Below are 144,179 nucleotides of genomic sequence, written 5' to 3'. Positions count from 1 at the left end.
GAGAGCTAAAAATCAATAAGAAATCATAAGACTGAGATCTGAAAGAAGATGGAAACCAACAGAGTTAAGTTCAACAACTGGACCTCTTTACCCTTCGTGTATCTGCTGATTCCAGGAGAGGTTAATGAGAGTCTGAGTTACTAAACAGAAATTTTAACAGATTAGTTGAAGTTAGAGAGAAATTGGAGTCTAGAGTCACCAAAGGGACACTGATAAACTTGTGTAACTCTACAGGCTCAAGATTCTATGAGTAAGGGTAAAATAGAAGAAGAATAACCCTTAAAGAAATTGAAGCCAAAATTCAAACCATTTCAGTCCCTGACATTGGATTAACATGACCCTAGGCTGCAAGTGCACTTAGTTGTCCTCCATAAGCAAACATAAATCATTTTTGGAGAAAGAGAACATCATGATAAGCTTTTTTCCTCTAATTTTTATCTAACAATGTCCAGCACATAATCAAAAGAAACAAGGCACAACAAGAAGACAAGATACACAAGAACAAAGAAAACAGAAAAAGATCCAAGTAGTTCTAGATAGTAAAATTATTAGTCATAGATTTTAGAATAATAATGCTTCTGAGGAGATAAAAGACAAGATTCAGAATTTTGGCAGATAATTGGAAATTACAAAAAATAATGAAATGGAAATAATAGGACTAAACAATACAATAAGCAAAAGCAAGAACTCCATGGATGTGTTTAGCAGCAGTTAGGTACAACTTAAAACAGGAAGAAAGAAGAAAACATCCAGAATTATGCAAGAGGGAACAAAATACGGCAGAGACTTAAGTGCAGATGAAATACACTAAAAAAGCTTAACATGTATAATAAATCTCAGAGAGAAAATACAGAAAAAATTGGGAAGAAGAAATATTTGAAACAATTAGCTGAACTTTTCCCAAAACTGATGAAAGGTTTTAAGTCATAAATTCAAGAATTCTTACAAATCCCAAGCAAGATAAATACAAAGAAATCCACATCTAGACACATCATAGTCAAACTGCTGATAACCAAAGACAAAAACAAAACACTAAAAATTGAAAGGAAAAAGACACATTACCACCTCAACAGGAATAGTGAAATAAGACAACAGTTATTTTGACAAAGTATTCAAGGAAAAAATGTCTTGTCAACTTAGAATTCAATATCCAGCAATAATAGCCTTCAAGAATAAAGATGAAATAAAAATATTTTCAGACAAAAATAGAATTCAGCAGACCCATTATAAATGAAGTTTTTTTGGGAAAAAATAATTAGCCCAGATGGAAGCTTAGAGGTGAAGGAAGGAATAAACATCAACAAAAAGAGTAAATTTGTGATTAATGCTCGGTGAATATTGACTGTGAAAAGCAATCATTATTATCTGTGATAGGATTTAAAATATCTGTAAACTTATTGATATGCAGCAATAATAGTAAATAAGTTAAAAGATAGAGATCAATTATTCTAAGATCCTTGTACTGAACATAAAGAGGGTTAAAAGTACCAAATAACACTAGCCTTTGATAGGTTATGGATGCATGTAGTAATCTCTAGAGTAACCACTTGTAGACTGGATGTTTGTGTCCCTCCAAAATTCATATGCTGAAACTCTACACCTCAGTGTGATTATATCAGGAGATAGGGCTTTGGGAGGGAATTAGGATCTGATGAGGTCATGAGGGTGGAGCCATCATAAGTGAGATTAGTGCCTTTCTAAGTGTCATGAGAAAGCTTGTTTCCTTTCTCTGTTTCCACCATGTAAGTATACAAGGAGAAATTTGCTATCTGCAACTCAGAAGAGGGCTCTCATCAGAACCCAACTATGCTGGCACCATGATCTCAGACATAGAACCTCCAGAAATGTGAGAAATAGATTTCTGTTTTGATAAGCCACCTAGTTTTGTTATACAGCCCAAACTGAGTAAGACACCATCAAAACTCCAGTAAAGGTATATAATTATTAAGCAAACAAAAGAGGGAAAATGATGAAAAAATTCAAACAATCTAAATTATTTTATATTCTTGTCTTCTGACAAGAAACAAGAAATACAAGAATATATGTTGTTTGGCATAAATAGAAAGCTAACAGTAAAGTGGGAGATTCAAACCAAATATATCAGTAATAAATTAAATGTAAATAGACCAAATTTTCTAATTAAAGGCAAAGAATGCCAGGCTTTATAATTTAAAAAAAGCTCAACTATCAACTATTCACAAGAGTAATCTAAAATATGGAGATATTATAAAAGTATGTAAAAAGTAAAAGAATGAAAAAGATACACCATGTAAAGAATAACTGAAAAAATAAAAGCTAGTGTTGCTAAATTAATATCAGAAAAATGTACTTTAAGGTGAAAGTATTACAAATGAATAAAAAATAAACTTTATAATTTAAAAAGATTTTACTTACTAGGTAGGTATGGCAATTATACATTTATATGCACCAAATAGCATAGGCCAAAATATACAAGACAAAAACTGATAGAACTGAAAGGAGAAATAGACAAATCCAATATCTTAGTGAATGTTTTAGCATACTTCTTTCAGTAATAGTATATGTAGTCAAAACAATTAATGAAGATAAAGATAATCTGAACAACACATTGGTAAATATAACCTAATTACCATATATGAATATTCTACTCAATAACTGTAGCATACACATTTTTTCCAAATATACATGAAGTAGTTATAGAGCTTAACAATACCCTTGATCATAAAACAAACCTTAACCAATGTCAAAGGACTAAAATCATACAGAATATATTTTTAAACACAGTGCAATTAAGCTAAGAATCAATGACCCCAAAACTATGAATTCCCATGTGTTTTAAAACTAAAGAATATCCTTCTAAATAACACATCATTCAAAGGAAATAAAAAATAAAAATTAGAAAATATTTTAAATAAAATATTTAAAAGATCAAGGAAACAGTACATAAAAACACTTATAGGATGCATCTTACAGAAAATTTCTACCTTTAAATGTATGCATTATAAAAGAATAAAGACTAAAAAGTTATGAACTAAGTAATCATCTCAAGAAACTAGCAATAGTTATAACCAAAGAAAATTGGAATAAAAAAGAAAAATAGTAGAAGCAGAAATTAAGGAAAGAGAGAATAAATTTACAATAGAGAGGAATCAACAAAGACCAAAGTTGGTTATTTGGACAGAGTAGTAATATTAATAACTATCTAACAAGATTAATCAAGAAAAGAGAAAAAGAAAAAAAACCAATGTTAGGTAAGAAAAAAGGAAAATCATTAAAGATCTTATAGATATTAAAAAGATCACAAGAGAATACTATAATACAATTTTAGGTCATTAAAGTTTAAAGTTTGATAAAAATAGAAAAACTTACATTAAAAATACACTTTGTAAAACTAACACAAGAAAAAATAGAATATCTGAATCATTCTATAACATCAAAGAAATTGAGTCCATAATCTTAAACTCTCAAAAAAGAAAAGCCAGTACCAAATAGTTTACCAGTGTATTCTACCAAACATTTAAGGAAGGCATAGCCAATTATACACAAACTGTTTCAGAGAACAGCATAAAATGGAACACTCTCAAAACTTACTTATGAGGCCAGCAAAATCTTTATGCCAAAATCTGACAAGGACATTACAAGAAGTGAAAATTACAGGATGATTTCAGCCATGAAGATGCAAAACATATAAACAAACAAAATCCAGCAATGTTTAAAATGGTTAATACATTATGACTGAGAAAGATTTATTCCAAGGAAGCAAGATTGGTTTAACTGTCAAAAAATATGGAACAATTAACTCACCACATTAACAAAATAAAGGCTAATTATCATATTGTCTTCTCAGTGCAGAAAAAGCTTTTAACAGAAGTCGTCTCCATTTTATGATTTAAGAATCTCATAGGCAGGAGACAGATGGGGCCCCCAGGGTAAACAGCTGGAATTCATTCCCTGTGGACAGAAACTCTAAAATATCAATAGCAGGACAATCAAGAGAGGATGCTGGGCCTTGCCCAGATAAGAGATAAAAGACCACATATTCCTCATTCTCGATGTCAAGGAGACCTTCCTGAGTATACATGTGCAGAAAGGCTCCTTGGAGGCCAAAAGGGTGGGGCACCACCCCATAGTAAGTGATGTCAACCACCTATAGGCCTCTTCGTTAGAATCTGTCTTGGCTAAGAGATGCGCACGCACACAGGGGAGGACCCTGAGAAATACTAAATACGGACTCAGAACCAAGCAAAGCAAGATGATTGGTCGAAGGAAACCTGGAAGAAATGTCCCGTAAAAGTGATTCAAACTACCACAAGGGTGCAACTCTCTTTCTGAGCCCACCCATGTGTCTATCCACACATATTGTACTCTTTTTCCTCCTAATAAACACTTTAATTGCTTCACTACTTTCTGTCTCTATGTGGAAATTCATTTTTATACAGCTGATGGGCCAGGGCCTTGTCACTGGCCACTGGTCCCTGGTGGTCTAGTGGCTAATATTTAGCACTCTTACTGCCATGGCCCTGATCTCTGAGAGGCAGCAGTGAGTGGTGGCGTGAAGTTAGGTCTTAGTTCTCTGCCCAGGAATTGGACCTGGGAAGCCTGGATGAAAACCAGGAATCCTAGCCACTAGTCCAGCAGTGGCTACAGGATAGAAGCAGAGTTCCCTGGGCTCTTGACCCCACTGAAAAATGCATTTCTCAAGGAGACAAAAATTGTAAAAACTGGTACAAAGTTTATTATAGAGACACAGTATAACAAGTGGGAGAGCACACAGATTTTGTTAAGCAGAACCAAGGCAGAGATGCACACCCAGAGAGAAAGGGTGTGGGCGTCCTCCCTAATGAGGAGGAGTGCAGTGAATGGGCGGTTAGGTCATTGATATAGGGCAGGTCTTCCGGGTCTTTGTTTACCTTTGGCCAATCATCTGGTTTCTTTTTCCACACATGACCTGCCCTAGGACCCTCTCCAACAGGCGTGTGCAACTTTTTTCCAAGGTGGATTCCAGCCCAGAGACCTATGGGACGGCCTTGGCATCACATATTGTGGGGTGGTGCCCCCTTCTTTTTGACCTCCAAGGAGCCTTTCTGCGCATATGCAATGTCTCCCTTGCCCCAAGGATGGAAAATATGTGACCTCTTGACCCTATACTCAAACAAGGTTTAGCCTCTCTCTGTTCCTCCCATGACTGTTATATTAAGGTATCCACAGGAGACAAAGCCTGGCTATTTACCCTCTTTCTGCTGTTATTTCTATTTTGAAGTGCAAACAGGAGGCTGACTGTAAATATCTAACCTGGAGCCCACCTATCTCCTGTCTCAGGAAATGCAAACAGGAGGCTAGTTGTAAGTGTCCAGCCTAAAGCCCATCTTTTTCTCACCCCAAGAACTGTAAACAGGAGGCCAGTTGTAAATGCCTAAAATGGAGCCCATCTATCTTCTGCCTCCGCCTGACCTCAGTCTCTAGCCAGGAACCAAAATCTTGCTTCAAGCCACTGCAGGCCGAGGCCACCCGAAATCAATAGCAATCTCAAAATAGAAAGGAAATTTCTTGATATTATAAAGGGTATCTATAAAAAAATTCACAGCAAAAATCATACGTAGGGGTGAAACATCCTATGATGCACCATCATCACCTTCAGGATAAGTCCAGGCTGCTTTGTGGTCTGCTGGCTCCACACATGAAACCTGGGTCCCAGCCATGGTCAACCATTGCAGCTTCCCAAACTGCAAAATGATGTAGGCCAACTTCATTCCACACATTTCTTATTAAACAGAGATCCTACTTCCATTATACAATTACTTGTCTACAAGTATCTCTCACATTGTTGCTAACACTAAAATCAATGAACAAAAATATAAATTAAGCAGTTAGTTTGGAATAAATGCCTTGAAACACTGAATGCCATGGATAGGAATTTTCAGGATTAAAAATGATATGTGGAAAGAAAAGCTCTAGCTGTTAACATAAATAAGAAAAGTTTTAAGAATTAATAGCTCTGCTACATATTAATACTTCTAACAATAATAACATTAGAATAAACTTGGGTGGTTTTGCTTAGTAAACCAAAGCATGTAGTGTTGTAAAAAAAATAAGTATGTAAGGAAATAAGTATTGGAATCCAAATGGGAAAAACATGCAGTGCCCCAGATCCTACAGGATGCATGAGGTTTCGATCAAAAGAACACAGAAGTGTAAGAAGGAGGCAAATTTCAGAATAAAAAAAAAATGAACTGGAGAAGAGGTAGTAGAATGACAAAATCGTTTTATCTGTGTCGTATGCATGGTCTGTGGAGGCAGACAAACCTGGGGAGAAATAAACAAGGTCCTTGTAATCTTCTACCAATCAATTAACCTCTCTGAGGACCAGTTGCCATGAAGGTTAAATGACACATGGGTGTACTGTCATGTAAGTCCTCCCCCCCATAAAAAAGTCTCCATTAATTCCTCTTGCCCCACTTCAAAGCTACATCTTCTTCATTTTCACAGGTGACAAAAAAAGAGCAAGACAAGATTCTCCAAAATTCCCTTATGATATCCAAAATATAAAGAGCTCATTCCTCAAATCAAAAGGAACAAGGAAACTACAAAAGGTTACAATTCAAATGAGCCTCAGAGACTGAGGGTCTAAGGAATGCACTGAAGGCTAGAACTGTCTGATGCAAATAGAGTATTTTAAAAATCTTTTCCAGACCTCTCCTGAAGCTTCTGCCTCCCTCCAGAATGTATTGCCTTCATAAATGCATGTTGAATTGCCAGCTTTCCTCCCAACTAGCTGTGCGCAAAAGTAGACTGCATACTCACTCATAGGGAGGATGATTTGCAAAAGGAGAGCAGAGAAGTAAGGTGTTCGTGCATCTGCAAAAACCTGGCCCAGAACATGACTTATTACATTAGAAGTGATCAAACTTCAGAAGGAACCAAGAAAGCTCCATTATGCTGTTAGAAACATACATAGCCAGATATGTGCTTAACTGCTCCTCCCTTGCTTCTTGCCAAAAGGGCTGATGTACTGTCCAGCTTATTAGGTTGGGGGTTTTTGTGTTTTGTTTCAACTCCAGGGCTCTATGTAACCCATTCTTAGAATGCCAAAGATTTTGACAAGTCCCAAATCTTGTGAGCCAACCTAAACCTGGCTGGGCTCAGAGATGGATGACACGCCATCCAGGAGCTGGCCCCTGTTCCCCTCTGAATCGATCAGGAGATGCAGGCACACCACTGATGAAGCTCCCTCCCAAGGTTGAGGCTCTAATGGAACACATCTGAATTCCCTCCAGGGGAAGCTGCCAAGAACCTGGAGGAGGGGAAAGAGGATCTAGAGAGAGGGGATGACTGTGAGAGAGACAAGCTCCAGCCCTCCAGACTTGTCAATCAGGGATTTAGAGGGACCTAGAGAGAATGAAAGCACTCAAAGGAAATAAACCTTTCATAATCATCTTTAGGGCAGGCAGACATAAGAACTACAGAGTAAAGATTTGTGCTCTGATAGAAAGCCCAGAAAGATTAAATCCTAGCAAGCTGGGTATTAAGTGTGCCAGATGCTGTTCTGAGCTCTACGTGCATTATCTCATTTAATCTTCATGATGTGCTTGCAACGAGGACTCTTACCTCCTCCATTTTACAGATAGAAAACTGAGGCTTAGCGAGACTGGGCAACTAGCCCCAGATGCAACAGCAGTGAGCACTGAACTCATAACTGGATGTTGCCTCTCCATTGAAAATAATCCATGACAAAAATAATCCTAACAAAGCATTTATCACACCATTGAAGTGGAGCAGGACCCTCTGGGGCCCTCCTGGGTACAAATCCTTTCCCTGTTCCCCATTTCTTATTTATAGGAAATGGGCTTCATTCAGCCCCCTTGACCTTCCCTAAATTCCCAAAGGCAGATTCAAACAGCTGCTAATCAGAGAAGTGAAGGAATGCAGAAACAAAGGAGGAGCAGTCAAGAAAATATAGTGCAGCCTAGGGGCAGGGTCCAGGTTCCTCCTCAGGGAATATACATAACACTATCTTTGAGTTCTTCTGCAAAAACTAAGGCTGGCACCCAGCTGGAGGATGGTAACTTCAGGCTGAGCACAAGATTCCAGGAACTCCGCTCTGTTACCTCACCAGCAACCAATCAGAAGAAAGTCTTCACACAGTGGAAGAAAACAAACACTCTGTGTCCCTTCCTAAATGATTCTCCCTTTAAAAACTTTCGTGGTTGAGCAGAATCTTTGGAGTTGATTGTTGGACATGAGGCCATCTTCTCCCCAGGTTGCCAGCCTCTTGAAAAAAGCAAACTTTCTTTTCCAACAAACATACATCTCTCAAGTATTTGCTTTCAAGTTGAACCTGAGTTCGGTAACACCATAAGTATTCAGTAAATAGTTATTAATAAAATAACTAATTAACGAAATAACAAATGTTATTATAAGGTCAGCACTGGATTAATACAGAACTGGCACTAATCAGCTTTGTGTCTTTGTGGAAATTGCTTGTCTTCTCTGGGTTGCATTTTCCTCATCTAAAAAGAAGTTTAGACTAGATGCTCCCTGGGTTATATGATATGATTAATGAGTCATATGGTGAGCCCAGCATTTAAACAAAACTATCCGTCTAGTCTAAACCAGAGCTCTCAATGTAACTTTGACCCAAGTCCCTTCAGCTGTGTGAAATTGTGTCTCTTTTCCAAGAGAAAAAATGTGTCTAGGCTGGGAAAATACACACATCTTTCTAGAGCACCCTGTGGCTTGGTTGGAGAGGACACTGCCATTAACAAAAGGGCCCTTTATCACAGTTGCCACTTCATTCTCAGTGACCAGGTTGTCCCATTTGTCTCAGTCAAGATTTTAAATGACCCCATGAAGCGCTTCTCTTTTGGCTCAGCCGATGGCTCTTTCCCGGCAATTGAAATGCAGGGTTCTTTTCCACCAAAACGACAACATAAGGGCAGGAAAAACCTCTTAGAATGTACTCAGAGCAAAACTATAATCTTGAATATTTTCAATAGCTCCTTTTCTCTCCTTTAAAATTCTTTTTTTGTCTTTAAGGCATTAAACAATATTTCATGGACAGACCTTATTGGACTAAAAAGTTGGTTGTTTTATGCTTGTCCTTATGTGCCCTGAACTTACTACAACACATCCTTTTCTCAGCTACCACTTGACTGCTCCCAGACACGTTCATTCTTCTCTATCCAGTCTCCATTAAGGTCTCCTCCTCTAGAAAGTCTTTCTTGAGTCTATCAGGTAGACATGGGCATTTTTCATAGGAATAAATTATACTTGAGGCCAGGGCCCTTGATATCTCTGGTTGGCATTCTCACCTAGCAAAGCACCTGATGTAAGGTAGGCATCCACACAGTCAGGTAGGCACAGTCAGCCCTCCCTCCATATTTGCTGGGTCCACATCCATGATTCAACTAACCATTGATCAAAAATATTTGGAATAAAAAGTTCTAGAAAGTTCCAAAAAGCAAAACTTTAATTTGGTGTGCATCAGTAACTATTTACAAAGCATTTACCTTGTATTTACAACTATTTACATAGCATTTACATTGTATACGTAATCTCAGGATGGTTTAAGGTATATGGAAGTATGTGCGTAGTTTATATGCAAATAGTACGCCATTTTATATAAGAGACTTGAGTGGATTTAGGGACCCACATGGGTGTCCTGGAACCCATTCCTTGCTGATGTCAAGGGGCTACTGTACAGTTGACCCTTGAGCAATGTGGGAGGTTGGGATGCCAGCCCTCCTGTATTTGGTGAATGAATGTTGAAAGGATGCTTCAAAAAAATCAATTAAAACATTAAGTAATAGATAAAACAAAATATAAATTACAAGAATATGTGATATGAGAATATGATATGAATATTGTTAAGAACATGATGACGCTTATCAGTGGGTCTACAGCCCAACAGTAATTATACTGATGATCATTTTTGCTCTTTAGGCTTTACGAACTATGTGACTTGAATAGGCCCTGTGTAAGTAGAAACCAAGGACAGATCGTTTATCTGGGAGAGAGGAAGATGTACTTCTTAAAAATCCAAATACATTTGCATCAGAGCTTACTTTGAACCTTAACCCAGCTCCTACCACTGGATGAAAGAAACACCAACAAGCGTCTATGAGAAACAGGCTGACCATCACTGCCCTAGATCTGAGAAAGATGGAACAAGGCCACGGTCAAGTTACAGGCGCCAGCTGGAAGGAGATGACTTAATGTGGAAGAGTGAAGGTTGAGTTATGAAGTGGTTCTTCTTGAAGATAAATCTATACACGGAATTAAATTCAGAATATCTCTGTTCTCAAACATTGACCGGATCTGTGGCCCCTATTCAGAGAAAGTTGCTACCTTGAAGCAACTCTGCACAAGAAGTGTGATTCAGCAAAAGAGTGACTGTAAATTCAGTTAGATCTGGGTTGAAATCCTGCCTCTTAGTAACTCTATGACCTTGGTCATGCCTCTTGAGCACCATTTTTGTCAGTAGAAAAGTAGAGATAATAACACTTGTTACTACATATTGTTGAAAGTAGGCATTCAATAAATGTTACTTTCCTTCTCTCCAGGTAGTCAGCCACTAGCGAAAAAGAACTGAGAGGGAAACTTCCTAAACTGGGAAGAAATTGCCCAGATTTCCAACTGGGGAACGTTTACTGTTGAAATAAACTGGTTGTGGAAAGGAACAGCAAAAGTAGGAATCCTCAAAAATTGGAATCTATATCAAATCACTCACTTTAATTCTACAGATATTTATTGAATACCTACTATGTGGCAGACATGAGCCTTGAGAATATGGGCAAGAATAAGACACACAATCCTTCCTGTCAGAGAGCTCACAAGCTATTAGGAAAGACATTCATTCAAGAGGTACATGTGTGATGAGTGTTTTGAAACAGTGCTATGGGAGCACAGGGTCTAGTCTAAACTGTCAAATGTAGCTTATCTGAAAGTCCCATTTATGCTGAGAAAAAATGGATGAATAGGACAAATTGGTAGATTTTGTATTTTCCTCCACCACTCAAATTACACAGATATTTCTTGCATTCCTACTATGTGCTAAGCCCTGAGGAGACAGAAATAAAAAAGAAACTATGAACAGTCTCTGCTCCCCTCAAACCTCAAAATCCATCAAAAAAAAAAAAACCCACAAAATAAATGGCAGAGATGCCAGATGATATCACGAATAAAAGGCTTTGGAAACAAAGGAGGGAATGGTGGATCTGCTCCCAAGGGGAGATTAAAAGCACACCAAGAAGGAGAGCCAGCATTGGGCTTTGGATGGCAATTTCCATTCTACCCTCTGAGCTTTTACACAGTGAGGATAAGTGATGCCTGCAGTGCCAGCTGGTACCGTTAACAACTTGAGGCATTAATGTAATACAGTGATGCCCTCAGAAAATAGAGCTGATAAAGAAATTAATGTGTTCAAAAATAAATGAATCATCTGCTGACTTGTTCACATCTCCTTCACACAGGGTGAAGTTTACTCGGGGCTAGAAAGAAAGAATACAGCAGTCAAGTACAACCCACAAGTGATAGCCAGGGGAAAGGTCAGTGTTTCCTCCCCAGCCTCATGTACTAAGTGACTGAAGAGCTTCCATTTCCAGGGCGCTTTTCAGTTTTCAAAATACCTTTACATTCAAATTTTATTGGTTCTGCCCCACAAGTCCTGAAAACAAGGAGTGGGGATATGTCATTCCCACTATACAGATGGGAAAGCTGACTCAGGGAATAATCCATTTCTAGAGTCACATGCTAGAGAGGGGTGAAGGGAATATTTGCGCCCAAGTCTTCTGATTTTCCCTCTAATGAGCTTTGGATACCCTCAGGCAGTTCTCAAACTCTAATGTGCACATGAGCCACCTGGGAGTCAAAAATGCAGAGTTGGAGTCATAAGTGTGGGGTGATGCCTGAGATTCTGCATTTCCAGCTGGCTCCATGATGCTGATGTTGCTGGAGATAGTGAGGAATCTGGAGCCTGTCTCTTGTCCCCCACTGTTTCCACGGACATTGGGTTGTCCGTGGAAACCCAATCAGAACACAATTGCAGTGCAAAGCAGCTCATTACTTGTCCCTCCTGCTCTTCTAAGAATGTACACAAGGAAAAGCACAGATTGAAATATCAACTTTATTGATGGGCCTCTGCTAATGGCTAGATTGGAAAAAGCTGTGGAGTCTTCCAGCTTCCTCTTTGAACTAAATCAGTCTACTGATGCAGATACAGACAGAAGGTACAATCACCCATCATAGGTTCAGACGGGTCAAAGGTCAAGAGAACCAGAGACAAGAAGCTTAGCTGTTCATGAAACCTGTGTCCGGAGGAGAAATGTCAGGCTTTCCCTCTTCTACTCCACCTTACACATAGCTGGTGGAGGCAGGTAGAAGCAGAGTGAGCTGCACAATTCTAGGGGCACTTGAGAGACGTCCTTGGGTGGAAGGGTCAGGGGTATATCCGCAATATGTAATGACTTGGACAGCTCAAGTATCAACCAATCAAAATGGGACCTGGACATTAAGTAGTCATACCTTTAAACCAACCAGGAGGGGAAAATGGGTGAGAAAAGTTAAAATCTAGTGGAAAGCACAAGAGAAGAGCATTTTTGCTAGACCACCTTCTGGGCCAACAGTCAGTCTGTACACTGGTGATTGGGTGCTCACCCCTGGTCCAATAAGCAAAGTCCAAATTGGCCAGTACTCACATGGCAACCTACACAGAAGGAGCACCTTAGATGGGACGGTGGAGATGAGGGGTATTCTGAACATGTCTTTACAGTTCATGCATCCAGAACCTCTACAAGGCCCAGTACAAAAGCCTCTTCACCCCTATGAAGACTTCTCTGCTTACTCTAAATTGTTTCCCTTCTATATAAGCCCTCATAACAGTTTGTATCTCGTTTATACTTTTACCCTGAACTACGCTTTTTAAACGCACATCTCTTTTTTGCTGGATTGGATGCCTTATTCATCCCTGTATCCCAATGATTCTCAACCAGTGGCAATTTTTGATCGTCACAAGTTGGGTTGGGGAGGGTGCTATAGGCACCTAGTAGAGGCCAAAGATACTGTTAAACATCCTACAGTGCACAGGACAGCCACCACCACCCCCAACATACACACACAAATGTCCTGTAGGGCCAAAATGTCAACAGTGCCAAGGTTGAGAAATCTTGCTGTATCCCTAGTGCTTGGCAGATAGTAGGTGTTCAATAAATGTTTGTTCAGTGAATAAATGGATGAATGAATGGTTTGTATTTTTTAAGTAGCTCATCTCTTGCTTGAAGCCCCTCAGTAAGGGTTGGCTCACAGATAATTTAACTGGTTGTTTTTGGAGGAATGGTCAGTCATAGTGACTTGCATTTTGTAAGATAGTACATGACTTGTCTGCATCTTTCTTCTCTTCAATGGTGCTCCATTGCTTATAAATTAAAATGCATACTCCTAAGGATGGCAGACAAGGCCCTCCATGATCAATCCCTGCCTACCATGTACCATTCCCCACCACATACCCCATACTCCAGCCAGCTCCATTAAATTATATTTAGCTCACATACATACACTGCTGTTGAGAAGTTTCATGGCTTTGCAAAATGTCTTCCCTTTGCCTAGAATTTTCTATACAACCCTATACCATAGCTACTTCTTGAGCTTCCATTCACCTGGTTCAACTTGTCCTATTTTACTTTTATGTATGGTTGACCCTTGAAGGACAGGGGTTTGAACTGCACGGGTTCATTTATACATGGATTTTTTTCCCGCATAAATATATGATTGTCCCTCGGTATCTGCAGGGGATTGGTTCCAGGACCCTCCACGAATACCAAGATCTGAGGATGTTCAAGTCCTATAGTCAGCCTTCTTCTGTATCTGCAAATTTGTGTATGTGTTTTAAATTTGTATCTGCTGTTGATTGAATCCTCAGATGGGGAACTCGCCAATAAGAAGGTATGATTGTATTCCCTTATTTACCTTAGAGAATTGATCAGGCATTCTTTTGTGATAAGCTTTCCCAAACACTTTGATTTCCTCCCACCTCTTTCTTCAGTATAGGAACTATACCACATGTGTGTGGTGTGATTGATCATAGACACTGCACTGAGCTAATGACTAAGCTCTTGAAACTAGTTTTCAAGTGCTATTTTGATGAGAGATTCTCAGCTAGGGGTGTATATCAGAATCATCAAAAAAGAATTTTGAAATAAAAATCTCTGGAGATAGAATCCATTTTGTTTTTTCATTTGTTTATTGTCAGTTCCATGGGTGATTTCCAGGGTTCCCTCCTGGTTAAATATAAGCACTTTAAATGAACCAGCATCTGGTATAAAATCAATTCACCAGCATATCAAACTGAAAAGCAAAAAGAAAGATCAATATCACCTTCTGAATGTACTGAATTCCTGCTTTTTCCAAAGGCATATTTATTTCTAAATAAAATAAAGAGCATTACTTGGAGACCAAGTGGCATACAACTCCATCCAGGACATGAACTGCAAGTAGGCAATGTTCTGTTAATAATGCCAGCATCTGTTCTGCATTTTCAACTGGAAAGCAAGCATTTCCCATCTAACTCTGCTGATTCACTCTTTGGAGTACTATACATGCTATGACAGATTCTCTCTTTCCATGCCAATGAACCGGGTTGGCCTCTTAGAATTACAAAGATTCATTTATAGAAATATGTAATAAAAATCTTTCAAGGAAAAAAAGGACTTTGAGATACTTGTGGATTGGAGCACAGACACATGCAGCTAACATCACATCTATACCAATGGCCTTTTGCCATGCTGTTTCAGGTCTACATCTGCTGCTGGTTAGCAAAAATTCCATTCACAGCTGTCCAGATGAATCAAATGTCCAATTAGCATTTCTTGCTCAGTGACAGGATTCTGCCCAGAACAACAATTTTAAAACCGAAAGCACAATAGAACAGAAAGTTTGATTGGTATTCTTCCTGAAAACAGTACTCTGTGAATTCTTGAATGTCTTCTTAGGGAAAAAACAAAACAAAACAAAAACCTATAGGAAGCTAACAAAGTTTTCTAACAATGTTTCTTCCCTGAAAGCAGTTAAGTTCAAAGAATTTCAGGTCATCATATGCACGTCTTCCTGATGAAAAGCCTCGATCGTTCTTTCCCGCTCCTGAGTTCCAAAAGACCATCAACATCCTAAGTTTGCCATCACTACAAATGGAAGATGGTTCCACTAATAAAATCATCTCTTGTTTTCAGTTTAAACTTCTAAGGTGAGGAAAATGAACTCAACCTAATTTTCAGATTTCCCTTAATGGTGGTAACCAGAATTCACTTTATACTTATATGTTCAAGTATGCCAAGGTACTCAGCAAAATATCTAGAATTCTAACTCAAAAAGGCTCAACAGTAGAATAGCCCAAGAAGCTATTTGTGTTCCTCCACTGCTTAAAGCATTTTCAATGGTTTTCCACTTCACAGAGAATAAAATGACCAAGGCCCAGCATGATTTAGCTTTTAGCTGTGTCTCCACTCTCCAACTGTGCCTGTCTCCCCTTGGCCCATATGCCCCAGACACACTGGCCTAATTTCAGTTCTGTCTCCCATTAAGCCATCATCTCCTCTACCCAAGGGCCTTTGCACATGCTGCTTCTCATGAATACTTTTCCTACCTCTCTGTCTTTTAGAGCTTTACTTCCTCTGATAGTCCTTCCTGATCATATCTATCTGGCTCCACCTTCCTCCTGTTGTAAAGCCCTTCTAATTTCCTTTTCTGTTTCTTGTACCACTCATCACAGTTTGTAATTCTTTTTTTTTTTTTTTTTTTTTTGCAGTATTCGGGCCTCTCGCTGTTGTGGCCTCTCCCGTTGCGGAGCACAGGCTCGGAACGCGCAGGCTCAGCGGCCATGGCTCACGGGCCCAGCCGCTCCGCGGCATGTAGGATCTTCCCAGACCGGGGCACGAACCCGTGTCCCCTGCATCGGCAGGCGGACTCTCAACCACTGCGCCACCAGGGAAGCCCTGTAATTCATTTTTTGTGTGTACTTTTCTTTGGTCTTTTTCTCTTAGTGGAAGGAAATCTCTAGAAAGACAGAGCTTAAGTTATTCTTGTTCATCATATAATAGTATGTCCACTGCCTAGCACAGTGCTTTTACTTACTAGCATCTCAAAACATTTCAGATATCTATTATAAGAAATGAATGAATGCATGAGTACATGAATGTTAACATTTTAATTAACAATGTGATCAAACCATGTTTTACAATGGAACATGTATCTTTCTTTTCTCTGTCACAGCTAATGAAACTGAGAAGGTCTTCCTAAATAAGGATTTTTCTCTGTAACAAGGAAGTGAAAATTTTCAAAGCAACTTAAAACCCATAGTAATAACTGCCATTTGTAGAGCAGTTTATAACTCACAAAGCTTCCTTGTACTTTTTCCATTATCTTCCCTACGTTATAGAAAAAAAAAGAAACACTAAGTACAGAATTTCTGTACCTCCTTAGTTGCCCAAGATTACAAATTAATAAAAGACAGAAGTAGGATTCAAACCCAGGTCAATAGGTACTTAATTTTACTGGTCTTTCTTCCCTGCCTCATTGGTCTCTCTGTCTTGCAGTCAAGTTACTCCTGCCAAAGTCTGGAGATGATTTTCGGAAGAATCTACCCTGAAGGAGAAATATAGTTTGATTTCAAATCTGATTGAATGTACAGCTAAATTAAGTTGCTGGAGAAAATTCATTTCTAGGAGCAGTTTCAGCATACATTTTAAGCAATTAACAAACACAGTGCATATGTTAAAAACAAAACCAAACCATAAAAAATGGACAGTGGAAGAGACCGAGTAAACAGAGACCACACTCTCTCTCTAACCCAGTGGGGAATCCACTGCTATCTGTATTAAGGATAGTCAAAGGAGAAGACTCATCCATATTTTTTTCTCTGGAGACAGTTGTGCACATGCTTTGCTTAAGTACCCCCATAATCAAAATTGTTCCATTCATTGTTATTTACCCACACCAAAGTTGATTTTTATGACAAGCTTCACTGTTAACCCAGAAGCTTCCATGGCAGCATGTAAGCTGTGACTGCAGAAATAAGCTTCCCCTCCACAGTCACACTGATGTTTAAAGCAGTAATTACAAGAGCAATTTTAAAAGTCAGCTAAGCTTTATTTTTTTTCACATAATGATTGTACTGTTTTTATTTAAATAATAAATGTTCATTTAGAAATTATTTTTATTATTATTATGTCTTATTCAAACAATAAAGATCAAAATTAAGAAAGAGTAAGGAAGATGAAAGAGGGAAGGGGAAAGGGGAAAGGGGAAAATGAGAGGGTGGGAGGGGGTAGGAGAGGAGGGGGGAGGGGGGCTATGTTCCAGAATGCCACTGTCTTGTGCTATTAATGAAAATAAATTTAAAGATCCAATTTCTTTTCCAGTATGAAGATGCTTTGTAATTATAGCATTTCTCATTGCCATCAACTTCCAATTCTCTTCTCAGTATGCCTAGGAAACCTAAACATATTCTGGGGAAGAAAGAGTCTAATCAAGATGCAACTGCTAAGGTCATAGTGAAGGAAATGTTCACAGCAAAGACAGGGAAGACCAGGAAAGTAGAACTAGGATATCTGCTCTATCAGTATTTGCTTCCTCAGCAGTCTTCTTTCTCTTTCAAAATTTTGAGCAGAGAGCCAGCTGCAAGGCTGAGCATGCATAAACACAGTTGACTGTTGTCACCAAATGCAACTTGCAATGAATTTAATCTGAAGCATATATCATACTGTTCCGAGTTATTATGCTACAGAGTTGTTAGCATAAATGGTAAACAATTCACATGAAGGGTGGAATTACATTTACATTGTTAAATCAAGATGTTTCTTTTTTTCTCTTGTTCTTTATTCTTCAGCATCATTTGTATTTATATCAATAATTTACATTTGACTTGATCAATGTAATCAAGACATAAATATAGACACACACACACACACACACACACAAATGGTGACAGAGTTTACTCATAAATTAAGACACCCAGTTCTTCAGACCCGAATCCTCTTCACCATGACTCAACTCTCTGGTCCTCTCCCACCACCTCAGCCCTTTCCACAGTCTGTTTCTGACGTTCTTCAACCTTGGGAATACCTGATCTGTATATATACAATTCTCACCTCCAGGCCTGATCTCTTAGATGCCTAAGAGTCCAAGGGAAAAACAAAGGAAATCTATGTAGGTACTGAGTATCAGAACTTGTGTCAGGTGGATGATCTGATATGAATTTTTCAAGAGTTTAGCCAGTTTGATATTGCACATATTTTTATAAACACAGAAGTTGAAGTTTAAAGAAAGACTTGTTCAGGGTGACAAAGGTAGTAAGTGATGAAACAGTCCAGGAGTTCAGACTCCACATTTAATGCTCTTTCCATGGCAACACAGAAGAACTCTCAAGAATGGGATTGCAGAGAGCCCTTGCTGTTTAGGCTGAGAAAGTGTAATGGCCATTGCTTATTTCTGACCAACATCTTATGCCTTGGGATTCTAACCTCTCTTCCTCCATGTGATTCCACTGGAGATGGAAATTATTGATCCTTCTCTAATCTTACCCTCTTATCTTCCAAAGGCTGGGTACATGTTTCAAGACTGTCCAATCCTGGTACTACATTCCTCTATTAAACCAAATGGTTCAGGGAGTGGACACAAGAGCCAAGCAAGGTCAATTAACTTCCATTTCTGGAAAATGATAAATGGACTCTAGGTAAAAGCTTCTTTCCAATGAGTTTGCTAAGCTGGAACAATGCAATTCTGGAGCTGCTGGAACTTATATTTCCTAACTACAGGAAGGAGCTCCTCTGTTGTAGTTGAGAATAAGTCAGAAAGAACAGATGGCATGCTCTTTCCCTGCTCTATGCGTATTCAAGCCACCTAGTTTATGGTATTTTTGTTATAGCAGCCCAAATGGACTAAGACAGACAAAGCACATCACATTAGTGTTGTCTTGTAGGACATGTCATGCACTGAAATGACAGCTACAGCTTGCTGAGAATATGGCTTCCATCCCACAATTTATGCCCATTTTCTGAGAGGATGCCCATCGTAAGGTCAGTAGGGTCATTGAATTTTCATTCTGTGGGTTTCAGTGCTTTCTCAAGAGGCAGGCTGACTATATAAGGTCTAACACCCCTGGCGGTGGGTAGGTCCACAAAATAAGTCAGGGTAAGCATGTGTGTGTGTGTGTGTGTGTGTGCATGCAGACATGTTTAACTGTGTGTGCATGTGTGTTTTGTGAGAAGAAAAAAGTGAGATGAAAAGGATTGAGGTCACTGATGAACCACAGATTATCTCCCAAACATCCCAAACCCCTGCATCTAGAATATCCACTTGTTCTAAACATCAGGGAGAAGAAAGCTGCATCACTGACATCTTATATAAATCTAAATTTTCGAATGGCATTTTACATTATTAAAACTTAATGAGAAAAGACTGAGTAGGGGAGAAGTCTAGCTTATTAAGCTCATTTTTTGGTCTATTTTTCATTTTATAAAGAGATTCAAATTCAAAGCCTACACAACAAAGAAGCACTCACTCCCCTTTTTGGAGTAATATGTTTGGTTTTTTTTCTTTAAATTGGGCTTAAATTAAACCTCAGAAGGAGGGAATTCATTAAAATCCTGATCTGTGATGTTAGCAAGTTGCCACCTGAAAGGCCTGTATTACTTCCTTTGATAGGGTTCAAAGGAGAAATAACAAATGCCAAAAATAAGATTATGGTTTTGCTTGATGTGCCAATATTATAATGTATTCATCAGATTACAAAATCACAAAATTAGATAAAGAAGAAAAAGATTAATTCTCGATAGGTAGTTGTTTTATCCCCAGTTAAAATATACATAGACCTTGTGTGCATTATGTGTGTTTTCTTCTAGCATTTTTCTATGAAGAGATACGCATGCAAATCCATGGACATTCATGTATGTGGTAAAATTGATATCACACATCATATATAAATTGTATCCTGCTCTTTTCCACTTAATCCTATATTATTATCATTGCTTCTGACTGAATGTTGTTTGAAAATAATTTTTTAACTGTAGATAAGGCATAGATTATTATTAATTGAAGAGGCCTCTGTCATTGTCTGTAGGGACCATTTCTAGTTGATCATCATTGTCAGTAATGTATGAGAAGTAACCATGTTTAAATATAAATTTGGAATCTGATATTGCTTTAGATTCTTAGAAATGGAACTTTTATATTCAAAGAAGTGCTCATTTTAAAGCTTTTGCGATATTTCTTACAAAATGTCTCCCCGTGAAATTTGTTACTGTGTGACTGCCAAGAGAAGGGATACAGGCCAAGCACTCCCCCCTACCCTCACCAGCCTTGAGCACCATCCAATTATGCCGATTCGTGTGTGTACTTTTCACATTTTTATACCAGTGTTAGTGTTTGTATAATTCAAATGTTTTAAAATTTAAATTTAAGGCTATTAGCCCTTCTTTGTGTTTGTTTGCAAATGGATTTTCCAATTTGTCATTTACCTTTTAATTTTGTTTTTTGTGCTGGTGACAAACTACTTACATTATTAGGTAGCCACATATAACAATCTTTTTTTAAAGATCTCTCCTGATGCTTTTATGCTTGTAAGTCCTCATCTATCCCTAATTAGTTTACTACCTGCCAATAATTTCTTCCTGTTTTTAAATTTAAAAATATATATATAATCCAGGGATTTCCTGGTGGTGCAGTGGTTAAGAATCCGCCTGTCAATGCAGGGGACACATCCCTGGTCCGGGAAGATCCCACATGCTGCAGAGCAACTAAGCCCGCGTGTCACAACTACTGAAGTCATGCACCTTGAGCCCATGCTCCGCAACAAGAGAAGCCCCCACTCACCGCAACTAAAGAAAACCCGTTGTGCAGCAACGAAGACCCAGCATAGCAAATTTTAAGTTCCTAACATAGTGGCTGATACACACTTTATGTTCAATACTTGGTTAGTATTGTCATATTATATTTATGATCGTTAGTCCTTTATCTAGGAATTTGGAATGTTTCTTGTTAAAATACTTTTTGTATTTCTCAGTAAATTTTTAAGATTGATACCATTCATTTTTACTTATGCTTACTCCTAGGTATTTGGTGTACTGTTAAAAAAAAAGACATTTTGTACTACATCTTTTAATTGTTATTTGTTAAAATGCCTGAAGCCTCAGAACGATAGGTGTCAACTGCATCTGTATTCCAAAGTGAGATCACCTTCACCTTCAAGGACTAGCAGAGGAGACAATGAAAATCGGTTTTATGATCCTTGTCTTTTTACCTTCTCAAACATCACAAGGGTTAAATTGGAGAGGTGAGGAGAATTTGGAAATGGAGACTTTTAAAAAGAGAATAGTCTGAAAGATGCATCCCATTCCACTCCCCTCCCTCTTACACACAACACACATGGTCCCATGGGTAGAAGGTGTAGGATGCTTTTCTCTCTACACAAGTCAAGTGAAAGTGGATGCATTGGGACCACTCAGAGAACTGGTCGAGAGTGCCCTGGAGCTGGCGGCATGATGGTGTGGCGACCGAGTCAGGCCTCAGGGATCTAAAGGATGAGAGTCTGAAGCAGCTTCAGGCAGAAAGTAGAGAGCTATGGTAGAATAAAACTGCATCCACCAACAGCAGATCTAAGAAACCTGTTTCTCCTGGAGCGCAGATAGAATCAGTGGAGCTATCTGGTGGCACAAGAGGACTTGATCAGGGACTTCCTTGGTGGCGCAGTGGTTAAGAATCTGCCTGCCAATGCAGGGGACATGGGTTTGATCCCTTGTGCGGGAAGATCCCACATGCCACAGCAACTAAGCCCGTGTGCCACAACTACTGAGCCTGCGCTCTAGAGCCTGCAAGCCACAACTACTGAGTCCACGTGCTGCAACTACTGAAGCCCACATGCCTAGAGCCCATGCTCCACAAAAAGAGAAGCCACCACAATGCAAGGCCTGCACACTGCAACGAAGAGCAGCCCCTGCTCACCCCAACTAGAGAAAGCCCACATGCATCAATGAAGACCCAACGCAGCCAAAAATAAATTAATTAAAAAAAAGAAAGAATCATGGAGTCGTTTTTTTTTTTTTAAAAAGAAGACTTGATCAGCAAGATGCTGGAAGTGGGCAGCCAAGGGAAGAGTTGGGATGACTGTGCGAGTGTACATCCTCCATGTCAGTACACGGTAGTAGACATGACATCCTCAGGGGTAGGGGCTTTTCAAAGAAGCCACAAAGCGCTCCAAAGAAAGTCCCCTTGAAGTATCTGAGCCCAGAGAGTGACAATGCACAATATGAAGCAAATAAGACATTTTCTGCCCTTTTTCCTCTCCTCCTTTTTTCCCACCCCTTCCCCCCACCCATTTTGACTTTAGAAGGGTGAGAACTGGTATCAGCAAGTAGAGTGGTGGAGGAATGGAAACACACACCCAAAGCCGGGAAATGAGAAAAGCTTTAACTTCAATGGGAGTTTGGACTTTGAATTGGAATGAGAATGTTTTAAGGATTATAGTGACCGAAGCCTTATTAATTATCTCAGAGAGGCCAGAACATCACGGTTTCTGCCCTGGATTTTATCCAAGAGATTAGGAAAGAATTAGCCCTCCAAAATCAGTATGCAGGAGCAGTGCTAAGAACAGAAGCAAGTCATTTTCTGTTGTATCCTTCAAATGCTGATGTTCAACATGACAGTTACATTTGTTCAAATTTCAATATTATTTTAATAATAAGCATAAAATGTAATGAAGAGTATCAAGCAAATTAGGAAAGTGACATTCAATTATTTATCTTAGGGAGTTTACATAGCAGCAGATATGTTTTTAAGTGCTCAAAGATCAAACCAGTAAACCCTAGGGACGAACAGTCCAGGCCATCTAGTCCACTGCTCTTTCTACAGACCAACGACAACTAAACCATCTGTGTCATATGCAAATTCCCTCTATTTAAGAAACTTGTAAGGGAGATTTAATTAAATAAAATCAAACCATTTCTGAGCAGGCCCTTTGCCACCAAGAGCCCTAATGTAAATAGTGGATATTAATTTTCAGGCCATAAAACTCATGGACACAAAGAACATAATTTTGTAAAATTTTTCTCTAACTCATCCAGTATAACTCATCAAGGGCCTTCATTCTATCTGATGTAAAAAACATAATCTAGGGGCCTCCCTGGTGGCGCAGTGGTTGAGAGTCCGCCTGCCGATGCAGGGGATACGGGTTCGTGCCCCGGTCTGGGAGGATCCCATATGCCGTGGAGCGGCTGGGCCCGTGAGCCATGGCCGCTGGGCCTGCGCATCCGGAGCCTGTGCTCCGCAACGGGAGAGGCCACAACAGTGAGAGGCCCGCATACCGCAAAAAGAAAAAAAAAAAAAAAAAAAACAAACATAATCTATTCAATCCAGATAAACTGTCAATTAATTAAGTGATTTTCTCGAGGCACCTTAAGCTAAGACTTATTCTACTCCTAAAGTAGCATCGAACTTTGAGAGGAGCTTCAGTGGAATGGGTGTCTGGTCTGCAGATTTCCTCCTGTATCTGATAGAGTTTGCTGGGATACAAAGCACCCTGTGTAAACTCTGTCATTACTTGGGTCCCTTCTGTGTCTTCCAGCATATGCTCCATCCTGACTTGCCTCCAGCTGACAGGGTCACAGAGGTCATTCTCCTCATTCTGATGACCAGGGTCCTCTGGGTGAGCCATCCTCTGTCAGCCACTCTGTGTAGCTCTAAGGAGCATGTGGAACTTTTGGCCATTATTTCGTGCTTCTCCAGTGTCGTAAGAGCCACTGAGTTGGGGGGGCGGTGCTATCTCAAGCTCTCTTTACCTAGACCTGCCCTATCTCCATTTACATGGTACAGCCACTTTCAAAAGCAGATGTAAAAGACTTCGCTAAAGCACTGTCACCCCCTCACACTTATCTGGGAAGCAGGATACAGATCTTCTCTACTTTGGATATTGCCGCCCCCACCCTCTGTCCCTGGGTTGTGTCCTGCTGTCATCTAGCTTTTCCAGGCTTATTCAGGGCAGGGGTAAAGGGCCAGGCTCATCTCGGGTACTGCCTGGCAGCTAAGCTTCCTCTTCCTTCTCAGAAACTCCTCCTCACACAGGCTGTCACCTTTTTCTATAGAAAGCTATAGAAGGAATTAACTCTATACTTGCCTTACTTCAGCGTTTCAGCATAGAAACAGAAAAACAAAAAAACCCACCAACAACTTCATCCCTTGCCTCAAAAATAAAAGGCCTTAGATTTCAAGACTAATGCCTCTGCTCTGAGTTTCAAGAATCTGTTTGGAATTTTAAAAAGGAAGAAAAGTGTTTCCCTGGTGACGCAGTGGTTGAGAGTCTGCCTGCCGATGCAGGGGACACGGGTTCGTGCCCGTCCGGGAAGATCCCACATGCCTGCGGAGTGGCTGGGCCCGTGAGCCATGGCTGCTGAGCCTGCGCGTTCGGAGCCTGTGCTCCGCAACGGGAGAGGCCACAACAGTGAGAGGCCCGTGTACCGCAAAAAAAAAAAAAAGGGAAAGAAAGAATTTGCACCTATTCTCTCTAAGATCTTTGTGGCTCCTTTCAGTGAGTGCTCTCTGAGCTGTTAATGCCGCTAAGTCAACGGAGAGAGGGTCATGGTGTAAAGGAAGGAGCCAAACGTCACTTAACATTTCTACATTTTAATCTGTAATACATGTGTTTCAAATCTGCAGTTATCTAACAAAAGTCACCACACGTACACCCACTTCTTCTGTACCCCTAGCCAACAGGGAGGAAACATATAGTTCTACAGTTTCCTGGGCCTAAGGGCAGGGAAAGAAACTCGGCAGCAGGTATATATATGCCCATTACTTACCAAAAAGTGCACTTCAAAGCAAGCTGAATCTATGGAGGTCAGCCGGGAGAGGTTCTAGCAGATCTGTGCTCTCCTACATCAGAAGTATCCCTGGAAACAAAAGGTAGAAAGAAAGGCAATCATACCCAGAGAGGATTATTATTGAGATCAGGATCAGCTTTAAGCATTCAGAAAATTATTTGTTTACCTGCCGTTTTAATTTTATGAATTTGACAACGCGAAATGAATGACAAAGAAAGTCTATCCACCTAGGTCCTATACGTTGGCCAGTGAACACATTTTTAACTTTGTAACAAACAAAACCAGATTAATATGTCTCCAACCTGAAATGCCTTTGGAATGGTCAGAAAAGTGAACTGGGGAGTGTGACGTCCCACCTCTATTTACTAATCAATTTGCAATGTCTTAATTAAGTTCTCTTCTGAGCCTCGAGAAGGTATGGTGAGACTGGAAGGTGTAACTTGAACCAAATTCTCCAACAACCACAATATAATACAAGTGGGAGAAATAATCCCTGGACTTTTCCAAGATAAAAGGAAAGTGGAATTCTTTCCTATCACATATTCTCTGTTAGAAGGGCTAACAGGTGGAAAAAAATTAGATTTATTTGGGGTTCTTGGTCCACAAGGCAGAATTATACTTCAGTTTCAAGGAGGAAGACTTTAAAATATAAACTTACTCTCATTTCTCCCAAGTCATGCTAGTGTGGAGGGAGCAGAGTGGGAACCAAGGAGAACATAGAGGAAAGAGGCTGATCACTGCTCAGGGTGCAAGCGATAATCCACAGTGGCTTGAAATCACATTTCCAGTAGAATCATCAGCCCTTGAATTCTCTGGTCTCCTGCTTTCCCATGGCAGGTGCTGGGAGAGGAAGGATTCATTCATTTGCTTCTTGCTGTTAGCTTGACATTCTGTCACGTTGTCAGGTGAGCTCAATTTTCCCTGTAGTGGCCTTGACCATCAGATCTTCTTTTCCACCTCTGCCGCATTCTTAACATTGGGCTGTCACTGCCTAGCTTGACCTTCCCACTGCCAGTGAAATGGGAGAAGGTTCTCTCTTCAGCAATAATGTAACTTTTTTACAAGCAACCCCAAAGGATAGCTTGGCTCTCACCATTTTCATTTATTCATTCAACATGTATTCAACAAATATTTAATCAGCAGCTTCCACATACCAGGCACTGGGGTTGGGACTGGCAGCACAGTGGAGAACAAGACAATGATGGTCACTGACTTTGTGGAGCACAGAATCTAACATTGCACTTTTCTTCCTTTTCTAGTAACTTCAGGAAACAGCCTCAAGTGCCAAGGAACATCTGGGTGGCACTCTCCAGGCTGGCATTCAAAAGCATTTGTTCTGGGACTTCTCTGGTGGTGCAGTGGTTAAGAATCTGCCTGCCAATGCAGGGGACATGGGTTCAAGCCCTGGTCCAGGAAGATCCCACATGCCACAGAGCAACTAAGCCTGTGTGCCACAACTACTGAGCCTGCGTTCTAGAGCCCGTGAGCCACAACTACTGAGCCCACATGCTGCAACTACTGAAGCCCACGTGCCTAGAGCCCGTGCTCCACAACAAGAGAAGCCACCACAATGAGAAGCCTGCCCACCACAACAAAGACCCAACGCAGCCAAAAATTAAAAAAAAAAAAAAAAAAAAAAAAAAGACATTGGTTGCCCAGCATCTCAGAACCTTCTCACTTCTCCACATTGGAACAAACTTTCTGCTCACGCAGGTACTTCTCCCAAATGCCTTTTTCTACTTACCTTTCTCAAAAGTTTAAAAAATATATTTATTTATTTGGCTGCACTGGGTCTTAGTTGCGGCATGCAGGATCTTCATTGCCGCAGGTGGGACCCTTCCGTTGCGGCATGCATATGGGATCTAGTTCCCTGACCAGGGATCAAACTCAGTCCCCCTGCATTGGGAGCTCAGAGTCTTAACCACTGGACCACTCTCAAATATTTTAATCACCATGTCACAGAAGCCAACTCTCCAGTCCATTTCTTGCCATTTTTCCCAAGAGGTGTAGAGGGCCATATGAAAGTGATATTTCTTCAGCCCTAGTGGGCCAGAGCTATATTGATTATATGTGAGAAGATAGGAAGGAGTATACAACCTTAAGAGTTGAATATTCATATTATAAAAAACTTTATAGCAATGGACAGTTGAAGTTCTTGGTTGAAATAATAAATAGAGGATGCATTTTTTATACTTTGCACGCTTTTCCTCATAACTGAATGGTAAGGAACCCATTAGGAATTTTAGAAGAGTAACAAGATCAGGTTTGTACTTCCCATCGTATACAATTTATTTACTATCTAGGGAGCTTTGAAAGTGGGAATATTTAGACGGAATTGGGATGAACTATAGTGACTCTCCAGCTTAAAGAGAAAAGGTATCCAATTAATTTCTTTACCTTTTTCTCTTCAGGATAGTGCTTTTATCCTTCCTAAAATCCTGCATTGCAGGGACAACCAGCATTCCCTTTCTTCTTAAAGGGTTTTCTGGTCAAAAAATAGTTCTATAGTCAGAGCTATAATTTTCCTTTGTCCATAGTTGTAGACTCTATTCATGCTGGAAAAGACATCTGTGGTTCTGAGCATCATTCTCTGGAATGCAGAGGCTGATATGTTTGGTCTCAAGGAGGTCAGAAGGGGAGGAAGTTGAGGAAGGAGCTGGTTTTCAGTCAATGGTCAACCAGTCCGCATCACAGACCACCCTGCCACCAATTGAGGACCTGAGGACAAACACCTCTGAACTGGGGTCAAAAGTCAGGCTCATTCCTCCTCTTTATCTTGAAAATAGTCCTTTTATGTATTATGGGCTGTAGGTTTTATGGTTGGCGGGGCATGTGTGAAGAACTGAGAAGGAACTGAGAAAGACATTGCAATGTGGACAGGGCAGGGTGTGAACAATTGTAAACCTTTGTGAAAGTGTTATCCTCTGAGCTGTCATTCACCTGCTTTCTCCCACGCTGAGAGTGTGCTCAGGAGGTCAGTAAAATTGACTGAAGACAGACAGACAGAACCATGTTTTCCAGGGATCTCAGAGGAGTAACAGCTGCAAATAAGACTTCCTGGCAATGATCACAAAAGAGAGAGCTGGCTTGACAGCCTTGAATGCACAGGTTACACCTAGATGCCTAGAAAGTATCCTGATTCTCTACAGTGACTATTGACTAAAGGCAGAATCATCTAAGTAGAAGAAACAATGAAATGCACTTGAGAATTCTGACATTTTGTCAACAAAATCAATGCAGAAATTTGATATGGAAAATTCTCCAGGGCAAAGGGAAAAGGCAAGTTGATCCCAGCCTAATTGATATTAACCTATCTAAAGGAAGACTACGGCTAGAAAAGAGAGTTGGTTAGCCAGAAAAGCGTAGAAAAATGGGGATCAGAGAGGCAAAATTCGGCCTTGTGTGCACAGTACCCAGGGGAGAGAGATTGTAGGTCTGGAAGATTCGCCACAACCTGCGAATATTTCAAGAGGCCACAGAGTGCATTGTTTAGGATGTCTCTGGAGTCAGACTAACCTAATTCAAACACTAGGACCATAGCTTATTACTTACTTACTTACTAATTGCCGTCTTGAACGAGATACTTAAGTTCTGTGAGCCTTGGTTTCTTCATATGTAAAACCAAGATAATATTAATAGTTCCTTGTTGCCCCTTCTTCCTGGGCACACAGTGAGACTACATTTCCCAACCTCTCCTGAAGTTTTAGGAGTGGTCATGTGACCGATTTCTACCCAGTGGAATAGGAGCCAAAGTGGCATGCGACTCCTCCAGGCCCAACCCATTAAAAACTTCCTATATTCAATCTTCTATCCTCTTTACTTTCCCACTGGCTGGATGTGGCAGAGCCTCCAACACTTTGGGGACCTGAATGACTGTGTGGAGCAGAACCCCTTTACCAATCTGGAACCACGTTAGACTATTTGTAAGAGAAAAAATTAAATTCTATGGGGTAAACTATTATTCTTTGGGGACTTATTTGTTACAGCAGTTAGCCATCTTAACTAATATACTACTAATTGTTTTGTTGCATAAAAAGAGATGAGTCCATGTAAAACCTGTAGGATGCTACCTGCTATATAGAAAGTGCTTAAAATGTATAGCTATCATTTTTATTCTGAGCTAAACCAGACACCTTTGAGGCTGGTGCAAGTTTGAAGATGACAAAATTGATGTCAGACTCAGCTGAAGTTTCTTCGATTTTTCTTTGCTGTATTAGCCAAAAAACACTACACAAGGTATAAATGAGATGATGAATATATGCCAGCATGACTGAGCAGGTCTCCAATACCTCTCTTGCTTTCTAAGTGATAGATGGGGTGGGCTCAACAACCCACACAGAGCAAGGGGGTTGCCAAGTCAGAAGAGCCCAGAACTGTAGACTAATAGCCTTCATACACTTTAGCTTGGGTTAGTAGGTGAAGAGGAGAGAGGGGGTCTCAGATTATTTCTCTAAGATGTCATTTGAGTTTAGGTATATATTTTTTGCTGAACCATATTTATATAATATTCTTACTTCCATATTTCTTTTCTTATTGCTCCCCTGGGTCTACTAGAGGTATCAGTGCAACACAACAAGCTATAACCTACCGCATCCTACTATCCTTCTTCCTTCGTACAAATTCCTAGATTTCCAAACTAACATATATTCCGATTAGCTTTCCTGCCCTCTATAACTGAAAACTAAAGCCCAGGAATGAGGACACAAGCATTGACCACAGAAAAGGAAATCCATATTACCAATGCATATATAGATCAATTATCTACCAGTCCCACTCCAGTCACTCTTTATCCTCCATCCTGCATTATTTTTTCATGGCATTTACAGCTATCTGAAATTTCGTCTTTTATTTATTTTCTAACTTATTTATTATCTGCCTCTTCCGTCTGATGTAAGCTTATGAGGATGGAGACCATCCTGCTGCTGCTATATTCCAACATTCAGAACAGTGCCACTCACAAAGTAGGTACAAAGAAGCACATTTTTTTTCAAATAAATAAATGAATCTGTTGAACGAATGGATGTTTGTCATAGGTTGGGTTCCCTGAATCTCTTCATTTATGGGGAACAGATGAAAGAGTTTCTAGACCAAAAAAGCTAATTACTGGGGCCTTGACAAGATCTGGTACCAAGATCAGGTTACTTTGTGGATACTTGTTTGGGTATCCAGACAGCTGGGATCTTTAGGTAAAGTGACTCTACACAACCACAAAACATTTGGGAATGGAAATTTGTACATTACTTCTGGGGAGGTGAATCTAGCTTATTGTCACTCAATTATATTACAATCCATTATTCCCTGTTCTGGTGTCAGGAAAAGATTTGAGCCCTTGGGATTACTTAGCCTAGAGGAGAAAATGCTGAGATGAGGTACAATCTGCTCACTAAAATAAGCCTTGTCAAATTCATCTCATGTCTTTTTTGGTGAGGGTCATTAAGCTGATGGATCTGGGGGAATGTTCTACAATAAAGGATTTTGTGGGATCTCTCAGGTTATTCTCACAGACAAGAAGGGAAAAGACAGGTGAATTGGCATATGGTTGAATGTTGAATGACCACCCCTGAAGGATGCAAGAGGGGGTCTTGGTGATGGATTTTATTGGATTTTGTACAAGTACCTGGAATGCATTCTGATCAAATCTGTGGATCACAGACATACCTAGGAATAAGAACTAACACATGGGTGACAGAATCAGGTCCCATAAATCTCTTATTGAGCTGTAACAATGAATGTAATATAGCAAGACTGAATTTAACAGATAAAGATCAAGTCATGGACCTGGGTTCAACAAATCAATCACACATCTGACCCAGCTGAGTTCTTTTAAATCATCCAAGCCACTCTCAAGCTGCACAGCCAATATCCTGGAAAACTCAGTCCCTGACACCTTACGGAGCCCAAGTCTAGAGCCCTATTGCCCACGGTCACAGCTAATTCATTTCTTGACCCGGTCTGGTACCTCAGCTCCTGACCTCTTACTCCATTTCCTGGCTCTGGCTGAACACTTGTCCTTTGGCTCTGACCATAGGCTCCCCTCTGTTGCTATGATCCCATTTCCCCTGCTTTGACCTCTCCAGCCCCTTTGAGTCTGGTCTCTGGGACCCATACCAGCACCTTCTCTGAGAATAGATAGCTTAAGGACAGAACGATCCAAGCATTGACCAGTCTTGGCACCCACAAAGACATATACCTGTGAAGAAGACAGATAAGCACAAAAGTAGATAGATAGATACATATATGTACATATACATATCTATAGATACATATAGATACGTATATATATCTTCATTTTTTCTTTCATTCTATACATATATATGTTTATAAAAATTCATCCATACTTTATTGTTACCTTTTTGTACTTTATAATATATTAAGATGTTTTGACCATGAAAATAAATATTTTTCTATGGCAGGTTCATTGAAGATGCATGCTAGAACTTTTTAAAAAGTATAGAGAGGGTTTTTTTATTTCTAAACTTTAAAAAAAAATCAAACATCATTCCATGCTAATTTCAATGATTTTTTTGCAGGAAAACATAAATGATCAAAATTGGTTCAAAAGGATGTCCACTTAGCTGGGTCTCTCTAGCTTGAGGCTCTCTGAATGGTGACCCTTGTCCACCTGGTCACACATCCATAGTGGGACTGCAATTATTTTGTTTGTATGCTTTGTCAGGGGCAACCAGATATCTTGGAGGGCATTTCATTATCTCCAAGTTTTCTTTGGTAATGACTTAATTTTCTAAGAAATGAAATGCGTCAGAATCCAGCCATGCTGGATTCAAGGGCTGCTTGAATGTCTCCCCGCCCCCATTTTTGGCCCTTTTCCACCTGCTCTCCAGGGGAGAGGAAGGTGCCCCCCCCTTCCCTCTCTCCTCTGCGAGTTATGTCAGGTGGCTTGCTTGGGGAGGTGCCAAAGAATAATAAACGCTGTTTTCAAACTGGCTCAGGAGCTGGTAATTCCTGGTGATTTCAGGCTGGTTTCCAAGCTGTTTGCTGAAGTAGGAGGGAGAACAGAGTTCTTAGTGAATGCCATCCACACACCGCCCTTCCAGACTCACTGTTGGGCCCTTCAGACCATCTCCGCTTCTCCCTCCAGGAAGAAGGCAAAGAATAGTGAATAGTGATGTCACTTGGGACACTTCTACTGTTTCTATCTGATGCCAGCTTCCTCTCATGAGGAGCAAAACCAAGTCCCCCAAAGCTACCCGTGTAGGCCGTGGCCCACTTAGTCTTCCCAGGCACAGGGCCCCCTGAGGCACCCCCTCAGGTTCTGGGAAGAAAACAACCTTCCACAGTGCGCCCCCGAGACTAAAGCACTCCTACTCCCCGTTCAGAGCCAGTGAGGACTGCTTCGGTACGGGCCTCCTGCTGTGGCCTCTGGATGGAGCCCCTTTCCCAGCTCCTGAGGGCTTAGCTTGCTTCAAGTGCCAGCTCGAAGCAACCCTCCCCCAAGAAGCATCAACCATGTCCCCTTCACCAGTGCCTAGCTCGCTTGGCACCCATTGCCTTAGTGCGTGTGGCCCTCTCTCTTTCACCCTCGTGTTACACTTATCATTGTAGATACCTTGACTCCCTCACTGGACTGTAGTCTTCTTTATGGCACAGAAAATGACCGATTCACCTTTATTTCCCCCATACACACTCAGCAAATCAATGAAGAATGGGTCATTATCCTAAAAGCTGCCTGAGTTCCTGGTGCCCTGGGTAAAGCTGCTGACTTCTGTTTCTTCTGGGACACATTGTAAACGATGCCTGTTTCCAAACACACTGCCACCTTCCAACTCTCTAGCTCCCAGGAACCCCTGACTGAGTTCTCTTTCTCAGAATCAGGAAAAGACCTCTGGATTCTTTCCCAGCACACGCCCACATTCCACACGCTTACCTAATGCCACCTTGACCTGCAGTAAAGACAGAGCTGTCCTGATTGAAATAGAAAGGGATGTGGTTTAATGTCTTTTGCTTGATTTCTCTTTCCCCAGTTTCCTCACCTCCAGCTGCCCCTGTGAGAGCCCCTGGGAACCTCCGATGGCCCCACAGGACAGTCTGAATCCATTGCACAGATGGTCACTGAGGACCCCTCTTAATCTGCGTTTCTGATTCATAGCATGGACAGCAGCAGCAGCGGGACATGGAGGGGAGTTGAGGGGAGCAAAGCTCGTTACTGAGGACAACCTGACTGAGATCTACCCAGGCAAGTGGTCACTGGGTGCACACGGGCCACGTACCAATGTCCCAGGCCTCGCAGGGTGTGTGGCTGGATTTTACCAACCTCTGCATTCTCACCAGTTAGCATGTGGCTGGATCAAAGCTGCCATTTCTCTATCACATTCAAGGACTCAATAAATATGAGTTGCTTTCCACACCTCCTCTGGCAAAGCATTCGATTCTCCCCTGCTTTGCATCTAAGCTAGTTGGTCAAACATCAGTCCCGTCACTATGCTGTAAGCTACTTGAGGGCATGGATAGTATACGCTATTCACCTCTGCACCCCAACCAGGCACAGCAGACAGAATGAGCCAAGGGTGGAAAGTCAGGTGAATCAACCTGGAGGTGTTCAGAAAGCAGCCAAAGAGCCGCAGCAGGAAGTTTAAATGGGTAGAGGATGATCAGTTTCAGCTGTGGGTCAGGGTTAGAACACAGTGCCAAACCTCAGGTGGGCAAAAGGAAGCCTCCCGAGGGCAGAACAGTGTTGAGGTCCTAAGTGTGGGTCCTGGAGCTCTAGTGAGCAGCAGTGTAACTTCTCTGTGCCTCAACTCATCATTTGCCAACTTGGGTGGATAATATTACTCACCTCCTAGGGTTCTTTTGAGGATGAACAACATAATGCGTGTAGAGTAGTTAGCACGGTGCTGGGCACATAATAAGCTCTCAAGCGTTAGCCATTACGTCATTATTTTTTGTGTGCAATTCATAAAACATTTTCCCGAATGAGCAGCAATTTCTCAGAAATATTTGATAGCTAGTGCCCTTTGGGGGCTCTGAAAATAGCTATGAAGGAAAGACTCTCAATAAACTACTTCTAAAGGGTTGGGCAGAGTCTTAGTCAGTTCGAGAGTTCTGGAGGCTGGAAGTCCAAGATCAAGGTGACAGCATGGTTGCCTTTGCCGAGAGTCCCCTACCTGTTCATAGCCCATGCCTTCTTGCTGTGTCCTCACATGATGCCTGGGGCTAGGGTGCTCTCTGGAGGCTCTCTTATGGACAGCTAATCCCATTCATGAGAGCTCCACCCTCATAACCTACGCACCTTCCAAAGGCCCACCTCCTAATACAATCATCTTTGGGGATAGGATTTCAACATATGAATTTTGGGGGGAAACAAACATTCAAACTGTAGCAGGGAAGGTGTGCAGACATAAAAGGAAGAACACACCCAGGGATACACAGGCATGCCTGATTCGCTGTCTCTGTCTCTCTGTCTCTCTCTCTCACTCTCTCTCTCTCTCTCTCTCACACACACACACACACACACACACACTCCCCTTTCCGGGTGTCCCTTGGATAGAATTCTGCAAACGACATATCGTAGCAAGCACTCTGGCTCTGCCCCTCCAGGGATGATTCCTGAGCCAATGCGGAGGAAGTCATTCTCATCACCGTTTCCCTTGAGAAGCCTGTGTGGTTCCTTGGGATGAGGAAAGCCTGTAATGAAACGCTGTGCATGCACTGATAAAGTAACTAGTATTACTGTGGACAACGGAGTACAAGAAATGATTTACTCAGGCCTTTGAGTGTATACTTCCCTCGTTCTGTTACACACCGAATCGATCTTTTACAAAGCGAAAATGGATATATATGTGAAATCTATACATCCCACGTCATAAACCGGGTTTGTGAAATAAGTTCATTTTTCTGTTAATAATAAAATCTATGACTCTAAGTTTACACTTGCTGCTGAGAGACTATTCCTTCCTGCCCTATGATTACTTTTTCTGTGATTCCCGGTTGTTGGGAGAATTAAATAAGTTATTATTGGGAATAATTTACATTAGTTTACATTAGTTTACATTAGTGTCCAGCTCAATTCTAATAGAATAGCAAGCACTCAGTAAATATTCTTTGTTATTATTCCCACCATCAGTATCATTCCCAGTGTTTCAGTCTGCCATCGGAGTCTGAATTTGGTGAGCAAGCTAGAGGGAAAGGATGTCACGGGCACAGTGGTTGTTGAAACTGCTCCTAAGTATTCCAGCTCCCTGGTCTTCCTGGCACCAGGTAGAACTGGACTCACTCAATGGCTTGTGGTTGGGTGGGGGTCACATGACTAGTTCTGGCCGCTGGTTGTGAGTGGAAGCAACGCATGTCACCTCTGGGCTGGAGCTTTTAATTGCTGATGTGGAACCTGCCAGAAGACCAGCAACGTTTCAGAGGAGGGCTGCTCCCTCTACCTCTGTCCTCAGCTGAGAATGACAAGATGGAGCAGAATTGCTGCCAGCCTGCAGTGGATGTATAGGCTGAGCGAGAAATAATTCTTCACTCTTTTAGCCACTGGGATTTGGATTTGCCTGTTACTGTGACCCACCCTAGCCTATACTGACTGACACACCAGTAACTCGATTATCCCAACACAAGTTATTGCATTGCAAGTATATCTCCAGAGAAGGGGGCCATGGCTTATCAATAATTCAAAAAGGTTCTTTACCAGTGGCTGTTTCTGCCACAGCATTTCCCTGGGGTGGCGGGGTGCTGGGTGGTTTCTGGGAAAATATGGGGGAAGGGAAAATAAGGCTGCCCCTTCCAGTATTTTGCTCAACTATCAGCTCCCGATGTTATGGTCGTTCCTTGCTAATGTTCACTTGGTGATACTTTGGCCCAGCCTCAAACACATGCTTCGTCCTTGGTTTGACAAATGCCCTGTCTCCAACCAAGTCACCCCTCCATCACTGTGACATTCTGGTACCCTTTTCTACTCTGGCTTCAGTCAGTACCATCTACATCACCAGAATTTTTCCAACAGTGTTGAACATAAAAAGGGAAAGTAAAAGGGAGTTTCCAGCCCTTTCAAAACGTGTCTCCTGATGTAAATATGCTCAACCCCATCGGGTAATCTTTTAGTTCTCTATACTGGGAGAATGTGTAGCTTTGTCACACACCCAACGTGGCTCCCAGTTCCCACATATCAGGCATCTGGTTCTTTCTCCTGGCTCTTCATAGCACTGGGCAGAAATCTCTGTTGACCACTTCTCAGGACCTCTGCAATTTTCTGTTTTCAGGTCTGTCCCCAAGAGGACTGTGAGGCTTTCAATAGCTGAGATTTAAATACACTTCCTTTCTCTAACCGAATTGCTTAATGCGATGCCTGGCTTATGCAGGGGTGGGGGGTGGGGGGGTGGGGTCTTCAGAGAAGATGCAGCTCAGGTGTCACATCCTATGGAAAGCCCTTCTTGACCTCCTCTACCTCCCACCCGCTGCCTACTGTGGTAGAGGGAGCTGTTCACTCTCTTGTATCCCTATGACCCTGGCAAAATTTTACACTTGCTTATTGCCCTTATTTGTTTACACACTTGTCTCCTCCTTATAAGATGGGATTTCCTGGAAAGCAAGTATTTCGTTGATTTTTGTTTATTTTCATCATAGTCCTAACAACGAATGCATCCCTAGTCTATCCTTGCAGACCATTAATGCATGTATGTTTAATCATCAGGTGGACAGACAGCTTATATATCCACATAAATTCACACACCAAGTTAATAATCCAAAGTAGCATATGATTTGGGTTGTAGGAGAAAAGGATGGATGAGAAAGATTTTCAAAAGAAATAGAAAGAGGAAAAAAACAGACAAATAAATACATGGATGTGAGCCAAAATCAACATCTACCACAGCCGGCTATTGACTTCCTTGATATTTTGTGAGTCTTAATGTCTCAGATGGACACTTTGAGGTTTCTAGTTTGGGCCTGTCCCGATTACAAGACAAAGACGGGGGCACACCATTCCCGTAAAGTTGCAAGATCCCAAGTGAGGTCCTCCTTAGCAGCTTCATTTGCCTCAGTTTAGTCCTGGCCCTGCCCTTGAGAGTGTGCCTTGATCTTGAATTGATAGTTGTTGAATATCTGAACATTCGGTTGGCTGGAGGAGAAGCTTCCCCTTACGGCGTGAACATGCCAATTATATGGGCATGTTCTCCGTGTAATGTAACGTTCTCTATGTGATGACATAGCATGCCACAAACACAGTGGATACATTTGGAATCATGCCTGACTCCTTCCTCTCCTTCCCATATACACAGTCAAGTGGTGGTGAGACATCTTTCATCCTGCTTCCTAGGAAAGGGTGATATGAAGGGGAAGAGAGCAGGACAGGACGTGCATGGCAGTTGCTGTGGGGTGACGATAATTGGCTGACTGACCTCTGAGCACGTGTGAAAGACCCTTGAGTACTCTCTGATATAACTGGATGAGATTTGGAAAGGATGAGCAGGTAAGAGCAGGAGCCAGTGCAATTTAAATAATTACTGTGCGACTTTATCCGCAAGGGATATAAACCTGGGGAACCTGGTTTCTTACACTCCGTCATCTCTCACTCCTCTCCAACACAACCGTTTTCCATGCCAATAAGTCTGGTCGCTAATCTTGAGAATACTAGATTCATCTGTACCTCCACTCCTTTGCTCCTATGGCGTACAACCGTCTATATAGCCCTTCCTTTCTCCCCTGTTTATCTGACCCCATCTGAGCCATCCTTCAAGACCCTCTTCTATTTGTTATCTCTTTAAACTAATATCTACCTATGTGGTCTCTCTCTGCTGTGAATACCTGCCACACTGCATTATCATCCACTTAGGCACTTAATTGCATGCTGTCTCATATCATTATTTTAAAGTTTTCCAAGTGTCTATCTTGTTTGCCTAAGTTGACTATATTTCCTTTGAGTTTAGGGGTCATAAATGTCTTCCATTTTTCTCCAAGAGCCCTTGTGCTTCCACATATAGTAGGAGTCTAGTACCTATTGGATGTGTGGATGAAGAAATAGCACATAAATGTGGTGTTTGTGTACTTCCTTTATATGATTCTGCCAAAATGACACCACTTAATCTCTCACCATAACTTGTTTCTGTAGTAGTGGAGACAGATTTTCCCTGATGTACTGAGCTCTTACTCATACCCTCACTGGGAAGATGTACATTGCAGGAAAAACTGCAAATGCGCTGGTTGCATAATTTGGGGCAAACCAAGATCTGTCACCCAATCCACACCTGGAAAAGGGGACAATAATAGCAATAGTAGGTAATAAAAGTGATGTGAGGGGCACTGTGTTTGCCTCCTCAAGATCTACATCCAGTATGGTCGCTTGTTCTCTGTAGCTCCCCTCAAAGCAAGTGGGATAATGGATTAACCCAAATGAATGACAATAATCCGATCTCCTGCTACCATTGTTGATTCAGTTGTGGGCACTTTCCCCAACTCAGGCCAAGGAGTATGGGGAAGACATTTGCTCGCTGACTCTGGAAGAGAAGCATTTTCATTAAGTAAGACCTTCCCAAACCTTTAGAGGAAGCTGACATCATAGAAGGCATGGCAGACAGAAAGAAACCAGCTTCTGGTGACATTGTTTAGCTGCTGAATCAGACTATCCCTGAAGTCCATCCTATCCTGGACTTCAGTTAAATGAGGTACCTGTTCAAGTTCAACTCAATCCACTTAGAGCTGGATTTTCTGTTCCTTGCAACCAAAGATATTATAACCGGTATACATATAATGACAATAATAGCTGCATTACAAACTCACAGAGTAGTCCGGAGAGTAAAAGTTAATCACAGATGCGTAACTGCTTGTGTAGGCTTTATCATGCAAATGTTTGTTGCTAAGAGTCCCTCTGTTAAGATGTCTTCTCTTAGGAGATAGAGCATGGAGAGGATCTTAAAGATGCAGAAGTCTTGTTGGGTGGCTATCTTGGGAGTTAAAATTTTTTCTGAACAGAATTTATCAGAAAGCTTGAAACATTAAAATACAAGCTGAACAGAATAAAAAGCACTGCACATGACGAACTTTCTAGAAGGAAATGAGTTACATAAAACCTGGTGCCCAGCACACAGTGCTAAATAACTCTTTGTTTTTAAATTTTATTTTTATTTTTAAAGACAAACTTATCATACAGGGTACGTGAAGTTACCGAAGTGTGTAAGTGTAGTTAGTCTCTCTCCTCCCCTAGCCCTCAGTAGCCGATAAACCTTCCTTTGCATTTCCTGTGCATATTTCTAGAGCTATTCTGTACGCACCAGTAGCATCCCATATACACTGCCGTGCTCCATTTTATTTTTTTTAGATCACATAATGTATTTTGGAGGCCTCTCCATATCAGTGTCTGTAGGGCTGTCCATTTCTTTTTAACCACTTCAGAGAATTCCAAACATAGCCCAACGAAATTTCTCCTTCCATGAATTTGACCATGTTTACCGTTGGACACTTAGAGCGTTTCCCATCGTTTGCGGAAACGATAATGGGATGTAAAACAGTGATGTCATGATTATCCTTCTAGGGAGACATTTCACAGAAGTGGGAACCCATCTGTAGGATAAATTCCGAGTCGTGGAATTGCTGTTTCAAAGGGCTTATGTACAGTAACTTTTTCATTTTCGAATTCGTGAATGTTAAATTCGATGAATTCGCGGGCAGCCCCGTGGGGCGCCTGATCACTTCTCTAAAGCTGCCGGTTAGATACCGGGTTGAGGACTTAGAGACCCGCAGAGCGAGCTCTGCCTCCGGCAGCGCAGGGCGGAGCCACGCCCCGCCCGGCCCACTCGCCCGCCGCCCCACCCCGCACGCGACCAGCCCGCAGCCCCCGGCGGAGGAGCGGCACGTGCGATTCCACGTGAGGCTCCTAGCGGCACGCAGAGGAGGAGTGCGCCTGCGCCGGCCGCAGGAAAAGTAGGTCAGACTCCTCCTGTCACGTGACTCGCTCCCCTCAGCTACCCCGGCGCCTGCCGCCCGGGCACAGCCGGCAGGCGCTCCGCACCCAACGTGACGGCCGGGCGCGGCGGGGCGGGCGGGGTCCGCGAGCGCCCGGCGCCCGCGAGGATTCGCCGGTTCTCCTCCCTTTGGGGCGCTCCGCTCCGAAGTCGGGCGGGCAAGTGGAGCGCCGCACTGAGCCTCCCAGAACGGGGTGGAAACACACGGCAAAGGAAAGCGGCCTCGCGTCCCTGACACCCGCACGCGGCTTTTTGAAGCATTGCAGCCTGGAAGGAGGGGAAGTGCGTCGCGTTTCGGTGTCAGACGAGTCCCACCGATCCTTTGCGGTCCCCGTGTTATAAGGGAACTCAGGCATTCAAGGAAACAAACTTCGTCAAAGGAAATAGAAAAGAATGTGAATGGTTCCTGAACATTTGCAGGAATGTTCTACAGGCCCCATTTCTAATCTCCTGCCCACCGCCCCCCAAATATACCCCCCTGCAAGGATTTTAGGCACACTTCTCACCTTCTACAAGAGACTTCAGAGGTGATGGCGGTGCCGATGGGGCTGGGAGTGTGTGAAGGCAGCCCCGAATCAACTGAAGCCTGACTTTTATGCATTAGGAATCATTTTATTTCGTGCCTGCATCCTCTCTGATTTTAAACTTGTTGCACAAAGGACAGGCTCTGCCTAAGTGGGTTGCAATCCAGTGGAAGAGACTGACAAGTAAAGTCAATGGTCTACACCGTGGTGGGCTGTAAATCCTTCGATAGAGGTGTGCCCAGGTGTTACATAAGCCCAGAGGAGGAGGGGCACCCGAGCGCAGGGGTGGGTACCCTGAGCCTTGAAGGCTAAGTGGGAGTTAGCTGGCAGAAAAGTAAGGCAGAGGGGGTGGAAAAGTGTTCCAAACAAAGGGAGCTACTAATAGTTACATAATGTTTCCCTCACGGAGTTCTTTACTATAATTGTTTTAGCCGTGCATGTAGTTGGAATGTATATAGTTTCCATTTATGTTATTCTAAACCAGTCTTTAATGAACATCATTATGCACGATACTTTCCCCCCTCCACTTCTAACTAAACTCCAGGAACAGGATGGCTGCATAGAAGACACAAATATTTTGTATCTTTTGTAAAGCATTGTCAAATTATTTTCCAAAAAAGTTGTAGTAAATTTGTACCAAGGTGGCATGTAAGTATTTAGCATTCAGGCAGTAAGTTGCCCGTTAATTATTTCAAGTCAACGTAGCCTGATGAGATTAACACTTGATTTACTAGAATGCCATAAATCATAATACATGCATTTCTAGTTTTCGTGATAAAATTCTGAATGAATTCAAGTTTGAAAAATGGAAAATAGCAGATCAATGCATTTCACCCTTACAGGAAACCAGGTAGCATGTACGAGGGGGACAGTAGGGGAGGATATACTAACTAAAGCAGCACAAATACCTGATTACTCTGATTACTCCTTTCTTGCTGTGAATCAAGAGGAAGAGGAAGTAGCTCCACACAAGCCAGAACAAGACAAGAAGTTTCCACGCCTCTCTGCAAATGTCAGAACAGCAGCAGAATCCAAGAGGCCCTGAGTTTGACCCAAAAGGCCACTATAACTTACAGGAGGAAGGCTGGTCATGTGTTTGGGAACGAAGTTCCAGAAACCAACATGCTTCCGCTTGGTCTCTGTTGGCATCTGTACCTGCAAGGAGAAAACAATACTGTGACACTGAAAAGGACATTTAGGAGAAAAGTAATTTAGGTAATACGGACTATGAAAGCAGAACATTTCTTACTTTTTGCCTGTATTAAGCTAGATGGTTAAGGAAAACAGAAGCATGGGGCAGTTATGATTTTGCAGAGACATGGCTGTACTTCATACGGTGGTTGTTTCCCTAATATCCATTCTGCACGTTGCGTAATGACCTTATACTCTGGGGGCTTAGCACCCCTCAGCTTCAGGGGCTGGCCTTGATTGGAGTAACAAATCAGTGTAGTCCCATCGCTCTTTTTATGAAGATTGGAAAAGTTAATTCAGCAAAAGCACTTAGGATGGTGACTGCCACAGGTTCAGTGCGCGATGAACATTTGTTGTCGATACCGCTGTTCTGATTAGTGTAACGATGACTAGTCAATGAGAGAAAGCCTGAACTTGTTTCAGTGGTTACATGACCACATTCTTTCTCCTAGGATGGGGGTAAAGAAGCACGTGTAACCACCGATGCCATCCGTCCACCTTGAGGGGAGCCAACCCACCGCACACCTGATAAACAAGGGGGGCAGAGGAGGCCACACCCCGATCAAACTTCAGCTGTAGCCTCTGCACCGACCACCTCTTGACAGTTCAGTTGTCTGAGCCAAACACATCCCATGTGTTACTTCAGCCACTGGAGTTGGGCTATCTGTTATTTGCCAGCAGAAACATCTTATCTGAAACCATGCCTAGGTCCTTATTTTAACTAAAGGGTTAAAATGATGACACTGGCATTCCATCCTGAGCATGAACTTGTTAAAGAATGGGATTAAATCTTACCTCCATGGCAGATGAATACAATGACCCAAAGTATTCCTTTTCTAGGGCTGCCATAACAAAATACCACTGGATTGTGAGACTGGTGGCTTAAACAACAGAAATTTGTTTTCTCACAGTTCTGGAGGTTAGGAGTCTGAGATCAAGGTGTTGGCAGGCTTGACTTCTTCTGAGATCTCTCACCCTGGCTTGTAGATGACCATCCCCTCTCTGTGTTTTCATATGTTCTTCCCTTAGTGTGTGTCTGTCTCCCAATTTCTTCTTCTTATAAGGATACCATTCATATTGGATTAGGACCCACCCTAATGCCTCTGTTTTAACTAAATTACCTCTTTAAAGATCCTATTTCCAAATACAGACACATTCTGAGATACTGGGGACTAGGACTTAATATTTATGAATTTAGTGGTGGGGGGCACAATTCAGCTCATAACATCCAACAAGACATTAATGATATAATATGGGTTATTTAATATCAGATCTTAGTTCTTATTCTAGTTCTCTTCTCCAAGGCTTTTGTTCAGGACTGCTTGTGTGTGTGTGTGTGTGTAGGGGCTCAGGAAGGGAGAGAGACTGATGTTGGAAGAGCATGCCTGAGGGTATATAGACCCAGAAAAACTGCATGCAATGAAGCTCAGGCTAAATCTACTCTTAAATATCTGTCCTCAAAGAACAATCCACATTGAAGACAGGAAAGCAAATGTAAAGGAAGCTTTGATTATTTTACTCTTTGTGAAGATGGGCAACTTTGCTAAAGAATATGCTTCAGGCAGATTTTTTTTTCCCTCCCTTAACACTTCTTGGCTAAACTGCTGGTGCTTTATTGAAGAGTAGAATCTCATTTCGGGACCTGCTTGAAAAGCTGTTTCTGTGTTCTAATTTCAGTAAGGCAACCTTCCAAAAAAGAATGGAGAGCTCAGTTTGTATTCCTAGGTTGGTCATTGAATTGCATACTTTGTACTATAGGGAAAAGCTGTGGGACATAGAAGTCACTTCCCCACCTTTGGGCTCAGTTTCTCTGAATGTAAGTGAAGCAGTTGGACTCCATGATTTCCGTTGTTGTTTCTGTCTATTTATCATAGGATTAGATGAAAAGAACGTATTTTGGTTTCTTTGTTGGGCTTTATTAGTAAAAACTGCACTTAGTGTTCTCAAAAACTCTTTCCCAGCATTCAAATGGCTATTTTTTAAAAATATCTATGGGCTGCACTTGGTCTTAGTTGCGGCAGGCAGGCTCCTTGGTTGCGGCATGTGACGTCCTAGCTGCGGCATGTATGTGGGATCTAGTTCCCTGATCAAGGATTGAACCCAGGTCCCCTGCAATGGGAGCATGGAGTCTCATCCACTGCGCCACCGGGGAAGTCCAGCAAGTGGCTATTAACACCACCTGCATCAGGTACTCACAACAGATAACGAAGGCACAGTTCCTAAGGATGAGATGATCCAGATATCCCATCTTTGAACATCTGCCCATGTTTATCTCATTGTACAATTCTTTTGCTTCTTTTTCCTAGAGTGAGGAAAGGGGAGGGAAGAAGAATTGTTCATAGTGGAAGCCAGCATTCTAAGGAAAATATTTTGTTATTGCTTCTCAGTGTACCATCCCAGGAAGGCATGCTCCAGCCCAGAGGTTCTTAAACAGGGATGAACATCACAGTCACCTGTGACAGTTTTTCAGTGCACATGCCTGTGACTCCATTTCTCAATATTTTGAATCAGTGATTCTGGAGAAGGACCTGAATTTGTGCAAAGATCTACAGGTATAATGCCACACATAACCAGTTCCAAACTGCGGGTTTGATCCAAACTCTTTCCTTCTTCCCATAAACCATTCCCAGTTCCTTTAGGCCAATGATGCTAAAACACCTTGTATTACAAGTACAGCTCATGTTAATGGAAATATATCTGCAATCAAGAGGGACAATTCTTTTTTCCCAAAGTTACATATTAGGAATTTTAGTTTGTTGTGAGAAAAAAATCTAAGTAACTCATAAAATTCTACCTATTTTGCCATTGTAAATGCGATTAGCATTTCTGAAACTAGGGGTAATGTTTTGCTACAGAGCTGATGTACTATAAACAACAACAAAACTTTGTGTGGCATTTGCAATAGTTGCAGAGCAATATTTGGTATCAACATTTTTGTTAAATCACTGAGGTACATTCTGGAATTACAGCACTAAAATAACAAGAGGCTTGTTTCCGTCAACTCTCCTGGAGGGTTTATGTAAGGAAATTATATTTGCTTTTGCTGAACTGTAAATGAAACAGGTTCTAGCTTTCCACTCCTTCAGACTTGCATCTCTGTGGCTGCATATGGAATTTGCTCTCATTGGACTCCAGTAAAGAGCATCCAAGTAGAGAAAAAGAGGAAACATTACTCAACACATCGAAAAACAAAGAATTTTCTGCTTCCCCCAGAAGTCCAGCTCTTGGAGCAGTGGAATAAGCAGACATTTTGGAGTCAAACAAAACTGGTTCGAACTCCAGCTCCTTCTTGCTACAACTAGTTTACATGTGTAACTATTTGTTTCTTCACCTTCTGAGCTTCAGTGCTCTTGAATCTGCACAATGGCAGATCACACTCATGTGGCAGGGTGGCTATGAGCATCAGAGTAAAGATGATGTATGTAAAGTGCTTGGCACATAATAGTTACCCTCAACTGGTTCCTGGCATCATCATTATTATTTTCTTAGAAAGAACAAAATAGGTGCAAATAAGCAAGGATTTACTTTTTCTTCATAGTTCCACCTTAATGAGAGGAATTCAAAAGGAATGAGAATAAATTTGGAAAGCCCTGACTTGCCTCTTGGTAACCAGGGATGCCAACTCTGAAGTGGCTGCTTCTCTATAGATGAAGCACAAAATGTCTACATATACTATGGTATATGTGACATTCTCAAGGGAGTGAAAAGAAGCCCTTAAACTTCCTTTGAACTGCACATTAGCTGTGAATTGATAGCTCCACTTGAAATCTAATGAAAACTCAAACTCCCTGGAGAGTTTAGGCACAATCTTTTTCAATATGGGGGAAGTGGATTCAAATAGGATATGTAGTATTTACATGATCTCAGATTCTCATAGAACCCAAGATTACTGAGTACAAAGCACGTGGCTATAAACTGTACCTTAGTTGTTAAGAGGAAAGGGAATAAGAAAATTGAGCCCTTTTAAAAAATTAACCTGTTAAAGTTCTGAATTTGCTTGGGTCAAATTCTTATATCAACCTGAGTGTCCAGGGAAGTGGAAGTAGAAAATAAGGAAGGGTTGTGATGTTAACATCAGACATTCAAAACCAAGGGGAAGTATAACTACCCCAAAGTATAACTATCATAAATCTTTTTGCACCAAATAACATAACACAAAAATGTAAAACATAACTAATATGGTTGAAATAACATAGACAAACATCAATGTTTTACCCTGTAAATAGAGAATACATGCTCTTTTGTTGTTGTGTTTATCTTTTTTTTCCTAACATCTTTATTGGAGTATAATTGCGTTACTATGGTGTGTAAGTTTCTGCTTTATAACAAAGTGAATCAGCTATACATATACATATATCCCCATATCTCCTCCCTCTTGCGTCTCCCTCCCACCCTCCTTATACATATTCTTTTTTTTTTAAGTGTTGAAACATTTATAAAAATACATACTGGGCTCAAACACTTGACAAATTATCAGATATGGACATAGTATTAGCAGTGGTTAACTCTAAAGATGGAGTAAGGAGTGACATTTACTTTTTCTGTGTTCTTTCGTATTGTTCGAATACTTTATAACCAACATTTTTATAAGAAAAAGTACGCTTATTTTCATTTAAAAATAATACCAAATAATTTCTGAATACTTACTGTGTTGATATAGTTATTAAGCGTGTGTCCTGACATTTCATTTCATCCTCACAAGAACCCCTGAAGTAGTATGGCGAAGATGGATGGCATCTCCCTTTCCCATACGTCTCTTTTCTCTACTTCTTCCATAATAATAGAAGCTTTAGGTAGACGTGCACCACACAGCTAAAGACAAGGTTTCCCAGCCTCCCTTGCCCCTTGCCGGTAGATAGCCAACTAACTGGACGAGAGTAGAAGACGTCAGTGCAACCTCTGCCCCTCCTCCCTCTTTTAACCTTTCCTGCTGCTAGAATATGGACCAGTGGAAATGGTGGGAAGCCGTATTCAACCAAGCCAAAGAGGGCCCCCCTGTAGTGAACAGAGAGCAACAAGAGAGAGAAAACCTGGGTTCCTGATGCCATGGAGCCCTAGATCAGCCTTGGACTGTTTGCACTCAGACTTCTGTAAGAGGGAGAAATAAGCTTCTATATTATTTAAACCACTGTTAGGTTGGTATCTGTTAAATCAATATTCTGCTATTATATTGCGTAGCTTTTCTTTTGAGAATTGTAACTTTTACATTATGTTTTATAACCATAATTATTTAAAAATTCACTTTAGCGACTTCCCTGGTGGTCCAGTGGCTAAGACTCTGTGCTCCCAATGCTGGGGGCCCAGGTTCCATCCCCTGGTCAGGGAACTAGATTCCCACATGCATGCCACAACTAAGAGTTCGCATGCCGCAACTAAAGATTCCACCTGCTGCAGCTAAAAAGATCCTGCATGCCACAACTAAGACCCTGCGCAGCCAAAATAAATAAATAAATATTTTAAAAATTCACTTTATGCTTCGTATATTTCAATGTTCACCAATAATCCTTATGTGTCTCAACATCACCCCTTTCATAAATACCTTATTCTTAATCATGCCCAGTGGCCCTGGTGGTATCTTTTCATTCCGAAAAGGATATATGAGTGATATATTCCCAGAGCTCTTCATATTTGAATGACAATTTATAAAAATTGAAATATAGTTGATTTACAAATTGTATTACTTTCAGGTGTCCAGCACAGTGATTCAGTATTTTTTCAGATTGTACTCCATTATGTTATTACAAGATAATGGGTATAGTTCCCTGTGCTATGCAGTAAATCCTTGTTGTTCATCTATTTTATGTATAGTAGTTTGTGTTTGTTAATCCCAGGCTCCTAATTTATCCCTCCCCATTCCCTTTCTCCTTTGGTAATCACAAGATTGTATTCTATTTCTGTGAGTCTGTTCAGGTACATTCATTTGTTTTATTTTTTAGATTCCATGATAAGTGATATCATATAGTATTTGTCTTTCTCTGTCTGACTTATTTTGCTAAGCATAATATTCTCTAGGTCCATCCATGTTGCTGCAAATGGCAGTATTTCATTCTCCTTTATGGCTGAGTAATATTCATATATATAAATACATATTCCACATCTTCTTAATCCAATTGTTTGTTGATGGGCATGGGTTTCTTCCATGTCTTGGCTATTGTAAATAGTGCTGCTATGAACACTGGGGTGCCTGTATCTTTTTGAATTAGTGTTTTCGTTTTTTTCCAGTGTATACACAGGAGTGGAATTGCTGGTTCATATGGTAGTTCTATCTTTAGTTTTTTAGCCTCCATACTGATTTCCATAGTGGTTGCACCAATTTACATTCCCACCAAGAGTGTGCGAGGGTTCCCTTTACTCCATATCCTCTCCAACATATTATTTGTAGACTTTTTGATGATGGCCATTCTGACTGGTGAGGTGATACCTCTTTGTAGTTTTGATTTGCATTTCTCTTATAATTAGTGATGTTGAGCCCATTTTTATGTTCCTGTTAGCCATCTGTATGTCTTCTTTGGGCAATTATCCATTCAAGTCTTCTGCTTATTTTTTTATTGGATTGTTTGTTTTTTTGCTATTGAGTTGTGTGAGCTATTTGTATATTTGGGATATTAACCCCTTGTCATCATTTCCAAATATTTTCTCCCATTCTGCAGGTTGTCTTTCTGTTTTGTTGATGGTTTCCTTTGCTGTGCAAAAGCTTTTAAGTTTAAGTAAGTCCCATTTGTTTGTTTTTGTTTCCTTTGCCTTAGGAGACTGATCCCAGAAAATATTGCCATGATTTATGTACAAAATTGTTTCACCTGTGCTCTCTTCCAGGAGCTTTATGGTTTCATGTCTTACATTTAAGTCTTTAAGCCATTTTGAGTTTATTTTTGTATATGGTGTGAGGGAATGTTCTAAGTTCATGCTTTTACATGTGGCTGTCTAGTTTTCCCAGCACCACTTGTTGAAGAGACTGTTTTTTTGTATTGTATATGTTTGCCTCCTTCATTGTAGATTGATTGGCCGTTGGTGGGTGGGTTTATTTCTAGGCTCTCTATTCTGTTCCATTGATCTTTGTGTCTGTTTTGTACCAGTACAACACTGTTTTGATTACTGTAGCTTTGTGGTGCAGTCTGAAATCTGGGAGAGTTATACCTCCAGCTTTGTTCTTTTTTCTCAGGATTGCTTTGGCAATTCTGGGTCTTTTGTGGTTCCATATAAATTTTAGGATTATTTGTTCTAGTTCTGTGAAAAATGTCCTGGGCATTTTGATAGGAATTGCATTAAATCTGTAGATTGCTTTGAATAGTATAGCCACTTTAATAATTTTGATTATTCCAATCCAGGAACCTGGGATATCTTTCCATTTCTTTGAATCGTCTTTAATTTCCTTCATCAATGTTCTGAAGTTCTCAGCATATAGGTCTCCTTGGCTAAATTTGTTCCTAGGTATTTAAAATTTTTTTGATGCAATTTTAAATGGGATTGGTTTTTTTTACTTTCTCTTTCTGATATTTCATTATTAGTGGGTAGAAAAATGCAACAGATTTCTGTATATTAACCTTGTATCCTGTATCCTTGCTGAATTCATTTAGTAGTTCTAACAGTTTTTGGGTGGAGAATGACAATTTGATTGTTTTAGAATTCTTGAGTCACTCCCTTTCCCACTTAGGTCTCTGGGGATTGCTTTTTTTTTATTTGATATTTTTTATCTGTTATTTATCTATTGGGCTGAAGGGATGTTTAAGATCAGCCTGGTTACTTCTTCTTTTAGAGTAACCTGACTTCTGCTGGGGCACTTATAGATTGTAAACTTTAGAATAACAAATTCACAAAGATTATGTGACAGCATTGGTCAATATTTAATCATTTTAAAAAACACCATAGACCCTTCATTGTGTAGCTCATTGGCTTTCATCATTCCATTTTCTTGTTATATTGTTTAACTTTTCTTTTTATTCTGTTATCTTCAGATACACCAACTATCTGTCTTAACTCATTCATCCATTCAACAAATATTAAATGTTGGTTACCACTCAATACTTCTATGTGGCAGGCATTGTTCTAGATGACAACAGTAGAGGAATGAACGGGATGGACCAAGTTTCCACCCCATGGAACGCACCTTTTATTGGGAGGAGGTAGTAAATAATTAAACAGAAAACTAAACAAGATCCTTTCAGATGGAGATACATTTTAGGAAGAGAAACCAGGATGATGTTAACAGTGTGACTGCCAGGAAGCAGTGGATCGAGGATAACTTCAGTGTTTGAGCTGAACCCTGAATGACCTGAAGAAGCCATTCATCCAAAGACCCTCGATTCCTCTTTCTTTGTCTCACTTCACATCCAACCCTTCAGAAAGCCCAGCTGAGGGTTTTTGAAAGTAGATTTCAAAATATATCTCAAATCAGGTCACTTCTCACCACCTCAGCTGCTACTACCCTAGACCAAGCTATCTTTATTTCTCCACTGGTCTCTGTTTCCACTCTTCCCTCCTGAATCTACTTTCCTCTAGTATCCATAACAACTTCTGAAGAATCAGTCACATTGTGTCACTGCCTTGCACAAATCCCTACAATGACTTTCTATGACAGAAAGGGTTATTTTCTCTCTTTTTTTAAAAAATTAATTTTATGGCTGTGTTGGGTCTTCATTGCTGCACGTGGGCTTTCTCTAGTTGTGGCGAGCAGGGGCTACTCTTTGCTGTGGTGTGCAGGCTTCTCATTGTGGTGGCTTCTCTTCTTGCAGAGCACAGGTTCTAGGCACTCAGGCTTCAGTAGTTGTGGTGCATGGGCTTCAGTAGTTGTGGCTCACAGGCTCCAGAGCACAGGCTCAGTAGTTGTGGTGCACTGGCTTAGGTGCTCCACAGCACGTGGGATCTTCCCAGACCAGGGCTCAAACCCGTGTCCCCTGCACTGGCAGGAGGATTCTTAACCACTGCGCCACCAGGGAAGCCCGAGAGGGTTAGTTTCAACCAGAAAGCATTTATGTCTTCTTCCTCTGCTAATAGAGGCACCTAATTTTAGCTAGGCACATTTCCCAACTTCCCTTGCAGCCAGTTTTGGTTATGTGACCAAATTCTGGCCAATAGGATGCAAACAGAATCGATGTGAACAATTTCTAGATTGTGCCCTTAAAACGAAAAGAGTTGTCCTTTCCTTCTCCTTTCCTCTGGTCCCCATGGGGAATATATGGTGATGAGCTACCTTCTACCATGTAGAAGATGGCAAATTATGGGGGATGAATAGGATAACAAGAAGAAAGGTGGTTCTTGACCTCATGGAGGTCCTTGGACTGCTTACCTTCAGACTGATACCTTCTCTTACCTTCAGAGGGAGAAATAAACTTCTGTGTTGCTTAAATCATTGCTACTTAGGGCTGTGAGCAGAAATGATGTGTGGTACTTCTGGATCATGCCCTTAAAAGAAAAGATCACCTTGCCTTTCCCTGACTTTGCTGTCTGGGATGCAAACACAACAACAGTAGAGGGAGCAGCCATCTTGGGTTCAGAAGTAGAAGCATTGTCTTAAGGATTGCCTGGCCACCTCCTGATCCTAGGCTTCCTACTTATGGACAGTTATGTGAGAGAGAAATCAACTTCTAACCTGTTGGAACCTCTATACTGTTGGGGTCTCTTTGTTACATCATCTTAGATCCTACCTAACTGATATATTTCCTTTCACACTTAAATCTGAAGTCCTTAATGAGAAGACCAGTATGCATAGGGAGGTCAACACCTAGCACAGTGTTTGAAACAAAGTATGCACTAAAAATATGAGTGTCCTGCCCCTCCCCCCACTTCACTCAGCACATCATTTTAATGCCTGGAAACCCCAAGGTCAATGTGACTACGTTTTAATGGGAAACTAAATACCAATAATTACAAAAGGTTGTTCTTAAGAGGATAGCACCACTACATATGTTTGCCAGGAGATGTCTTGCTATATTTTTGACATTCAAAAGTTTCCAGGGGCTTCCCTGGTGGCGCAGTGGTTGAGAGTCCGCCTGCTGATGCAGGGGACACGGGTTCGTGCCCCGGTCTGGGAAGATCCCACATGCCGCGGAGCAGCTGGGCCCGTGAGCCATGGCCGCTGAGCCTGCGCGTCCGGAGCCTGTGCTCTGCAACGGGAGAGGCCACGGCAGTGAGAAGCCCGCGTACCGCAAAAAAAAAAAAAAAAAAAAAAAGTTTCCAATGCTTTGGGAAAGTGAGGCATTGTTGATTTCATGCCTTATAACTGTCATAGATAGCTCTTCATCCAATCTAAGCCTTAGTTTTCTTACACTTCTCAGACGCCTGCAGGAATGAATTCATTAGACATTCAGTGGCAGAAGCTTGATGTGTTAGCCCTGTGTGATGGTACAAGCTCTTTTCTTACACTGTTAAGGCCTGTGAATGTCAGCCCACTGCCAGGGCATTAATTAAATTGGCCAACTGTGAGAGCCCTGACTAGAAAATCCGTGGAATAGTGAAGAGAGGCCACATCTTGCTCAGCCTCCACCAGCTGCTGCCACTACAGAGAGGAAAAGGCAGCCAACAGGGTTTCCACTAAATACCAAAAATGAGACAGGTGCTTTACACACATTGTTTCCTTCATTACTCGCAAGAGCCGGATAAAATTGTCATTACGATCTCCACTTTATTGATGAGAAAACTGAGGCTTAGGAGACTTGGCTATTTGTCCACAAATGCTGAACAAGGAAATTCTGAAGTCAGATTTTCTTGTGTTTGTTAAAATCTCATGCTCCTTCTATCCACCCACCCTGCCCCCACCCACAGTCTTCTGACAATGTGATGAAGGGATGTGAGTTCTGGGTGGGGCCCAGGAAAAGGGGTTCTCAGGACCAGGCACTCGGGGCTCAGTGTCCTCATCTGAAGACCATGGGTGCTGGGGTTGAGCTAGACTATCTCAGGCTCTTGTGGGAAGAAGGCCGTGGAACCTGCAGTTGGTTAGGGATGACACAAAGTGCTTCCCAATCCGCACATTGAGCCAGTGTCTCTGCTTTCTTCCTTGCAGCCACACACACTCCCTGGGCCAGAGCTTCCCCACAGGCCCCAAAACAGCTAAGGATCAAGGGCTTCATTCACAAAATATGTATTGAGCACCTTCTAGGAGCCTGACCTTGTGCCCTGGTCACACTGATCAACAAGACATGCATGGTTCCTGGCTGCATAAAGCTTATACTTTAGTAGGGGGCACAAGCCAGAAACAAACAAAGAATTACCCAGTTTTAAAAGTATTTAGGGGCTTCCCTGGTGGCGCAGTGGTTGAGAATCTGCCTGCTAATGCCGGGGACATGGGTTCAAGCCCTGGTCTGGGATGATCCCACATGCCGTGGAGCAACTAGGCCTGTGAGCCACAACTACTGAGCCTGTGCGTCTGGAGCCTGGGCTCCGCAACAAGAGAGGCCGCGATAGTGAGAGGCCCGCGCACCATGATGAAGAGTGGCCCCCGCTTGCCACAACTGGAGAAAGCCCTCGCACAGAAACGAAGACCCAACACAGCAAAAATTAATTAATTAATTAATAAACTTCTACCCCCAACATCTTAAAAAAAAAAGTGTTTAGAAAGAAAAAAATAAGACTTTGAAAAAAAGAGAAAAAGAGTAACTCAACTTTAGAGACAGCATCTGGCGGGGGCGGGGGGCAGACCTGGGAAGGTTAGGTTTTGACTGACCAGTCCAGCCTGGAAGGACTCGGAGTTCTAGAGAAAGTGGCAGGAAGAGCTCCAGGCAGAGGGAACAGCGTGTGTAAAGGCCCAAAGGCTGGAAAGAACACACCAGGTTTGAGGACCGGAGGCTTGAAGAAGTAAAGCTGGAAATAGAATCAGGGGCCAGAATCTGCAAGGCAGGGCTTGAGAGCTGTACTAAGGAGCTTAGATTTTAGCTGAAATGTAGGAGAAAGCCAGAGAAAGATTTTAAACAGGGAAGAAAAGTGATCCAATGCCTCCGTCTTTTTTAATCCTCAGGCTTTTCAGGGGGTAAATTTATTGAAGTTCATAAGTTTAGTAAAGTCCACTTATTGTAAGTGTTCAGCTCAATAAATTTTAACAATGTGAAGATCTCTAACCAGCACCCAGATCAAGAAACTGAACATCACCCCAAGCCCAGAATCTCCCCTCATGTCCCATTCCATTCACTTATCCACCCCCGTCACATGCTGAAGATGGCTCCTAGTGGCTTGTGAGTTATGAGGATTGAATTTTCAGGAATTTATGAACTGGTTGTTAAACACAGCAACTATCAAAAAATTATATAAACTTCTAATTAAATGAATTACATTAAAAGGAAAGGTAAGAAATTCTAGGAAATGCAAATTAATGAATAGTGACAGAAAGCAGATCAGTGTATCCTGGAGACGGGGGCGGGCAGGGAGGGAAGGAGGAAGGGGTCGCACAGGGGCATCAGGAAATTTGGGGGTTGGTGGATATGTTCATTATCTTGATTGTGGTGATGGTTTTGTGGGTGTATATGCAGATATCAAAACTTAGACTGTATGCTTAATCATGTGTAGTTTATTTTGTGTCAATTATACTTCAACAGAACTGTCAAAAAGAAAAACTGATTGGAACATAGCTTGCTAAATATTTGTTCATAAGCTGAATAAATATAGATAGACTAGGAGGGTTCAAGAATGGTAGAAACCAGGCTTCCCTGGTGGCGCAGTGGTTAAGAATCTGCCTGCCAATGCAGGGGACATGGGTTCAAGCACTGGCCCGGGAAGATCCCACATGCCGCATAGCAACTAAGCCCGTGCGCCATAGCTACTGAGCCTGCACTCTAGAGTCCGTGAGACACAGCTACTGAGCCCACGTGCCACAACTACCGAAGCCTGCGCGCCTAGAGCCCGGGCTCCACAACAAGAGAAGCCACTGCAGTGAGAAGCCTGTGCACTACAACGAAGAGTAGCCCCCGCTCGCCACAACTAGAGAAAGCCGGCGCGCAGCAATGAAGACCCAACACAGCCAAAAGTAAATAAATAAAATAAATAAATCTATAAAAAAAAAAGAATGGTGGAAATCAAGAGGGTATTTGGTCATTTGACATCATTTCAGTCCTATGTCTTAGAAGACATTAGCTGCTGGGGCTTTCAAATTTGCATGTGAGTGAGGTGCTGGACAGATCATTTAGTACCCAGAAAAAGGTAATAAATATTCAAAATTCTCCACTTCCTAAGCATTCTAATACATTTTATTAGTATTTATGCTCTTGAGGTTATTTACATCTGTCCAGTGGAAATTCCACATAATGTTATGCTACAATATAGCTTTTCCCAACTCTGCATTAAATGACATTGCATTAGTAGCTTGAAATTGGCTGAGATAGAAGTACTTACACAGGGAAAACAGTCAGTACTAGAAATCTTGGCTTTCTTTTTCTGAGAGCCAACTGTTAAACATTCATCTGTCCCCCACCCATCCCTCCTAGAGTAATGGCAACTATACTGGCTTCTAGACCCATAGAAACTTTATACATGGTGCAAACTCTTTTGAATATTTATCTCTTTGGTTCTATCCATACTGTATTTGTGAGACTCATCCAAGTTGTTACGTGGAGTGGATTCACTGAGGGGAGAATGAATAGCAGGGGTACAAGGATGGGAGAGGTGGACACCAGTGAAGAGGTGCTTTTGGCCAGATTTTGCTTTCAGGATAATATCTGAGAAGGGAGTTAGAAAGGTGAGTCAGAGCTTTGCGATGGAACACAGTGTGGTTGTTGGCCCTGATCCCAGTGTCAAGGAGGGTCCCAGCTTCTGGAAACATTCTAAGACCTGGAGTTTTTGGGGAAGAGAAGGGATTGAGGACTGTATGAAAGGTAAAAGGTGTCTTGTTTAAAGAGGGGGCAGCTATAGGATTTGTAACCGATAGTTGGAGGATTAGGTGTACAGGAAATAAACATATGGTAAAAGAGACGGGGCTCTTGTAGGCAAGGCAGTTCGCAGACATGAAATTAAGACGCCCATACTTTTGCTGAAAAAGCAGGTATTACTGTGAATCCTTGGTTTCAAAGACTTCTTTAGTTTGAAACAGGGGAAGGTGACTAACACACAAAAAGAGAAAAAGGAGGACTCTTATCTCAATGGTAAAACCATACTGATAAGACATAGGGAAGAGAAAACCAGGATAAGGATTCCAGGGAGGAAGGGCTGATTATTTTTCAAGGTTCAATATACAAAGCCCTGCATGAGTTGAAAGAAGAGGAAATACTTCCATTCTTTTGTGTGTTTGTTCATTCATTCATGCATTTAATATCTACGTTTCCAGCAGTAGGCTCCATGCATTTGGTGAAGAGGCAGCGTCTGAGCCTCGAACTTTGCTTTTAGAGCCAAAGTCTTATATAGGCTGGAAAGGAAAAGACCAGGCATTCAAGAGGGGAGAGAGAGAGGGATAGGGGGAGAGAAGAGGGAAAAGGAGGGGAGGGGCGGGGAGAGAGCAGTACGGAGCAGAGGAAGGAAGCCAGCCCTTCTGCACTTCCTCCCCGCCCTTTCTTCCACAGTAGCAATGTGGGAAGGAAGATGTGCTCTGCCCAGGGGGAGAGCATTCTCTTTTATTTCTTAGTTTTTCAACTTACTAGTATTCTAGTGTAGAACTGTCTAGATATCATATAAACTAGTACAAAGATAAGCTCTAAAACTGATCCAGGACCTAGGGCAGCATTTTTACAGTATAATCCCAGAACTCCATAAATCAGAGTAGCTTTCTGTAGTGGGTCAAACTTAGTCCCATCAAGAAGATATGTCCGGGCTTCCCTGGTGGCGCAGTGGTTGGGAGTCTGCCTGCCGATGTAGGGGACATGGGTTCGTGCCCCGGTCCGGGAGGATCCCACGTGCCGTGGAGCGGCTGGGCCCGTGAGCCATGGCCGCTGGGCCTGTGCGTCCGGAGCCTGTGCTCAACAATGGGAGAGGCCACAACAGTGAGAGGCCTGCATACCACAAAAAAAAAAAAAGAAGATATGTCCAAGTCCTAACCCCCAGTATCAGTGAATGTGACCCTGTTTGGAAATAGCATCTCAGCAGATGAAATTAAATTAAGGATCTCTAGATGAGAGCCTCCTATATTTAGGATGAGTTCTAAATCCAATTACTGGTATCCATATAAGAGAAAGAAGAGGGATATTTGAGACACACCTCAGAGGCAAAGGCCATGTGAAGGTGAAGGCAGAGACTGAGGTGATGCAGCCACAAGCCAAGGAATGCCTGGAGCCCACAGAAGCTGGAAGAGGCAAGGAAGGATTCTTCCTTATGTGCCTTTGAGGGGCCCCTCATCTACCGACCCCTTCAGTTTTGGCCTCCAGAACTGTGAGAGAAAAATTCCTTTTGTTTTCAGACACCGAGTTTTTTGGTAATTTGATAGGGCAGCCCTAGGAAACTATATGCCTTGATGAAAAGGCAAATACTCAGACCCTACCCCAGACTACTGAACGAGAACCATTACAGCAGGCCCAGGACTCTGCATTCTTACGAACCCCTCTAAAAGTTGGTGTATAAAGCTTGATGGCTGCTGATAAAGAACAATGGAGTGTGGCTTCTGTCTTTCAGGACTGAAGTGGCCCAATATGTCAAGTTTTTTTTTTTTTAATGAAAAAGGAAATCCCATAGGATGCCTGCCATTTTCTTAGCACAGAACCTAGGATTACTAGGCAGAAGTATGAGATACCCAGATTACTGGTTACTGGAGACATAATTACTTAAGCCCTGACTGTGCAGCAACTGGAGCCACAAGCCTGGAGACCTGGTGGCCGGTCTCACTGTGGGAAACCTCTCAACTGTGTGTGCAGAAACTAATGAGGGAGGAGAGCTGAATGGTCATGGGTTGTACTGGCAGGTAAACAGAAACCCAGCTGGAGAGGTAATGGAGAATCTGGGAAGCACTGATAACAAACACGACTAACACTTGATGTGGATAAAAGCTGACAGATGAAGGCGGAAGGACCAAGCTACTGAACTCTGTAAAGGATATTTTCCACGCCTTTGAATGTAGGCAAGTAGGAACAGCTGAAATATGAGAGTCAGAGAAAACAATGGTTAGGTAAACTGATCGGGACCTATGGATGACCCGGGCAAATGACTCTAAATTTTGGTGTTGCCCTCATGCTATCTATATACTTACGCCTTCAAACAGGTATTGTCTTCTATTTGGTGGTACAGAGTTAGGTATGGTGATGAATACCAAGAGGAAAGAACCACAGCCTCGAGGAGAAGAGGGAGAGATGGACATGTAAGAAAGAGTTTCAGGAGTACAAAGGAGGAGGAAGTGTTTCTCGGGGTGTCAGGAAGGTTTCAGCAAGGAGTGGCAGCTGAGCGGAGCCCGAAGGTCAAGACAGGCATTCATCAAATGGGGAAAGGAAGGGAGCATGAGCTGTGAGAGCATGACTGCTCATATTTATTGAGCTCATACTTTGGGCCAGAGGATTGAATTTAGACTCAAAGTATTGAGCTCATACTTTGGGTCTAAATTCTTTTGTGTATTAATGTACGTAATCCTCACCTGTGAGGTTGGTACAAGGGCTATTCTCATCTTCTGACTGGGGAAACTGAAGCACCAAGAAGCTAAGTGACTTGCCCCAAATCATCCAACTGACAGAGGGTGGAGCCAGGACTTGAGCCCTAAGGTCTTGTTCCAGAGGCTTCCACTTAAACACTGCATGCTGCCCCCTGCTGGTGGGACTGGAGTTACAGGTGGAGAGCAGCAGACTGCAGGAGCTAGAAAGAATCTGGAGGCTGGTGCTCCACTGGGACAGGGTGTCTGCTGCATGGGAAGAAGGCTGGGTTTCACTCTGCAGGTAGTGTGGAGACACTGAAGGCTCGTAAGTAAAACAAAACAAAATAAAACCCAATCAGGCTTTTGGAAGATAACTTTGGTGGAAGACTATTTTGGGGTGGGAGTGAAGAGAGAAAGTACAGGGACAGCAGTAGGTAAGGAGGCACCCCTCTAAGGAGAGCTGACGCAAGTCGTAAGCAAGCCAACGGCACTGAGGGCAGAGGGGAGGGGGTATTTCTGAGAAACAGATAGAATCCGCCTTCGATTTTAAATATTGCATTTAGTTCTCAAAAAGTCAACTTAGGGGGGATGAGGAAGAAAGAAGGGTCAATTCTGTACGTTCTAACTTGGTGACTTGGTAAACTGGTGCTAGTGGCGGCGGGGGCAGGGTGGGGGGAAGGAAATACAAAAAAGGGGAGGAGTTAGTTTATTTGAGAGCAGGAGGAAAGTGGAATCTAATTTAGAGTTATATTGCAAAGAGCATTAGATTCTCAGCTAAGCTCACTTGGTTGAATTAGAAAATTGTGCTAGCCGGGCCGTATTGTTTCCATTTTCTATTTTCTTCATATTATGATGGTTTGACATCTTAAAAACCTTTCTGCCTGGGGGGAGACTGCCCCTCTTGGTGCTAGACAATTGTTAGAGATAGCAGAGGACTGAGCTGGGAGCATGCCTTTGATTTACAAACCAACCAACCCAGAGCCACACCTCCTCTAACTGGCCTGCACACCCCTGAGGACAAAATTCCTTTGTCTTAATTATCCCAGGGCTGGGTGCTAGGCAGCTAGGGACCACCTCTATAGCCTGGAGCCCGCTTAAATTACTAAACTGGCCAACTGTAGACTGTGTACCCTTCCCGGCCTTGCCTTCCCCACGGAAACTCCAGGAAACGCTGTGGCCCAGGCTCTCCCCTCACTCCCGCCCCTTCTCCCTCTTGACCATCACTGGGGTTTTCCCATGCGGCCCCGCCCGGGGTGCCGTGCCTCCCATTTCTAGGACCTGTGGGTATATAATAAACTTGCTTTCCTGAGCCTCTCCTTGTCTCCTCTTGTGGCTGCACCTGACTGATCATCACCTGAAAGAATTAGAAAACAGAGGCAAATTCACCAACTCTGATGCCACAGACTGTGCTATTATCCTTGAGGGGAGAGATAGAAGAATATAGTTACCTCATTGCAAATCCATCTCTCCTCATGGAAAAACAGTTCGAGGCAGAGATAATACGTAATCCTCATATACTGAAAGCATTTTTTTAGACTATCAACTTTAATTTTGATAAAATAATTTAGCTCCAAAGGGTTTGAATTTAATTCTTTCCATTATTTGGCATCTAGTTAGCATTTAAGTGCACGAGTTGAACCCAGCACTTGAAAACAAGGAGGCAACTCTCTGACAGGGAAACTGGTAAGACTCAAAACCGAAAAAAAGGAGGTTGAGATAACCCAACATATTGTCTGTAAATGCATATGGGGAGGAGGCCTGGGGGCCACCAAAGGCCAAGCAAGGCCCTTCGAGAGTGTGGGGCTGTGTAGGGGAGCGGTCAACAGTATTCAGATGGACCGGGGCTTCTCAGCCTTAGCACTACTGCCATTCTTCAGCCAGATCATTCTCTGGGGTGGGGTGGGGGGGGCTGTTCTGTGCAGTGTACAATTTTAGTAGCATCCCTGGCCAGAAGCAGCCCCACCCCCAACCAGAGTTGTGAGGAGCTGAGATATCTCCAGATGTTGCCAGCTGTGCCAAGGGGAGGGTGCAAAATCCTCCCTCTTTGAGAACCACAGAGAAAGACTTAGATTGGATTCCAGTTTCTGCTACTTATTAGCTGTGTGACCTCAACATGTTAGTCAACCTCTCAAGCTTCAGTATCCCCATTCCTAAAATAAAGAATGCAAGGGGCATATGTGATTTTGTCTGCCAAGGACCCTCTCCTCTAACTGGTCTTCCTTCCACTCCAACCATTTGGTCCCAGTTGGGGTGGTCACATTCTTACCATCTACAGCCATTGCTGATTAATCCCAGAATGGGCAGCCAACTTAAGCTGGGCCCATCTGAGTCCTTCTCTGGGATTGTTTTTTTGTTTTGTTTTATTTTTACTAAAACCAAGAAAGATCTGAAGTCAGGGAGCCTGATTCCTCCAGCTCTGTTTTTTTTCTTTCTCAACATATCTTTGGCCATTCAGGGTCTTTTGTATTTCCATAAAAATTGTGAGATTTTTTGTTCTAGTTCTGTGACAAATGCCATTGGTAGTTTGATAGGGGTTGCATTGAATCTGTAGATTGCTTTGGGTAATATACTCATTTTCTCAATGTTGCTTCTTCCAATCCAAGAACATGGTATATCTCTCCATCTGTTTGTATCATCTGTAATTTCTTTTACCAGTGTCTTATAGTTTTTTGTATGCATGTCTTTTGTCTCCTTAGGTAGGTTTATTCCTAGGTATTTTATTCTTTTTGTTGCAATGGTAAATGGGAGTGTTTCCTTAACTTCTCTTTCAGATTTTTCATCATTAGTGTATAGGAATGCAAGAGATTTCTGTGCATTAATTTTGTATCTTGCTACTTTACCAAATTCATTGATTAGCTCTAGTAGTTTTCTGGTGGCATCTTTAGGATTCTCTATATATAGTATCATGTCATCTGCAAACAGTGACAGTTCTACTTCTTTTCCAATTTGGATTCCTTTTATTTCTTTTTCTTCCCTGATTGCTGTGGCTAAAACTTCCAAAACTATGTTGAATAATAGTGGTGAGAGTGGGTAACCTTGCCTTGTTCCTGATTTCAGAGGAAATGGTTTCACTTTTTCACCCTTGAGAATGAATGATGGTGGCCATGTGTTGGTGATATATGGCATTCATTATGTTGCGGTAAGTTCTCTCTATGCCTACTTTCTGGAGAGTTTTTATAATAAATGGGTGTTGAATATTGTTGAAAGCTTTTTCTGCATCTATTGAGATTATCATATGGTTTTTATCGTTCAGTTTGTTAATATGGACAGGACAGGAATAAAGACACAGATATAGAGAATGGACTTGAGGACACAGGGAGGGGGAAGGGTAAGCTGGGACGAAGTGAGAGAGTGGCATGGACATATATACACTACCAAACGTAAAATAGACAGCTAGTGGGAAGCAGCGGCATAGCACAGGAAGATCAGCTCGGTGCTTTGTGACTACCTAGAGGGGTGGGATAGGGAGGGTGGGAGGGAGATGCAAGATGGAGGGTATATGGGGATATATGTATACATATAGCTGATTCACTTTATTATACAGCAGAAACTAACACAACATTGTAAAGCAATTATACTCCAATAAATATGTTAAATAAAACGAATAAAAATAAAAATAAAAAACCAAGAAAGAGAGTTAGTCCGTCTCTGGTGGAAGAAAGCCAAAGAGTTTAATGAAACTCCTAAACAACTAGAAGTCATGTAGTGCACAGAAGAGGCCAGTTTGCAGAAAGAGAGAAGCAAGAGACAATGAGAAGGCAAAGAGGAGCCTTCCCAAGCTCCCCACACTTGCCTCAGCCAGTGTGGCTTTGGCTTATGACACCTCAAGAATTTTCATCAATAAAAAAATATTAGTGCCTGTCTCATAAGGTTGTCTTGAAGATGGTCTGTGATGATACAAAGTATGTAGTACAGAGCCTGGCCTGGTCTGTGTTCTGCAAATAGTCACTGTCATGGTTAAGATCATCAGTATCATCCTTATTCTTGTGAACTTGGCATTCCAGAAACTGGACAGCCTGCAGTTCCAACTGTGCTCTTCCACACCTGTGTACTTTGTACCGGGCATACCTCTCCTGTTCCCCACCTTCCTAATCTACTCCTATGTTATCTACAAAACCTTCCTGAGGCCCCTCTCTGAAGACTTCCTAAGCCATTCAGGCAGAGGCAGTCACTTCCCTCTTCACACTGCCTTTTTCTCTCTCAACTGTTCAGATCATACTGATGTAGGTATCTAGTTAACTGGCTGTCTCCCCACCTGACTGCAGGGAACCCCATACTTCTCTTCTTTGCTTTAATCCTCGGCATCCGGCATGGCACTTGGCCCCAAAGGGTCCTGCATCAGTGTTTTGTGCACTGAGAAGAGGACCTGTAGAACCCGGAAGGCAGGCCCGCTGAAAGCTCCTCAATCTTTATGTTCCCTGCCTGACATTAAAAAAAAGAAAGCACCGACAGATGGGAAATAGTGTGCTTGGAGTCTAGTAAAAGTGGCACCCAAAGAGCCAGGAAGCCTGCTTCCAGCTCTGTGCAAAGACCAGTAGATGTGAAGCCTGTGAGATATACCCAGTAGGAACGGTGAGCTTAGAACATGTCTGTCCGTGTGTGAGAAGACCTAGCACCACCTCTGGCCAAGAGAGGCCCTTCCTCCTGCTTCTCCCACTCTGGTTCTCGGCCTCTGTGAGGTAAACGTCCACATCCTCACAGCTGCTCAATGGGAGAGAAGTCCCAGCAAGACTGTGTGCACCCGGCTGGCTCTGCCTGGTGGCATTAAGGCCATGCAACTCACTTGCCTCACTCTGATTCCATGCCCAGCAAGGATGCTCCCATGGAGAGTGTCCATATGGGAACACACTGTCCAGCTGACACGCATTTTTAAGTATTGCTTGAAGTTCAACATACCTGGCATGCCCAGAGCTCCTTTCCAAAGGAAAGCCGTGCCAAGTTAATCTGGTGGCACATGGTTTGTGCCACGTGTTTGAGTTAAACCAGCTGCCTTGGCCTCTAGTAATTGAATTGATTACCAATGTCCCAACAAAGACACCCACTTATAGGCATCAGGTTGGCCAATCACTTATGAGATGGCTCACTTGAAACTCCGCCCAGTGCAAAAACTCGATATGGAATGGTGACGATGTCCACGGATCAACATTTGTCTTGGCGTGAAGACACAATGAACAGAGGGAAGTCTGTCCTGCATCCTTGCATGCGGAGAGCCAACTGTTCCTGTTCTCTCCAGGTCTGCGGGATGTGCTGGTCACGGAAGTACTTGATCCATGAGAGCATGTGTCCTTAGCAGAATTTTGTGGTCTTCCTCTCTGCATGTTTAGCCTAACATTAAATTCTCATCACCTCAGGGCATCTGGCCTTACATTTTCCATGCACCTAAAAGAGCCTAATGCGCAGCTTGGAAATTATATTTTAGAGAGTGATTAATGTTAATCAATCTTGCTGAGCCTGATTGACCCTGGATCCTGAGAAAACTGAAGACTAGATTCGAGGTCATGGCAAGTCCTTGCCTCTGTAGCTCAGCTGTGTCTAACTTCAGTTATGTTTACTAGATTTGAAATATTTTCACGTGTTAATTAAGCCACAAGTTTCTATTCCTCAGCTTTTAGTAAGACAGGAAATGGGCAGCCCTCCTCTACTCTGGCTGAAGAGCGACTTGGAATCCGCTTTACTTGATTCTTCCATTGAACTTCAAACTCATATGTCTTTTGGAGTCTGGGAGCAATAGAAGGTGGCTGCCCTGGGGAAAGGGAGAAGAGGGTGAGAAGAGAAAAGGACATGTGTGTTTGGATGAAAAGGAGCATCTAATATCATGGACCAAATAAACAGAAATGCAAACGCACAAGTGGGAGCACTCCTGCAAAGGAGCAGAAAAACAGAAAATGCAAAAAAGCCCCACTAAGCAAGTTCTCACATTTGTTTAGTCCTTCACAATTTACCAAGCACCTCCATGGGCACTATCTCATTTAGTCCTCCAAGCGACTCTGTGAGCTTTAGTTTATATTTTACACAAAGAAAGTGGAGATCTGAGAGGTTATTCAAGGTCACACGACAGAGACAGAATTTGAACCAGTTGGAAGCCCAGCAAGTTTACTGGATGGATGATTGCCATTCATTTACTGTATGGAGGTTAAGAGAGCAAGATTTGCAGTCAAGCAGAACCGTTTTCAACTACAGCTTCTTCATGTCTCAGCTGGCCATGGGACCATGGCAAGTCACTGACTTTTCTGAGTCTCACTGTCCTCAGCTGTAAAATAGGGATAACAATGCTCCATACCCTATGCTGTTGTTGCAAGTAAAAAATGAGATAGTGTATTGAAATTGTTTAATGCTGCACTAGAACACAGTTAAGCACACAATAAATGTGCCTTTTTCCTCCTTCATGTTTTGTAATTATTATTTTAGTAGGAGTAGTAGTAGATACCGAAGTATGTCTCACTCCAAACTCTGTTTATTCCACTGTAACACACTGCATTGTTTTTTTTCTCTCCCTTTTTCACATATATCTTTTTCTTTCCTTCTCCTCAACACAGTTTTTTTTCGCCTTCCTTCCTATCACACATCCATAAAGCCTCTGGCTTTCAGTAAACACACACATACTTGGCTTACTACCTATCTGTTTGTCCCAGTCTTCCTCACTCACGTTTACTAAGCACCCCACGACCCAGAGCTGGGATGGGAAGCCCAGCCATGGTCCTTTGCACGAGTCATCCTTTGGAGGAAAGCTTAGCCTTCCAAACACGTGTTTGATTGTTTTTGGTTTGCATGTTCCTGCACCAAGAAAACGGATTTGAGGGTCTTCAGTAGTTAAGCTAATTCAATATAATTTTCCATTTTTGGTGTTTTAGCTGGGATAGAGGTTTCAGGAAGGAGAGAAAGAAAGCTTGGTTAGGTGTATCCACCTCAACTCCCATGTGCTGCCTTTTACTTCTGACTTAATTCCCTGGATAAAGTGCCCTTTCTGGCAACAAGATGAACATTTTCATCTAGAAGTTTGGCTCACTGGCATATAAAGACTTTTATAACCCCAGTGCTTATCTCTCTCCACCCCCAGCTCCCAGCCCCTGGTAGGGTACAGTGGCAGGCATTGTGTGCTCAATAAGGTTTCACACCCATTGGGAATCTGAAACACAGACACTATTTACCCTGCACGGACCTTTCTGCAGACCTGCAGGGCCAGTGCCAAGGTGCCTGCATCACATCTGCTCCCACTGGGCTGCGAGAAAGACTTCCTCACCCAACCTCACTATTCAAACTCCTGAAATAAGACAGGTAGAAACCACTGGCTGGGCAGAAGGCTGATTTCCAGAGCTTCGGGGCAGAGCAGGGCTGTGCTGGCATCTTTTAAGAAGTGGATTCTGAGAAACCTTTCTTCTCTGGTCATTTCTATTTTTAGGACAGTTCCATACCCCGGGAGCCTCTGTTCTCCTTCCTTGCTTGAAGAGGCAACTGAAGTTTTCCACTGACTTGTCAAGTGTTCTCCTTATAGTATTTATTTGTTTGGATTTATGCAACAGAGGTTTAGTTTTGACTTTTTTCCCCCGCCAGCATATGCAGGTTAGGACAGGAGTGCTAAAAATATTCATACTTGTAACCAAAAACATTCAGTAGACTTGATTATTTGCACATATACATAAAAAGCAAATTGGCCATTGCCTCTGCCTCTAGACTCTTATTTACCTTAATGTGGACAACTTTGTAGAAGGTCTTGTAACAAACCAAACGAGCCATCGAAAGTGAGCCATTCATTTTAGCTATGAACTTGGATGAACTTTGTTCTGTTGCTTGATATGAAGCAGAGCCCAGGGAACTTAGCAATAGCATTATTCTGCCCTTGGAAATAAAGCACCCACTTTCCCTTGGGGTCAAAGGTTTCGGTCACCCACAAATATACAGTCAAATAATTTTCAATAAATGCACCAAAGCCATTCAAGGGGGAAATAAAAGTCTTTCCAACAGTTGCTGCTAGAACAATCAGATATTCCCATGAGAAAAAAATAGAACCTCAACCCCTACCTCAGTGCTATCCACAAAAATTAATTTGAGGTGGGTCATTGACCTAAAAGGAAAAACTTAAACTATAAAAGCTTTAGAGGAAAATATCTCCCAAACTCAGGATTCTTAGTTCACAGAAAGTAGTACTCATGAAAAAATTTTACGAAATTTCATCAAATTAAAGTTCCATGAGTTTTTGCTCATGGAAAGGCAATGCTAAGAAAATTAATAGGCAAGCAACAGATTGGAAGGAAACACAACACATATATTTGTCAAAGGACCTGTACCCAAAGTACATAAAGAACTCCAAAAATTCAATAATAAAAAAAACAACCCGGGGCTTCCCTGGTGGCGCAGTGGTTGGGAGTCCGCCTGCCGATGCAGGGGACACAGGTTCGTGCCCCGGTCCGGGGAGATCCCACATGCCGCGGAGCGGCTGGGCCCATGAGCCATGGCCGCTGAGCCTGCGTGTCCAGAGCCTGTGCTCCGCAATGGGAGAGGCCACAACAGTGAGAGGCCCGCGTACCGCAAAAAAAAACAAACAACAACAAAAAAAAACCCTGATTTTAAAATGGGCAAGGAACTTGAACAGACACTTTGCACGGAAAGATGTACAAATGACTAAAAAACACATGAAAAAGTGCTTAACATCACTTGTTATCATGAAAATTCAAATTAAAAGCGCAATGAGACATCCACCCACTTCAATAGCTAAAATACTTTAAAACTGACACCACCAAATGTTGGTGAAAATCCAGAGCAACCAGAATCCTCAACTGCTGCTGGAAATGTAGAATAAGTCACCTACTTCAGGAAGGTGTTTGACCGTTTCTCAGAAAGTAAAACATGTATCTACCCAATGAAACCATTTCCACTCCTATTTGTTTATCCAAGAGAAATGAAAACACATTCACAAATTGTCAATTTCCTTTCTCCATATCTTTACCCATGTCATTCCCTTCTGGAATTCCCTTTTTCCCATCCCATCCCTGATTTCTGCACGTACAAATACCATTCAGTCTTAATGTCCTGTTTTGAGGAAGCTTGCTGGTTCCCTTCCCTTCTCTTTATCCTCCAGACCTCTTCTGTACTCTTCCTGTGTTTTTCATAGAACATCACTTTTCACATTGGTTACATATGGCATATCGCCAGCCAGCCTCTAAGCTCCCATCCGACCTGATCCCTCTGGTCTGATTTATCTTTGCACAGCACTCAGAGCTTTACAGTACCGAATGAATGACTGAGTGGACACATATTCATCCAATGACACGCTGGACTTACGGTCAGAAGATCTTGGTCCAAATGCTGGCTCTGTCCAATGATGTTGGATAAATTCTCTGATCTTACTTGCCTTTATTTAAGATAAAATAACTTAATGACTGTGGAAGACTTACTTTGGGGGCCTCCCAATGAAGTATGCCACCCAACTTACATGCCCTTGTATAATCCCTTCACACAATAACTCGAGGCTTGGCCACATGTCTTGCTTTGACCAGTGGAACATTAGCAAGAAAAGTCCTGATGAGCACTGCACATTGGGGCTTATCTTGGATGGCTGGCTCTTGGCAGCCCTGAGCTGCCATGTAAGGAGTCAGACTACACTGCTGGAGAGACCACACAAAGAGACCATGTAAGGAGGCCACATGAAAGGAGAGAAACCTTGACACTCCACGGAGAGGAAGAGAAGGCTAGCCATCTCAGAGTCTCAGCTGAGCCTAGGCCAGATTGCAGGATGATGAGAGAAAATAAAATGGTTGTTCTTTTAAGCCAGTAGGTTTTTGAGTGACTTGTTTGGAGATGTCACTTCCATCTATCCATTTTTGCTCATTTAAGACAATCTTATAACGCGCATATATGCCAGGCCCGAAACTAAACTTCCTTGAGGGTTAGATATGTCTTATTCATCTTTTTCTCCCCAGTTCCAGCATAGTGCCTGGCATACAGTTGGTGCTCAATAAGTGTATGTGGCATTAGCTAAAAGTCTGATGTTTTTGGAATTTGGTTGAAATCTGAAACATTACAGCCCTGTCTCACTTAGAACGGTACCTTATCTTTCGTCATAATTTTCTAGTGAGGAGAAATGTAGAGGTCACTTGATCATATGCCTTTTACGAGGAAACTGCAGCTCAAAGAGGGAAAGGCACTTGCCAGAAGTCACCCTGCCAGGGGCACCCTGCACCTGGTCTCCTGGCTTCCGGATGCCATCGGGGGCTCCAGGGAAGAGCCACTGAGACTCCAGCATATCCCACCTCAGAGGCAGTCTTTACAGAGGCCTTTCTGCCTCACTGAAAGAATGTTTTCTTTAATTTGTGCACATTCCTTCTTTCAGTCCCTTCCCCAGATGATGGTACCCTAATCTTAGGGAGGAGACGAAGGCTGGGTGGAAGACCCCAATGCCTGCTGCGAGCTCTCCAAGCCTGGATGCCAGCGCTCCCGCCCAACCCAAACCTGGTTGCACGCAGTGCTCAGCGACCACCAGCGCCCTGCGACCAAACTGGCAAAGCTGCAGCCGCTGCGATGGTCCTGAACGCCTATACCACTTTAAGGGAAACTTTACAAAATTATTTTAATTACTGTGCAGATCTCGTAACCCAGGCACAGTCATATGTTCTCTCCTAGAGCAAATATTCCTGAAATACCATTCCCTGTGCGTCTCTCTCCTGTCCTCACTCAACTTCAGGCCAAAAGCTTATCCCTATGAATTCCCCCTTCAAAGCGGGGGAAACAGTTCACAGCGAGTCTCTGTCGTCCCCCTCTCTGCTTTTTGTAACTGATTAGAACTTCTAGCAAGGACGGGGCAAGAGAGAGGATGCTAAGCTTGGCTGGCGCCAGGAGAAATATTTAGAAGGGTATTTTCAATTCGATCTAAACCAATCATTGTCGAACTTGGCTGCTCCTTAAAACCACTCCGGGAGCTTTAAAAACTAATGTTGACTTTGTTATAAAGCAGAAACTAACACACCATTGTAAAGCAATTATACTCCAATAAAGTTGTAAAAAGAAAACAAACAAAAAAAAACTAATGTTGCCTGGATGTCAGCCCAGAGGTTCTGATTTAATTGATCTAGGGTGCGGCCTGGGCATCTGGATTTTTTTTTTTAACTCCCTAGATTATTCCCCGGTTAAAAACCACTGAGATAAATTTCTCATTCCTCTTTTTACTCTGAAAAAGTTAGATTCTCAGCCCAGGTCGGTGGCCCAGGGGACCTGACGCCCTGACGCCTGTCTCTTTGCAGCCCGCCAGAACCACACGGTCCCAGAAAATTGGCGCGCGCGACGACGCTAAACACGCGGCGGCGGGCGGGCGGGCCCGCGTGGGGCCCCGCCCCCGCACGCCTATCGGCGCGCGGTGCGGGCTCTGACGTCACTCTTGTCAGGCCGCGGCACATGGGCGGCCGGATGCGCTGAGCCCGGCTCTGCGGGGCAGCGGAGCGCGGGGGAGCAGCGGCCGCCGGCTCGGGGAGGGGGGTGGGGTGGGACGGCCCGCGGCCTCTGAGCTCGCGCGACGCGGCCGGGCGGTGCGGTGCCTTCCGCCCTCTGCAGCTGTCTGCATATTTTTTCTTTCTTTTTCGCAATTTTGAACATTTAACAAGACGAGGGGTTCGAGGCAAGTGAGAGCATCCTGCACGTCGTGGAGGAGCCCGCGGGCACTTGGCGCGCTCTCTGGGGACTGCACTGGGAACCCGAAAGTTTTTTGTTTTTATATTTTTACGCAGATGTATTTATAAAGACATAAGTAATTTTTTTTTTCTTCCCTGTCTGCACCGCCTTGAAAGCGAGAACTTTTGGCAAAGGACGGAGTAGAAAGCTCAGCAACATTTTTGGGGGAGGTTGGGTTTGTTTTTTTTTTTTAAGAAAAAAAAAATTTTGAGTGCATCGCGATGGAGAAAATGTCCCGACCGCTCCCACTGAATCCCACCTTTATCCCGCCTCCCTACGGCGTGCTCAGGTCCTTGCTGGAGAACCCGCTGAAGCTCCCCCTTCATCACGAAGACGGTGAGCGCTGCCCTCCTGGCTGCCCCGCTCTGGGAAGGAACAACGCTTCCGGGGCCCCCTCCTGTGCCAGGCACCCCCGCTGGAGCATCCATACCCCTCCGTCCCTGCCCCCGGCACCCCGGCCTTGCTTTGATGAAATCGAGGAGCTCACCTATCGCCCCATCCCTCCTCCTCAAAAAGGGGAGGGGACCCGCTCGCCAAGCAACGTTTAAAATAGCGTTGGGGACCCGGCCGGGCCTTCCCGGGTCCCGCTCGGGCGGCGCAGGTGGGAGATAGAACTTGACAGGTCAGTGTTCCCTAGATTGAGGTTCACCCGCACGCAGAGTGAAGCCGCCTGCACGCAGGCAGAGCAGCTCGGGCTGGGGAGAGAAACCACAGGGCCGACTTCCACGCGGGTGGGGGCTCGAGTCGGGGGTCTCACTGCGGAGCCTGGGTATTGGGATCGTGCTTATCGTTGCTGTTAGTTGTTAGTGTTTGGAACTCCCGAGGTGACAGCGGAGACGCCTGTTCTCCCGGGCTGGGTGCTTCAGAAAGGGGGGTGGGGGGGTACCGGGGTTGGCTGGGGGAGTGGTCTCTGGGCGGGATGCCGCGCACGCCCCCAGCGCTGCCACCTTCCCAGTGCACTTTTCCTGGTGGGAGGGGAGAGCGGAGCAGGCTCACGTGTAACCGCGCAGGAGCCTCCTCTGGCTTGAGCCTTTTCTTGGTAAGTCCCAGACCTTCCCCCAGGCAACCTTGGTTGGAGCGGGCCAGGAGGGGTCGTGCGAGGAGGCGCCGAACCCAGCTGGTGCCGCCAGGGATTTGTCGTTTGGGTTTCATGCCTTCGATATCACGGTAGCAGATATGAACCGTGCGGTGAACCGTGCGGCTCAGAGTGTAAAGTCTTGAAAGATCATTTGGCTTACAAGTAGCCCGGGATTACTCGCATCTTCCTTCCTAGGGCAACCTGTTGCATTACAAGAGTTGAGGGGTTTGGTTCGCCGTCTGCAGAACATAGCTTCCCTCTTAACTCCCCTTTAAGGAGGAGCACTTGGGAGGAAGGTGCTGCCTGCAGTCTTTTGCATCTGTGGGTGTTTTAAAGTCAGATTCTTGAGAGATGAGACCGTAGAGGATTAGAATGAATGGCGATGGAGACTGTGTTTCTGTGAGGAAGAAGCTCAGAAGCCAAATTGCTTAATCCCAGATGCCACCCGCACCTGAGTACTAGACTTGTCCAAATCCAGAGCGCTGGTTAAAGACCTAATGGGGTGAGTGATACTTCTAGGTAGAAAGCAGCTGCACACCTCCATCACAGGTATACAGAGGAACCACCTTTTCTGATACTTGTGCTTTTGACAGGTTGCCTACATGTATCATTTTTGAGTTGGATCATACTTCAGTGTTTGGGGAAGAGGAGGAAGAAACACTTCGTATTTAAAACCAAACCAAAACAAAACAGAAAGCTCCTTTTGTAAAATACAACGTACCTCAGTGGCTTTAGAAGCAAGCACATGTGGGCTAGGCAGTTCTCAGCTTTCCTCTCTGCAGTGTGAGGCATTGGTCAAGCTCCTGTCAAGTCTCAGAGCCTCCATTACTTCATTGTGAATGGGGATCGTCGCTATTTGCAAGTTTATTATGAGATTTTTTTTGGGGGAAAATATATGGAAAGAACCAGGTATGTTAGTAGGTGCTCAGTACACGGTATCAAAGAAGGGTGGAGAGTCCCTGCTTTACCAAAATTAGAGTTATGAATGCACTGGCTTTCTAAATATGAATGACCTCATATTGTTACTGTAATCAATTTCCTGGAGGATAAATCATACCTGGTTATTGGCTGTTTTCTTAAAAATCACAGCAGTTGTATGTAATTGCAGGTGTTATTTTACCACTGTAGATCTAAATTATTGTCTTTTCAAATAATGCACTGAATCCTGTGCTGTCTTGTTTATAGCCTAGATCAGTCTCTAGCCCTGTCCCGAGGACTAGTGCTTTCTTTCCAAAGTAAATAGGAAGATGTTGAAAAACAGGCAGAGATCCATGTCCTGCCTGAACTTTTAACTCTAGGTCCACAAGAACCAGCAGCTAGAGAAGAACCCCGGCATTTGTGGGAAGTAGTTTTGTAGCAGAAGCCAGGAGAAGTGATTTAAAAAGCAAGACTTTTTCATTTTCTTTTTTAAACTCCAATTCCCCCCCCCCTTTTTTTGCAGCATTTAGTAAAGATAAAGACAAGGAAAAGAAGCTGGATGATGAGAGTAATAGCCCGACGGTCCCCCAGTCAGCATTCTTGGGACCCACCTTATGGGACAAAACCCTTCCCTATGATGGAGATACTTTCCAGTTGGAATACATGGACCTGGAGGAGTTTTTGTCGGAAAATGGCATTCCCCCCAGCCCGTCTCAGCATGACCACAGCCCTCACACTCCCGGGCTACAGCCGGCTTCCTCAGCTGCCCCCTCCGTCATGGACCTCAGCAGTCGGACCTCTGCACCCATTCACCCTGGCATCCCATCCCCAAACTGTATGCAGAGCCCCATCAGACCAGGTAAACTCTCAGAAGGTTCTCCCTTCAGGTGGGGAGGAGGGGGAAGGAGGGAGAGGGTGGGGGTGATATAAACGTCTTAAGGATCAGGGGTGCTTTAGCACACTTGAAAAGTGGAGTCTTGTATTTCATTGTAGTGGTTGTCTCACTTCAATGAGCATATCACCTGGAGAGTCAGCTAAAGGCAGATTCTATGGAATCTACCCCCAGAAAGTCTGATTTTTCAGGTCTGGATGAGGCCCAGGAATATGCGTTTTTAACCGGCTCCCTGGGGGATTCTAATGCAGCTGATCCAAGGACTGCAGTTTAAGAAATACCAACCTGCAGTTAATGACTCGGATAATTTAGGCATCCATCTCATCTTCTGTCTCTTTTCCTCATTCCCCAAATACACAGATAATAGGACCTTGCTGAATGATTTGGGTAGACTCTCTGTCAGGCTGTGGTTTACCTATACGCATTGTTCTCTGGCCCAAAGGAAAAAAATGTGAGTCAGGGGTGTGGGGCAGATAGCTTTTCCATCCATTTCATCTTGTGTTGTCGTCGATTGAGAAACTAAATCTAAAAGCAGCTCTCATATTAAGCGTAGCTTAGCCTTCTTCAGCATCAGATCCCGTCTCTCTCTTTTCCCTATTCCTATAAACCAAATTGTTCTTATATTTTTTTTCATTTTCATCTGTTCACCACACGTAATCCACTTTTATCAAAACCCACAAGGCCACAAGGCTGGCTTTAAATGGTGTTGAAATATTACACAAAAACGTTACCTGAAATGACCAGTACTTCAAAACCCACCTCCAAATGCTCAGATACAAACACAAGTTGAGGGAGCTCTGTCTTCGTGCCTTTAGCACCCTGTCATACAAAATGAACAGGAAGAAAGGCCATTTCACGAGTGCAGGTAACCAGGAACAAAGATGCAGCCAGATAAATTGTCAGGAAGGTCGCTGAGCCAAGGGCCTTAGCTGCGGGGAGGACACAAAGCAGGACAATGGGAGACTTGTGCTAGAGATCGTTCCTGAAGTCTGTGTCCTCAACTCGTGTAGAATTTCTGTGACACACAGAGCGAGATTAAAATGAAAGGAAACCGTGCAGAGGAGGAAGAGAACGCCCCTGCCTTGAAATGCCAGTGTTGGAGTTGAAGCTCTCCCATCCAATCTCTCTGTGCTGCCCATTCTCCAAAACCCACTTTGAATTATAACTTCAAGGCTACTGGCTGGAATGGCTTTAAGTCTTAGCCTCTGACCACCTCAGAAGGCCACGGAAGCTTAGGGAAACACTCCTTTATGTGACCCTGAGCCCCTGTTCCTTAGGACACACAGGCCGTTTTCCCAGGAACAGACAACAAAATAAATAAGCATTCAGAGTGAGAAAACACCCAGGAGGAAGGGCACAGAGCCCCAGTGAGAAGGCGCAGTTACGCCTCAGTCATCTTCTCTGCAGGACGAGACTGACCACTTCGTAGCCATGTGACCTCACAAAGTGATACAGTCTTTCCGGGCCTCGGTTTCCCTTTGTGTAGGAGGGTATAATTTCTATTTGATTGGACTATTGTGAAAATTAGAGACAGTATGTATAAAGGGTCAAATGACAAGCACTAGTTATTTTTTAACGAGAGCAGTTACGATCATTATTCTGTGTCAACTTTCATCATTTATTCCAACTTCTGTCTTCTGAAATACCTTCATAAAGTAATTAGGTACAGTATATAACCCTTTATTCTGGAGAGAAATGTCAGGAGATTTTGACCGATAGTTTTTGGCTTGGGGTATTCTAAGCCTAACACATATACTCAGTTGACAAGTATTTCTCAGTTTTCTCTCACGTACAGGATACGTGCCATGTTAGAAACTCTGTATTTTTTCCCAAGAGGCATGCAGATATTGGGACCCCACCCTTAGGTTTCTACTGAAAAATCAAGAATTGGGGTTTTGGAGTTTGAAGCTTCCTTAAAAGTCATTTGTCAGGGCTCACAGAATCAGTATTAATTAATGACTTTCAGAAACTTCTGATGCCCGAATCAGGTTTGCAATCCATAACAAAGGACTGCTGAGTTTCAGTGGCTGTCATTTTGTTAGGTTATGGAGTTAAAGGCACTAGGATCAAACGGGGCACTGGCATCTAGAAATAAGCTCTTCATTTAAACGTCTTTTTTCATAATGGAAACACACTTCAAAATAATACCCTTCAATTCATTTAAACTCAGTGATAGTCCTGACAAAAAAGGAAAAGAAGTTAGAACTCTTCTTAAAATACCAAATGCAGGTAAAATAACACTGTGTTTCTTACAGCGCTGAACATTATAAAGGTGATAATGCAAAGCAAAATTCTAGGGAATGTGGAATTGTTGGATGGTATATCACAAGCAAACCTGAAAAAGGAGGAAGTTCTTGATGATTCTCTGTAATCACAGTGGTGACCAGAATAGAAATACCAAGTTAATCTTGAGGAAAATAAGTCCTCAGAAGGGAAGAGCACAGATGTAGCTGTGAACATTCTGGGAATTGTAGAATTTCAGTCTAGAGCAAGATTTCTCAGCTTTGGCACTGTTGACGTTTCAGGTAAGTCTTTGTTGGAAGGACTGTCCTGTGCATGTGTAGGATGTTTAAGGGCATCCCTGGCCTCTATCCTCCAGAAGGCAGTAAAACTACCCCCTCCCACAACCTGTGACAAGTACAAATGTCTCCAGTTACTGCCAAATGTCCCCTGAGGGCAAAATCACCCCCGTTGAGAACTACTGATCTCGACTTTCGATTTGAGTGACACAATCTGGGCTTAATTCAGGGTCCTGTCACACACATGGATGCTTTTTACCTCCTGTAATGCTTTATGGCAAAACTTTTGAGAAGGTCAGGAGACCTTAAGTTGCCAAGAAGAAATATAATGTTAATAAGAGTATACTTATACACTTCTGGTTGATAAAACTGAGACATCAGACGAATCAGGAGATAATTGCAAAGCAATTTTATTAAACACTTGTTTTCCGCTCTCTGCTCAGCACGCTGCATCTTCTGAGTTACACTCAGTAACATTGTGCCTTTAGTGCTGCCTGAGTGGTTGAAGGGAGATGAAGCTGAGAGGTGACAGATCATGCATTTCTAGGTTTACCCCAAGTGAGTCTTGGAATGACAAGGTGAGCGTTCTTGTGAATTCTCTTACTGTTTACCCTGACTGCCCTCCAACCCCTTTCCTGTTTTATATACTCATCCTTATTCCTCTGTCTAGCTGTCTGATCAAAGAATGAATTAAATCTCTGAATACAATTTTCCTTGAAGAAATAACCCAGGGATCCATTGAAGCCTCCTGTGGCTATGGGGTTATTGCTAAGCTTTCTGGGGTGACATCTTAATGAAGGAAGAGTGGTGGTTCCTGGATGCTATAGCCACCTGCACGGGCTTCTTAGTCACCTGAGATGCAGCTTCCTGGACTTTCCCAGGCCAGCAGAGATGGCAGGAAATCATCCTGACCACTTCGATGTTTGCATGTCAGATGCTATCAGAGGTGGTACCCGGGAGTGCTTTCCTGGAGGTATGTGCTGCGTACTGGAAAAATAAGAATCGGTTTGCCCTGAGAATTGAGCAATTGCTTTCAGGACAGCAGTCCCTTTAGGGAAGTCATCTATAGCAGACAAAGGCAGAGTTATTTTTAAATCACATGCTTGTAAAGCCAGATTTGAAATTGTTTCCTCTGGTGGTTTTTCTTTGAATAGCTTGGGGGTGTCCTACCACTTTAGACCCGTATTCAGCTGAGAATTACGAAGCCTCTGTTTCCAGTTCTGAGCACAGAGCCTAGGTTGTGATGAAGGCTGGTTATGGAGTGAAGTGAAAACCCTTACATGTGGTGGTGAGTGGGAAGAGGAGGGCATGAATGGGTGGCCCAAGGAGAGTGAGGAGGTAGGGGAGACCCCATGGTACCTTTGCAGGATGGAATCCGTGTCCTGGAATTGCTGACCTTGCCTTGTAATGAGCTTTTCACATGGAAGGAAGATGCTGGCTCTGGGATCTGAACCATGGTGGAGGGGAGTTCTGTGCTGGGATTCTGTGCTGTTCTGGGATTATGAGAGTCCTGCTTAGGCAACAGGCTTCTTTTCGTTCTTCCAGCATCATGAGCTGAAGCTTCAGTTTCTCCCTCCCCTTCAGGGCATGCAGTTCATATATTTTCCCTTCCAGCATGTTGATAAATCTGCAGATTGGGAGCACCCTGATTGAGTTGAGGTGCACTGCGCCCCAAGTATATCTTGAAAGTGCCTTTTATTCATCAGGCTCAAGGAGATCACGAGGGGAGAGAGACAGCTTTGTTCTGGAAGCAGGCAGACCTTTTTCTGTTTCTTGTAAGGGTTTGTCTTCTCCACCACACCTTGTAGAGGACAGGCCTGCCCTGTTCTCTTGGCTTTGTCGTGTGAGACATTCCCAGGGCAGTGGATCCTAGCCTTCTGGCAAGAGGTATTCCCAGACAGGTATGGACAGCAAGGGTGACTGGGTGCTTAAGAGTATCAGCTCTGGGCCCAGGGACCTGGGTTCACATCCTGGATTTGTAAACAGAGGTCGATTCCTTGACTTCTTTAAGCCTTGGTTTTCTCATCAGTAGAATAGAGACTGTAAATAGTCCCCCTTTTGTGGGGTTTTAGCAGGGTGTGTGGCACATGCATACTCAGAGCCTGGAGCTCGAATGATGTCGTGGCTTGCAAGTAGGGAAAGGCATGGCTTATTCCCAAACCCGTTCTCCATTTAGGGATTTGTTTCATCCAGTGCCCTTCCCTCTGCAAAACTAGGACGTGCGTTTTGTTGTGGTTGTTGTCGTTGTCGTCTTCCCCCAGCATGCCCAGGCCCTATTCCGTAGAGCCTGCCTGACTTTTCTCCTCTGTTCTGGGTTGAGACGAGCCACTTCCCTGATGTTACCGCAGCAGCTGCGCTTCTGGGTTAGCAACTCCTGTTCCTCCGGTGTGGAAACGGCCGCTCACTGGCTGCCCAGCCCCCAGGTCTCGTGCGAGCCCCGGGCACCCTGGCTGCCTGCCTGCGTGACCGTGTGCTCCAGGCACGTGGCTGTGCCCTGTGGAGCTCGCCCAGCTCTGGGTGGCGTGCTGGCTGCCTGCCACCCTCCCGCCCCCACTCTCGCTTCTCTTCCCAGGCGAACTACAGCGAGTGCCAGCGAGGAATTGTAATCCTGACCCTGGCATGAGAAAGCTGAGCTCTGGAGGGCCGTTCCCGTGCCAGGGAGGCCTGCTGTGCCCCACATCCTAGCCAGACCCCAAATGCGGCCCTCTCTCCTGCCCGTCTGCCCAGAGGCGCTGTGTTCTCTGCGCCGCTACAGGAGGCGGGATTCCTGCAGGCCAGCGCCTGCCAGGGGCCTTGCCACAGTCTTTGCAGTTCAGCGCTGTGTCTACCAGACTAGAAAAATAGCAACATCAGGACAGAGGAGAAGGAAGGGGGTGGGGGTGGGGGTGCCAAGAAAGGAGCTGTGATAACGTCCTGGTGTAGAGAGCCAGAGGGTGAGAGACAGCGGTGACTTATTAGGTTTCTCAGAAACCTCCCTTCCAGCCGGCACTAATCACTTTCACCCAGGAATCATTTTCTATGTCTCAGCAGTGGAAATGGAGGAGAGAGGGAAGGTAGTAGGGGAAGTAATGAGGTTGCAAAAAACATTGGAAAAGAACACATGAGAGAGGGACGGGGAGGCCCAGGGCCTGTATTTGATTCTGTAAGGGAATGATTGAGAGTATTGGTCTCATCTAATGTCTTCCTTGATTATAATATTTGGTGTCCCCCCAGCAAAAGTCTTAATCTGAAACCACTAAACCATTGTTTTGGAATAAACTGAAATGTGCTGCAGACCTAGATGCCAGCTGGCTCACCATTCAAATGTCCATCAGAATGACCTGTGTTTGAAAAGACACAGATCCATCCAGGCAGTATAGCAGTGCGTTAGGGCATGCGACCCGATAAACAAACACACCCTGTGTGAATCCCGCCCCGCCACGCCTGCTCACGGATCTCAGGCAGGTCCTTCAGATGATCTGAGCTTCGGATTCCCCACCTGGCACTTCGGAGTAATCCCTGGACCTGCCTCCTAGGATTGCTGAAGTTTATATGGAGAAGACTTGGCACAGTGGCGGGCACACAGCAACGCCCAATATCAGCTGCTCCGAGTGGCTTTCTCGTTACCATCTGATCTCATGTCTCATAGGAGGACGTCACACTGGACTCCTAGGCAGTCGCCATACTTTTCCCTTCCCAGCCAGGTAAGGCCTCTGGCGTTGGAATTCCTCCTCTGCTTGTCTGCCGAGTCTCGCTCGCCCCTCTCTTCGCCTCTGACTTTTAAGTAGCCTTGGGCAGCTAACTGTAACCTTTATTCAGTCCTCCTTGTTCATGAGATTAAAAAAAATCAAGCAAGCAAAATGCACTTCAAAGAAGTTCTTGAGTAGAGGATTTCTCCAGGACATATATGGCTAGTAAATCAGTCAATCAATTGTTGTTACTATTGTGAATTTTTACTAGTAGGCTGTAATTATACTTGAAGGAACTACAGTGACCTCAGGGGTAAAGGAAGCGTAAAGGCGTGTTAGGGTGCTGGGAGAGGAGAGGAGTCTAGTTCATCTTCCTGCTTACAAGTAAGACTTTACGTAAGCGTTCCAGAGTAATAATTCCTCCTCCCCTCAGTGGTCCTTTAATGGATGAATCTTTCTCTTTCCACACATTTATTTTCTCATGTGCAAAGTAGCATTTTGGTTGGGTTGATGTGAGCTTTCTAATGTGCATGAAGGGCCAGCATGGTACCCACCCTAGTTGGCCAACCCTTACCCCAGATCCATACCGTTACTTTCCTGCAGTCAATGGTATGAAGACGAGAAAGCCGCAGAGGAAGCTGGCGGGGTGGGGAGCCATGTAGACGGTCCCCAGCAATAGCATCAGCTTTGGCTTTGTGCTGCCCCCTAGGGAAGACAGACAAGGGTGTGATTTGGCTGCTGCTCTCGAGGAGATGGCAGTTCAGTAGGGAAGACAGAACTTGTAGGTAAAAAGATGAGTGACAGGACAAGCTCGCGTGTTCTCAGTGCCAAGAGATGTGTACATAGAAGCCTCCAATATCTACTGAAAAGAGGAGGGTGAAAGAGTAAGCAAGAAAGTGAGTAAAACATTTGAAAATTAATAAGGGAGCAGTGCAGACGGTGAGGGCTGCCAGGCCTCACAGGAAGCAGTCAGTGCCTGGGGCAAGAGGGCCTGGGGCGAAGCTTCTTGCAGGAGTTGGACCTTCTGTTGGGCCTCCGAGTGGAGGAGCCAGGATGGTGAACGGCAGAACGTGGAGGCAGGGATGCCCACGGGTGTTTAGGGAACAAGGTGTGGATCCAGTTTGGCTGGTGCAGAAAATTCATATGAAGGGGGCAGGAGTGTGAGTCTGGAGAGGCAGGTGCCAGCCAGGCTGGCAGCTTCATGCATGCCAGGCTACCGAGCTTGAACTTGATCCAGGAGGCAGTGGGGAGCCATTGAAGGTTTTTGAGCAGGGAAGTGGCATGTGGACGTTTCCTCTTGGGTTCAAGGTTGGATCTGAAACATTTTTAGATACTTCACAATGGTTTCCTCTGGTGACCCGGGACTTCCTTATTTTTGTTATTTTGAAAATAAATACTCTCCCTTGAACATAAAACAGCTTTTCAAAACACAATGTTCTAATGATCTAGAGAAAGTAATTCAAAAACACAGGGTTTAAGTTTCACTTACGAAGCCCATAATTTTGGCAATTAGGGGAAACACTCTTTGGCAAGAAAATAGTTTGAGGGATTTGAATGATTCAGAATTTAAAAGTCCAAAAGCAGGCCTGATCTCATAGGGGTAGAAAAATAGATTTTAATAAGCCCAATCCATTAATATTCATGGCTTTACAATGCCTCTGTTATAAAGCTTACTGGGTTTGCAAACAAGTATGTTAAACCTATTTCTATGAGTGTAGGTTTTTGTTTTCCTTTGCGTGTGTGTATATGTGTATGTGAGAGAGAGAAAGAAGGAAGGATTCAGTGATACAAATAGTACTTGATTATAAGGATTACCTGCAGCAGTAATATCAGGCTGAAAACACTTAGGCAAGTGTTTGGCCAGCTTAGTAAGTTTACTCCTGAGAGACAAAGGAGTCCTTATTACAGTTTTGTATTCTTGAGTCCTGACCTTGTATTTGTGGCTCCTTTCTTCCCTGAAGCCGGAATTAGTTGCATATCATGCAGAGATCTGGTGGCTGGGTTTGGGGGGTGCTGCTGGAGGAAAGGGACTTTGTGGGAGCAGACAGGCTCTGGGAGAGCAATGGGAGCTGCCGAATGGCACCTGCACGAAGTAACTCACTCAGGTACCCCTGAAGTGTTCTCTGAGATCAAGCCAAGATGAAAGAAATGAGGAGGAGTTGCCCTAACCCAAACCAGTTCCCTGAAGTAAAAGAAAAAAAACCAAAACAGTCAATGTGTGCAATTTCACCTCCAGCTATGTACAATAGACAATTACAGGAGTGTTGGCAGAAATCAGGCATCTGTTGGGGAAAAACTATTCAGTACTCGTTTCTGTCAAATTGGCTTCTGGTGGATATACCCTCCATGACTTAATGTGAAAATTCCTAAAATGTTTGTTTTCCTTCTTTTCTGACTTTAGCAAGTATTGTTACTGTCTCAAGTCCCTAACCATCCAGCTCATAATGGGAATCCAGTCTCATTTTCTGTCCTGAAAAATTATACAGTTCCACTGTCAAACAGATCTTCTAAAAGTTTTGTTTTTAGAAGTTTAATCTAGGATTTTTTTTTCATTAATGATTTTTGGAAGAATGCTTTGGAATTTAGGGTCTTGTAATGAGAGATGGCTTGTGGCTAATTAAACCCCTTTCCCTCTCAAATCTTGCCTGGGAGACCCTAGATTCCTAAAAACAATGAGTGCATGCTGCAGAAGGGTGCTCCAGGGAGCTACAACATTAAATCATCTGTGACAAAATGTTCTCTTAGAAAGTGAGATTGCATAAATGGTTCAGCAGAAATAAGTGCTTTGGCAGAAACTCCTTGAGTGGGAAAGAGCAGTGCTTTCTTTTGTAATTAGCTCTGGGTAACAGTCTGCTTTGATGTCCTTGCTGTGGAACCCAAGCCTGGATAGTGGAGCAGAGAAGGAAAGCCTCGCTGCTGCTCTGTGAGTGTTTTTGCACTTTATGGAAAGAGTTCAGTGAGGCTGTCCATTCAGGCGCAATAAATGCCTCTTGAATTGAATTGAATGGGTAACATGAAGGTTTGTTTGGGGAAGGATGCCACCAGGCCCTGACCAATGGGAATCAAGGCTGTGAACCAGATGAACAAGATCATCTAGACAGGCAGTAATCAGATTGCTCAGAACAGAGATCTCAGTACCCCAAGGTAGGAAGAGTTCTTCCAAGGAGAGTGACAAAGAGTCAAACTCCATCTGCCCAAAGGATTGATCAGAAGACTTAGTTCACCTTAGAATGGATTCATTGTGCTGTGAGCTTAGTATCACTGAAGGAGATTAGGGAGGCTTTTACTAGAGAAAACTTTAAAAATAGGATGGAGATCTCATATCCAGTTGGAATAATACTGCTTTTAGAGACCAAATGCCGCCGAAAGATTTATAGAGGAAAGAGTAAATAATATAAAATGTAAAGATAGAAATAAAGCCTTGATGGAGTTTCTAGACTAGGAAAGGAAAATTTGTAGAACTGACTTCATAGGCATTTCACAGAATTCACTACAGTTGATTTCTTTTTATTAATACACTTTACCAGGGGAGTTGGATGCCTTTTTTTCCTCATAGAATCTAAAGTATGTTTATTTCAAATGGCCAGTAACACATGAATGATTTTTAAAATAATATTTATATTCATGTCAAAAATATTTTTTAGCATTGTAAATGAAATTGCCCCAAATATAACAGGGCATTTAGTGGTATTTAGTTATTGGATTCCTTAGATGTTTAAAGGTAAAACACAGGAAGTTTCAGTATTGCAAAAATTAGGTATAAAGAAGCAATTTGAGTTTACTCATAGTCTACTTATTTCTCTTTTTACCCTCAAGCTTACCTGGCAGTCACATTGCATTGGTTCAGATTTTGTGATCATTTGATCTTACGCTGATTAAACTGAAATTGGTATCTTTGTCTTCTTTATAACGATATTGCAAAACAAATTAATTATGCAAATATAATTTTAGGAGGCACTTATTTGAGTACAAAATAGGCTTTAAAGACTTTAGCTGCGTGTGTATACATTGATGTTCTTAATCACAGCGTGTATTAGCGAGGAACAAAGAACTTCTGTCATTTAGACGTTTCAGTCGTTCGAATCAGTGTTCCCCCCAAACTGCTACCGTTTATCTCTCTCTGCCCCTCTCCCCCACTTGTCTCCACCCACTAAATTTTCATATTTTTAAACTTAGATTTACATATAAGGAAATATATGGAAACGAAAGAGCGTTTTTGTTCAATTATGTACCGTCAGAGAGGATGTCATAGACCAATCCGCAAGGATGGTGGTTTTCTCTCGAATTTTACTAATGAAATAATCATCTCCTAGAGCAGCCTCCTCTCATTCTTTGCTTCCTCTCACCGACGGGCAGCATAATGTGGTTAAAATTCCAGCCTTGGGGCCTTCCCTGGTGGCTCAGTGGTTGAGAGTCCACCTGCCGATGCAGGGGACACGGGTTCGTGCCCCGGTCCGGGAGGATCCCACATGCCGCGGAGCGGCTGGGCTCTTGAGCCATGGCCGCTGAGCCTGCGCGTCCAGAGCCTGTGCTCCGCAACGGGAGAGGCCACAATATGAGAGGCCCGTGTACCGCTAAAAAAAAAAAATTCCAGCCTTGGCTTAGACCTTGGCTCTCAAAGCCAGATTGACCCTCTCTCTAACTCTTCTGCCTTTGTTTTCTCCTCTGTAAGTGGGGGTGGCAGTACCTGCTCCAGCCGATTCCTGGATGAGTAAACGAGATGCTCAATGGGAAGCACTTAGAACAGCGGCCAATCTGAATGAAAGCTTTCACCACTTTCGTTTGTATTCTTTTTTTTTTAATTTGAAAGATTCTATTTCTTTTTTTTAAAATATTTTTCTATTTATTTATTTTTGGCTGCGTTGGGTCTTCGTTGCTGCGTGCGAGCTTTCTCTAGTTGCGGTGAGCAGGGGCTACTCTTCCTTGCGGTGCGCGGGCTTCTCATTGCGGTGGCTTCTCTTGTTGTGGAGCACGGGCTCTAGGTGCACACGCCTCAGCAGTTGTGGCACGTGGGCTCAGTAGTTACGGCGCATGGGCTTGGTTGCTCCGCGGCACGTGGGATCTTCCTAGACCAGGGCTCGAACCCGTGTCCCCTGCGTGGGCAGGCGGATTCTTAACCACTGAGCACCAGTGAAGCCCCATTTTGATTCTACGATTACTATGTTTCTCTTTTCCTACCTCCATCGTCACCTTATGGACACTTAAGTGGGAACGAATCTGGTGCTGTAGTAGTGATGGCCAGCGATGATTGCTGCAGCGCTGCCCTCCGCCCCTGGAGTCATTGTAGGGAAGAGAGGGTGATGGAGAGGCAGAGGCGGAGCATTCTAGGTGCTGACATCTGTGAGAACATATACCCCACCCCCCAGAAAACCCGTGTGTGATCCCGTAGCAGTGTCAGTGCCTGCTTCCTTGGAGAGCTCCGTGGGCAAGGTCTGTGTCTTTCATCTTCACACCCCTCACCATCCTCTGACTCTGTTCCTGGAAGACCTTGATGGGGTGAAGGGGGAAATGGGACTTCATTCGTTTCTGTTAGTGCTCTCAAGCTTTTCCAGCGTGCTATAGGATTTGTGACTGGGGTTTCTTCTTTTTCCTTTTTTGGTGACACCTTTGGGTGGGGGAGTGGAGGACTGGCAGTGCCCCTAGCTGTGGGTGACGGGCTGCTGAGTGGGGGAGGCAGGACCGTGGGTTTCCACGGTAACGAACCCCTAGGCTTCTGCTCCCCCTGGTGCAAATTTCTCAAACGTTTTCTTAACCCTCCCTACAAGATGAAAACCTGGCAGCGGGTGTCTCCAGAGAGGAAAAATAGACCCTTCTGTCAAGGTACAATGGAAACATGAGGAAACTGAGAAAACAGAGGTAAATTATGTGGAAGAAAAGTGTGAAAATAGTTTTTTACACAAAAGGGAAAGCTGTAAGTCAGTTAATTTAAGAATTGGGATTAACCTGATATAACTTTGCTTTGCAGCCAGATCAGAGATGTGGAGTTCTTGGCATGGGTCTTAATATAGTACAGTGTGTACATATGGGTGTGGCAGGATAAACCTTTTAAAGGTACAACAGTCCTGCCTTAAGGATAACAAAGTACATCAGCATCAAATTAGTCAAGACCTTCCCTCTTGTGAGGGGCGTTTGAGTTCCCTCACAAGAGGGAACTAAAGCTCCCTCAGCATATTTTTACATCCAATCAGATATCTCTGAGCTTTTATAAAAAAGTAGGCACAATGCTCCTAAGTTTAAATGAGCTAAATGCATATGAAATCATAGCCATACCCATTATATGTTAAAGCTGGGATGCTGCTAAGCACTCAGTGTAAGAGGTTGTAGGAAATCAAGTCAGTCATATTAGAAATGAAATTGGGGAACTTCCCTGGTGGCACAGTGGTTAAGAACCCACCTGCCACTGCAGGGGACATGGGTTCGAGCCCTGGTCTGGGGAGATCCCACATGCCGTGGAGCAACTAAGCGCATGCACCACAAATGCTGAGCCTGCGATCTAGAGCTCGCGAGTCACAACTCCTGAGACCTCACGTCGCAACTACTGAAGCCCGCGCACCTAAAGCCCGTGCTCTGCAACTAGAGAAGCCACCGTAGTGAGAAGCCCACGCACAGCAACAAAGAGTAGCCCCCGCTCGCTGCAACGAGAGAAAGCCCACGTGAAGCAACGAAGACCTAACACAACCAAAATTAATTAATTAATTAATTAATGTTTTTAAAAAAGAAAAGAAATGAAATTGGTTCCTGGAATTTAGTCTGCTCGCAAGAGGATTGGCTGTTGAGGATCCACTGCCAAAGCATGTTTTCTTTTTTCTTCGTCAGCCCTTCCATCCTGATTACAAGCTGCTTAAAAATAAATGTGGGCCCATCTCAGGGGCCAAAAACCATGGTGATCAGGATGAAATCATTTTAAGGCAGAAATAACAAGCTTTGATAAAGACATTCAGAGAAACACAGTCTTAATGGCATCAGCACACTCTTGTTGGAGCCTTTAGACACTAAACTATTATAAATCAGATTTGGAGTCAGAGGTCGCCTGAGAAGCCATGATACCCAGGTCAAGTCACTTAAATTCTGAGCCCTGTTTCCTCGTCTGGATCATAGCAGCATATTTTGTAGGAATGCCGTGAGGGTTAAATGCCATTAAATGGGCTAATCAGTGAGCAGACCTGGGAGAGTTGTCACTCCGTAAGTTTTAACTCAGAGTGATAATCTGGTATTTAAACATCACTTTCTACAAGAATGTACTTGTAGTTCATATCTTTGGAGTCTCACTTTTAGATTCCCGAGTTGCTGGGCTGAGTCTCTTCAAGCCCCATGATGCTCCTTCAGGTACACTAACAGATCTAATTTATTGTCTCAGCTATGCTGTTAATCACCTTAAGCAAGTTGTCAACCTCTCTGGGCTTCACCTCTTCATTTGTAAGACGGGAATAATCTATATTTTTCTAACTTGCAAATAAATATAAAATAAGATAATCAATTAGAAAATTGACCAATCTAAATTCAAATCAAAGTGTAAATCATGTTAGCATTTTTATTTACATTGGGTTTTAAGTGGTAAGAGGGGAAAACACATAGCAATAATTTCAAGGTAGACCATTTACAAAGAACACAGAATTTGGAATCAGCCAATCTAGGTTCCGGACCTGGTTTGCAAGGATTGGTGGTGTGTCTCTGGACAGGTCACTGAATCCCTCAAGGCCTCAGTTTTCTTATCTATCAAACATGGATGCTATTTTTAACTCTATGACCCTGTATTCTAAGACTAGTATCAATTGAAAGACAAATATTCAAATTTTGGTGCAAAAAATGTAAAGCTTCTTGGGGTGATGGTGCTGCTCCCAAGCGGGTCGATGGATTAAGAGTCTGACGTTCTGCCACTCATAGAGGATGACAGAGTTCAAAAGCTAAAACTGTAAAAGCAAAAGACATTTGACACCTTTGGGGAAAAAAGGCAACAGCATTAAAGCTCGTTACTTCCTAAAAAATGGTCTTCATTCTGAATGGGAGCCGCTGGCTTCTCTCTGGTGTTCAGCATTCCAGAGGACGCCTGAAAGCAAGTTATCTGGCTAGAGTCTTTGCTCCAAGGGTTAGATTTTTTAAAGCAGGGTTTTATTAGCCAGAGAAAATAATTTTTAAAAAAGGAAAACCCCAAGCCCCACAGCTAGCTTTGATGGCAACTCTTCTAGAAGGGCAGTTGCCAGCTGCGCTTTGGCTTTGCTCCTCTGGGTGGCCGGATCCCGGTTTGAAGGAGCTTCCCATGCAGCCGGTTTGGATGGATTAGTAGGTACCTGGAATGTCATCTCGAAAGACTGAAACTTGGTCTGGGCTCAATGGAAAGAGTTCTGTGATTGATTAGGGATGTCTGCCCTGGGCTTAGGTAAGACCATATTTGTGCCAGGTATTTGCTCTCCTGACAGAGCAGGTTGGGAAGATCCTTTAGTACTTGTCCCTCCAGTGGGCGGAAGATCAAGGACTCGGGCCAGTGCTGTTTCCGGTGTCCTGGACAAGTGTTTACCCAAGACCCTGGCAAGTATTGTTTTCTGTCAGCGGAAGTCTTAACTCTGGTTAGCTTCACAGAATGGAAGAAGGGAAGTCTGTTGATTCGGTACCATGGTCACAGGACAGGAGTGGCCAGGTGGAAGGAAGCTATAATTCCAACAGTCCCCGTCAGATTCCCGTGGATACTCCAGTGGAGCACAGACTGGGGTGCTTACTGCTCAGCAGAGGCAGCCACAAGCCACAGAGCCTGGAAGGCTGTGGCCAGCGGTCACGGCCGCAGAGTCCCTGGAAACCTGGCCGTTGGAAGGACGAGGAGGCTGGGCCCTCGGAACCCCACACACTGTGATTCTTTTTTTTTTTTTTTTTTGCGGTACATGGGCCTCTCACTGTCGTGGCCTCTCCCGTTGAGGAGGCTCAGCAGCCATGGCTCACGGGTCCAGCCGTTCCGCGGCATGTGGGATCTTCCCGGACCGGGGCCCGAACCCGTGTCCCCTGCATCGGCAGGCGGACTCTCAACCACTGCGCCACCAGGGAAGCCCCCACACACTGTGATTCTTGACATTGAATACAGAAGTTCTGTTACCTTCCTTAAAAAGCATTGGAGAATTTACCAGTCTACTTAGGATTGGAGATGACCTTCAGTTATCCATGTTAGTAATTCTGAAGTTTTTTTTTCCCTTCAGCTTTGGAATGTGCTTTATGTTTTTGTGCTGTTGATCTGCTTTCCTAGGGATGTTTGAACACTTCAGATTTTTCTTTTTGTAAAGCATGCTTTGGGGGAGCGTAGTGCCCTTCACAGCTCCCCCAGTGTGCTTCCCCTAGCCAGCCAAATGTCTTGGAGACCCCCTAATCTCCTAACTTTAAATCCATCCACTACACTAGTGGATTAATAATAGTTGCGATTGCTTGAGCACTTAGTACGTGCTTCCAGGCACCAGGGTCACTGTGTGACAAGGGATTGGTGCAGGGGTGTATGGGGCAGTGGGGGTGAAGTGGGCTCAAGTTTAAACATTGTCTATGGAGAAGCCACAAAAGAGTTCACTGAGAGTGGACCTGACTTCCTCTGCTACTGCGGTTTCCTGCTGTTTCCAGTGACTGCACTTGAGCTGTGCATATGATTAACTTTCACGTATCCTGAACCAATTATCCAGTTTGCAGATTAACCCGGGTGAAGGCTCACCTGGGCCTGCGAGGTGCTCCTCATCTCAACTGCTCCATCATTAGCTGGTTATGGCTGACTGCATACCCCGTGGTCCAGGAGCCTGAGGGCTGGGCTGCTGCGAGGGAGGGGAGATGAGGAGCAGTGTCTTCTAGGACCTTCCACCCGCTTCGGCCAGAGGAGCCCACTGGCTCGTGAACTCCGGCTCCAGGACCGTCCCTGGGAGGGTCCGAGGCTCCCGGGGTCCTGGCGCTCTGCCCCTGTCTCCGGTACCTTCCACGTCGGGAAGATCACGTTGGCCGGAGGGCACAGTGCATGTGGAATTCCCAGAGATGAAGGGATCTGATATGTTGAAAGGGGCGCAGTGAGCAGGGGCACGAATCCCCCTTTTCTTCCTCAGCCCGTGAGCCACCCTTCCAGCGCCACCCCACAGATGTAGTTGACAGGCTTGAGACCCTGAGCAGTGGATCCCCGCTGTGGTCATAGGAGGCCAAGGCCACAGTGGCAACGAGGTGGGAGTTGCCCACAAAAGCAAGGTGTTCGCCACACCTTACACCAGCCCAGAGTATACACGGTTTAACCCAGGAGCCAAACTCCTGCCGTACTTGGAGTGATCTCAGTTTTGTGGGGAGGAACCTTGAATCCCAGGTAAACTCCAAATCTTGAGGAAGTGTCCATGAAGGACTTTGGTCTATGGCCTGTCAAGGAAGAACAAGCCTTTGCACAGGATGGTGGTTGATGGGCTTCTGTGGATTATCTTTATGTCTTAAGGAGTGTTCACCCGAGCACCTGGCACATCCTTTCACCTCTGACTCCGTGATCATCCTGCGCCTGCCAGGCCTGGATGCCTTGCCTCAGTACAACCCAGTTTGCCGACAGCTGCGTTCCCTTCTCAGCCTGGGCCATGGGTTTCCTTGCGTCCTTCCCTTTGGCTCACGTTTTCCCAGGGCTGCTTGTGTGTACAGTCTAGAGATCACATTTTATTAACACAAAGAAATCTGCTCGGGCTGCCTGGCTCTCACAGTCACATGGAGAGAAATGTGCTCCTTCACTTCGCCAGCCCTCAGCTCTCTCTGCAGAATACAGCCGAGAGCTGGGCACTGGGCCAAGCTTACATTTCACTTTGGAACACACTTTCACATCACTCGTTGGCAGGACATCCACGGTGGTGTCTATTTGGGGGGTAAGTCAGAGAAGTGTTATTTCCCTCTTCTGCGTGTCGAGAGATAGGACCTTTAAAAAATGTTTGACTTTTCCCCATCCTTGTTGTCTTCAAGGTGCCCAGGTAGTTAGGTGATCCGGTGAAGTGTAGCAGCAGCATGTGAGAGAAGCCCCCTCCCTCCCAGGTTCCCCTGTTTCCTAAATCAGTAAACATAGCCAGGACTGCCTGGGACAGAGAAACTCAGGCCAAGGTAATAACATCAAAACCAAAGTCCTGGAACTCTTGAGTAAACTAGTTACCTTCCCAGATAAAACAACTTTGTTGTCCAAATCTTCCTTTCCAAAGATCTAAGACTTTTCAAATGCTGGTCCAAGGCCAACCATTGAAAGAAAGAACTTCAGCAAGCCTCCTGGAATGGAAAACACTGTTAAAGTAAACAAACGAACCTCTTCCATTCAGTTTTCCCTTACTGGTCTATTTTTATTTCTTATTTTACCACCCCCCACCCTGGTACTTAACATTTTGTAATATTCTCCCTTCTCCACTTCCACTCCTATCTCCATCTCACTTTTCTCAGGGAGCAAGCTGATCATTTTGCCTTCAGTAGCACAAATACCCAATTTCAAAAAGGGGAGTTGGGGGAAAGAGGTGGTATAATTCACTTCTTTTGGTGTCCCGTCATACTCAGTTCTTACATGTGGATGCCTGAAGCCTGACTTGGGTTTGAAAAGAAACTTGGTCCTGAAATTTTAAACCCTTTTTAGGAAAGATTGGAATGGTTAGAAAACAAAGATTTACTGGAATAATACTGACTTTTCTCAATGAAATAGATCCCTCTTGAAACAAAAAAGTTGAAAATAAACTCTTCCTTCCCCATCACGCCAACCCATAAAATCCATGAGGATTTCCCAAGTGCCAAAGCTTATTCTGATTCTAGTGTTGACTACTTTGGGATGTTGCTTTTGCTGTCGGTCCCATCCAGCCAAGCAACAACTAATCAAGATTTAAAGAAACTTTTCCCCACAAGATGCATATGCCACCTGCTGCTTCATAGGACAGGCCACCCATGGGAAGCCCCCTCTCACTGAGAAGGATGCCCAGAACCTTGGGGACCAGGATGCAGTCTCCTGCCAGTCACCTGGTGAAGCTTATGCTTGCTCTGCAGAAGGGAGACGGCAGAAACCCATTCCACCTGCAAGTACGTAGCTTTAAAAATAATGTCAAGTTCTCCGCTGGTGGGTAGATGCCTCAACTCAGTGCGGGGTGGAAAGAGTGCTACTTCACAGAGTAAAACCGTTGCAATCACATTACTCATTTCAGGAGAGGTCAGATAAAGTTTATTGGAGAGATGAAAGTCACCCTGCAGTTTCAAAGAGTTCTCCTGAAAGCGTTGAGAAATGGTTGAAGTTCAGAAGTTGATTTGAAGCTTTGTTTCCCTTCCCCTTATAAGCGAGACAGGTATTTTTTAGTCACATTTTCCTTTTTGATGGACAGAAAATCTGGCGGATGACTGGGATGGTCTGATCTGCAGTCAGCGGTAGGTCTGTTGTGTGGGTCATCTGCTTTCTGCATGGGCCGTGGTGAATGTGTAAGCTCTGGCTAGTTGCCATCTGCCACCCAGCAAGACAACCCCTCGAGGCTTTAACCCTCTGCCCTCACTTGGGGAGGTGTTCAGGGAATGTGATTTCATGTTATAATTAACTGAAGCAATGTGCAGTGCTTTTCTTGGTGTGTTATAATGGCATGACACTTATCACTCAGAATTGACTGTATTGGGACTGCTTTGACAATCAGTAGGTTAAGTGGCTGGGCCTGAGTTTGGCCTCTTCTCGTGCCACTGTGGGTACTTGAATCCTGTGAGAGTTTTGCATAAAACGGGTAGAAGTGTGTTGAACCCAGGTTTCCCCAAAGCACTTCTGTGGACTCGGCACTCGGCTTGCGAGTGTCTCAGAGGCACAGGAAAGGGTTTTCTCTCGGGCACCTAAGCCCACGCTTTACACCGTAGTTGGTGTAAGTGTTTACTCAGTACACATTTGTTCAACGATTGAACTAACAAAGACATTGCTTTCACTATAAATGGTTTTACAAGAGCACTTGTGCTCACTTTAATATCTTCAGTGATGCTGGCAGAATTCAGTTCAACATGGCGAGTCTTTGCAAAAGGTCACCGGAGTGTGATGAGCTCCTTTGGGGCAGAATTGAGTCAGGGTGGTCTTGGAGGAAGGGACATGCAGACAGAACCCTGTGGACAGTGACAGGGCCAGGGCTCACCGCAAGGCTTCGGTGAGCTGCTCTTCCATGTGAACTTTTTGCCATTTTCTGATTGGTTGTTAAATAGCCAAGAATGAAGTGTTTTCAGATGAGAGATCACAGGTAAAGGTGGATACTCACCCCTGACTTTCCATCTTCAATGACAGACACAACTGGAAGTCAGCAGCTCCAGACTCTACAGTTATTCCCAGATCACCTGTAAGAGTTCTTGAAACTCATCTAACAGGTTTTTTTAAAATAAATTTATTTATTTTTGGCTGCATTGGGTCTTCGTTGCTACACGCGGGCTTTCTCTAGTTGCGGAGAGCGGGAGCCACTCTTGGTTGTTGTGCCCAGGCCTCTCATCACGGTGGCTTCTCTTGTTGCAAAGCATGGGCTCTAGGAGCACAGGCTTCAGTAGTTGTGGCTCGCGGGCTCTAGAGCGCAGGCTCAGTAGTTGTGACGCACGGACTTAGTTGCTCTGTGGCATGTGGGATCTTCCCGGACTGGGGCTTGAACCTGTGTCCCCTGCCTTCGCAAGTGGATTCTTAACCACTGCGCCACCAGGGAAGCCCATCTAACAGGTTCTTAATTGGAATTTTTTTAAACATGGAATTCATAATATTTTATTTTATTATTATTATTTTTTGGCCACTCCACGCAGCATGTGGGATCTTAGTTACCCAACCACGGATCGAACCCAGACCCCCTGCAGTGGAAGTGGAAGTGTGGAGTCTTAACCACTGGACTGCCAGGGAAGTCCCCTCTTAATTGGAATTTTAACTGAGCAAGTAAGAAGTCCCATGTTGGGCTGGGGGAAGGGAGGAATGGAGAGGGATGTCTGTTTTTTTTAAAAAACACCAACTTATATTTCTTTGGCTAATAGATGCGGAGGAGGCTTCTCTGGCTGGCGTGTGAGGATGTAACTTCCTTGAGCATAGGATTTGATTGGTGTATGGAGTGGTGCTTCTGCACTTACCTGCCAGTGGTTGGGGTCACTAAAACAGACACAGCCCTGCTGGAGAGGAGAGGGGCTTCCGAGGTCCACCCCAGGAGCAGCTGCAGCCCGCCACTGAGGGGTGGCAGGAGGCTGCTCTTCTGGCTCACTGCCTCCACAGCAGCAGGTCAAGAGTTAGAACAGGTTGATGGCTGGACTTGTGATGTCCTCAGCAGTCCCTGAGCAGAATTCATTCGAAGCCCCCAACATGCTCTGTGCCCACACCAGGGAATACAGTGTGAAGCTTCTAGCAACACCCGGAGATGCTCGGCCCTTCCCACGTGTGCATGTTCAGTTTGCTGTGTCTCAATTTAGTAGAACGTTGGGGAAAATAACCTCCCTCCTACCAGGGTGAGGTTGCAAAGGTCTCTGGAAGGAACAGTGCAGAAAATTATTCAAATAACTGAGGCATTTGAAAAATTATTTTGAGAAAGATTTAAAATATTTCAAAAATACATAGCAAGCACCCTTCCTCCATTATCCAGAATTAACAACTTAGCATATTTACCTATATGTTCATATATAAATTTATATAGTCATCTATGAATTTTAACATTATAGATCAAGTTGGGCTCTTGGGGAACTTTTTTTAAAAAGCCGTGTGTGAACTCATAAGGCAGAACAGAAATAACTCCAAATCTGCTTTCTCAGATGTGAATCCCTCCTGGCACTTTGGGTCTGTTGTATTAATAAATAAGCCTGGTTTTAGTCTAGTTAGAAAAGAAGGCCAGGCTGGTGCATCAGCACGCTGCATTCCTTTTGGTTAGAATTTGTCAGAGGATAGGAAGGCGGCTCTTTGGCACAGAGTTTCTGGGTGTTTCCCTTTGGAATATAAAAGGAGTATCCCTTAACCCCAGGAGAAACTGCACCAGAGCTATCTTCTTCCCTCGGTGCTGAAGAAAAACAGACAAATACGCACAACCAACATTCAAAGAAGGGCGTGGTGCAGCCTGAAGACAGGTAGTGAGCTGTGACACTGGCTCACTCCAAGGACTGCGGTGTCATAGGGATGCCCGTTAGAGGTGGCAGCCGGAGTGGTCACCATTGTGCCTTCTCTCCTGGTTGGTGAAATCCTGCGAATCAGGCAGTCTACAGTGTGCACCAGTTTTTCTCTGAACACAGAGCTTCCATCAAACAGATGGGTGAAAAGAAACAGCGTGGTAATAGCTAACCCTTCTCTAGTGTTTATCGTAGTCTGGGCACTAGGCTAAGGACACATATTATCTCATTAAAACTCAAAACAAACCCTGGACACTGCTATTTTTAGTACTAGGTAGGTACTATTATTATGGTCCTTTCACAGATGAGAAAACCAAGACCCAGAGAACCAAGTAAATGCTGACGGGAGCCCAGTTAGTAGACAGCAGGGCTGGTACGTGCAGCCCCACGGTCTGGCACCAGCATCCATGCACTGAGATGCTACCTCTCCTTCTCTGTAGGAGGCACTTTGCTTCATGGAAGGTGGAGAACTCCTGGGACCTCAGAACCCCCGTGTGGATGGCACAACACAGTGTCTTAGGTGTACTGGGAACCTGGGTGTGGAGGGGACGCAGACGAAAGGAGCAACAAAGCCAGGCCAGTCAAACGCATTGTCTGTGGCAGCCCTGAGGTCTCCGCAGCCAGGACCTGGAGAGGCCAGCTTTCAGAGCACAGGCTTTACTTTTAAATCATGAAGGGTTTAATTTAAAAATGGATTCTGTGCTTTGGTGTGACTCTCAAATCCACAGTGCCTTCCAATTTCTTAAAAGTGAAACTCTGTGAAATGATAAACACAGACATCCAGAAAGACTCAGGGACAGTCTAGAGGGGTATTGGGAACACGTCATGCCTTGGTGCCAAGCCCACGGCACAGTCCATGCAAGGCAGAGAGCAGGAATCATCCTCCTGGTGCCCATCCTTTGCGGATCTGCCCTGGTACAATAGTGAGACCCATCAGTCCGGAGACTCTCAGTCTTCCACGCAGAGATCCCCCGCTTCAGCCGCCCTGAGAAGCCCACGCACAGAAGCACGCATGGCTGTGTGGATGTGCTGGGCGGCAGCTCTGCACTTTGCCGTCAGCTGGATGGAAGGAGTGTTCGCCTTCACGTGCTTCTCAGAGATGTGCTTGCCGAGAGCTCCTTGCAGATTCAAAACATGGGGGACGTGTGTTCTTGAGAGCTGTGTGTGTGAAGCAGCACAGAGCATGCAGCCGGCACTTGGTAAATATTAGTTCCCTTCCCCTTCCTGTGTGTGAGGCAAGTTGTACAAGGGAAGCATCAGCAGTTCGGATGCAAAAATAGATCTCCATGTGAGGATGTGGCCTCTTTTCCTTGAGTGTGGACCAGATGTCAGGCTGCCTGGTGAGGACTCCAGGAACGTGACAGCTTCCTTCTTAGGGGCTTCATTGCTTCTGCACTCTATGGAGAGGCCTCCCTCTCCACGCACTTCTTGCATCTGAAAAACAAGAATGAAAAAGAGGATGGTATAAAAGTCCCAGGAGTGAACTTGCTGTATTCTCCTTCTTAAAAAGGATTTGCGTGTTACTTGGATCTTACTTTCAAGTCTGATACCTGTTCATCACATCATTATCCCTGTTATTTAATAACATGACAAAAATTAATGTAGAACCACAGCAAATGGACATTTGTTTTGAGTTTTGAGTGCGTTTATCCTTTTCCTTACCTGACATTTACAGAGGGCCAACTATTTACCAGGCACTGAGCTAGGTATTGGGAATTCAGAGATAAGGAAGGGTCCATCCCTTGAACTTGAGCAGTTTATGAATTGCAAAGAGATAGTTAAATAATTGCGAATAAAGTGTTAAGGGTATGTACAAGGTGAAGGCAAGAGAGGTCAGCTCTGAATGGGCTGCGGAGGTAAGATCAGAGATGATCTTTGAATTGTGTAGTGAAGAATGAGCACAAATTGTTCAATAAGAAGGATGCATTTAGGGCTTCCCTGGTGGCGCAGTGGTTGGGAGTCCGCCTGCCGATGCAGGGGACACGGGTTCGTGCCCCGGTCTGGGAAGATCCCACATGCCGCGGAGCGGCTGGGCCCGTGAGCCATGGCCACTGAGCCTGCGCATCCAGAGCCTTTGCTCCGCAGTGAGAGAGGCCACAACAGTGAGAGACCCGCGTGCTGCAAAAAAAAAGGATGCATTTAAGTGACTCATTGAATTTTTCTTGTCTGATATTAAGTTAATTTCCATTAAATATGCTCAAGAATTAATTCACATCATAGTGTTAAGGGACATGGGACTGGAATAAAAAAAAAATGAGGGGGAAAAAGGAGAATAAAAAGAATGTACGGGGTGGTTAATCCACAGAGGGGCTAACTCCCTCCTACCCGGAGAAGGGAAACCTTGCTGCATGGTGAGGGGCCGGGGCTCTGCACTGCCAGGGCAGCCGAGCCACGTGTCTCAAACATGGCATGTTTAAAGAAGTTGGGAGGTTATAGGCGGCATAACAGATGTGATTTGACAGTTGCTGTGGCAACACACCCACTTCCAGAAAATCAGTTAGTGGGAGGGCAGGAGAACTCATGGTACTTGCCCTGGGCTGCCCTGTGCCCCACACTGCCTGTTCTGGGCCACAGGTGTGGACAGTTGGAGAAGGACACATGCCCCACGTGGCTGACTGCCGCCTGCCTCCGTGGAACTGACGCTGGACTAAGATAGGAGATGAGTAAACCGGAACAAAGACAACAGGGGAGCAGTGTGGAGGAGGGAGGGGAGTTCTGAGCAAGCAGTGCCAACTCCTTTCAGGAAGATACCTCCCAAGCCTTGTATTTGAATCTATTGAATGACCCATGGATTTCTATGAAAAAATGCATGTGGCATAAATGTGTATAAATCTCCCTTTATGGAAGCAGCAGCAGCAAAGAATGCTGTAGGCATAAGTAAAAGCGTCCCTAGAGTAGCAAAAGGACTTGAGTTAATGAAAAATTGGTTTTGAAGTTTTGGCCGAAGAGCCGGGTGATTGCCTCTGTGGCACCACCTTCTGGCAAATCAGAGATAGTACATGGTGTGAATCCTCGGACTGTATAGGTGGTGGGTTTTACAAGCTTCAGTGTACCAGCTGCTTACCTCCACAGGGGCTATTTCCTCCAGGCCATTGGTTCTCAACCTTGGCCTCACTTGAGAATCACCAGTGGAGATTTTGGAAAAAGTTATTTAAAAATATTTAATTACAAAGTAATATATGACCGTTGTAAAATAAAGTCAGAACTGTGCAGGTGTACAGCTTGAGTTCCTATATCCCATTCCTAGATTTAACAGTCAACAGTTCCTTGGATACTCATCCAGACATTTCCTTTGTGTTTATAAGCATGTGTGAGTGTGTGTATAAATATATTTGTACATATATTTATATAGAGAGTGATTGTGTGTGCACAGAAGTATGGAAATATATGTATATGCACACACTCACTATACATAGACTATATACTATACATAGTGCATATATACTGTACATAATGTTGTGCAACTTGCCTTTTTTACTTAATATCTTTTGGATATCTTTTCATACTAGTACATATAGATCTATCAGCTGCATGGAATCCCATTCCCTGGATGTGCCATAATTTATTTAACAAGTACCTTTAGCTTGTTTTCATCCTCGGTTGCCGTTCTCCGTACATTCAGCATACCTGAAGTTTAAATCACTAGATGTGGATCTGTTGGATCAAAGTATGTAGGCTCCAAAAGAATTGTACTAGTTCATACTCCACCAAAAGTGTGTGAGAAGGCTACTTCTCCTTTCATTAAAAATATAAATAAGTAAAACAAAACAAAAATACAGAGCCCCAGGCCCCATTTTCAGAGCTTCTGATTGAGGTGGGAGGGGTGCTGAGCATCTTTATTTTTGTAGATCCACAGGTGAATCTGGCCCATAACCAGGGTTGGGAGCTATGGCCTTAGATAGAGGGGTTAAAGTTAGGAGCCGTTCTCCTAAATGATGATGCTTTGGTTATGCCCTTTCAGACCCAAACAGCAAGATTTCCCTTACTGTGGCCAGCTGGGGAATAGAGCTACCCATTTCCTCTGAAGTTCTTGTTAAACTAGAGATCTTTATTTAGACAGACATAAAATTAAATGAATCTGTATTTATTAGAGTAGGATTAAAGCTACAAGAGCCAGAGAAGTAACACCTAGGTACAGTTTGATACTTTTCTCACTATTCTGTAATCATTTGTTCATAAGTCATTTCTCCTTTAAAGACTTTTAAGAAATAATTGTTTAATTCCTTTCCGTGTGGCTTCAGGTTCTATTAGAAGAGGTAGGGTTTGTGGATATTAAAGTCAGTACCTTGTTCTCTGATTTCAGTAGGAAGAGCCCCTGGGCTGGTAGGCAGCTGGCCAGCTTTGGGAAGTAACCAAAGTGTCTCCTTTCTCTTGCTTAGTTAGCCACAGTAGCTGGAGAGAGAGAAAAATGACATCTGTTTTCCAGAGAGCCTGTTGTAAGCATTCCCCATCTTGGGGAATGGTTCCTCCTTCACAGCCTGTTTCATTCCTCCCCTTGAGGCCGTGCCTTGCCATCCTCTTCTGTGTCTCTGTCCACTGAGCTGCTACCAAGGGCGGGGTCCCTTGCTCTGTGACATTAGGGCGCCGTGTCACGCCTTCACTCCTCCCACCACCCCGAAGACCATTGCCTTCAATCTAACAGCAAGCCTGTCTTTGCCTTTTTGAGGAAACACCCCTGCGCCCTCCCGTTTGTCGTTTGCCCACATTTCTTTTCAGTTGGTCTCTTTATCTCACTTCCATGTTTAGGTAAGGACTGCCTTCCGTTAAGTTTATATTAGGAAATCTGAGCTGATTGGGATGGGGGGGGAAGGGGGGGAAGGGAGCGGGGCGGGGGCTGGTGCACACTGGAATGACAAAGGATCTCAGAGGTGCTGGGACACCCTGGGTCCACAGAAAGGTTGCAGGCTATGCTGGGCCTTCCCATCTCATGTCTCATGCGTGGTCCTGATGGGCCCCGGCCTGAAGCTAAAGAAGAAGGTGTGCCACAACACTAAGGAACCCGCACAAGTGTTTGGTAATGACTTAGTGTCTCATTTCTGTTTACCCAAGAGGCACACAGACCTCACCTGTGCCTGTGGAATAGAAAGGCAGATTTCTGCCCCATACAGATTTCTCTACATTAGGCAGGAGCCAGATGGGTTTAGCTTGGCTAATCTTAGTACAAGCTGGAAAATTCCAATTTTTCCAAAACAACACATTTCGAAGAAATTGTCTGGTTTAGAATATTATTCTAGCATATGTAAGGGAACTGCATGACTATGGGCTGACTTACTGCGGGCTTATAAATATGTATGAACGTTTACCTGCGGCTCCCTTTGTCCCGCACCAACATGGTGGTGGTAAGAGCTGCACTCAGTAAGCCCCTCCATTTTTATTCCTTGTCAAAATCAGTGGCTGTTGGGCAGTTTTCCCCTTGTGTGGGACTTGAAGTTATTTGAGAAAACCTGAGTGTACGCCTTTTCCCAAGTCTTGGCTTGCATCTGGTTGTAAAATCAGATGCATGACGCATGCTCATTGAATGCTGATTCAGGTTATAGATCACTGGAAACTGTATAAGTTGCTCTTTAGTCTTCCCTTTTCCTCTGCCCAGATGACTGAGACTGAGCTGTCACTTCTTTAAAATAGAATTCCTCCCGTGATACCTCATCACAAATGTATATGCCGGTCAGGCGATAACAAGACCGATGAATGCCTACATGAAGCAGAGTGCCTGGCAGCTGCTGCAGAGGCTGGCAGTGCTCACCTCACCCCGGATGAGACACTGGGGGGCACAAAATCCATTGTGTTTAGTTACCGGCTAACTCTGTGGAATTAAGTTGATTTTCCCCCTGAGAATCCAGATCCCTGACTTAGCGTAACGCCACCCCTCACCCCCACCGCAGCTCTGTTGCCTAGCAGTAGTTATTTAGTAACCTTTCAGAATTATCGTTAACTAATAAAGGAAGAGGAAGAGAACATCCCTATTCCGTGTTATATACACAGCCTGCGTTACAGACCTCTCTGTTGTAGGCTGGAGGGGGTGTCTACAGGCATTTTAATCTGTCGCCCTCCCTCTCTCTCCATAGCCCCTGCCCTCCATCCCGCAACATACACTCTCTAGACCAAGAGTAAAAAAAGATGTCATAGGCCAACAAGGTAAGAGGCTGGGTCGCTCAACACCCCTCACAGAGATCTCCCCCAGAGAAGGCAGAGCAGACAGGAACGTCCTGAGGACCATGTCACAGCCCCAGGATTCCTGCCACAGGTGGGGTCTAGGTGTGGGCTGCTTGAAGGGAGTTGTTGGCCACCAGCCTGTGGCATTACTTCTGTGGGTGGGCACGTGCGGGTGGCAGTGGAAGTGTAGAGAGGAGGGTTAGGGCTTTGGAGCTGGCCCTGGTTTGAACGTAGGCTCTTCCAACTCACTAGCTGTTTGACCTTGAGCAAGTTACCCAAGCTGGTCGATTGCTTCTCCTTTGTTCAGTGGAGATGATACAGCTCCCTGGTTGGACTGCCTGTGAGGGGTTGATCACATAACTAGGAGAACCCTACCTCAGTGAGTCCCACTGCACCAACCTGTCCAAGGATTAGTTTACCTCCTGCCTTTCTGGCTCCTCTGAAGTACTGTCCACGGAGTCCTCTTCATCTACCCGTCCCTAAGATGTCCATGGCCCCCCAAGGCCTTGTCTTTGGTTGTCTTCTTGCTCTGTATTCTCTCCTGGGGGAATCTCAAGGCTATGAAATCTGTATCTCTAGTTAGGATTGCTCTCCTGCAGCCTGGACTCATGTTTAAAGCTGAGATCTACGTCCTTCAGCATCTTTATCTGTAGCCCAGAGGTGCCTTGGACTTGATGGATCCACAGTCAGATGCTGCCTTTTCCTCTGAATGTGCTCAGGACACTGTATTCTGTATCTCAGTGTATTTTGCCACCTCCTTTCTGGCTGTCCAAGCTAGAAACCTGAAAGTTAATCTTGCTCTCTCCTTCTCTCTCCCTTATATTGACTTGACTGAGACTTACATTGACCCCACCTCATTAATAACCCTTAAATCTACCTGGTCCTCTGCCATTGATGTGAACGAACCTCTCACCATTTCCTGTCTGCCCTCCGATGCCTTCTCCTCTTGGTTGCCACAGCATTATTTCCTCGATTGCTCACCATTCCCTTGAGGATAAGATCTGACCATCAGGGGCCCCTCTCTGTCTGGTCTCAACCCTTCCTGCCCCTCTCCTTGCCCTCTGAGCTCCAACTACCAACTGCTTTCAGTTCCCTGCCTGGCCCATGAGTTCTGTCACATCTTCATGCCTTCACAGATTCTGTTACTCTGCCTTGATTAACCCTTATCTCTTTATTTTCTGGCCAATTTCAAGAATCCACCAAGATGCCAACTCCCTCTGAGAAGCATTTCCTGATGCCCCTGCACTGCCTCCAAGGATATGGATTAGTGATCCATCTTTGGATTCCACCCTTTGGTTCCCTGGGCAAAGCCCTCCCATAGCACTTAGCACCTGTACTGTGAACACCTGTTTGCTTACCTATTTCCACTTCCAGACTGTGTGCTCCCAGGCGTGGGTTTTATTTATATATTTCCAGAGCTTAGTCCATAGTATGTCTCAATATATGTTTGTTAAACAAATCAGTGTTTTAATCAACAAGCCTTTGTTAATCACCTTCTATGTGAGGCATTGGCAAGGCCTTTGCCTGAAAAGATTTCCAGTCTAGTTTGAGAATAGGTAATTGCTTAAAGGCTATAGAGTCACTTAACCTGATAAAACTTCCAGGCCAGCATATGCTTAAGTGCAAGAGGATATAGATAATAAATGTGAGGGAAGTTGGAAGTTGTCACCAACACTGGGACAGTCAGCGGGAGGAGGACCAGACTTAGGCCTTGAGGGATGGTGCGACAGGTAGAGGCGGAGAGGATGAGAAGCGGGAATGTCCAGGACCCAAGGCCGACCAGTGTGCCTGGAGCAGAGAGCAGAGGTGGGAGTGAGGACGTCCTTGACCTCCAGGTGGAGAGCTTGGACCTGGAGGCAGTGGGAGGCCACTGCTGCCGTTGATCATGGTAGAGATGTTCCAGGAAGAGGAACCTGGTGGTCGTGTTGAAGGACAGGATTGCAGGCGGCAGAGAGGCCAGTTAGGAAGGCACTGAATTTGTCCAGGTCCTCAGAGGAATGGCCTGCCCTCGCCTGTGACAGGGATCTGAACCACAGCGGAAAACCTTCACTGAACTTAAGGATAATTTATTGCAAGAGCTAGAATGAGCCTTTGCTGTCATCCCAAACTCTTGTCCCATTATATAACGGATGGTCAAACCGAAGCCCAACTGTGAGTCTCCCCCACAGTTCCCATAACTGGCGTGGTCTCTGGATTCCGATCCTTCTGCATGAGAGGGGTGTGGTTAAAGTTCAGAGCCCGCCGGAAAGGCGACGACAGTTCTCAGGCTGATGGTCCCTGGGAGCTTGGAGGATGAGTTTGGCTTTGAGACGACAGCAAGCAGGAGGCCGTGACCAGCAGCGCCCAGACCAGTGCAGGGTTCTCTGTGAACTCTGGGGTGAGGGAATTTCAGAGAGTGCTGGCCAGGCACCAAGGCAGGAGGCTTTAGAAAAGCTTGTTTACTTTTGGGTACTCAACTTGGAGACTCGCACAGGAAGGAATTTTTGTGGATCTCCTTGAGCAGCCGCAGAACCACAGACACACCTGAATCCTATTCACGTTCATCCGGAAACTCAGGCTTTAAAACAATTCTGGTTTTCTTCCTATGTTTGTTTGGACTGGTTGGGGGGTTGAGAGAGGAGGAAGGGTGTTGCTCAGGAGAGTGTGGGCCACTTGTTTGCAGTCGGTTTCTGGGTTCACAGTGGACGTCAGCAAGCCCTGCACTTACCTCACGTTCTGCTTCACTCTCTCCTCTAAATCCAAACAAAAAACTCACATGGCCTAAAGGAGAAGAGTCAGTTTAATAACTCACCGCCACAGCAGTTTGAAAACTGCGGGTTTCAAATGACTAGGCCTGCACATTTTCACCAACTCAGACAATTAAAGAGACTCCAGGGACCTGGGTGGTGCTGATTCCAGCGGTGCATGTTGTCATTAAAGATGGAAAGAGCCTCCAGGGATGGAGAGCTTGTTTCTCTGCTTGATAAGAAGGTAGCCCCAGCCTAGGGGGACCTCAGTAAATTGCTTAGTGGCTCAATTTCTCCGTAGGTAAAATGTGCCCATGGGCCCTATGTGCTTTGCAGGGTTGTCAGGAGGGTGGGATGAGGCTGTAGACAGTCGGCGTGCACTTGAACCAGGTCTAGATGCAGCATGTAAATGCAGGCAGGAGCCCCTCCTCTGCTGCTGCCTGGAAAGCTGACATCACCACCGTGCACACGTGGGGGTCTGAGGCGGGGCTGAGGTTAGGACTCCAGGCCCCACTGGATCCTCTCCAGATGTCTCTTGTTGCTTATCCTCTAGCGTGTGCAGCTGCAGAAGGGCTTGAAGTGGCCGTTCTGCATTATAGCCACCGGTACTGCTACAGCCTTGGGAGGACTGGGCCTCTGCTCTCTCAGAAGAGATGGCTGCGGGGACTTCCCTGGTGGCTCAGTGGTTAAGAATCCTCCTGCCAATGCAGGGGACACAGGTTCGAGCCCTGGTCCGGGAAGATCCCACATGCTTTGGAGCAACTAAGCCCGTGTGCCACAACTACTGAGCCTGCGCTCTAGAGCCTGCGAGCCACAACTACTGAGCCCGTGTGCCGCAACTACCGAGGCCCACGCACCTAGAGTCCGTGGTCCGCAACAAGAGAAGCCACCGCAATGAGAAGCCCGCGCACCGCGACGAAGAGTAGCCCCCACTCGCCACAACTAGAGGAAGCCTGTACGTAGCAACAAAGACCCAGTGCAGCCAAAAATAAATAAATAAATATAAATAAAATAAAAAAGAAGGGATGGCTGCTGCACAGAGCATTTGAAGACTGGGCAAGCAGGCAGTTGGTGGGACTCAACCTTGCATTTCCCAGGTCTTCACCCACCTGCGTTTCCTACAAGTGCAGAGGAAGCCAGGAGGCCTGCTTTTCTCCAGCTATGCATGTTCCATGACTTGGGGTGGAGTGGCACAGGGACATGAGTGTGGGGGGGGGAGGGACAGTGCACCTTGTTTCCAGTTTATGACGCTCCCTACGCACCTGTGGCGGGGCAGGGATGGGGGGTCAGTGTTGCAAGATCTGAAATCCAGTTCACGCAGGCTTTGGTCTCTGGTGCTGTGAGTATATTTCTGGCCACCCTGTTGCTTGTCTGCGCACGGAGGTGCAGTGACAGCAGTGGGGAGAGGCCCCGGGAGAGCAGAAGGAGGGGACTCTGCTGCTCTGTCTTGGGGACAGTGGCGTGGTGGCCAGGGGGCCCACAAGTGCCCTGACCCCTGAATGGAACTGATCTGCCCCATGTCACTGACTGCCAGCGGGTGTGTCTCTGAGCCGCTCTGCTCTCGCCTCTCAAGTTCACCTCAAGGAGGCAGGTTTCTTGCTGACTCCACTGGCAAGACACGCGCTGATCCGCACCCTTGGAATGAGAGGCCTTGCTAATCCAGTCCCAGCCTCTGCCAGATCAGGAGCTGCCAAGTCAAGTCAGGGCCATTTTGGGTACTGGTGCACAATCCCAGACCAGCGTGCTGGTCCTGGACACAGGTCACACTTGGTGACGGCCAGCAGGCTTTTCTTGGGCTGCAGCTGGAGGGAGGTGTGTGCTGGGGGGCTCAGGGAGGGATGTGCGGACTCCACATCCCCGCCCCCGAGTGGCCTCCCCACGTCCTGCCCATCCCAGCCGGCCCCAGCGGACAGAGGAGGGAGCAGGACTCTGCATGGTGGAGTGGCTGGCCCCAGGCCACAGAGTTATTTAGGGGCAAAAGCACTGTGAGTCCAGGTCTGTCTGTGCTTTCTGATGAACCAGGCCATCTCCCAGGACGGGTCAAAGTGAGGGACGAAGGCCAGAGCAGGAGCCTGGAACGGTATTCCAGCTGTCTCTGCCCAAACCCAGACCCAGTATTAATTGGCATACCGATAATTCAAGGGTATAGACCTAAAGCGTGCCTCCCCCATGACGTGGCCTCTGCAGCCATATCCCATAACAGAATAAATGAGGCGTGGTCTCTGGCTATCCAGGAGCTCTTTAAAGATGCCTGAGTGAGATGTAGTGTTGACAGGAGCCCTAGCCCTGAGGGTCATTAGTTGTTTTGTCATTGAAGAAGTGCTCTTGGCAGGAGCTCAGGAAGACAGAAGTAGTGGAGGAGGGAAGGGAGGGAAAGGAAATGGGGTGGCTGGCTGCCCGTAAGTTCCTGGGGCTCTTGTCCATAGCCGGAGGCATTCCTGCCTCCTTGGGGGACCATCTGCTGCACAGGAACCCGATGGGCCATGGGAGACTGAACTCCACCAACCTCCCACCAGCTTTCTGGCTGCATGACTTTGTGTATGGGTGTTGAGGGCAGATTTCACCTCCGACCCTCCACTTCCTCATCCATAAAATGTGGGGTGGGCTGATGGGTCAGTGGAACGTTGTACTTGAGGCCAGGAGACCCAGGTCCTGATGCAAAACTCTCAGTTGAGAAGCACACAGTCCCTTGCTGTCCTTTGAAGCATTTACATGATTAAGAACTTGGGCTTTAGAGTCAGAAGAGGTGGGAGGTGAGATTCTGTTTCATCTACTAGTTGGGCAACCTTCGGCAAATCATTTAGCTTTCTGAGCTTGTCTTAAACTGTCTGGAAAATGGAGTTAGTAATGATTCCACCTTCACACAGCTATCTTTTTTTAAAATTTCTTTATTATTTATTTTATTTTGGCTGCATTGGGTCTTCATTGCTGCGCGCAGTCTTTTCTCTAGTTGGGGAGAGGGGGGCTACTCTTCGTTGCGGTGCGCGGGCTTCTCATTGCAGTGGCTTCTGTTGTTGTGGAGCACGGGCTCTAGGCACGTGGGCTTCAGTAGTTGTGGCACTCGGGTTCAGTAGTTGTGGCTCCCGGGCTCTAGGGGGCAGGCTCAGTAGTTGTGGTGCACGGGCTTAGTTGCTCTGCAGCATGTAGGATCTGCCCGGACCAGGGCTCGAACCCGTGTCCCCTGCATTGGCAGGCGGATTCTTAACCACTGCGCCACCAGGGAATCCCCACACAGCTATCTTGAGGATTAAGTGAGGTGATACACTGGCAGGGCCTTGGCGAGGGGGTGCTCCTCCCGGCCACTCATCACTGTTGACTAACAGTGGTTACTCAGCGGGCAGGGGAGGCCTGTCTGCCAGCCCACAGGACTGCATTTCATTCGCCCTCTCAGTAAATGGTAACAGACAGACCCTTCCTAATGTTTACAAGTAATGGATTGGGCTGGCTTCTCGGTGCTGTGCTTTACCCATATTTCTGTTGACAGTCTGTTACTGCGTGGAGAGAGTTGTTGGAAAAGAGCTGCTTTGATCAAAGCAATCTTTATAGAGGATCTTTCAGTGTATTTGTTCCACAATCACAGACAGCACTTACTGGGCACCTTGTCTGGATATGGCACAAATGAAGTGTGTGTGTGTGTGTGTGTGAGAGAGAGAGAGAGAGAGAGAGAGAGAGAGAAGAGGAGAGGATAGAGAGAGGGAAGGAGAGAGAGAGAGAGGGAGGGAGGGAGAGAGAGAGAGAGGCGGTGGGGGGCGGGATTTGTTTTTGCCTTGAAGTCAGTGTATCAGCTGAGTAAGGCTCAGGACACTTGAAAAGTCTCAGGGTTATGACAGATTCCCAGCCGCTGGAGGTGGGAAGGACACTTTCTAATATAATCTTTGGTTAAGCCTTTTCTTTCTCCTCCTCTTCTTCCTTTCTTGGGGTTTGAATGGTCTTTTCTTGACAGTATTTAACACAGCCTCTTGAAGGTTATATATGTGCAAAGTGAAGCAAAGTCCATTTTTAGAGGAAAATTTTTATTTCTGTCTTTGAAAGTAAATGTTGCTCATTATAGATAATTTGAAAAATATAACAAATAAAAAGCAAAAATAGTCCCTGTTCCCCACAACAGTCCTTGTTAGGAACCAGGGGTGTTTATCTCCAGTTACTCAGTAGTTAGTACTAAGCATCTTCTCCATGCAGGCTCCTTCTAGAAGCCAGGGATGCAGCAGCAAAGAAGACAAGGTCCCCGTTCCCTGGAGCTTACATGCGAATGGAAGGAGGTCACTGACAAAGGTCAAACAAATACAGAGGATAATGTGGGGGGGAGATAAATTTTGCAAAGGAAATGAAACAGGGTGGTTTGATAGGTGGTGAGTTAGGGCAGAGGAGAGTCAGAGGGGTTGAAGATGTGGCATTTGAACTGGTGTCTAAAGCATGCAGGAGGGCCAGGCGGGCAGAGAGCAGGGGGAAAGTGTTTAGGTGGAGGGAATACTAAGGACACAGGCCTTGGGTGGGGGGGCCCTGCTTAGGGCAGGTGAGGAGCAGAAGGAAGGCCGGCACGGCTGGGCATGCGGGGTAAGGAGGGGCCTTGCGTGTTACCATGTGGGGCAGTGCAAAGCCTCTGGAGGGTTTGAGGTAGGGGGTGAGCTGCATAGGCTTCTGTTTTTAGAATGTTTCTCAGTGGCTGTGTGGAGAGTGCATTGTGGGGGCTCCAGTGGAAGGAGGGGAGCAGTCAGGAGGATGTGGAGAGATGCTCGAGGGAGGGACCGTGCCGGCTTGGATGAGGAGGCAGTCTTTTTACTGGATTTTTTTTAACGTATCTGGGATCATAGTATCTGTCTATCTCTATATGTGTTTTGGCTTGCGGCTTGCAGAATCTTAGCTCCCCAACCAGGGATTGAACCCGGGCCGTGGCAGTGAAAGCGCTGAGTCCTAACCACTGGGCCACCAGGGAATTCCCCACAGTATCTATACTTTATATTTGTGTTTATATGGAGACTACTGATTGCTTTCCAGGCACTGTGCATTATGTTAAGCACTCTATAAGTACCTTGTCTCATTCATTTCTCACACAGCCCTATGAGGCAGGCATTGTAATCTCCATTTGCAGATGAAAAAACTAGAACTAAGAGAGGTAGGTTTAAAAAAAGGAAAAAAAATTCACTAGTAGTTCCTGTCCTCACAACAGACCTTACTAGGAAATGTGGAATATTTTTTTCTGGTCCTTTATTCACAAACACCCAAGTTTATACCGTATAGGTGGCGGAATGAGAAATCAAACCTAAGTCTGACTCACTTCACAGCTTAACCACTACCCGGTGCATTTTAAAACCTTCCTGTGATATTAATGTTATTGTATAAGCATGTCCCCAAATATACTAGCTCAGCTTGTAGATCAGTCATCTGTTGCCGTGACAGTGTTTACCAAACACTCACAAATACCTGGTAGCATATACACATGAGGGTTTATTGTTCACTCGTCTGAAATTGCTGTGGGTTGGTCAGGTAGCTCTGCTGATCTTGGCTAGACTCGCACATCTCAGGCACAAGTGATCTGGGCTGACCTAGACTGGCCTGCCCCACGTGCCCTTCACCCCCCCAGGAGGCTAGACCAAGCATGTATATATGGTGGTGACGAAAGTGCTGCAGAGAAGCAGCAGGACATGCAAAACCTCTTTAGGCCCAGCCTCAGAACTGACACCCTGTCACTTCTGCCACAAGGCCAGCCCAGATTCAAGGGGTGGGGAAATAGACTCAGCCTGGAACTGCAGAGTCACGTGGAGCAGGATGTGGGTAGAGGGAGGGATGAGACCTCTGGCCATTAGGACATTGTCGCCTTTGCAGAGTGCTTGTTGGACAAGTTAACAGGTTCCTGCCATCGGAATAGAGACTAGCTAAATCATCCTCAGAGTTCAGAAAGCCTGCATCCTTAGGGTGTACTTTTAAGGCCTCTATTTAATCTTTGTACCTAGTATGGTAACACTTTACATACCCTCGAGTGTTACTGCAGTCTTCTAAGTTAATTGGCACCCTGTAATGTAAGGATTCTCGGAAGCTGGGTGTTTTGCAGTGAAGGGAGCCCTGATGATGGTTTTCTTCTGAAAGCAGTTGGTACAAAGAGGGTCAAAAGTGCTATTTCAAACTCACATTATGACTCTCTAGGGTCAAAGAGGTCGTGAGAAGCAAACAGACCACAGACTGGTTATGGGAAGGAGAGGAAGATCATGAACCAAACTGAATCACAAGGAATTTCACCCATCAGTTCTAAGAGAGAACCCATTGGCCAAAACCAAATTATTTTCTCTCTTCTCAGCATTCTTTTTTTTTTTTTTTTTTTCCTTGGCGGTATGCGGGCCTCTCACTGTTGTGGCCTCTCCCATTGTGGAGCACAGGCTCTGGACGTGCAGGCTCAGTGGCCATGGCTCACGGGCCCAGCCGCTCCATGGCATGTGGGATCTTCCCAGACCGGGGCACGAACCCGCATCCCCTGCATCGGCAGGCAGACTCTCAACCACTGTGCCACCAGGGAAGCCCCTCAGTATTCTTTATAGGGGATAATGTTCACCAGCTGGCTGACGCTCATCAGTGGTAACACTAGGATATGGTGTCTGTCCTGATGGTACGGCTGTGTTTAACCTCCTGAGTGGGGAGCACATCAGAAAGGTTGGAGATGCTGTAATTAGTCTTGAGGGTTAAGTCGTAAATGCAGCTACAGTTTATTACTTTGATGCAGCCATAAACTAAAGAAATAAACCATCAACTTGAGATTGGGACACGGAACACAGATTGTGGCTGTACCCATTCATTGATGCCTTCTAGCTAATCAGCTAATTGAACATGAGATGCTAAATTCTTGTTAAGTATGTAAGAATAAAAAACATCCTATCTTCAGTTATGCTGTTTGGAGGTTTAGGCATGCCTACTCTATGACAAAAGTGGAGGCCAATTTTGGGTTTGAAGGTAACTTCTAATCTTCTAGATTTAAGCCCTTTGTTCCACCCTTTCCACCGGAAATCCTCCTTGGCTCTCCTGGAAGTGACTTTCATTAAGATGCTTTTAAAAAGAAGAAAACAATGTTCCAGCAAACTGCAGAGTCTACACCATGGGGTTGATCCTGTCCACCCCTGATATTTCAAAGAAAGCCTTGGAGAAATACCAAGCTCAGACTTAACAAATACAGGAAGAAACCACATGGTCATCTCAACAGATACTAAAAAAGTCATTTGAGGAAATGTAGTATGTGATTTCTGATTTTAAAAAAACAACTCTCAGTGCAGTAGGGATAGAAGGGTTGGAAATGCCTTAGCTTGTCAAACTGTTATCTGCTAGGATTCTGTAATAGACCTTAAGGATATGAAGCATTAAAAGTTTTTCCATTGAAGTCTGGGACAAGCAGGGACCTCCAGTCTCATCCCTTTTACCTATTGCCTTGCAGAGCCCAGCCAGTGCAGTGAGGTGTGCTTTCAGGTAGGAATTATAAACATTGAGGCAACAACTATCTCTAGAGGCAGAAAAGATTATTTACCTAGAAAACTCAGAGAAGTTAGAACTATTAGAACTAATAAGGGAGTAAAGTGGCTGGATATAAACCCAGCATTTTAAAACCAGTAGCTTCTTATATGTCAGCAGTAACCAATTAGGAAGTCTAACAAGGGGGATTTACACTAGCAAAAACTATGAGAAAACATTGAAGGGATAAACTTAGCAAAACATGTGAGAGTTTAAAGTGAAGAAAACTGTGAAACTTAAAGATGTAAGAAAAAGAACAAAAAGCAAAAATGGGGAGTATACTAAGGTTATATTGAATATTTAAAAGGTATCAGTTGTCCCTAAATTAACCTATGGCTTTCATGCAATCTTCATTCAAAAATCCCATTAATAATTTTAAATATAACTTAATATATCCTGAAATTCATCTAGAAGACTGTAAGAATACTGAATAAAATTTTACGAAAAGAACAGTAAAGAGGGAAGAACTTGCCCTATCAAATGTCAAACCTTACTTACCATTATATTAAGGCACTTGGAGAATACTGTGTAAAGCCCCTTGCATGTACTTTATACAAAAATAAATCTTAGGTGATTCAAAATCCTAAAAATATAAATTAATTATAGTTGTATTAGAGAAAAGTATAGAGTAATATATGTACACACACGTATGTACACACATGTATATGTATACATACATACTTGTATACGTGCATGCATATAATATAATTTGGGGATAGAGAAGGTATGAAATTAGAGGCCATAAAAGAGAAAACTAAGACATTATTACCATATTACAGTGTAAGATCTCGTCAGTAGCGCAAAACTCTATAAGCAAAGTTAGAAAACAAACAGCCTGGGAGAAAATATTTTCTACAAATAAAACAGATGAAAGGATTATATCCATCGTCCATAAAGAGTTATTTCTATAAAGGATTCTTACAAATGAATCAGCAACAAAATCCATTTCAAAAGAAGCAAAAGATATGAAGAGGGTGGTATACAGGAGAAGAAATAGATCCAATAGACATGTGAGATGCTCAGTCTCACTAGTAACAAGGAAATGTAAATTCAACAATAGTGATATTTGTATACATCAGATTGGCAACATTTTAAAAATTAATATTTAATTGTACAAAAATGCACTCTTAGAAATGTTGGTATAGATAAGATTCAGCAATGCTTTTAGAAATATAAAATATACATGTCTTTTGCATGAGCAGTCTCACTTCTAGACATCCCTTCTCTAAAAATGCTCACATACCTAAAAATCCTTCCATTGGGGAATGATTAAGTAAATTGTTACATATCCAAGCTATGGAATACTACTCACCCTCTAAAAAGAACAGAGTAGTTCCATTTGTACTAACATGGGAAATTGCATATGGTATACTGGTATATTGAAAAAGTAATTTAAGATCTGCGGGTAGTATAATCCTATTTGGGTTAAATCATTTATATGTAAAAACCAAGGATTGAGAGGTTCACACCAAGCAGTTAAGGGTGGACTCCTCTGGGAAGAGCAGCAAGGTAGATTGGGGGTAAGGGAGACACATTTCTGCATTTGTTGAAATTTTGCAATGAACATCCTTGGTAATTTAAAAAATTAATGTAATGATGCATTCTTAACTTGAAAAAAAATTTTTTTTTTTTTAAATTTTGCCTTACGCGGGCCTCTCACTGTTGTGGCCTCTCCCGTTGCGGAGCACAGGCTCTGGACGCACAGGCTCAGCGGCCATGGCTCACGGGCCCAGCCACTCCGCGGCATGTGGGATCTTCCCGGACCGGGTCACGAACCCGTGTCCCCTGCATCGGCAGTGGACTCTCAACCACTGCGCCACCAGGGAAGCCCTTAACTTGAAAATTCTTATATTAAAAATTTGCAAATCCACAAAAGGTAGGACAAAATAATAAAGATCCTCCTCCCTGTTACTCAGTGATACTATGGACACTTAGGAATAAAGGGGGAAAAATGAGTCTAGCAGAGTTAATACAGTAGAAAATATAGACAAACAAGATGATGCAAGGATACCTTGGGAGAAAAGAGACCCGGCTGTGTTTCTCATGTCCTTTGCTGGTTGCTCTGTGATGCTGGGGAAGCTATTGAAAGCCATTGACTCGTCTGTGGTCCAGTTAGGTTTTCTCTGTAATGCAGGTAGGGCTGACCTACTTCCATTAGAAGAAAGGGCTCGACAGAAAGAATGCAGATAAAGCTTCTGCTTTATGTGAAGTGTTATTGTTAGAATGTTCATGAATGAATGACAGCGCCCAGCATCTCAGAGGGCCCCCATTAAATGAGGAGTATTCTTTGTAGAAGCAGAACTCTGAAGTAGGCACCACTGTGAGGAGTGGGGTGGGGATAAAATAGAGAAAACATGAAAGACCATGTGGTCTGGTAGAGGAGGGGGTGTGTGTGTGTAAACCTTAACATGTATAAATCAATAAAGGGGATTTAAATACAACATAATTAACAGAATACTGAAGTACTAGGGAAGAACTTGAAGTAACTTTGAGCAATTAGATTTGGGAAATATTAATTAAGAGATGCTTCCAGAGGGGAGCAGAGGGTGTATCTACCTGTGGGTGTGTGTATGTGATGCGGGGGTGATGCATGGGGCATGGTGGTTGAACTGAGAGGGCATTGGGTAGCTTTATTATTAAGTTCAGAGAGAGTTTCTAAAGGGAAAGTAAAATACCCGTTTGACTCAGATATGGTCCATTTTCTGAGGCAATGTCGAGAGGCACAAGATCAAATCTAGCTTGACACCATCCAGTGCAGAACTCAGCAGCCTCTCGAAGCTGGAGCTGAACTGAGCGTGGCTAATGAGAAATCTCCATCCTCTGCCAATGCCTTGGGACCCATCTCTTCCTCTTTGGCAAGCAGGATACAAAGAGAGCTCAAAGCAGAGTGGGGACCAAAAGGTCCCCAGAACGTTCATTCTGCAAGCTCCCCACCAGGCCTTTCCGGAAGGCAGACAAGCCTGGTTTCACAGGTTAGCCAGAAAGCAAGTCGATGGCTTTGCTCTTCAACCCGGGGTAGTTTCTAATGGCACCTACAGGATACTCCACGTGGCGTCCAGCCTTCAGCAGTGAGGGAGAAGAGGACGTGTGCTAAACCGAGCTGAGCTGTATCCTCTCACTTATTCTCTGGGCGTGAAAGGGGTGATTGTAAAATTCAAATGAAACTAGAAGTTGAGGTTCAGAGCTCCCCACATAAACGCTGCAGTCTGTTATTCCGAAATGCAGTCCACCCTTTTTCGAGGACCTTTGTGCGTTTCAGTGGTTTGGTTTGCAGAACCGTCAAGTGGAAGTTAGATCATCTCCGTTGCATCTTTTCCATTTTGCTCAATATTCCTTGAATGCACACATGGGTTAGCACCACAGCCTGGTAGCTCGTCTCCTGTCTCCAGTCCTGCCCCCTTCAGTTCACTCCTCACACTTCTTTCCACACTTCAGCTCTGCTTATCACTTCAGTGCTCAGAACCGCACACTTCAGCTCTGCTATCTTCAGTGCTCAGAACCGCTCAGTGACATTCAAGGCCTTTTATAACATCCCTGCTGCCCACTTCCCTTGACCACATCACTTGCATTTATGCCTCTCTCCTTTCCATCTTGTGTTCTGACACAGCTACCCAAGACTACTTGTGGTGCCTCAAAAATGCAACCCTCTGTCTTGTATTTGTCCCTGGATTACCTTTTTTGCTAATTACTGTGTGTCTCAAGACGCCGCTATTCCAAGCATCTTCTCTAGGAGTGTTCCCTAACCTGCTTTGGGTTACATCCTTTCCCCCCACACTCTGGAAGCACGCGTGGTTTCCTTTCATCCCTTCACTATATCTCACTGGCTAGTTTTGGTCTGATTCCCTGACTCCCCTGGAAAACACCTTAAAGGTAAAAAAGAGTACCTGACACATAGTTGGTGCTTCATGAATATGTTGTAGGACGGAATGAATGCATGTGTTTTTTTAACTTAGTTTGTGAATATGTGTATGTGGGTCCTTGTTTTCCCTGATCTGACCTGAGTAAAGCCATTCAGCCTGCTGTGCCTTCAGGAACGATGTTAGAGTCACATTTAAGTAAGTTTAAGACTCTTGCCCTCATCCTGAGCATCATCAAGTAGCTGTCTCCTGGGCCTCCATAGAGTGTGCATGAATTAAAACTCCTGTGTTGTTCCAGGCCAGCTGTTGCCAGCCAACCGCAATACTCCGAGCCCCATTGACCCTGACACCATCCAGGTCCCGGTGGGCTATGAGCCAGACCCGGCCGACCTTGCCCTCTCCAGCATCCCCGGGCAGGAAATGTTTGACCCTCGCAAACGCAAGTTCTCTGAGGAAGAACTGAAGCCACAGCCTATGATTAAGAAAGCTCGCAAAGTCTTCATCCCAGATGATCTGAAGGTAAATTGGAACTGGTAATTAGGCTGTGGGCAAGTGGAGAGTGGGATCAAGAGGCAGATTAAGAGGGTGACCCCAGGAAAATCACACAAGCTAGTGAACAAAGACTTGTGATTTCTGATCCCATTTCTTGGCATGTGACGAGGCAAGTTGCTTCCTCTCTGGGTGTCTTCTGAACTACGCCTTTCAGATCTTGATAATGCATAGATAGAAGGAAAAGCAATAAAATGGAGTGCTTTGCAGCCCATGAAGGAAGCAAACCCACTACTATCTGCAAGGAAACCTATGAAAGCCTAATAAAATCAAACCAGGATCTTTCAAGGTTGAAAAGAGAAAAAAAATTATTTGGGAAGGGCATCTGGACCTCATCGTCCCCAAGGGTTACCTTTCCTTTGGGAATTTAACACTAATTAACTGCTTCCATTTCTCTGTAGGCCTCAGGGAGTAACAGCCAGAGACAGGACCTCTCTCCACATTGCCAGCCTTGGATGCTAGGGTGGGACTTTTAAGGAAGCTGGTGGGTTACCTGACACTATTTATAAGTAATATTCACTCTGTGTCTCAAGTAAAGATCACTTGAGTATCTCAACAAAAGGTTAATTTGGGGTTGGTTTTTCTCTACTGTGTTGAAGGCACACATTATTTATAAAGGAAAATAGCCTTACCTTAGGAAATCAGATACAACTTAAAATTAATCTGACACATTTAATGATACCTTAGGAAGAGAATTCTAAACTTACGCCATGCCTACTAATACCAAAATAGAACCATTTTGATTACCCATTGCTTAGAATATTTTGTGTTTATGCTGCTTTCCAATCATATGGACAATAGAGATATGATCGTATACATTCAAGGCATTGGAAGCAGACATAATTTTCTAACTGCTGACCACCATTTCTCAAACCTAAATACAGTTCACATGAAGAGATACTCCTGTTGGGAAAATGGGAGTTTGGGACATTGTCCTGGAACTGATTTAGACCATTTACTTCTGCTTTTCATATATACAAAGAGCACTGGAGGAAACAGTACCCAACAGATTTAAGTCACTGCTGTCATCCAGTGCCTCAGATCACCTTCAGTGATGCAGAATCATAAAATGTCCGGGTTTTGGGACTTCCCTGGTGGTGCCAGTGGTTAAGAATCCACCAGCCAATGCAGAGGACACGGGTTCGAGCCCTGGTCCGGGAAGATCCTACATGCCGCGGAGCAGCTGTGCCTGTGCACCACAACTACTAAGCCTGCACTCTGGAGCCCGCGAGCCACAACTACTGAGCCCGTGTGCCGCAACTACTGAAGCCCACATGTCTAGAGCCCATGATCTGCAACAAGAGAAGCCACCACAAGAAGCCCTCTCACCACAACGAAGAGTAGTAGCCCCTGCTTGCTGCAACTAGAGAAAGCCCGCGTGCAGCAACAAAGACACAATGTAGCCAAAAATAAATAAATAAATAAATTTATTAAAAAATAAAATGTCGGGTTTTAAAAGGGACCTCAGAAATTCATTAGACCAAAGTGATCACTTTACCACTGAGGAAGTGGAGACACAGAAAGGTAGAGGTGAGCACTGCTAGTTAGTGTAAGGCCCAGCCTCGTCCCCAAGTCGGCTAGCTTCCAGAAAGGTCACTGAAGCACGTTGGCCCTGACAGGAGCTACATCGGGAGCCTCTGGGTGACAAATCAATAGCTGTCACCTTGAGAATCAAAAGAGGAAAGTGCATAGTAAAAACACCAGAAAATTGAAGCTAGTCAGGGAATCAATGGTTAGCCTAAGATGGGGTAAGAAAGGGGCCCCATGGGATTAGGTCCTGGGCGATTAGGCATCTTCTTTCAGCTCATGCTTTTCCTCATCCTGTGTTCTTAGCCATACAATTCTGTGTGCATTTTGGGACTTGCCTCTTAAACTAAACCGGGGAGCCCATTCAGTAGGGATTTCCTCTTGAATGGAGGCAAGTTTGAAGGGATGCTGCTGAGTAGTAGATACAACTTCCAGCCAGACCTGCACATGGTCTCCAGATTTACAAATTTAAAGCAAAGAGCAAGCTTACTTAATTACCCTGGTAACCTCAGCAACAAAGAGGCCACGTGAAAAACGTCTGTGCTGGAATGATGCATGTTACTGCCACCGTGGCTGGGCCTGGCCTTCTCACGTGCCAGTGAGGGGAGCAGGCAGGAACACTGTCCTGCCAGGTGTCCCTGGGTTCCTTCAGTTGTGAGTAAAGTCTCAGGCCCCAGAGCATGAGCAATGGTGAAGCAAGAAGCAGAGCTGTAAGATGTTTGTCATGTGGCAGGAGGGCTGAGCTGGGGCAGGTGGCCTCCAGCCCTGGATGAGCAGACCGAGTGAGTGAAGTGGCCCTCCCTGCCGCTGCCTGCAGTCTCTCTCTGGAGCCATTCATTTGGGTTAGCGGGCAGCCCCAGGAGGATGAAGGGGTGGCATACTGATTCCTAGCTGAGACTCAGTTTAATCGCCTTGGTGTCTTTCAAACACCCATTCATTCACTTGACACATATTTTTCAAATGCTAGTGTCTGCCAGGTCCTATGTCAGGGCCTGGGGATTCCAAGGGGAGCCGCTACTGACAGCCCCCAAGTGAGAAAAAGGGAGTGTTGACATGTCAGGGGGGGCCTGCTGGGCAGAGGTGTCATCAAACACCAGACCCCCAAGAAGATGGGACTGGACTGAGGAGTTCTTTGCCAGGTAGGGCTACCTCCGTAGCCAGATGGCATCTGCCCCTGGGAGAGAGAGGGGAAGTGTACAGGTGATGTCTCAGCCCCACTCAATATCCCGCTCTCCCCGCCCCCCATTTCTGTGCTGACAAAGGTGGGAAAGCTGGTTTCTCTCGTCTGGGACGGTCCTGCCCGCCTTCTGCAGCCTCCGCTCCACTCCTGTTCCCAGCTCCCCTCCCACCTGAGATGGTCCCCATTCCACACCTCGCCTAGCTCATCTGCACATGTGGACAGGTGAGGCTGGGAAGTGAAAGCACCTTAGAAGTGAGAAGAGCTCAGAAACTGGTTGCTACACTGAGGTCAGCTGGTGACGCCCCTGGTCCTTAAGACCTGGTCACAAACCAGCAAGTCCACGGCCTGTGGTGGCACCGCATCCCCATCCTCCTGCCGCCGCACACAGCTTCTCCTTGTCTTCATGTACCCCTTCACTCCCCGGCCCCTGTGTGCAGGTTCTGACACATCCTAAGCCAACCCCTCTTTCCAATCATCTTGGAAACTACACTCCAGGGAACACTGATGAGTATGGTAGATTCACTGATTGACCAAGGGGGTGGAATTGGGGCTTACAAAGTAACGCAGACAACTTCCGTCAGAGCTGGAGCTTTCACTGTTGTTAATGTGCCTCAGGCTCTCTCGCCCCTGTGGAGTCTTGTGCTCTCTTAGCTCCTCCCAGCTTCTCTGGGCCAGCGGCCTAGTCTCTCACCCCTTCCTCCCGCTCTGCTGCGCCCTTTCTGAAGGGAAGCAACAAATCCTGCCCCAAGCTTAATTATCCAGGTATTTTCCAAAGGGCAGCCTCCTCTCTAAGAAGAATTCTGGTACTAGCTATTATGAAGATCACCTTTTTCACTTTGTGACACATTATTATGAAATGTATAGCAAGCTGGGAGTGGCTTATAAATAAGAGAACAGTACTAGCTTGTGAAGGACAGATAGAAGGTGCCTCCATATGCTTTCTGTCTCACACTTCCTGTCATTGTGCTGGGCAAGTGTTGGCTCAGGATAAATGGCAGGGATGGCGCAGACCACTGACCTTGGACTTTGCTCGCAGCCTTGGCCTCAAACCATGTGACCTCCTCCAGTGCCAAATGCCCCTTGGAATCTTGGGGGAGGGGAAGAACTGGCTCACTCCCTTATTCTGGGTGGCACATAACTGCAGGTATTAGCTTTGCTAGGATTGAGGAATTTACTGTTGCAAGTTGTCGAAAAAAGGGGGTTGCAAAACCCACCAGGTGGCACCATAAATGGAAGAAGACTTACATTTCTCAGTCCTCCTAGGAGGGTTTTCCCTTTTTTTGGCAGCGGGAGCAGTGATGGGGGGGAAAGGAGGGATTGCTTCCATGTTGACCACAGTTAAACATCACTTAGGCTCAGACAGCCTAGAAAACAGTTAAACAGGAAATTAGAGTAGTTATTGAAATGTTAGCCACCAATATGAGTATTGATCAGTGGCAGGTGGAACTTTTTTGTTCTTAATTGCCAAAGTACACATGCCCATTATAGAATAGTCTAGTAGTTCAGGAGGATATAAAATAAAAGGTGAAAGATCCTACCTCTCTCCTTGGCTCCCTCCTTCAATCCCCCTTCCAAAGCCACCACTTTCCATAGCTACGTATAAATCTTCTGGGCCTCTTTCCATGAATATATACTATTATAATTTTTTAACCGAAGTGGGATGAGGAACCTATTGATCTGCAAATTGCCACTGTTTCTACCCACATAGTGATACGTCGCTAGCATCTTTCTGGCTCGGCTGGATCATTATTTTTAACAGTTGTGTGAATCTATCATGATGTAGTTATTAAAGCTCCTGATAATTAGGGGGTTTTGCTCATTTTTTTTCTATTACAAATAATGCTGCACTAAAAATTTTGGGCCCGTGGGTGCGCACGTGCGTGAGGACTGCACTAGGGTGCGAGCCCAGAGGCACGGTGCAGATACTGCCAGGTCGCCTTCCAACAATACTGGATCAATTTATTGAGGAAAGCACGCTCCCAGGGAAGAAAAGGGTTTAACATTTCCAGCAAAGAGAGGGAAGGAGTTAGGCTTGTCCTTCAGGGAGTGCGGGGGGCCCGGCTTTGCTCGGGGACGTGCGCTCTGTTGGGCGGGAGAGGCGGCCCGGGGAAGGGTGGGTGCCGTCGGCTCGCAGAGCCGGAGCCGGGGGCGGGGGCGGGAAGCCCGGTGGGGATGCGGGCCGCGGGCCGAGGTCTAACCGCGTCGGTGTGTGTCTCCCCCGCCCCGAGCAGGACGACAAGTACTGGGCGCGGCGCCGGAAGAACAACATGGCGGCCAAGCGCTCGCGTGATGCGCGGCGTCTCAAGGAGAACCAGATCGCCATCCGCGCGTCCTTCCTGGAGAAGGAGAACTCGGCGCTGCGCCAGGAGGTGGCCGACCTGCGCAAGGAGCTGGGCAAGTGCAAGAACATCCTGGCCAAGTACGAGGCCCGGCACGGGCCCCTGTAGGCCGGCTTCCGCGGGCGGCCTCAGGCCCCGGACAGGGGCCTCCTGGTTGATCGCACCGCACCTACCGACCTTTCTGACATCAGCACTTTACCAGATGCATCAACAGGACGGACTCACATTTTGGCGTGGGTGTGTGTATGTGCTTGTGCTCATGTGTGGTCAACGGGTGTGTGTGCGTGCGTGTGTGTGTGCGTGCGTGCGTGCGCGCGCGCGCGTCCCTTTGCACTTGCCATTTTGATAGCCCTCCATCGTCTTTTAGTTTCAAAATGAAAGGTGCCATGTTTTTACTGGACTGCGGAGACCTCTCGTGGGTTTCCTGACCCCCTTCCTCCTCCACTCCTGCCCTTTCCGCGTGGCTTCGTGTTGGCACTTACCTACTCTTCCAGGACCCTCTGGTTGGGTTCGCTAAGAAGGGCCCTGGTGAAATAGTAGATCTCGGTTTTCAAGACCACAGGCTCTTGTTTCTGTGTGATCTGTAAGTTACCATGCTAATAAGGTGCACAGAATAACTTAGCACTACACTGCGGCTCCGTTCAGTTACAGGCTGCTTCCCTCCTATCTTCAGTTTTGGTGATAATCGTCTTCAAATTCAAAGTGCTGTTTAGATTTATTAGATCCCATATTTACTTACCGCTGTCTACTAAGTTTCCTTTTGCCTCTACCAACCCCGGCAAGTAAGAGTACTAGTATAGAACACAGAGTGTGTTTTTGCACTGTCCGTACCTAAAGCAATAATCCTATTGTACGCTAGAGCATGCTGCCTGAGTATTACTAGTGGACGTAGGATATTTTCCCTACCTAAGAATTTCACTGTCTTTTAAAAAACAAAAATTACAGTAATGCATTTGAGCATGCCCAGAACATCCCCAGGACAGAGAAGCACAGGGAAATGCCAGGTCTAAGAACAAGGAGTTAACTTATCAGTATACAGCCAAAAAATGCATCTTGGAACAGTTTTTGACGTTGATGTGTTTGCTTTTGTTTTCTCCTCTTTCCCATACCCTTAGCCCCCAATTTTCTAGTTAACTTTTTCCACATCCCTCTTGATATTCAACACAATTCAATTAAGATTCAGTTTTCCCCATTTTTTGTAATATATATGTTTTTGTGAATCATACCTTGTCGTTTTTAAAAATCAGTCAGTTAAGTTAATAAGTTGATGTTTTGTAAAACCCTTTTTCCTGTTGGTGTCATTTTTGAATGCTTCATAAATTAATGATTTTGGAGCTTATGTTTCTTATTCTCTGTTTGCTTTTGAACGTATGTGCTCTTATAAAGTGGACTTCTGAAAAATGAATGTAAAAGACACTGGTGTATCTCAGAAGGGGATGGTGTTGTCACAAACTGTGGTTAATCCAATCAATTTAAATGTTTACTGTAGACCAAAAGGAGAGATTATTAAATTGTTTAATGTTTATACAGAGTAATTATAGGAAGTTCTTTTTGTACAGTATTTTTCAGATATAAATACTGACGATGTATTTTGGAAGACATATATTATATATAGCAAAGAGAAAGCGAAAACTATTCCATGTTTTAAAATTATATAGCAAAGATATATATTCATCAATGTTGTACAGAGAAGAAGTGCTTGGGTGTTTTTGAAGTCTTTAATATTTTAAGTCTATCACTGACACATCAGCATGTTTTCTGCTTTAAATTAAAATTTTACAACAGTGTCGAAGCTTGCTGTGACAGATTCTGCTCTAAAACATCTAAGGAGCTTCCTTATTTCCTATTAGGTCTCAGAAAGAAGTCAGTTAACATCACCCAAAAGCACAAAATGGATGTTAGTCAAATATTTATTGGATGATACAGTGTTTTTTAGGAAAAGCATCTGCCACAAAAATGTTCACTTCAAAATTATGAGTTCCTGGAATGGAGCATCACTGCAAGCGTCCCAAACAGTTCTGTTCTCCTCTGTGGGCACGTGCATCTTACGCAGTATAAGGTTAATATTGGTGCTATGTGTATGGTTTATAATTTGATAGATGTTTTGACTTTAAAGACGATTGTTCTTTTGTTTCACTAACTTGTGTCAAGAGATTCTGCTGTTGTTGCAAAGAAACATTTTCCGCGAGATTAAAATACCCTTTAATCAGTGGGATTTTCTAGTTTCCTGTGTCCAGAGTATGTAATTCTTTAGCGACCTGGTGGTCTCCTTGTCAATCCATCAGCAATGCTTCCCTCATAGTGTCATAGTCTTGGGAAATCTGAATAGTAAAATATTCCTGCTAGGTATCCATTTTGTCCCAAGCTACAGATTATGGTGGGAGATGGGAGAGTATTGGAATTGAAATACATTGTTCAGGTAAATAACCAATAAAATAAACAAGACCTTTGGCAAACTTAAGCAGAACTGAATAAGTGTTATTCAGAGAAACAAGTGGACATGGAGTTGGCCTTTTTATAGGTTAAGAGACTAATTGCAGTAGAATTGTTAAGTCGTCACTAAAACAGAAACAAATGACATCTTTAAGTGGAGAAGTGTTGAAGGATTGTACTGAAGACCATCTAAATTCATTGACGTTTAAAATGGTAGCTGAAAAAACTGTATTTGAGTACTGGTCTTTCTGAAATTAGGTTGTTTGTATCAAATGAGCATCATAAATGTTTTCTGCAGAAGAAATAAGACGATCATAATAAAACATTCTTTGGCGTGCCAGGGGAGGTTTCAGAAACCTACCTCGTCTTAAAAATTTAAAAACTTTGGAGTCTGTACAGGTGCCTTATATGTAGGTCATTGTCACCACACACATGAGCACTCAACCCCTGGACTCACTGCCTTCTGTCCAGGGCAGTCAACTAGTAAAGAAAGCAGTTCTGCTAAATGGTATGAGAAGCCCGGCCCAATTTGGAATGACTTGGATCATCCAGGGTCAAATGAGTTCTGCAGACTGAAGCTATTAAAAGATTCCTGTTGTAATTTTTCACCTTTTCTTCATAAGCATCTTTCAGAGATTAATTACTTGGCCATTAAAAATGAATCCAAATCATATTATGCCAACATCATTTAGACATGATTTGGAATGAGCGGCCTAGAACTTCCTGACAAGGTCACATCATCATTTCTTTTGACTAGACTTGCAAAGAAAGGCAAAAATTGGTCAGCCTATCCTTCTGCTTGTGCCGCCTTGAGGACATAGGTAGGGAATGGGAGGGAGGTAAGTGATCACTTCCTCCCCTTGAGAAAGTGGCCACTTTTGACCATTCAAAACCCACAGTGAGCAGGATAGTGACAGGCCTTTCATCTTCAAATACAACAGACCACTGTGAAACCATCCTTTGAAGCAGAAGGACCATTTGTTTGAGGAGCATTCAGACGGAATTCTGGCATTGGGTGGGGAGGAAGCTGTATGAGAAAGCCCAGAGGTTCCTTCCAACTCACCAGTTTTGTGAGGGAACTCACAATAATTCTAAATGTACATTTGAAAGGTCTTGAGTCTGTTTTCAGAAGAGTCAAGAAGAATTTTAAGTAGAGTCCTTCCCACCTCCCACCCCCACCCCAAAGTAAAACAAAGGTCATTCTGTAAAACGCAAGGAGTTTATCTACTTTTCCCCTAATGTTCCTTTTAGGAAAACTCAAATTTTATCAGCGTTAATCAGACCTATCCCAGAAGGTGGTAGACACCTGCTCTCAGTCTACCAGCTTCCTGCTGAGGGCTTCTAGGCCCCCACTGGGAAGGCCAAGATCTCCTCTAGGTTTTCTCTACAATTAACAATGTCATTTTTAAATGAGCAAAGCCATGTCTTCAATCTTGATGCGTTGGATTTGGCAACTAAAGTCAGTACATTTTGCAGAGGGCCAAGTGTATGTAGAGGAATGTGTGTGTGTGTGTGTGTGTGTGTGTGTGTGTGAATAGTTAAGGCATAAAATCTTTCATTTTGGAGCACCTTACCGAACATAACAATAATCACCGTTATCCTTTTGGCAACACCACAAAGACTGCATCTGTTAAACAGGTACAAGTTCACTTGAGGTCAGTGTAATTATACACCATGGTATTGGTGGTGTTTATTGCTGATAAGTCCAAACCTTTATCTGTCTGTTATTCTTAATGTTTAATAAACTTTGGATTGTTTCCTGTCTTTCCTTTATTTTTGTTGACAGTCTGCTGGAAATTAGATTCTGTTCCCAATTCTATCATAAAGAAGCCATTGACAGAGATTAATTACATAGATGATAAAGGAATAATACTATATAATTAGTGAAAAATCAACATTTATTGAGTCCTTACATGCCAGACCCTGTGCTAAACACTTGCATGGAATATTTGATTTAATCCCATGTCAACCCTATGAGGTAGGGACAATTGTTATCTCCATTTACGGAAGAAAGATAGAAGGTGCGGAAGCTAAGTAGCTGGTAGAAGTGACAGAAAAGGGTTCTGATCCATCAAGTGGGTGTCATTTAGAGTGGTGGTTCCCCAAAACCAGTCCAAAGACTCTTTTCTGGTTGGATGTATAAGAATCACCTGGGACCATATTACAAGACTGCAGATCCAGTGATTCTGAATCAGTACATCAGGGATGGGGCCTGGAAATCTGAATTTCTTAAAGGTTCCCAGCTAACTCCCATGTGTGGCCAAGTAATTAGAGCCAAGGATTTACAGACTTGACCTTAATTTGAGTTCATGACCTTGGGGGATCCATGTAGAAGCTTCAAAACTTCCATAATTACCTGAAACTGTATGGAACTTTTTGTGTATAAACATTTATTTTTCTGTAGAGGAGATCCATAGCTTCCCTACCCCCCAAAGGAATCTGTGATGCAAGATGGAATAAAAACCCCTGATTAACCAGGAAGGCTGATGTAGAGTGGTGGTTCCCAGCCCAGGCAGCCCATTAGAATCACCTGGGGAGCTCAAAACACTGGCACTCATGTGCCACGGTCCAGGCCAAGGAGCTCAGCATCTGTGGCAGGAGAGAAGGGAGCTCTGGTGAGGGGCTCAGTGGTTCAAATCTGTCACTTAGCGAGTGTGTGACCTTGAACGGCTACTAAAGCACTTTTAAACCTAAACCTCCCATCTGTGAGAAGGTTAGCTCTCCACCCCTGAGGGTTGAGGGGAGAATCAATGACATAAATGCATAGTCTCTGGTACATCATCGGCCCTCAGTAAATAACTGCCACAGGGGCCTGAGGAGTAGAATGTGTACCTGTTGCACTTTTTCCAGTTCAATATTTCAGACCATTTGTTCCTCCAAAGAAGTCAGAAAACAATTCTGTGCAGAAGAAGGGATAGGTGGCTGGTGGCGAGAGAACAGGTGATGCCCCAGCATGGGTGTGGTTCATACTCTGACATCCCTAGTAGATCAGAGCTTTGGCCACAGGTTGGGGGACCTCCATCCAGGTGGCACCTTCTAATTTAAGCAGCTACAAGTCAGGGGTCAGCTCTATTTCACCATTAAACAACTTTCTCCTTTCTCAGAGGAATAGGTACAATGACCTTAGCAAGATTCTCTTTGAGTAACTGATTTTATATTTTTGCGTCTTCAAATCTCTTAGAGGAAATGACTGCTTCTCCATGCCTGGAGAGACTTGTGACTTTAGGATGGCAGGAACTGATGTGAAGCCCAGCTCTGTAGATGCCCAGTCACTCACAAGCCCTCAGTCCCCAGGGCCCGTCACATGCTGCCCTTGGGATGGCTTTTCCATTCCCATTTAAACATAACAAACCTTCAACTGCCAAGACCTTCTCTTCAAAGCACAGGAATTCCGTTCCCTCTTTGAAAATCACTGGCTTAGGAGTCTCTTTGGGCATCTTTAGCAAGGATCTGGGTGGGAAATGTGGAAGTCTTGCCTTTGTGGTCGGGAGATGGCTTCTTGGTAATAAATGTAAAGGACCCTATTGGAGGAGAAAGGCCCAAGTAAAGTAGGTGGTGAGCGTCCTCTGCCTCTCTGGGCTTTGAGCCTGTGAAGACTTGCATCCAAAGGCCCCTCTCTGACTTCTCTTCATCCTGCAAAGCCTGGCACGATAGGAAATCTGACAGTTACTGAGTCCTAAACCCTGTACCTGCCACATCTCACTTCATTCTCATGCTATGAAATTGCTACTAACATTTTTCCTGTTTTAAAGATAAAGAAACAGGCTCATGGAAATGAAGTAAGCAGAATTTAAGCCCAGGCAGGAAGCCTGATTCCAGAGTTTGTGTTCTATGCTACTGTACTCCATGGCTTAAACTATGGGCTCAGAAAAGGCAAAAGGCAATCACTGTAATTAGGAGGGTGAGCTCGGAGCAGGCAAACCTGGACTTAAATCCCATCTCTATTATTTACTGTGTGACCATAGAAAATTCACCAAATTGCCCTGAGTTTTACCTGCAAAATGGACAAACTACAACTCTCCTTATACGGTTGTAATTAGGATTAAGTGAGAACGTGCATTTAAAACACTTGGATCAATGTGCAGAGTGTAACAGGAACTCAACAAAGATTTGCTTTTTGTAATAATAATAGTCATTATTAATAAATGTTGCTTGATTTGATTTCACTGATGATGTGCTGCAACAGAGTCAGACTATATATTGTGTATTTTAGTGGGTGCATTTTTATTCTGCAAATACTTGATTCAAGAGCCTCTTCTACGTTTTGGTGACATCCCTGTTTTATGGGTGAGTAAACAGCGGAGACAGTGTGGTCACTTTATGAGGGAAGTTGTGTTTCTGAGATTGATTTTATAACCATAAAATTCATGAAGCCTCACCAATATTAAGCCAACTCTGTCGCCTCTGATATTGTTGGGATCTTGGAGACCTTTACTTTAACGAATGTACTGAATGGTACTGAAAGTCTGACCTTTGCAGTGTGAGGGAAGGCTCCCGCTCACACAGAGATGAGAAGTCGTGGGTGGTTCCCAAGGGTCTTTTGTTAGCTTCTGCCTTCAGGCCTGCCCCAGTCTCCACGCTATACATCTATATCTATACCTCTATCTATCTATCATCTATCTATGCATCTATCATCTATCTATCATCTATCTATCTATCTCTCTATCTATCATCTATCTCTCTATCTATCTCTATCTATCATCTGTCTATCTATCTATCTATCTATCTATCTCTCTATCATCTATGTATCTATCATCTATCTATGTATCTATCTATCATCTATCTCTCTATCTCTATCTCTCTATCATCTATCTATCTATCTCTCTATCATCTATCTATCTCTCTATCTATCATCTATCTCTCTATCTCTATCTATCTATCATCTATCATCTATCTATCTCTCTATCTCTCTATCTATCTATCATCTGTCATCTTTTTTTTAGCTCCTGCTAATAACATGTAAAGCCAGGCCCAGACCCCCGTGGTCTATGACAAGGCTGAGAACTATGTCAGCTGCTTACTAAACCCATTGCTTTCCCTTCTAGACATTCACCTAGACCACCTTTTCTAGCCTTCCTTTCATTTCATGTGGCCAGACAACTGAATTCTGGCCAATGGAACATGAGCAGGAGTGAGCCTGGGTGTCTCTTCACGACTGGCCCACAAACATCCCCATCTACCCATCTTCCTCTTCTCCTTCTTCTGGCTCCAGCAGATGCTCTGAGAAGAAGTGGACTTAAGGAGGAAGGGACCTAGGTCTCTTGAGTCACTGAACTGTTACATGAGGGAGAAAAAAACCTTCCTGTACTAAGCCTTTGAGATCCTGGGTTGGCTGTTGCAGTGGTCAGCCTACCCTGATTTGAGAACCTTCTTCTGCAGTCCAGTGTCCTTATTTAAAGTCTTTGCATCTTTGCCAGCCTCTTCTCCAGGCTGGGGAGTGGAGGATTGTTCCTGGTTAAAACCCAGACTCGTCACCTCTCGCATACAGGACTTCTTGGTTTACCTACCTCCAGGACAGACCTCCCACCCGGGTTTGGCCCAGCCTGTTGGGCTGGACCCTCAGAATATCACTGCCTGCCTCTTGCCTCAGTTTCTCCTGCATTTGAACACTGTCCAGAGCTCTCTAGGTGCCCTCAGGGGACCAGCCTCTACATCCATCCTTCCCCTAGCCTAGACTCTCTCCCTGGCCACTTGGTCCCTCACCCCAGATATTCAGCTACATACCTAGAAATGAGGCCTAATGTTTCTTAGAGCACTGACTTTCCCATTTTTTAAAGAATAGATTTTATTTATTTATTGATTGATTTTTGGCTGTGTTTGATCTTCGTTGCTGTGCATGGGCTTTCTCTAGTTGCAGTGAGCGGACTTCTCATTGCAGTGGCTTCTTCCCATATTTTAACTTACATAACTCCCTAAAATTCTTTGTTAACCATGAACCCACGTTGCACATTATAAAGCTAACATCTAAAACTTTTCACCACAAGTATAAATAGGTACAAACAGAGCAATAGCTGCTCTAAATATCAGCATTTTAATAAAGCACAACATGACTCTTCTTAATGTAGCCAGTGAGGTACAAAACCCCAAGTGATCAGATACCTGCCAACATCCATTTGAAAAATGCAGGGCTTCCCTGGTGGCACAGTGGTTAAGAATCTGCCTGCCAATGTAGGGGACACAGGTTCAAGCCCAGGTCCCGGAAGATCCCACATGCCGCGAGCAACTAAGCCCGTGCGCCACAACTACTGAGCCTGCACTCTAGAGCCCGCAAGCCACAACTATTGGGTCTGCGAGCCACAACTACTGAAGCCTGTGCGCCTAGAGCCCCTGCTCTACAACAAGAGAAGTCACCACAATGAGAGACCCGTGCACTACAACAAAGAGTAGCCCCTACTTGCTGCAACTGGAGAAAACCTGCACACAGCAACAAAGACCCAATGCAGCCAAAAATAAAATACAATTTAAAAATTAAAAAAAAAGAGTAAAAAAGAAATGCAGTTGGCATTTTTACATCATTTCTTTTTCCCTCAAAATCGTTATTTTCATGGTATTGTCCCTCATTGAATTTGTTTCTAATGTAATATATTTGGGGGCTTAAAAATCTTGTAATGACCCTCCATATTTTTCAGCCGTGAAACCATATCTATAGACTGAGATTATTATTTTTATTCTTTCTGAACATAAGGCTCAAAAAGTTTTAAAAATGTTTCTTTAGGTGTGATTTACAGTTACCTTGACTACTACTATGCAATTGATCAAAACCACATATATATGTTAAATTTTTTTAATTTATTTTTTTGAAGTATAGCTGATTTACAATGTTGTGTTAATTTTTGCTGTACAGCAAAGTGATCCAGTTATACATATATATACATTCTTTTTCATATTCTTTTTCATTATGGTTTATCATAGGATATTGAATATAGTTTCCTGTGTTATACAGTAGGACCTAGTTGGTTATCCATGCTATATATAATAGCTTGCATCTGCTAATCCCAAATTACCAATCCATCCCTCCCCCACCCCCTCTCCCCCATGGCAACCACAAGTCTGTTCTCTATGTCTGTGAGTCTTATAAATTCATTTGTGTCATATTTTAGATTCCACATATAAGTGATATCATATGGTATTTGTCTTTCTCTTTCTGACTTACTTCACTTAGTATGATAATCTCTAGATCCATCCATACATATGTGAAACTTTTTGATAAATTTACTACTGACCTTAAAAAGCAAAACTTCAGTGGAATTGCAAATCTTGGGGAGATGGATGTGGGTGATTGTGGTGCCTTGACAACAAAAGACTTTGAAGACAGCCAACTTCCTCTTCATCCCTTGGTGCCCCAGGCATTTTTACACCTGGAACCAGAGCCCCCCCAAGTAAGACTTAGACTAGGCAGGAAGTATGCTTATTTTTGGTAAAGAGAGAGGAGTATGATTTTGAAAGGGGAGGAAAGGAAAGGAGAAACAGCATGAGGCCTCATCAACAGCACTTCCTTGGGCAGATCAGCTTAAGAAGCAGTACATATAGAAGTTGAGGATCTAGAAATTCCCTTAAAATTCGCCTGTGCACACATATCCCACTACTTGCATGGCTCCTCCAGTTTGAAGATTATGCTCAAAGCAGTGTGTTGGAGTGGGATGGATGGGGGGGGAGGGAGCAGGAAGGTCATCTGGCCAAGTCTTACATTTTTGAAGGGTTTAGGTTGTTTAATTAGGATGTTTGAATTGTCATCAAATGAATATAAATTCACAGAGATAGAATGGCAATTTTTTTGTAACTTTCTCTGGGCACTTCTTCATCTTTTGGGATATACCTTAAAAGCCATATAATAGGAGTGGCCCCAAGCCTCCCTCACTCTCTGATGGGGAACAGGATGGGTCTTGGGGGGCTCTACAAGGGAGGGTGGTGGTTGAGCTGAGTGAGGAAAAGCAAGAGTTTGTGAGGAAAAGATGGGCAGGGATATTCCAGGTAGCAGCACAGAGGTGAGAGAAACCAGAACCCTCACTGGGGTGACAGCATTGTTGGATCATAGGGTCCTAGAGGCAGCATGGTGGAAAACGAGGTGTGGCCAGACCATGAATGTCCTTGCACATCACTCCAAGACCTTTGGACTTTATCCTGATCAGGAGAATGACATTAGCAGATTCCTTATTAGAAAGATTATACTGGCAGCTATGTGGAAGATGGATTGCAAGGAATTAGGAAGAGTTGGAGGGTGAGGGAGGATCTTACATTAGTCTCTGAATAAGGCTCTAGGGATGAGATTGATGGATAGATTGGGAGGTTGAGTCCACAGGATTTGGTAAAAGAGTCAAGGATAGCTCTAAGGTTTCATTTATATGACCTCAGTTGATCAATGAGTCACAGCCAGGGATGCACAAAAGGATCATCTGGGGAGCTTGTAAAGACACCCTTGCCTGCACCACCCTGAGACACGCAGCCTCTGGTGTGGAAGACCAGCCTGTTTTCCCTAGAAAACTCTCCTACTTGAGTCTCCCTTGTACACCCTTGGTTGAAGAGCACTGCACTGACTCTCAAAACACCCTGAGAGGGATATGGATCCAAGATGGGCAACTTTTCTCTGGCAAGCCTCAGAAAGTAAGGGAGGCTTGAGGCTATTTCTATTTTATGGATGTTAAGGTATATTTCAAAAGATGAAGTGCCCCAAGAAAGTTACCAAAAAAGTTTCCATTCTATCTCTGTGAATGTGTATGTGTATTCATTTGGTGGCAAATCAAACATCCTAATTTGAGACCCTTCACCTTTGACTTAAAGAAACCAAGGCTCAAAGAGTTCTGAAATCAGAATTTCTGGAGCAGAGCTTACAAATAGGAAATGCCAGGATTCACACCAAGCTTTTTGGACTCCCATGCCCTCTACTGCTCCAGATGTGCTGATCCTTGCCCATATGCCCTATACAGTCCCATGGGGCTGGTGTGTTTATACCTTGTGAGCCCCAGCTCCATCCATGGCTGCCTGAACTAGGAGGGACACCTAACTCCAGAGAAGCCACTCCCTCTAATCCATTGAGAGTTTGATCTAAGATAGTGGCTCTTAAACCTTGCTCCTCATTTGAATCACTTGGGGAACTTTAAAAAATATCCTGATTCCCAGGTCATATTCAAACCAGTTGTTATCAGAATCTGCTGGGGTAGGTGGAACCCAGGCATCAGTATTTTAAAAAATTCCCCAGGTGATTCCGGTTGCAGCTTGTGAATTAATACTCTAATGCTTTGGAGTTTACACTTGGGTTCAAACCCTGCCTCTGACATCCATTTATTTAATGAACAAATATTCATTGAGCATTCACTATGGAGAAGCTCTTTTTAGCTAGTAACACTGTACTTAATTTTTCTGAGTCTCAGAGTCATTTAATGCCATCTTGTTTGCATTAAGCAACATATATAAAGCACCTGGCAACTTGAAATATTAGACGTTCAACAAGTATTAATTCCTTCTCTCACACTACCCAACTTCTCCTCTCCTTGACCTTGCAGGAGGTAAATAAGAAGCTCCAGGTAGGAGGGGCCCAGAGTTGGAGTCCTCATCCTGAGCTTTGAAATTCAAATGAGTAACACAAGACAGGACATGACAGAACACAATGAGACCTTTTAGCACTTTTGTACCTTAAGCTAGATTTACTTGTAAGATTCCTATTCTAACATATTATAGGAGAGTGAATGGATTAAAAAGGACTCTCGGAGAATCTCTCATCTACTACCCTTATTTTAAGATTAGAAATCAAACATTTGCTAGTGGAGACTGGATTCCATTGTAGGTTTGCAAACTCCTGGTCTAATGCTCATGCTGAAACATCAACCTTGCCTCCTAAGAAATGAAACCGAGAAGAACCCTGTGGGGCTCCTGGCCATGGAAGTCTTTCTATGTCCCCCATTTCTTATTTGTAGAGAATAGACTCTGCCTCCAAGACCTTCCCTGAGTTCCAAAGGGCATATTCCAACAGTTACTAATCAGGGAAGGGAGGGAACAGTCAAGAAACAATAGTGCAGCGTGGGGGCAGTGTCCTGGTTCTGCCTCAAGGGATACACATAACAATATCTTTGAGCTCCTTAAAGAACTAAAACCCCCAACAAATGGAAGATGTTGGCATTCTTCATTACATATTAAAGGAACCAGAGAAGCTCATCAAGACTAAGAGATCACCTGAGACTAGATTAAAGGAGTGCGTGGGGTGGGGGGTGCTGCACACACCCTAATCCTTATCAGCAACCCTGCCCTTGAACCACTGCTATAAAACTCCTCACCAAATCCTGCTGGGTTGCGATACACAGTTTTTGAGGTGCACGTGTCTGCTGTGTCTCCTTTTGCCTGGCAAAGCAATAAAGGTATTCTTCTCTACTTCACCTAAAACTTCATCTCAGAGATTCCATTCAGCTCCGGTGCACAGAGGCCAAGTTTTTGGCATCAGAACCATCATCACATCTTTAATTTTTCACTCCAAGATAAACTGGTAGTGGAGCATCATGGAATATTCTACCCCATGATCAGCACTAATTTCTGAAAGCTTCCCCACTTTAGCATGTAAAACCATAATGCTTGCTTTACTAACATGACTGCACCCCACTCCCCAAAGAGATTGCAGCCCCTAAGCCACTTCTACCTAGAAATTCTGAAGCCACCCCTGAAAATGAGTCCTAGGATGTAAAGATTCAGAGATTTATGCCCTTCGGTGTGGACCCACAGGAAAATTGTGCAATTTTCCTGGGGAGTAGGTGGCTTCCAGCGTGACACAAGGTCCAGCTACAAGCCAGGTTTCTTCTCCAATTCTGTCCTTTCCCCTGGCAGCCTCCTGTGACTTGAGAAGGGGGTGAAAGGAGGGAGAGAGAAAGGCAGGTCCCTTCCTGAACCTCTCACGTGAGGAAGACTCACTCAGGGAAGGAAATGATTCCCTTACCTGTGCCGAGGCTGACGACATGTCTGAACACCATTGCACCTCAGAATGGTCCCTCATCTGTTTCTCATCCGGGCCCTTTCAGCAACCCTGTGAGGTGCTTCAGGTAGAATAAACAAGGAAACTGAGGGCTGGCCCAAGTTCAAAGAGGAGGGGCCAACCTGAGCTGCAGAGTGGCTTTGACATCCCTACATCCCCTAAGGGACTGTACTGACCCAGCCCATCATATGCCTCCCCAATACTCTGAAAACATACCCCGACTTCCTCAGCTATAATTAATGAATTTTGAATATATTAAAAAAAATAAATGCCTCTGACAGGGTGCTGACTCCCCAACTTGCAGCTGGTGCTTCATCACCCACAACCTCTGAGATCAGGTTAGGCTTTGTGAGCGAGAAGCCGGGGCTCGGGTGATTTCATCCGCGATAGGACTGCCTTTCCTAAAAATGAATCTTCCGCACCTGTACCCTTATTCTCCTCTTCCTAACTTTTTTGTTCATAGCTTTGAAGGCCAGAACATGAGCCCTTTGACAAGGCTTCTGTGACAGCCCGGGGAGGCCCCTCCTGCCCTGGAACCTTGCAGAACCCCTTCTTTCAGGTGCCCCCTCCCCCTGCTGCCTCCCCAGCACTACAGAGGGATGTGGACACCCACAAAAGCCTCGTGAAAAGGTACCCTTAAAAGACCAAAGGGCCTTTCTTTCTTTTGAATGAAGATGAATCTCAGAAATAGAGGAAAAATTTTAAAAAGGAGACGGAGGTGGGTGAGCGGAAAGGAGATGAGACTTCCTTGGTCTCACAGTTCTCGGTGGGAAGCTTGGATTTGAGCTATTTGTGCACTGAGATGGTTATTCTCCCCTCCCTCTGTCTCCTGCAGTCTCTCCCCTCCCCAACCCTCCTTCCTCTCTCCCTTCCTTTTTTTTTTTTTTTTTTTTTTTTTTTCGCGGTACGCGGGCCTCTCACTGTTGTGGCCTCTCCCATTGCAGAGCACAGGCTCCGGACATACAGGCTCAGTGGCCATGGCTCACGGACACAGCCGCTCCGCGGCATGTGGGATCTTCCCGGACCGGGGCATGAACCCGTGTCCCCTGCATCGGCAGGCGGACTCTCAACCACTGCGCCACCAGGGAAGCCCCCTCTCTCCTTTCTTACTTCCCTCCCTTTATGTGGTGGTGGATGTGAATGAGAGTGGGGGATGACTACAGGGAAGGGGGAACAGAGAGTCAAGGCCCCCGGGAAGGTGGATGGAATTGGAAAAGCCCAGACTTCCTGGCCCCCTCTCTGTGACCTTGTAAACACCACAGCTGACTCCCTGAAGCAATACCCATTCGCTAAAGTGACTATGTGAACAGGAAGCCCAGTGCCCATTCTCAGAAATCCACCCCAAGGCCCTTTTAGGATCATGCAATAATGTTTGAGTCAGAGGATGCCTTTGAGATATTTCAGCGGGTAAACCCTTTTGTGTTGCAGCCTAGAGAAGGAAAATGACCTGCTGAGTATCACACACAGCTAAGTGCAACTACAGTGATCCCCTACCTCCCAGGCCGGGCTCTGTTCAATAGAGCACCTGTCTCCTCTTGTGTTATTCTCCGTGTAGACCCAAGGGGCAGAGATGATGGAGAAATAGAGGCCCTGGCTTCTGGGCCTCAGCATAGCCTTTAAGTATCCAAATCCCACTCATTCTTCAGGACAAACTGAAATGTCACTTTTCCTGTGAAATCTCCTCTAGTCTCCTGGTTGGATGCAGTTATTCCCTCCTCTGAACCTCACCCCATTTCCAACCCAAGCTCTCCACCTGTCCCGCTCTTGTGACGGCTAACATCCTACAATGATACATTTGTCTATAAAGTAGCCCCTCCACAAAGACATCAACATCTTTGTGGGCAGAGACTGTATATTATGAATGGAAAACCGAACATAACCCTAACTAACACAATGTTTCCTTTTTATTCTTTAATGTGTTTCTGTATTTGCATATCTTTTATGCCAAGAGTGAAAAAAAAGTGAAGAAAAAAGGACCTCATGGTGGAACACTGGTTCCATGAAGGCCGCCTGACCACACAGATCCTCCCCTAACAAAGTAAAAATGGAACTTACTTCCTCTAGGAAGTGTCTACCAAGGGCTGGGCGGGCTGGGGGGTAGGATAGGTCAGCCCTGGGTGTAGGCAGTAAGGGGTTCATTGTTTGAAGTGATTTTTTTAAATGATAATATCAATGTTCTCTGTTATTCAGTCATTTTCTGTTTTTGCAGAAGAAAATTTTTCGAAGTTTTTACCAAATGCGATGAAATTAGATGGATTTTCTGCTGAAGGTATTTTAGTAGAAATTCTCAACTGTGGAGACTTTGGAAAGCTGCTAGAATACATCCTGAAGAGAAACAAAGACACGAGGAGTATTGCAATTTCTGGAATTTATTGAGAAATGGGATATTTTATGTATCTCAGCCAAACTCACCCTTAGGTAGGTATTAAAATTCCTATTTGTAAAACTGTTGCTTTGTGTGAAAGAAAATTTCAAAATTAAGACTGACTAATAAAAAACTTCGTTGAACTACAATGAGTGAAGATAGCTTGACAAAGCTGGCTGCATTGTCTACTGAACGTGAATATGCAAAGAAGACTAATTTTAACAAAATCATTGACAAATTTATAGAAGTCAAGGTATGAACATAGAAGCTATAATATTATTCATTATTGCAGAAGACCAATATATAGGTATACTTTTTTCCTTTGAAAGAAAATACATTCAGGGCTTCCCTGTTGGTGCAGTGGTTAAGAATCCACCTGCCAATGCAGGGGACAAGGGTTCGAGCCCTGGTCCGGGAAGATCCCACATGCTGCGAAGCCACTAAGCCCGTGCGCCACAACTACTGAGCCTGCACCCTAGAGCCCGTGCTCTGCAACAAGAGAAGCCACCACAATGAGAAGCCCATGCACAGCAACAAAGAGTAGCCCCGCTCGCTGCAACTAGAGAAAGCCCGTGAGCAGCAACGAAGACTCAAAGCAGCCAAAAATAAATAAATTTATTAAAAAAAAAATACATTCATATAATTTAAAAGTATTAATATAGTACTCTTTTCTTTTTTTACTATATTTATCTTTTTATTACTGACAATTATGTATATGATGTTCAATTTTAAAAAATTGTCTTCTGGCTGTTATTATTTGTTTTAATTCGATTGTTACTGAATATAATCGTATTGTACAGAGGAAAGGAAGTTAAAAATGATCTGTTCCAAATACACCTTGAGTGCCAGCTTGCCCAGGGTGCCCACAATTTCCTCTTGATCCAATAAAGCCTTTGACTTATCCATCCCCCACGGCATTTCAGAAACGAAACTCCAATGAGGCTATGTCTCTGGTAAGTTAAGTTTTATCAGTTGTGTCTTCCTTATTAAATAGTAATCACCTTGGCTCTGGGTCCTAGTTCATATTCACAAGTGTGAAAGGAGAGAGACAATTTCCCCCTTGGAATCAGTCCCCTATAATGTATGTATCAGAGGGTTTCTTCACCTTGGCACCAGACATTTGGGGCCCGATCATTCTTTGCTGGGGCTGTTCTTTGCACCACAGGTTGTTCACCAGCATCCCTGGCCACTACCCACTGGGTGCCAGTAGCATCCCTCCCCTCAGTGTGACAACCAAAATTGTCTCCAGAAACGGCCGCAGCCGAGAACCACTACATTAGGCGGAGATTGAGCAGCTGGTATTGAAATGGACATGGAAGAGGCCCTCTCCTAAATTGTTGAACTTGAACAAGGCTCTGACCGTCACTGAGCCTCTGTTTTCTGCATCTATAAAGTTGGAATAAAACATCTACTTTGATTTGATGTCAAGTTCAAAATTGGTAATAATGTATGTGAAGATGATTCATAGGCTCTAAATCTGTTTGTGAATGTGTAAGCACATCATTATAGAGAGGTAAAAATTTTTACACTGCAATTCAGTTGTGCAAAAAAAAAAAGAAAATTGCAGCTCTAAGAAGTATCTATAATTGATTTCATCAATTTATTTGAGTCCCCAGAACATTTAATTGGCCAATTAAAAGTAATTTCTTCTTTTCCAATTTAAAACAGGCTCTTTCATTCAACTTGAACTCTTTGGGTTAAGAATTCAATCAATTCAAAGTACAAATGTCCAGGGCAGTTTCTCTCAAGATATCTCTCCACCTTCCTCTCTTTCTCCAGGGTGGAGGTGGAGGTGCCTGGGTGGAGATGGAACTTAAAAGTCCTACAGTAGCAGGGGGTAGTCACAGTTCCATGTGCTGCTATTGGGTATGTGCTGACCCGTGGGCCATTCTGCTCTGGTTCCTGGGTATATACCTGGGAAAGAAATCCCGCCTGGTCCTTCGGAGATTTGTGTGGGGTCCCCGACTTGGCCTCCAGAGGTGAGTCGCCACTCCCTGCAGCCATCTTATCTACCACCCAGATCTATTCTGGTGCTTCATTTATTTCAGCCTCTGCATCTCCCTGTGGGTCCAGGAGCTCTCAGATGTGTACCCCGCACCAACCTGGAGTCTGCAAGTCTCTGCAAGTTGGATCTCCTGGAAACTTTCCTCAGCCCCGGTGCCTGCCGCCCTGGGCTAAGACATTTGCATTTCCTGAGGTCGGGATGGGTAAGTCATCCTATTTCCCTCTCTGGGTGTTTCTAACCCCTGATAAATATCTTACCTCCCCTCCTACCCCCAACAACCTGAGTGTGACCTGGAGTGGAGGAACAGAAACACCCACACCTCATACTTCTTGCCCTGACTTCTCTCTCTTCTAAGTCCCCTTCTCAGGCCTGCAAATGCATTTCCTCCCCTTTACTGCTGGGTGTGGAATTCCCTTCATATCCTGTCTTCCTTCTTTGCTACTCCATAGCTTTCCTCTCCCTCCCAGTGGCCATATGGCTGAAGGGGTCCTGGGAAAGAAATGGATTCATCAATAAGAGAAAATACGTTTAGATGTATTTCAAAAATATTACAGTGAGGGCTCAGGGCCCAGTGGTGGAAAAGAAGAATTCTCTGAACATGAAAAGCATGCCCCAAACTGTCTTCACCCTTCAGCTTGCTGTTCTACACAGAGACCAATTCCTGCCCTTGCAAAGCAAAACCCGTCCTCAGAGAGAATGTCTCTTAAACCTTTTAGACCTGCTTGCCCTTCTGAGTTTTCCTTTCTTTTCTTTTCCTCCTTGTTTTTCCATTGTCATCTCCTCTCTATCTGGATTTGGTTTCCTGTATGGTTTGCTCTTGGGAGTTGTCCCCTGGGAAGAGCCCCCTGGGTTAGCAGAGGGAGCTCTGCTTGCTTTCCCTTCTCTTCTGGGGAAGCTGGGCTGACACAGATGCTCTGGCAACCGTCGTTTCCAAGGAGAGCCGCCAAGCATTTGGAGCCTCCACGGAGGGAGCTGGGACAGCATCTCCTCATGGGAAAGCCATTCCAGTGGGTTCCTTCAGAGCCACCTAATAGGGCCAAGCCAGCCCCCAGAGTTACTCACCAGCCTGAGGCGCTCGGGAAGCAATCCCCAGTGGCTCCCTTTGAAAATTCAACATCAACAGCTCCCTTTGAAAATTCATATCCTACAACCTGTTCAGGGCCAACTATGCATTCCAAACTCACACTATGAGCACGCACGTGCGCGCGCGCACACACACACACACACACACACACACACACACACACACACACCCGAACACATCTCCCCTTCGGCTCTGTTGAAAAGCCTGGGTTAATATAATGGAACTTCCTCTGCCTTATGGACTAAAATAACTCTGGCACCTCCTTCTGTGTGGATTTTAATTAGGAAAGACACAGCATCTAAATTATGCTTATTGCTTGCAGTTGCTTGCTGTGGGTTTAGGAAAAGGCAATGGAAGTCATGTGAGCTGGAGTTTTTAATGGGATGCCTCTGGAAGGGAAGAAATGCCAAGGACCTTTTTAATCTTTTCTTCCCTTGTAATCATCCTGGCTGAGAAAAGAAGTCCAGGTTCTAATATCATCATCATCATCATCTTCATCATCACTAATATTCCTTGAGTGCCTACTCCATGCCAGAATCCCAGCTAATAAGCATTTTATATGCATTGTCTTATTTAGTCAAAAGAATTAGAATTTGACCCACAGAACCTATTAGGGACCATCCATTTCTAGGGGAGACCAGGGACAAACCCTTAGCATGAATCAAGGGTTCCTTTCCTCCCTGGAGCTGCCAGGTGCCTATCATAGTACCTGCTAAGAGTACATATGTGATGAATCGATGTATCAATAAATAAATGACTGAATGTAGTAGATGTGCTCAGAATGAATCAGATGCAGAAGAAGTGTGTGTGGGAATAGAGTCCATCACTCCTTGGGGCTGAGTCCTGGTCACAGACCTTGCTTTTGAGTAGACCAGACAGACAATGCATTATTCCACTCTCCAATGGATGGGTAACGTGATGGTGGGATTTAAAATTTGGAAGAAGAGAGAGAATTTCTCTCCCTAAAAGGTCTATTGGTATCTCAAAGGGGATAAACTTCCAGGCCACAATTATGATTTTAGGCAAGTTGTTAAACTCATCTGATTTTCCATTTCCTCAACTGTAAATTGGCTGTGATGGTAATATCCACCTCAGGGAGTTTTCTGAGGTTAATAAAAGATCAGATATGTAGCTAAGGAATGGGGGCTCCAATATATTAAATGCCTTTCCCATGATTACTCATTCAATCATTCAACAAATATTTGATTATCTATTATGGTCCATACTCTATTCTAGATGCTGGGGATACGACAGTGAAAGGAACAGACCAGGCTCATTAGCAGGTCGGGGGGGGAGCAGACAATAAACAAATAAAGTAGATAATTCCAGATTACAACAAATATGAGAGTAAAAGAAAGCAGAGTGAAAAGACTGTGATAGATTAGGGTGGCGAAATTTATAGGAAATCCTCAAGGAAGAACTCTAACAAAAAAGTACCTGTGAAGCTGGGATCTGAATCATAAGAGGGAGAAGTCATGAAACTGGTGAAGAACAGTTCAGTCAACAAAAACAGCAAGTGCAGAGGCCCTGAGGCAGAAAGGACATTACCGCAATGTGGACACAGAAGGTCAGTGAGCTTGGTGAGGGAGGAGGAGGGGGTCCAGGATAGAGCTAGACAGGTAGGCAGATGCCAGATCATGGGATGTGTTACAGGACTTGGTGAGGAGTTTGGATTTTATTCTAAATGCAGTGAAAATATTTGGAAAGTTTTAGTAGGGGAGTAGCGTGTTCTGATTTACATTTTTAAACGATCCCTCTGGCTGCCATATGGAGGATGAATTATAATGACACGTATGTGGAAGTTAAGCAAAATAGTTGAGGGCAGAGGTGATGGTAGCAGGACAATGGGACAGTGACTCAAAGGAAAAGCTTGGGTCCAGGCAGTAAGGGAACTGGGAATAGAGCCTGGCCTGCTGCAGCACATGCCCCTCCGGCCCACTGTGTGCGAGAAAAATATTCCTGCTTTACTTTTCTTTTTATTTATTTATTTATTTATTTATGCATTTATTTATTCTTGGCTATGCTGGGTCTTCGTCTCTGCGTGAGGACTTTATTTTAAGTAGATTTCCCATTTAACAGTTTCTTGCAGAGGTACAGGAGGTCCCTGGGAACTGCTAAGGTCCACACCTGAGCAAAATTAGCGTGCTGGTGTGATACGCATTCATCAGTGTCTCCACAGTTCACTCCCCCGCAGTGCTGGGCCTGAAAGGGTCCAGGAGGCCCCAGGAAGGGCAGGAAAAGAGGGGCTGGTGGGATCCCAGGGCTCTTGCAAAGTATGGGGTTTCTCATCCAGAAGGTGCAGATATGAGGAATACACAGTAGGGGTTACAGCCCAATCCCACATAAGAGCAGCAAGCTTGCTGGCAGCACAAGGAGAGAGAGCCATGTGGAGGGTGCTGGGGGACAGTCAGTGGGGACCCATGGCCTCTTTGTTCATGAGCCCATCTCCCCCATAGGAGAGTAGTCTCTCTGAAAGTGTCGTATTGACTTTTGCATCCTTGGACCATATCAAAGGAATTGGTAGGCAGTTAACAAAGACTGCTGAACAGTTAGATGTACGACATTTCTAGAAGTATGGAGCCAAAGAATTGCTCCAAGTTGGATGATAAGAATTTGTAAATAAATAAGTCCTGGGATTCTAAGCCATTGTTGGTCACAGACCCTTTTGAGAAAACAACGATTTCCATGGACACTTTCCGCAAAATTCCACATATAAAAATTCTTCTAATATGCAATTTTTTTAACAGATGGGAAAAATGGAGGAGCAGAAAACAGAAGTGGCTTATCCAAAGCCACCAAACTTGTCTATGACAGTCATACCTGGAAGCCCAGTTGTCCTGACTCTCCCATCCTGTGCCTGGGCAGGGCATGTGGACTCTTCCACAGATGTCACACGGAGGGTACAAAGATAACAATCAGAACCATTCCAAGAACTGGCCCCACCTGGAGAGTTCTTAGAACACAGCTGATTGCAGAGATAGTAAGCTACTGCCTGAGGCTGCATGATCACCTACGCCTATCCTGGGCAGGCTGGGAAGAGCCCATCGGGTATTCAAGTCCTGAAAATGAATGACTACTCAATTGTCTCTGAGAGTGAGGCAACAATACCAGGTGTGTGTTCAGGGATCCAACCTAATTGTAACTACTAATGAGTCATTTTCAACCTCCTGGGCACAAATACCTCGAAGCAGCAAAGCTCCATCTTTACATAGAGGTTTATTTAGGACAAAGTCACAGGGCAATGCAGGGACCTGGGCCTGTCCTGTCTGCGTGGCTGAACAGGAGGAAACATGTCTGCTAGGTTTATCTCACCCCCTCCCACGTAGAGAGAGAGAGAGAGAGAGAGAGAGAGAGAGAGAGAGAGGGAATGTGTTGGAAGAAATGAAAGAAGAGGAGGAATTAGTATACGATTCCCTAACAGTTCTCTGGGTCTTCACGGCCTAAAAACACCTTCTCAATGTTATGTCACAGAATCCCCCCGCACTGGTTGTAATGGCTGAGAAGACCTGGAGAAAAAAAAGGAACATTCTCTGTAACCATTCTGACCATTTTCTTCCTTCAAGAGCCATAAGGCTGGGTTCTCAGGAAAACAGAACAAAACAAAACACTCAAAAAAAAGACAACCAGCTTCCCTCTGAGGATTGTCATTAAACACCAGATGTCCAGGAGGGAGGCTCTAAACCAAAGCAGCTGTGTGGACAAGGCTGCTTCCAGCCTCTTCAGACTACAAGTCCCTGTGCCTTTCAGCCTGACGGCAGTTGCATCCCCAGCCCCTGCCCTTGATGGGTGGGGATGATCCCAAGGCTGCCGCTCTCTCCCCTTGTGGGCAGGCTCCCTCCCTTCTCCGGCCTCTCTCCAGGCCTCTGGCAAACTCTGTTCAGTCTTATTCAGCTCAAATGTTATCCCTTCCATGTTGCTTTTATTCTTAGACGCACTCTTCCCTCTGTGCTGAAGATGAGGACGGCTAACATTTATGTGTCTATTGTGTATCCACCATGTGCTACATACAGTCTCCTAAGTCTCAGATCTAGGAATAGCTGGGCTTCTTCAGAACTCCTCTGCATTTATCTCAGCACTCTGAATCATAACTAACCATATTTCCTTTCTTACTGCTTTGGATGCTAAGAAGCTCAAAGCCAAATTTGTGCCCCATCAGTAGCAATTATACAGACGCTTACGATGGGAGCTAAGATCCTAACCTTGTCTCTTGTTTTTTCTCTCCTTGATTTTAAGACCTATTCTAAAAAAAGTCATGGGGCTAATTTCTGTTTTTGAGTGGGTAAATTCAAATCCTATCTAAAATGGGTCATGATACAAATAAAAAGTGAAAGGTACTATATACCCATTTCTGTAATTTTCATGATAATCTTTCGACTTGTAAGGCAAGTAGAGCTCAGAGGGTTTACATAACTTATTCAAGATCATGCAAGATCTTAAGTCAAAGAGCAGGGCATCAAATCGACATCTGACAGACTTCAAAGCTCATGCCCTTGACAGTCATAATTGCTTATACTCACAGGCGTGCTTACTATGTACCAGGTTTTATGCTTATTATCCTAAGTATATTATCTCATTTATCCTTACAACAATCCTATGAAATAGCCACAATGATTACAAACATTTTTGAGATGAAGAAATTGAGACGCTCAGAGAGATCAAATGTTTGTCTTAGGTTGCTCAGTGCTCTGAGATTCAAATCCACATGCCTGAACTTTGAAACCCTGCACTCTTTCCAGGTTCTTTAACTTATAATAGAGGTAAACATATAAAAAGCCAGCGTCCTAATTAAGTGTTTGACTTCTTTGGAATGCCCAACTGCCTGGTTATATCACAAAGGCTTAACAACTGACAAATCCTAGTGGAGAAATGGGTGTCTGGCTGGAAGTAGGTATTTCTGAGTTTCACAGTTCTTCATGGAGCAGATGGATCAAAAACACAAAGTCTGTGTGCAATACTGGATTTTAAATACCAGCCTGAGCACTGACAGAGGAAGATAACTACCTCGCACCCAAGGGGTGGAAATGAAAGCCTTTGGAAAGGGCAGTGCTGCTCACAGGCGCCATCTTACAGTAGAGGTGGGAAATTGCTCCCAGAAAGAAACCCACATACAAAATGCAATTCCCCAAAGTACAACTTATTGGGCTTCTTGTGTTCTGAGTGCTTAATGCACGTATTTTTCTTTCATAGAATTCCTGCAAGAGAGATATGATTATTTTTATTTTATAAATGAGAAATTTAAAACTCAAAGACATTAAGTAACTTGCCAAGATGTTTGACCATAGTGTGAGTAGCCTCTCTCAACCTCCATTCCCACAGGACCAGGTAAACTCTCAACAGCAGTGTTCCTTAGGGGCTCCTACCTTCTCCAGTCCCTCTCAGCTGGAATCACAGGTGCTCCACCCTCCACCTTGAGCCATTCGTGAGACAAGCAGGAGCCACGTCAGCAGTGGGATCAATAGGGCTGTGCCCACAGCTGCTCGACTCACAGCACAGGACTCATGCCCTGCGGGCTATGTCAGAAGCTCCACCCCAAACTGCAGTTGGCTTAGCTGGGCTTTATTATGCCATGCTACTCTCAGCAGCCCCCCTCACAGGGAGTGGGGAATGCAGGTTTCTCCTCCCTTTGTCCACTAATCATTGACTAGGTGCTCTCATGATTACAGAAAGAAAAAAAAAAAAGCCAGCTCTGAGCCCCACCACAGCCCTCTGAGTGCAGTTTGGAACTCTGATCTTGTTGACATCCCGTGACACCACACCTGGAACTATGGATTAGCTGCCCAGGCTGCCTACACTGGAACCAGCCT

The 144,179-nt window shown here is 44.2% G+C and overlaps 1 protein-coding gene across 3 annotated transcripts; it reads left to right on the top strand.

The window, feature by feature from the left end:
- Positions 1 to 69,439: 69,439 nt before the first annotated feature.
- On the top strand, positions 69,440 to 123,724 carry HLF (HLF transcription factor, PAR bZIP family member). Of its 3 annotated transcripts, XM_082605599.1 has the most exons (5): positions 69,440 to 69,910; positions 72,094 to 72,429; positions 90,497 to 90,667; positions 114,238 to 114,458; positions 119,427 to 123,724. In XM_082605599.1, exons 1-5 carry the CDS (start codon positions 69,796 to 69,798, stop codon positions 119,640 to 119,642), a joined length of 1,059 nt encoding a protein of 352 aa, XP_082461725.1. In that variant the 5' UTR covers positions 69,440 to 69,795; the 3' UTR covers positions 119,643 to 123,724. The 3 variants fall into 3 exon arrangements, with proteins under 3 accessions (XP_082461725.1, XP_082461723.1, XP_082461724.1); XM_082605597.1 differs by lacking the exon at positions 90,497 to 90,667; XM_082605598.1 differs by lacking the exons at positions 90,497 to 90,667; positions 119,427 to 123,724 and adding an exon at positions 114,890 to 115,886.
- Positions 123,725 to 144,179: the final 20,455 nt, after the last annotated feature.

The sequence above is a fragment of the Mesoplodon mirus genome (assembly GCF_964341445.2).
Source record: "Mesoplodon mirus genome assembly, chromosome: 18".
Lineage (NCBI taxonomy): Eukaryota > Metazoa > Chordata > Mammalia > Artiodactyla > Ziphiidae > Mesoplodon > Mesoplodon mirus.
The sequence above is the reverse complement of the archived record's forward strand: the minus strand, read 5'-3'. Positions and strand labels throughout refer to the sequence as shown.

What these genes read in the sequence shown, in the direction of transcription:
- HLF (XM_082605599.1), top strand. Translation starts at nt 69,796, where the DNA reads ATGGAGAAAATGTCCCGACCGCTCCCACTGAATCCCACCTTTATCCCG. An exon ending in CCCCCTTCATCACGAAGACG is followed by an intron (nt 69,911 to 72,093) that starts GTGAGCGCTGCC and finishes CTTTTTTTGCAG; the next exon opens with CATTTAGTAAAGATAAAGAC. An exon ending in GCAGAGCCCCATCAGACCAG is followed by an intron (nt 72,430 to 90,496) that starts GTAAACTCTCAG and finishes TTTCCCCACAAG; the next exon opens with ATGCATATGCCACCTGCTGC.